The sequence below is a fragment of the Crocodylus siamensis genome, chromosome 3 (assembly GCF_052110815.1).
Source record: "Crocodylus siamensis isolate JL-2025a chromosome 3, ASM5211081v1, whole genome shotgun sequence".
NCBI lineage: Eukaryota > Metazoa > Chordata > Crocodylia > Crocodylidae > Crocodylus > Crocodylus siamensis.
In genome coordinates this window covers 122,591,804-122,735,982 of record NC_143397.1, presented here as the reverse complement: position 1 = coordinate 122,735,982, position 144,179 = coordinate 122,591,804, and the positions used below count along the sequence as shown (strand labels likewise).

The following is a 144,179-nucleotide window of genomic DNA, read 5'->3' as shown; positions in this document are numbered from 1 at the left end:
TTTCCCCCTTTTTCTGCTAAATCTCAAATGACGGAAAATATTTATAATAATCTTATTGTCAAGTTTACTTAAACATGATGACCCAGATCTTTATTCTTATAAGATGCTGAAGTGACATTTACTTTACTTTTAGGCATCTGTATAACTACAGTCCTGTTCCATTGCACACAGCAGCCACAAAGCTAAGGTATCTAGATTCCTTATGTATCTGCATTTTGGCTAGGAAAGAACCTCAGGAGCCTAGTCTTGGACTGCTGTACTAAGGAGCAATTGAAAATGGTCAACTATGTGTCTATCTCTATCTAAATTATGTTGCAATCAATTCTGTTTGGGAAGCTCATAAAAGCAGACTACCAATTGGTAACTACTAATTTTGATATGTCAAAAAGCAGGAGGAGGGAGAGGGGAAGGAACACAAGGTTTTGGGAGGGCAAAGTCTGAGCTCCAGAGAATCTTACCTGACCTAGGCTGCTGCTGCTGCTGCTGCATGGTCTGCCCACACACAACAGTTAAACTGGACTTCCTTTGGACTGTCATTATGGCATAGCATCTCAATCCAAACCTGGGACTGGTGCCCTGCTTGGCCATCTCTAGTTATACTACTGCATATAAACCTTGATTCTTTAAGAAGGAAAATGACATGGAGGAGCTGGCTTACCTTTGGTCCAATCACCTAGTAATTAAAGTAATTACCGAGCAACTGAGTTATTTGAGTTCTAGGCCCACTCATCCAGAGATGTTTTGAACCCACATCTCTCACTTCCTTAGAAAGTGGCCCAGGGAGAAGACTGGGAAAGGTAGGAATGAAGGCATCCTCTTGTTGAACCTGAGCCACTAGTTTGAAATGAACGCAAGAGTCCTGGTGTCAGAAAGCAAGCAAGCAAGCAAGACAGAGTCTGACTATATCTCAATGAGGAGAACAGTCTTTTGTGAAGGGCAAGGCCCAACTTGGGCTTCTAATTATATGGCCATTCATGCATTTCCTTTAAATGGTCCTTGTATGAAATCCATAAATAGTACTGCAATGGGAGACAGAGGAGAGGAGGAGGCAGTAAGGTCTGGGATCCAATACTCTCTCCATTTTTCCACAATAAGGACTATTGCACCATTGATAAGATTTCCTAAATGGCCATTCTAGAACGTAACACAGCCTACTACAGGCAAAATGCTTGATTATATTTGAGCAGTAAGAGCAGTTCATGGAGCCGCAATTCAGAATGATGCCAAAACCAAGTTATATTATAATCCATATATTTTGCTTATGTGTATGCTTATATGTGCATACACACATGTAGACACACTCACACATAGACACTCTGTAATGCTTGAACTTGTGAAAGAATCACCATGCTGCTGACATACTATATTCTGCTTCACTTCTTCTGTTATCTCTAGTAAATGAATGGCAGTGCTAGGAATCGGATAGAGATCAAGCACTGTCACTTTCATCAAATGTGGTACTGACATTTTTCTTTAGTGTTCTTGGAACAATGCAAACTGCTTCACATTCCATTAGAAAGTCAGTTCATGGGCTTGCACCATTTTGTCTCTGTCAGTTAATGCTGAGGCTGTTCAGAGGCAACGAAGAAGAGCTTGGAAACAGGAACATTGGTCTGGACAGAATAAAATAATTAGTGTTAGTTCTTTATTATTTAACTGCTTTGTTTTATCAGGAGATCACTTTTAGAATGCACTGAATTACTGTGTAGGTTAAATCATCACATTTCTGCAGCTATTCAGCATGCTTTCCTTAGGGTTGGTGAAACCACGTATTTCCTTAAGCAGAACAACTATATTAGTAAACATATAGTTTTCATGCCTGACTTTCAAGTGGACAACCTACTGTTTGAAACTGGCATTTAAGTTGTCCTCCATGTAGCCCTAGAAGTTCCCCTGAGGTTTTGGATCTCCAGACTGGCTGTAGAGAGAATTTCAGCTTTCTGGGGAAATTCACAATAGGATTGACTGACTTATAATGATGAGGGCAGTTATGTCCTGAGACCAGTTATCCAGGGAGATGGCAGAATCTCCATCCCTAGAAACTTGGAAATGCCAGTCAGACCCAGAGAGAGTGGTTCCTGGCTTGAGCAGAAGGGTGGAACTACATGACCTCCAGCCCTACTTATCTATGATTCCATGACTTTCCTCAATTCTCTGCCACCTGTCCACAGACAGCCAATCAGAGTCGCCACAAAGTCTGAGTAAAACTCCTTGTTAAAGTGCTCCAGTCCTTTGGCTTGCTCTGAAGCCCCCATAACCCAAGAAAGAGCCGCCTCTGTAAATGCCCTGGAGTTCAAACTGCACAGGAGGAAAAGATAAATGATAGTATCAAACACAGCAGAGGAAAAGCTGGTGAGAAAGGGTCAGCAAGCAGGGGGAAAGCAGGCTTACTGAGAGTTGGAGTGCAGTAGTCCAGGGTAGAGCAGGGGAGAGGAATTCAATCTGTGTACTGGAGATGGCTACTTGAGCCATGTTGAGGGGGAGTGAAGTAGAGAGGCAGGGTGGTATCAGGACAGGAAAGTATGGCTTCTGAGGATAGGTGATATTGGACTGTGCTTGCACTGTTAGGGCAAAGGTTCAAGGGTCTTTTGGAGGAAGCCATGAAATGGGTTAGTACTAGGAAGTGGAGACAGGAAAGTGCATGGGCAGACATGCCCCTGCTTCTCCATGTCCATCTCTTTGACAAATTGTGTAACAGGGCACCAGTTTTGGGCCCTGTTATGATCCATGCTGGCCCTCTGGACTGGGGCCCGTGGACAGACTTACCTCTGGACCCAGGGACAGCAGTGCAACTGCTTGAGCTACTTGGCTGGTTTCTGGGCAATGGGCTACATCCCCTCCAGTTGGCCCAGGCCATGTGAGACCATGTGTGTCTGAAGTGAGCTCCTATTGGCTGCTGAGATTTCTGCTGGAAGCCTAGAAAGGGCTACCAGCAGAGTTTAAGTTTTCCCAGTGAGGAGAAGACATGGGCTACGGAAAGCTTGTGAAAGCCACGTGGAGATGCAGAACCAGAAGCCAGAGCTAGATGCCAGAGCCAGAAGTTTGAACCAGAGGCTGGAGTTGAGATCAACAAAGGGACCTATCCCTCCTCAGGGGGAACTGTACTGAGAACTGCCGAACAAAATGCGTCAACAGAGTTGGTGAGTCAAAGTGAAAAGGGCCCAGCAAGGGTGGCTGAAGAGAACTTGATTAGTTGTTTTGGAAGTTAGCAAGGAAGTGACTTACAAAGCCTCTTTGCTCCCTCCCACCTCCCCATCCTGGGTTACTATAGTAAGCAAGGGGATAAGTTGGTGCCTGGTGAGCTATTAATTGATGCACTGTAAGGCACGGATTAACTGAAAGATGAAGGATTAATTCCTTGACACAGTAGAAATAATAAGTGAGTGACGGCAAACTTGCTAATTTATGAAGTATAAATAAGTAAGCATTCCTCCTGGAGTGCTAATGAATTTATTTAGGGAGGGTGTATAAATCCGGACAATTGAGTAGTGAACCAGCTGCAAGGGGATCACTGTCGAGTGGTCTGTAAAAAAAAAAGCCTTAATTAAATGAGTTATCATTGGCTGGATTGCTAGTGGACAGCTCCTGTGGCCAACAACTAAAACAAATGACCTATAACTTGGCAGCATCCTGCACTTAACATGGGACAAGACATCAAGCAAGGATATGGGCCTGAGCCCAGATAGGTGCGGTAGGGACAGGGTGTAGGGAACATGGTGCCCTGTGAAGAAAGAATTCATCTTACTTCTTACCACTGTGACAGACACCTCACCTCCCTTCTTCTCTTTTTGTCATGAGTTTGGAGTTCCAGGGGTGGCTGTGATGCGCCCTGGTGGCTCTGTGGCTATGCCAGCTTCACTCCAGGGGCAACTTCTTATCTCACCTGCTATGCCTTGATGGTAAAATAATAAATAAGGAGACTGCCCACAGGCCTTTGTATAGCCCTGGTTCTGCTGAACCCCAACTAGTTCTCACAGGTCTCAGGTTCTTCACTGGGCCTCACTCCATAAGTGTGCTGGAAGGGGTACCTCAAGCCTTATGGGCTAGTTACGTGGCTCCAAATCCTCCCCTACACCATGCCTCAGGCTTCATGGGTAATGTTGTTCCCTTTGTCAGGGCCTTGACTTGCTCAGCCTCTGCCCCTTTTATCTCGTTAGACCTGTTAGCTTAGGTCCACTGCATTGGACCTGGCTCTGAGGCTGTAGCTCTTGTTTGTCCCTTTGGTCAATGGGGCCCTGGCCCCTTTCTGCCAAGCCCAGGCCCCTGTGTGACTGTGCCCCTCTGGTTCTGATCCCCTGGCAGCTATATAGTTATTCCCCTCTGATGCTGGGCCCCTGGTCCCTATGTGGCTCTGCAGCCTTGCACTATGTCTCTCTCTGGGCCCCTGGGCCCTATGTGGCTCTGCAGCCTTGCACTATGTCTCTCTCTAGGCTTAACAAAAGCTCAAGTTTTGAACCTGCCCCTGATGGGGCTCAAGGCAATTGTGTGCCCCCTTGGGGACCAACGGGATCTCCGTAACTGCTTCTTACAGTCCGGACCCAAATCACCAGATTAAACATTAACATACACCATAAATCCTTGGACTATAACAAAAACACACATACAGTAGAAACAGATCTCTGACCCTTCAAGAGCAAGCCTTTCTTTCTTTCAGCAGGTCTACTTTCCATTCCAGGCTATATCCTTGACGCTTAGACCTTCTGGTCCTGGCTCAGCTCTTCCCTGGGCATATGGAACACCAGTATGCCCTTCAAACCCTCTAGGGGCTAACATAAAACAAGAGCCACTTGCCCGCTAATCAGTCTTTCTCTGCTGTGGGAATGTGCCGTGCCAAGGCCTGTAGAATTATTTAGTTTAATCTGGGTTACTTTCAGAGTTCTGCAGCCAGGAGCTCCTCACCCTGTAGCTGTTGGCGGAGAAACTACCTGACCCATGCCAGGTTTGGGTTTATACAGCCCAAGCCTGAGCTGTCTTCTGGTCGGGTGAGTCCCTCATTAGCTTCCTCTGACACCTGTTGGCAACCTCTCAAGCTGTTTGTCCTCTTAAAGGAGAAGTCACATCCCAGTGTCCTGCGACCTCTTTTCTTTTGAACACCAAGACATGGCAGGAAAGTAACAAAGGAGACCCCAAAGTGGGGTAGCAAGTGAGTGAAAAAGTCTCCAGAATATGAACTCCCACACATTGTTTGACTACCTCAATGTCACTGAAGCTGTATTCAGTCACTTCCTTCTCTTCCAGTACTCATTCAGTCACCTCCATTTCCTTGAATCTTTGCTTGGCAACCTACATCTCAGAGCCTTGTTTGGTCACTTTCATTTTTGTTAAATAAATCCTTGATCTGCTATCTGTATCGCTTTGATTATTTTCCACTATTTGCCTAGCAATACTCTACTCTTCCTCCTCCATGGCAACTGCAATCACTATGACACATCAAAAGATTCTAAATGCTTTGCTATCAAATGACCACATCAGCCCCACCTACTCCATTGACAGTGTCAAGTATGGTTTTGCAGAACCAAGAGTGTAGTTGTGATGCACCTTAGAAGACTCACCATTTCCCCCTGCATTTTTAAGAGCCTTGTTTTCAGCCCTGAAGCTCCTTGTTTGTCAGGGAGAGGATATGCTGGAAGGCTCACCATACCTGAATCCTGGCTGACTCAGTGATCTATAGGAGATCCCCAAAGTCAGTGAAATTGTAGATGGCTTCAAATTGTGTCTTAGATTGTGGAAGCTTGTGTCAAGCCCAGCATTAGGCAAATGGAAATTTAGATTAGAACCCACTGAGATCTCTACCAACAGACTTCGTTGTAGGCACAGTGAAGACTGCAGGGTCCCCATACAAATATCTCTCTCTCACTCCCAGTTTCCCCATTTGACTTATCGGCCATGATTTAATATTGTCATTGGGTGAGTCCCTGGAAGTGAGACCTTGTTGATAGGGTGTAGCACCCCTCAGAGTCTCCTGACTTCCAGTTGTCTACATCTGGTCTTTCCTGTAGTTTGAGTTGTAATCCAGTTACCCTGGAGGAACCCTCCAATCTTTATTATTGTCCCCTAGTACTGCCCTCTAGTCCTCTCTGGTGGGTGTGGAGAATCAGACATCTATGATCATGCCACACTCTCCTCTGCAATGTTGTTCAGGGTTTGTTACTCATACTCGTTGGACTTGTTCCCATCCATTGTATTCCCTCAGTCTCTATCAGGTTCTTCTGTGCATTAACCTTTTTTTAAACCTCCCTATAGCCACAAATACAATAAAAAAGAAAGAGTATAATCAAATTCAGCAGACACTTTGAGTCAAAAGAAGTGAAAAGTATCTTGGAAAATTCAGAATCATAGAAACTTAGAAAATTAGGGTTGGAAGGGACCTCAGGAGGCCATCTAGTCCAACCCCTGCTCAAAGCAGGACTATCCCCAACTAGATCAGCCCAGCCAAGGCTTTCTCTAACCGGGTGTTAAAAGCCTCCAAGGATGGAGATGCCACAACCTCTCTGGTTAACCTGTTCTAGCATTTTACTACTCTCCTAATGAGAACATTTTCCCTAATATCTAACCTAAACTTCCCTTGCTTCAGCTTGAGACCACTGTTCCTTGTTCGGTAATCTGCTATCCCTGAGAACAGCCTAGTTCCATCCTCTTTGGAACCATCCTTCAGCTAGTTGTAGGCTGCTATTAGTCCTCTCTCAATCCTCTCTTCTCCAGACTAAATAAACCCAGTTCCCTCAGCCTCTCCTCAGAAGTCATGTGCCCCAGCCCCCTAACCATTTTCATAGCCCTCCGCTGGATTCTCTCCAAGTTGTCCACATCCTTTCTGTAGTGGCGGGGGGGAGAGCAAACTGGACACAGTTATCCAGATGTGGCCTCACCAGTGCTGAATAGAGGGGAATAATCATTTCCCTTGATCTGCTGGCAATATTCCTACCCATGAAGCCAAGCATGCCGTTAGCCTTCTTGGGTCATATTCAGCTTATTGTTCACTGTAACCCCAAAGCCCTTTTCTGCAGAGCTGCTGCTTAGCCAATCAGTCCCCAACCTGTACTGGTGTATGGGATTTTTCCATCCTAAGTGCAGGGCTTTGCATTTGTCCTTGTTGAACCTCATGATATTACTTTTGGTTCAGTCCTCCATTTTGTCTAGGTCTCTCTGAATCCTAACCATACCCTTCAGAATATCTGCTACTCTCCCCAGCTTGCTATCATTTGCAGACTTGCTGAGGGTGCACTCTATGCCATCTTGCAGGTACTGAGGAAGATATTGAGCAAAACCAGTCCCAGGACCAACCCCTGGGGCACTCTACTTGATACTGTCTGCCTCTAGACATTGAACCATTGACTACTACCCCCTGAGACAATGATCCAGGCCATTTTCTATCCACCTTACAGTCCATTCATTCAACATACTTCCTTAGCTTGTCTGAGAGAATGTTGTGTGAGACCATATCAAAAGGCTTGCTAAAGTCAGGGTGTACCATATCCACTGGTCTCCCATAATCCACAGAGCCAGGCATCTCAGCATAGAAGGCAACCAGATTTGTCAGGCATGACTTGCCCTTAGTGAATCCATGCTGACTGTTTCTAATCACATTCGTCTCGTCCAAGTGCTTAGAAATGGATTCCTTGAGGATCTGCTTCATGATTTTTCCAGGTATTGAGGTGAGGCTGACTGGTTTTGTAGTCCCCTGAATCCTCCTTTTTACCTTCCTTAAATATGAGTACTACATTTGTCTTTTTCCATTCATCCAGGACCTCTCCTGATTGCCATGAGTTTTCAAAGACGATGGACAATGGCTCTGCAATCACATCAGCCAACTCCCTCAGCACCCTTGGGCGCATCCTGTCTGGCCCCATGGATTTGTGTATGTCTAACCTTTTAAAATAGTCACAGTCCCTAATCTGTTATTTTGCCAGTGTTGGCTGTTCACCTCCTCCCCAAACTATGCTGCCAGGTGCAGCAGTCTGGGAGCTGACTGCCTGTGAAGGCTGAGGTTAAAAAAGTATGGAATGCTTCAGCCTTTCTGCATCCTCTGTCACTGGGTTGCTTCCCCCATTCAGTAAGAGACCCACACTCTCCCTCATCTTGCTGGCATACTTGTTGAAACCATCTTGTTACCTTTCATGTCCCTTGCTAGCTGCAACTCCAATTGTACTTTGGCCTTCCTGAATTCATCCCTGTATGTCTGAGCAATACTCTTATACTCCTCCGTAGTTGTTTGTCCAAGTTTTCATGTCCTATAAGCTTCCTTTTTGTGATTTAGCTGATGGAAGAGTTCCCTGCTAAGCCAAGCTTATCTTTTGCCATATTTCCTAGTCTTCCTGCACATCGGGATGGTTTGTTCCTGGACTCTCAGTAAGACTTCTTTAAAGTACAGCCAGCTCTCCTGGACTCCTCTCCCCCTCAGACTGGCTTCCCAGGGGATCCTACCCAGGAGTCAAAATCTGCTTTTCTGAAGTTCAGCATCCTTACTCTGCTGCTTTCCTTCTTTCCTTTTTTCAGGATTCTGAACACAAACATCTCATGGTTGCTACTGGACAAATTGCCATCCACTACTACATTCCCGACTAATTCATCCCTGTTTGTGAGCAACAGCTCAAGAAGAACATGGGTCCTAGTTGGCCACTCCAGCACTTGCACCAAGAAGTTGTCCCCAGCACTTAACAGAAACTTCCTGACTTTCCTGTGCACTGCTGTATTGTCCTCCCAGCAGATGTTAGGGTGATTGAAATCCTCCATGAGAACAAAGGCCTTTGATCTGGAAATTTCTGCTGGTTGTCCGAAGAAAGTCTCATCCACCACATCCTCCTGGTCTAGTGGTCTATAGTAGACCTCCACCACAACTTTGCTCTTGTTGCTCTCTTCTCTGACCCTAGCCCAGATCCTTTCAATAGGCCTATCTCCTGTTCATACTGGGATGTTTCATTTCGACACTTTTAAAAATTAAATATTTCAAGTTTTTGTTTCAAACCCATATTTAGCTAAAGTGAAGCATTGCGGTATGAACCCTGCCCCAATATAATGTTTCATATAAGTTAAATTATTTTGGGGGTTTTAGTCACAAAATTGAAAATTTGCATGACATAGGTAGACGTACCTTCCAACAGATAAGCTGTATTGGGAAGATTTTGATTATTGAATGGAAATTAAAAGCCCTCCCATGTAGTATAAACCAAATTCTGAATTCACACCTGTGGCATCAACATAAGAGTGCAAAGCCAAATAAGTTATAATGCCCTTTTCAGGTAACTCCTATTTTGCCAAAGTACTATGGTACATATTGTAGGCATTGATATTCAAGGCAAAACAGACTTGCTATTTCCATCTTGCTTGTTTTTAGCAGTGCAGTGTTAAAAAAAAACAACTAATTAGTCACTACAGTAAGCAGATATGATAACTTGGAAAGATGCTGTATAGCCGACCAGCTATAACCATGCTCAGTGGAGTGTTACTATTTTAATTGTGTACTGATTTTTCTTATTGGGTCACAGTGAAATACAGGGGAAGTCTCTTACCTGTAGTGTATCTAATGGCTAGTATTGTATTAACATATACTTAAGAATGTCACAGCCAAGCTTTAGAAATGTGAAGTTTTGCTCCCAAAAGTTAGTTCTACATAAAATTTATTCTCAGCAGTTCTTACTTTCAAAACTAGCAAATAAGAGCATTCAGGACTGTGTTAAAACACTGGCATTGGTTTGAACTGTAAGGTAACTATAAGCCATTGGTTTTGGATAAGCCAACAAAGAAACCAAGCAAATTTTTTTCAAACAAGGTTTGTGCAAGATACAACCCTAAAGAGCAAGTCAAGCTAAATGAAGGGGGAAAATGTGGCGAGTGTCTTCAAACAAGTAGTGCAAAATCTTTAGCCCTTCTGAAATTGGTTTCCAATGAGGAAATATTATGATTATGGGTCTTATCTTCCATTTTTTGCTGGAGGTCTCCTCAGGTAGAAAAGTAGGTCAAAAATAGTAGGGGTTTAATCTTTAATATACTTATATCTTCCCATCTCTAGGCACAGTGGCAGAATGGCTAAAGTGTCTCACTACAGAGGCATGAGTTTAAAGTCTTATTCCAGACTTGCACCAAAGGTCACTGTCCATCAAGCCAACAGTAAATCAGTTCTTGGTCATTCAGACTGTTGAGTCCAATGCAGTCAGACAGGATTTTAGCCATGTTATTCCCTTGTGTACCTTTGGCTACAAAAACCGGCCTGTTTGATAGTCTGCTAGACTTGGAACAGACCAGGCACCTTGACTTTTCAGATGTTTAACTCTTTATACATGTTATATTGACATGGCTACACTAAATGCACATAGCTGAGTAGGTTGCTCTTTGTTATAAAAGGGGGGAAGCTGCACATTTCTCTCCAAGAGCTCTAGGACTCTGGAACTGGCTGTTCTCCCAGTCCAAAATTACTGGAATCCAGAAGCCTACGTGCACTGGAAAGGGTGCCTCACAGGAAGTTTCTAGAGAGTGCAGAGGATGCATTTTCCAAAACGGAGAAATGCTTTGTCCATATTCTACTGACAGAGTTCCTATTTAACAGGACTGTTTAAAAGCTTCTGGCATTTCATTGCGTCAGTAATTTTGGGTAGTACGTAGTGTCTTAGACACTTTTATTATTTAAATATAAAATAGCTGTTACCAAGAATTTTAAAGCAGGTTTAACAAACTTTCAGATTGTCCTGTTTTCTGTACTTGTAAGGCATAATTGTATTAGCTTTCCAGTCCTTCACAATGGGTGCATTGACACATTCATTAATGTACATGAGTTACTGCATATTTAGTTTAGTACTTGCTTAATGAAGTACTAACTAAAGCACAGTAACTACAGTTACTAAACAGTAGAGCCAGTGCAGTTTTTTTGTGATGCTTGTTGCACAGTAACCTCATAACACTGTGCAGTAGCATATTACTGTTGCGGAATGCTGGGCTAGCGATTCCGGCACCGCTTGGGGAGCCGCGAGCTTTACGGAGCGGGCAAGCATGCGGCTTGTGGGGTGGGATTGGAGGTAGCTTTATGACCGCCTTCAAGGTTCGCTGAGTTGGCACAAGTAGACGACTTAGAGTAAGTTGTTAGTTTTCTATAATAAGTTTGTAGGATGTCTGTTGGTTCACAGGGTTCCGGAGTAAGCCCTTGCGTTCTAACCCAATGGGCTAGGTGTGGCTGCCAACTCCTTAAGTCCCAGAACTGGTCAACAGCTCATTGAGATAGGGCATTAGTGGTAGAAGTTATTACAGAGTAAATATAAGGTAAAGTAAAAATTTGTTTTATTCACTCACCTGGGCTCACCCTCTTACGAATAAGAAGGGAGACCGGCTGGAACGAAGTTGTGGTAAATATAAGTATAGAAAGCATAGATATGCTGTCTAAACTACGAAGAGAGGCAGTTAAGAGGTGGAGTCTCCGATGTTTCTTCAGTTACAGTATGCCGGATACAAAGGGGGTCTGTTGGCCCACAGGGTTTACTAGTGAGCCCTTGCTTTCTACCCCTTGTGGGATAGGTGCGGCTACTCACTAGTTAGTCCTAGGGCTGGTCAACAGCTCATGAACAGGATGATAGATAACAAAACTGTAACACGGTGAATTGCTGTCGATTGTCGGATTTTTGAGGCCTTGGTTTTCGCTGGAATACGCCCAGGCGGGGAGGCTGAGGACTGGCTACAGGGTGATCAAGCCTGAAGGGTCGTTCAGTTGTCGTCTCTGCTACTTCTTGCCTCTATGCCTCTTTATAGATGTTGGTTGGACTGCCTCTGTGACACTAACTATGATATAAGCTATGCATACAGGGATAGGATAGTTTTCTTTTACATAATAGTTACTAGGCAGATTTTCTACATAAGTTTCGTTTCTGCAGGAATGACACTTATAGATAAGAAATGAAACTTACAAAATACGCATGTGCAGCTTAATACAAGCGTGGGAAAATATAAAGTTTTCATTTTGATTAGAAGCCAAAACTACAAGGTTACATAAATGTGAGAGTGCCGTGCGGCAGTTATACAGAAATAAAATAAGACATTTACAATTACCACAATTTTTGACCGGCATGCTACTGCGCAGTGTTATTAGGCTACTGCACAGTAAGCATCTCAGGTAGATGTGCCCAGTATCTTCCAATGAGAATAGGCAGGATTAAATTGCTAAGAAAAAAATCAAAGCAGAAAAAACACACACATGCCCCCTTCAGGCTCTCTTTATACATGCATAAAAGTTATTGAAAAGCAGAGCACCTATTTTTCCCCATCTGTAGATAACTTTTAAAGATGGCTTAATGGTGTTATTAAAAATGTTCTGGGTTTTAGCTAAGTTACTCCTAATTTCTTTAAGGTTTGAAATATCTATAAGAGTATCTTCACATAATTAGCTCAAATGAGGGCAGACACTCTGAATAAGATGGTAAGAATGTTTGCTCTAGTTTAGAATTGCTGAAAATATGTTTGCAAGGAAACATTGCACAAAGCAGAAAACTTAGATCCAAGCCTTTTCTAATCTATTGTGTGTATCTTTTTATTAAATGCTTTTTCCTAGATCTGTGAGCAGACAGTACTGTGTATTAAAACTGTCAAACATCACCATTAAAATAAAAAATGGAAAGGGAGACCTTGATTCTGAAAAATGGAAACAACTTAGGATAGGAAAAAAATAGCAGGGGAGAGAAAACAGAAGATGCTGTTGCCATAGCAGCTGTCTCCGATTCAATCACAGACAAGAAAGAAGGGGGATACCCTAAGAGAATTTGGCCTCCTTAATTTTGGACAGACAAGAGTCTGAAGTGGAAGACAAATTTACAACTTAATTAGTTACATTACAGGAAAAGCAGCAGTGTTAAAAAAAGAAAAGAAAGAAAAACATGGCTATGTCTCATCTGGGAGGGAACTTTTCTTTAAATCCACTGAGGACATTATAGATGTAGGTAATCTTGTATTTCTTGCAATAACTGTATCTAAAATCAGAGGCCAAAGACCAAGATGCTTATTACTGCACTATAGACTTATTACCAGGTTAAACTTCAACCTATTATTTCTGATACAGTAACTCCCTATTACTCATTCTGACTCTGATACCCTAGCAGCTAAAGTGGTTTTTTTTTAACATCACTATCTTCAATTTTAATGGGGGATTAGTATGGAAGACTTGAGAGTACTATACTTATGAAGAGGATAGGAAGGTTGTGGGCCTGCTGAATATTTATTACCATTCAAGGCATCCTCCTCTGAGCATCCAGAGCCAGAAGGATGCATCGTAGCAACACTTCACACACAATCCACACTCATGTATATCTAATGGGATACAGCAGAGGAAGTTTCCTCTCAACTAGCTCACTTTTTCAGTTAGTTTTTCTGCAACACATTATATAAGTCATTTATCTTTAATTTTGGACAGTTTATTAATGGTGCACATACAAGCCACATCTGTGCCATGTGTTATTAGATCCCAGCGTTCTTGAACCTGTAGCTTACCACAGTTTGATCCTACAAATCTGCAAGCAAATGCACAACTCCACTTGTGTGAGGAGTCCTCCTGACATTAGCATTTGTCCCAAGTGACTCCATCATCATTTGTTTATTTTTGAGGAAAGACTTTTCCTGTTCCTGTAATTACCTGCCAAAATCCTGCCAGGAGCAGGGAGATGGACTAAATGATCTCCTGATGTCCCTTACAGCTGTACTTTTCTATGGTTTGATTGCATGGTTCTAGGTTTGATTGCATGATATTTCCACTGGTACTCTTTAAATAATTACCTTACTTAACGAGAAAAATTCTTAAATGATGACATTCATACATTTTTCCTGAACAATCAAATGGTCTTGTAAAGGGAAACATATGCAGTCATCTTGGCTAACGAAACTATCTGTGGATACTTGACCTTGTTTTCTATGGTAAGGTATATTGTCTGTATAACAAATGCAGAGAGACTATCAGGTCTATGTTGCACAAATTAGAATCTTTACAGCTAGTTTCTTGTGACAGAACAGTTATCACAGCATAGTCCATCTTAGAAATATAAAAACCTTTTTCATTATTTTCCTTGGATTTATATATTAGATGAATTCACAAGACTAACAGTTGGAAAAAAGGCATATGCAATGTGATACAATAGCATTAATTAATGTCAGACCCTGCTTTGAAAGATCCAAAGTGATATGCTAATGATCTATTGAGAATGGGTTGACATAGTTTTGTATATTAAGTTGAAAAAATAACTTCAGATATTCTGAATTGTCATGTATTATTAGTGCTTCTTTAAAAAGAGAAGCAAAGCAAAAGCAATCAGTCAAATAAATTTGTATTTTGTACCAATGCACTAAAGAAATCTCTAATGACTGTCACTTAAAAAAATATGTAAGAGAGCATGTTTTATTGTGATTTACCCATTAGGGGTATGCAGGAGATTCAGTTGAACATAAGATACCCAAAGCACTTGTGTATTTAACTTTAAAGACAGGCTTGTGATATGGTGACTCCTGTGTGCCCTCGGTCAGGATGAGTAGTGGCTGAACAGGTCACAGCCTAAATGGGATTGTATAAATTAAACAAGTATTTCACTTATGGAATATTCAGCAATCTAGGGAGATTGTATGAAGGAGGAAATATGGTGTATTTTCAGTTTGATGCTGCTTTTGACTTCTTTTATTTATAACAATGTTTTACCGGAGGAATAATATGCAGGATGACTGTATATTGCAGGACAAAGAAAACATGCTAAAATTTGGGGTTTCTGACCAGGTATGTCCAAAGTTCAGGTTTATCATAACTGATTTCTGGGATCCCGGCAAAGTAGAGAAGATTGTTGAAGGGCAGAATAAATAGGGGTTCAGATTCAATTTTGCTTCAGAAATGTTTAGGGGGAAGAAATGCAAGGACCCAATGTGAGCATTTTGAACAAAGAAATTAATGTTCAATAGTACAAAACTAGATACAACAATAGCAGTGGGAAAATGGATGGATAAGGAAGCTTAGCCCCTCTCAATCAATAGTTGTCCCTGTACATATTGTTTGTGCTTCAGTAGGTTTTCCCCTACTGTTCTTCTACACTAAACCATTTTGTAGCATTAGGACAGGTGAGTGATTATAGCTAAAATCTAAACCCCAATAGGGCCAGGCAGAATCGCTTCCTCTGCCTCTTCTCACTACTGCAGTGACAGTAGTCCTGAGCTTAGTGCTGAAAGGCATCATCCTTTGAAGTTTCCCACTTAAAACTGGAGAATACTTGATCCCCTGAAACCTTTCTAAGGGCATTGGGCCAAATCCTTCCCTTACTTCATTACTTGCCTTCTAGTGGAGTTATATCAAGAATTAATTTATTGCAACAATTTTGAAATTGCTGAACTACCTCTGAGGATTAGTGTTCAATATTTGAGTTGAGAAAAGCTGCACATGCTTATTTGAAGGGTATAATTTAGTTTCAGGCTGTAGCATGACTCGTTCACTGCCAGAGTAATGCAAAGCATCCTTTATATATATAAGATTTAGGGTCTTTTAGGATTCTTTAAGCGCTGACACAAATGGAGAATGCTGAAGTGATTTATTCTGGAGGTCACATAAAAATTGGTCATTTGACACCAGATTCTGCATCCTTTAATTATACACAATTGCACCTTGCTTCACAAAAAGTTCCAATGCTTTCAAATAAGTAATTATGGTAATTAATTATATTAGCACAAGAGCTCTATCTAGTGGAAGTAGTGATGCTTTTCTAGTTGTGTAACTCAAATACTGATTATGACTCAAAATATCTAATATAGCTGCCTTTTTAAAACAACTTGAAATCACCCTGAGATCACAACTCAAAATAATAAAAGTGATCTCTTAGGGGACTTTGAGGAATAATGGGGGGAATTCAGATGGGGATTTGTGGTTTGCTTACTAGGCATATGGTCAGAGAAAAAGCCACAGAATTGCCAGATTTTGTTGTTCCTGCAGGCACCTTGAGAGTTTGACTGAGGAGGGTTGGGGTGCAAATAAAACATGAAATTAATTAAAGCTGAATTTGGTTTTACAGAAATGAAGGAACTCTTTTAGCACAAGAAAGACTTTAACTCATAAAAGTTATTAGGATGAATCCTGGACCTTCAGAAATCAGTGGAGTGCAGTCATTGACAGAGGCAAGATTTCACGCTAGATTTTCATTGTCAGGAATGTGAGACATTAGTCTGATGCTATTTTTATACTCCTATGTTTGTTACCTATTTCTAAACTTTTTTTCCTCCTGTTGTTCCTTTTTTAGATAAAATAACCAAAACTGAACAGTGGACCAGAAAGCCATGTGTTGATTCTGTGCCCTCTGTATTGGAGGGGCAAAGCAGCTTCAGGCCATCTTTATAACACTGACCACATGTTTATAGCATCCTCAGGGGTTGCCTGAGGACTGTTTTAACTCACAGCACAGTTTAAAATAGCTTATTAAAGCCGTGCCTGGCTTACACTTTATCCTGTGCCTGGCTGCAACAGCTCCTATGGGTGTGTCCAGATGAGCATACAGGTGTGGTTTGCGGCACCACAGATGCATCTACAATGCCAAAAACCTCATGTGCTATACATGCAAGTGTTTGCTGAACTGCTAATTTGCAGTGTGGTGGTCCTTTTGACACTGAGAAATCCTGGTGTTAAAAAACCTATGCCAGAAAAAAGTGGGGCTGCAGTATGTACCACCTGCAACCGGAGCCTGGACAGCCAGAGCCATACTTTAGCTGTTGGCCAGGCTCCGCCCACCTGGATCACCACTGCTAGAGCCCGGGGAGGCCCCCAGGACCCCAGATAAGGAGTCTGGGGCCAGCCCAGATCCTGGCCCCAGCCTCCCCTACCCAATCTGGGGAAACTTGCTGTGTCCCCAGGCACAACTAGCAGACACAGATATGTGCCACTGCTAGTTGTCTTTTGGGAATGCACATTCCCATTCATGGGGATGTGCCTCATAAGGCCATGCCAGGAGCTGGGGATCTTCACTTAGGGATCTTCATCATGATTGAGCAATACTCCATGCTGAATGCTCTTCCACTCAACTACACCCCTAAGCATGGATTCTGTCCTGGGAAGGAGGGAGGCAAAGATGGGGAAGTCCCTTACTAGAGAATTTTAAAGAAACTAAGTAGCTCTGGTGTGAACTAAAATATTGCCTTAGAAACTAGCTCAAAGAAAAGGAAGAATAAGAAAATGACTGAAGTTCCACACAGCAGAAGGCTACAAATATAATGGTACAAAGTTCTGTGCTATGAACATTGTTTAATATATTTATTGGCAATATGTAAAAACGTGAACAACGAAATTTGTAAGACAACATGATTATTTAAAGTAGTGAAAACCAGAATTTTTTTTAAAGATTTACAGAGGGGACTAAAAGCTTATAGATTGCCTGGATGTGGGCAGATAAAAATCATTGTTGACAAATGCAAGGTAAAGAACATTAGGAGGAACAGTTGGTTTATATGCCTTTGTGGGTACTGGATTAATTAGGTCAGTTTATGAAAAAAAGAGGCCCACATCCCAAAGGGGGATGTTGACTCTGAAGTGCCAAGAGATTTGCAACATCTAACTTCTAGGCATCTGGGATCAGCAGAGGAATCCTGAATCCTGTGCTGGGTGCTTTGACTTCTTGTATCAAGCTGTTCTTAATGGGGAGTCAGGCACCTCATAACATGACCTCAAGCTCCCTGGCACACTGAGTAGATTGCTGTGTAAGATATCCCGTAGTCAAATTGTTCCCCTCTTTGTAGCATAAATGTTTTAGTCAGTATGACCTGATAGGTTCTTCCCCACATTTTCAGTTCACAGGCTGGAAACCTGTCTGCTATATAAGAGTCTATTCCCTTTCTGCAGAAACCTAAAAAAATTAGTTTCCATTCCCTTCTCTGTCTGAGGAGATTCCAACCCATTCCCTGGATCAGGGACCAGAACCTAAGATTTCCAGTTCCTAGGACTGTGCCCAGAATACTAAACCCTAGATTTGCTCACATTGTCCTCTCTCCTTGATGCACTGAATCTTGAATTACTTTTATGCAAAGTAGAATAACTTCAGTGGGAAGGTTTGGTTGTGACCCTCACCAGACAATACCATCATGAACACTGCTCTGTCAAGGACTCTGCTCAAATGTACAAATAAAATGTAGCAGATAAAAAAAGTAAGAAAAGGTATTCAAGTGGATTGGCATATGAAATAATACTAAAAATGTTAGAATAAGATTAAATGAGTGATTTCTAAATTTGTTTGGGTTACCTAACGTCCTTTTAACTTTGTTATGCTGTTATGTACATCTCTGATCTTATATTATGGACTAGAGCACATATAACACATTATATCACTAAAACCACACAGTAGTTTCTCTGACAAGCTAAAAGATATGGTAAATTATTCTTCATTTTTTCTTTTTCTTCCTTTTTCTCCATTTATATTTCCCTTTTCCTTTTTCACTTTTCTCATTCCTTCCTTTTGCATGACTTTCAGAACGACATGCCACACTCCCAGGGGTATATGTACCCCAGTTTGAAAAGCATTAAAATCAATAGTGTGCTTTTCCTTGGAATTTTATGTGCACATACAGTCTTCTATCCTCATAAAGATGCAGAAGAAAGAGGTGGGTTTCAGAGACAGAGTACAGCAGTGATTAGAGGCCTAAAACTCTTCTGTATATCGAGAGACTGAAAAGACCGGGACCCTTTCTTTTATTGAAGAAATGAAGAATAGGGGTATGATAAACATATGTAAATATAAGTAATACATGTAAAATAGAAAATATTATATGGATGCTACTTCTATTAACTCCCTCACATAATGCAAGAAACATAAGGGGAAGAAAGCAAAATGTGAAAAAGCACAATGCACAACATATCCTATTGAAGTCACTATCTTGATGCCTTGGAAGAATGGGGAGTGCAACAGGAGACCAGTCTGGCTAGACAGCGATCTCCAAGGAGTTGAAACTCAAAAAAGAGACCTATAAAGAGTGGAAACCTGTTCACAGTACCAGGGAAGAGCATAAAGTTATCACACTGGCATGCAGGGAGAAAATTAGGAATTCAGTTGGCAGGAGACAAAATAACCACAAAAAAAAGGTGGTGGTGGGGATTCTATAGCTATGTCAAAAGGAAGAGGGAGACCTGAGATTCCATAGGTTTCTTAAGGAAGGAGCAGAAGGTGATCCAGTCACAGACAATTCAGAGAAGCCTGATGTATTAATGTATCTTTTTCTTCAGTTTTCACAAATAGGGGCAGTTACCAGATAGTGAATACAGTTGGCAGCAGAGATAGGGAAAGAGATAAACAGTCTAGAGTAATGGCAAAAGAGCGTAGAGAGAAGCTAGATGCTTCTTCCTACTTAGATCCTTAGAGAGGCTGGATGCTTTCAAGTCAACAAGGCCATCTGGGATGCACCTGAAGATACTGAAGAAATTGGTTGAGGTAATTTCAAAGCTATTGGCTACCCTTTTTGAGAACTCATGGAGGTCAAGTGAGGTCCCAGAAGACTGGAAAAGGGGGAAAATATTGCCCATCTTAAAGAAGGGGAAGAAGGAGGATCCAGGGAACTACAGACCAGTTAGCCTGACCTCTGTGCAATAAGCTGAGCATTAAGCAAAGAACAGTTGGTCTGGGATAAACAGCTCAGGTATGAGACTGCCTTGAAGGCTAGGAATAAACATTCAAAAAGCCTGAGCCTGAATTGATTCAATCTTTGCAGGTTGGTCTGACCTGCCTGGGCTGAATCAGTTTTTAACTGTGCAGGCATCCTTTCTGAACTGAAGAAATGCAAGCGCATGCCTGTAGTGGCTCAGGCTAGCAGCTGGGGGTTGCTAGAGAAGCCCTCCCTTCCCTTCCACAGTATTGAGCTGAGCTGGGCATGGCCAGGCCCTGGCAGGTCACTCTGATTAGGGAGGAGTTCCTCCCCATCCCTGATAACAGAGCATTTCTCAGCTCTGTTATCAGCATTTATCAGCCCATCAGAAAACAAAGCCTTTCTCATTAGTTCAAGCTCTTAAACAACTTTTTCCAAGCAAGGGAACATTTCAAAGGGGGACATTACCAGCTACCTGTTGATTAGCTCCAAAAAGCCCTAAGCAGACACTGTCTAGTCTGCCTTTGTCCTGTCTTCCTTACACAGACACCTTTCAGCATTAGCTAGCATGCCACATGCTGGATATGGTCTGTGCTGTAGAAGGGAGAGATGGGAGTGGATTCCTGCTTGAGCAGCAGGGGGCGGGGGGGAGGAGTGTGGCAGAGGAAGCCAGGCAGATGCTGCTGTGCCTGCAAGTCTCTGCTGGAGCTCCAGTGAGGGAGCAGGGGGAGGCGCCAGACCAGCTCTCTGGAGCACAGAGCCCTGCCCAGCCCAGAAAGCATGCCGGGATGCTGAGGGACTTTGATTTAACTTAAACCAGGAAGGGGTCTGGGACAGACATTGCATAAACCAGTTTGACCCGAGTCAGTTAAGTCTGATACTACATTCAAACTGGTATCTCAAATTGGTTTCAGCCATTTTCAGACTGGTTTTATGTCAACTGAATGTCTGTTCTGTTACAGGTTTAAACCAGTCTCTGATCACTTAAACCAGTTTATATGTAATTTCTTTCCGTAATCGAAGAGGCTTTTCTCTGCTAGTGACTGATTAGTGGTAGAGTGTTTGCTTGTTGCTGGGTCTTTTTCCTGCTGTGGTGTGTGTTTGCTTTTCTTTTTCTTCTTTCTTTCTTCTTCTCTCCCTCTTTTCTCGCTATTTTTCTTCTTTTCTTTTCCTCTCCCTTCTGGAGTGCCTGAGTGATAGGGGTTGCTATGGGTGGGGCTGGTTTAGGTAACTGAGGGGTGGAACCAGGATAGACAGCCTTATAAATAGGAATCCCCTAGCAAACTAAGGGCAGCAAACAGAGAAGCAGTTTACTTAGGGAGTTCACCTGATAAAGGAGCCAGGGAGAAGGAGACTGTGTGTGTGTGTGTGTGTGTGTGTGTGTGTGTGTGTGTGTGTGTGTGTGTGAGAGCATGGCAAGGGCACTGATGTGGGTGTGTGGTATGCAGGTTCTTGTCATTTGTCTTGTTTTTCTCCTCCCCCATATATTTTTCTCCTTCTTATAGCAAAGGTGTTTTCCAGGGAGCAAAAGAGGCACAAATGGAGTTTGGATCAGCTGTTGTGACCTGAGTGGGTTGTGCTATGCTCATGTTACCCCCAGAGGTTCAAGAGCACTTCATCTGCACCAAGTGTAAACTGGTGTCTGCCCTGGAGGAGAAGATTCAAAGATTGGAAGCATAGGCATTCATGATGCAGAGGCCACAGAGTAATGAGGAGAAGTGGCAGCATGTAACTACTCAAAGAAGGAGGACCCCCCAAAAAGAAGAGCAGTAGTTTGAAGTCAGCAACTGTTTTCAAGTACTCTGCAGTGGAACTGCTGAGGAAAAGGCAGAGGAGAGGACATTTGCAGGCATGAGGCAGAGGATGCAGCAGCCTAATGCAAGGACTCAAGCACAGGTTCCAGGACCACTGCACCTAAACAGAAGAGAGAAGTGGTGGTGTGGTTGGTGACTCCCTTCTATGGGGGACAGAAGGCCCAAGTTGTCATCCATATCTGGGGGTCCAAGAAGTGCGCTGTCTGCCTGAAGCCCAAATTCAGGATAGTACAGACACTGCCAGAGTATACCTATCCTTCCTACCACTACCTCTTTCTGCTTGTCCATGTAGATGCCAACAGTACTGCCAGGAATTATACTAGGGTGCTCAGTGGTGACTATTTGGCTCCTGGTGAGAAGATTAAAGAGTTTGGAGTACAGGTAGTGCTCTCATCTATTCTTCCCATTGAAGGCAGGGGTCCAGGAAAAGACCATCATATTCTGGAAGTGAATGCATTGTTGAGATGGTGGTATCGATGTGAAGGCTTCAGCTTCTTCCACAGTCAGTGAGTGTTCTTGGGAGGAGGACTGCTATCAAGAGATGGGACCCATCTGACTAGAAAGGGGAAGAGTATTTTTGGGCATTGTCTGGTGAACCTAGTAGGCAGGGCTTTTAACTAAGTTCAACAGGGGATGGTGATCAAAACCCTCCAGCAACACTGTATCAGTCCATAGGGAAAAGGATTTAAAGAAGCAATTTAGCTCTGGGATAGGTCCAATAAGCTACAGGACTGCAACAAGCGATGCAAAAGGGAACTGAGAGGGTGAAAATGTAAAATATGTCCAATGCATGTTGTAGCAGATTGCCAAACCTGAAGCCTGCTACACTTGCCCTACAAGGCTAACCTGGCCAGGAAGCACAGCCAGCAAGGGCCCTGGGGCCAGAAAAAACTTAGGATTTGGGATCAAATGTGTTAAGCCATAGGCATCATGGGCAGATGCAGCTGGGGCGGGTTCCCATAAGGTCTAGGGAGTTCTGGGTTTCTTCAAAAGAAGGGAGGCAGCTCAGTTTAGGGATTCCTCTGGAAAGGGGAAAGTGAGGGGGAATCACTACCTTGTATGTCATGTGGAAGCACAAACTAGAAGTGGAGAGTGAAGAGGGAAGACTCCAACTGCAGAGAGAAAATGAGGGGCCGATGCTGAGCCATCTCCCTTGTGGATACATCCCAGCCTGGCAAAGGAGAAATCTTCACCTACTGAGAGTGAAGGGAATCCTAGTCTACACTGAAGGTGAGCATATTCCAGGCTCCAAACTGATTTGTGGAAGAAGGATGAGGTGGAGGAAGAAGTGACACAAATTCATAGGAATTTTGGACTGGGTTATTTAAGTTATAAAGAAAATGAATTAGAGGCTGATTGGGAAAGAATATGGATTAATTATGGAGATCTATTGAATTAAGAAGGATCTAATTGAATGAGTGTTGTGTTGCATGAACCAAGGAGACTGTAGAACCTGAGTCAGATGATCAGGTCTATTGATAATTGATTTAAGTTAATTTATTCTAGAACTTAATTGAGCAAGGACTTGCATTTTGAGGCAAAGATTAAAAAAGAGCAGCAAAGAAGGAAACTACAGGTGAAACCTATGAGTTGAAACCTGTTGCCTAAAAGAATCAAGAGGGTGAGTGATGGGATGAGGTGTAGGGGAGGAGAAGCCTTGTACATATACCTTGAGAACTCCCATCAGGGCAACCCACTAGCGAGACATCTGCCTTCTCTGATGCCTGGAAAGATAATAGAGCAGGTCGTCAAGGAACCCATTCTTAGTTTCATAGTTTCATAGTTTCTAGGGTCGGAAGGGACCTGAGTAGATCATCTAGTCTGACCCCCTGCCATGGCAGGAAGGAGTACTGGGGTCAAACGACCCCAGCAAGGTGTTCATCTAACCTCCTCTTAAAAAACCCCAGGGTAGGAGCCTGCACCACTTCTCTTGGAAGTTGGTTCCAGATCCTAGCCGCCCTGACAGTGAAGTAGCGCCTCCTAATATCTAACCTAAATCTACCCTCTGCCAGCTTGTGACCGTTATTCCTGGTCACTCCTGGTAGTGTTTGGGGGAACAGTGACTCCCCCAATGCCTGCTGATCCCCCCTGATTAGTTTATAACAGGCCACTAGATCCCCCCTCAGCCTTCTCCTTTGGAGGCTGAACAGGTTCAGGTCCCGTAGTCTCTCCTCATAGGGCCTGCCCTGCTGTCCCCTGATCATACGAGTGGCCCTCCTCTGGACCCTCTCCATGCTGTCCACATCCCTCTTGAAGTGCAGCATCCAGAACTGGACGCAGTACTCCAGCTGCGGCCTGACCAGTGCTGCATAGCGGGGGAGGATCACCTCTTTGGACCTGCTTGAGATGCATCTGTGGATGCATGACAAGGTACAGTTGACCTTCTTGACTGCCTCCCCACACTGCCGGCCCATGTTCATCTTGGAGTCAATGATGACCCCCCAGATCCTTTTCTGCCTCCGTGCTGACAAGAGGGGAGTTCCCCAACCTGTAGGTATGGTGCCGGTTGTTCCTCCCCAGGTGCATCACTTTGCACTTGTCTGTGTTGAATCCCACCCTATTCTCGTCCGCCCACCCTTGTAACCTGTCTAGGTCCGATTGTAGCCTGTTACTTCCTTCTAGTGTGCCCACATCCCCCGACATCTTAGTGTCATCAGCAAATTTGAACAGGGTGCTTTTTACCCCCTCGTCCAAGTCACTGATGAAGATGTTGAACAGTGCGGGCCCGAGGACCGAGCCCTGTGGAACCCCACTGCCCACGTCCTTCCAGGTTGAGAAGGACCCATCCACTACCACCCTCTGGGTGAGGCCCTCCAGCCAGTTGGCGACCCATTTGACTGTGTGGGTGTCTACACCACAGTCCCCCAGTTTCTTAATGACAACGGGGTGAGAGACAGTGTCGAAAGCCTTCCGGAAGTCCAGGAAGACTATGTCCACTGCTACCCCTGTATCTAATGATTTGGTGATCTGATCGTAAAAGGCCACCAGGTTGGTCTGACAGGACCTGCTACTGATGAACCTGTGTTGGTTGCCCCTAGGCATGCAGTCCTCTGTTGGCCCCTCATGGATGTGTGCCAGAATAATTTTCTCAAACAGCTTGCCTAGGATTGAGGTAAGACTAACTGGCCTATAGCTTCCTGGGTCCTCCTTCTTCCCCTTTTTGAAGATTGGAACCACGTTGGCCCTCTTCCAGTCCTCTGGCACCCCACCAGAGCACTACGAGTGCTCGTAAAGCCGTGCCAGGGGTCCTGCAATGACCTCAGCAAATTCCTTCAGAACTCTAGGATGGAGTTTGTCTGGACTGGCTGACTTGAATATGTCCAGTCCCTCCAGAAGCTTCCTAAATAGTTCCTCACTAACCCTTGGCCCAGGTGTGCCTCCCCTGGGGCCTGAGCGGGGGCCCAGCAGGGAGGTGTCTGTTTTGGTCCCTACTTAGGAAGAATGGAGGCAAAGAAATCGTTAAACATGTTAGCTTTGTCGTCTGGTGTGACGACCAAATTTCCCAACGTGTCTTGCAGGGGCCCCACATTACCCGGAACCTTCTTTTTACCCCCTATATATTTAAAGAAGGACTTCTTATTGTCCTTAATCTGGGAAGCTAGTCCTAATTCCATCTCTGCCTTGGCCTTCCTGACTGCCCCCCTACATCCCCGAGCGACTACAGTATAGTCATCCCTGGTGATGTCCCCTTCTTTCCATTGGGTGTACTCCTCCCTTTTAGCAAGGAGACATTCCCGGATGCTTTTGGTGAGCCATGGAGGCTTGTGTGCCCTCCTGCTCCCTTTGATCTGAGTTGGGATTACCTTCCTTTGGGCTTGGAGGATCGTCTCCTTAAGGAGCGACCACTCTCCTTGGACACCTGGCTCCCCTCTGGGACCTCAGCGCTTCCCCAACTATCCTTCTTAGCTTGTTGAAGTTTGCCCTCCTGAAATCTAGGGCTGCTGCCTTACTGCATGCCTTTGCCACCTTGCACTGGATGGTGAATTCCAGCAGGCGATGATCACTGTCGCCCAGGTGGTCGAGCACCTGCAGCCCCCTCACCAGGTCATCACCCGTAGCCAGCACTAGGTCCAACCAGGCATCTCCCCTGGTGGGGTTGTGCACGTCCTGGGTTAGATGGAGGTCCTGCACTCTGTCTAAGAACCTACGTGAGCAGTCAGACCTGGCTGAGTGCTCTTCCCAGCAGATGTCCGGGAAGTTCAGGTCCCCCATGACTACCACATCCTTAGACTTCACTACCTCTGTGAGCTGTCCTAAGAATTCCTGGTCAAGCTCTTCCCCCTGGTTGGGAGGTCTGTAGTAGACTCCCACCGTTAAGTTTCTTTCCCCTCGACTGCCTTGTATTCTAATTGTAAAGCACTTCAGAGTGCCCTTCCTCTGATTCCTTGCTAATTGACGAAGTTGTGTCTTCCTCCTTAATATAGGGTGCCTCGCCCCCACCTCTCCTTCCCAGCCTGTCCCTCCTGTACAGCCTATAGCCCTTGACATTCACCGCCCAGTCATGCGTTGAGTCCCACCATGTTTCAGTGATCCCCACTATGTCCAGGCTGGTGTGAGCTATCAGGAGGGTGAGTTCCTCCTGCTTGTTTCCCATACTATGAGCATTTGTGTAGAGGCATTTGAGGCCTCCTGTGGATGTGTGTACTGACCCTCTAGTCCCAGCATTGCCCTGGCCCCTGTGGCTTACCTGTTTATTCATTTCGCTCGTTGGTCTAGACTGGGCTGTAGTTGTGGGTGTTGCTTGGTCTGGCAGTCCGATGTTTCCTCCGCCCTCATCTTCCCCTTCCCCTTCCCCCAATGAGCCTAGTTTAAAGCCCGCCAGAGGAGGTCTGCCAACCTAGAAGAGAACACACGCTTACCTTTAGGGGAAAGGTGGAGCCCATCCCATCCAAGCATGTCTCTCGTTGTGATGTGCCGGTCATGGCTGAGGAAGCCAAAGCCCACCTCGAAGCACCATTCCTGTAGCCGCTAATTGGTCTCCGCAATGCACATTTCATGCCGTTTGCCATGTCCACTCACTGGCAGTATAGCAGAGAAAACCACCTGTGCTCCCATCTCCTTCAACACGCACCCCAGAGTGTGGTAGTCCTCCAGCAGGTGATCAGGGCTTCTCTTGGCCACATCATTAATGCCCACATGGACTAGGACCATGGGGTAATAATTGGTGGGCTGGATTACAGTTTGGAGTATCCCTTTCATGTCCTGAATCCTTGCTCCAGGTAGGCAGTAGACCTCATGTGCCAAGGGGTCCTGGCAACAGATGGGGCCCTCCGTACCTTTCAGGATGGAGTCACCAATGATGATCATGCGACACTTTCTCCTCCTGGCCTGCTTGTCTCCTTCAGCCTGCATGGGACGTGGGGAGCGTGGAGTTGCCTCCTCCCCAGTTTCATCCTCTCCTTCCTCCTCCTCCAGGGCTGCCAGGGCCTCGTACCTGTTCTCCAGCCAGATGGAGGAACTGGTGCGGCCATGTTATGAGCAGCCCTGGCATGGGAGGTGACCGTCTGCCACTTACCAGTGGAGGGCTCATCTTGAGGTGCATCCTCCTTGGTCGTACAACCCTGCAGGGAAAGAAAATATCTGTCAATTTCTTCTGTTACCTGTCAGCTCCATGTTCTTGGGGAATCCTGATACAGGACACAGACTGTCTGACTCACAAAGACTCCCCTCCCTCCCCCCCCCAACCTAAACAGAAAACCTGAAGCAGAGACCGCAGTGAATTCTGGGATCAGCAAAGCAGGGGAGCACTGCATGATGGGGAAGCTGTGTTCCAAATGCTAATCGACCCTTACACCCAGCTCAGCATTTATCAGACCAGTTCTAATCTGGATTTACAAAGGTCTTTCTCCCCCCCACCCCCCCACAACTCTAAGTAAAAGTAAGTTTATTAGGCATCTCGGGCCGTACATTCCCTGGTCCCGCTATGAGAGGCCTATGTAAACTTAATTGGCTAAAACACGGTTGCCAGGTTAGGGAATGCTGAGGCAATAGACCGAGTCAGAGGGGGCATGGGCAACATTTGAACAATGGTACAGGGTTCATCACAGCATCCAGCCTGTTGGAGCCCTGAACACAAGTTTGTCATACTTTTCCCGAGACGACTGGTGGAAGTCATCTCCACAACAGGTTATGAACACTCCAATAATTGCCTTAAGTCTGTTAAAAGACTATAGTAAGATCTAAAAAGTCATGCTAAGCTGAGGCTTGTTCACAGCAAGCAAAAATCCAAAAACCCCTTGTCAATTAAAAGGGTGTTTCTAAAAACGCCAAGAGAGATATCTGCTATCCATAAAAATGTCAAGCTGGCTCCAAGTAGGTGTTTTACTGAGTAGCAATCAAGTTCCTGGGATGTTCCACTCAGATAACCCCTTGTCAATGGAGAGGTTGTTTCTGAAAACGCCAAGAGAGATATCTGCTATCCATAAAAATGTCAAGACAATTTGATTTACAATATTGACAATGCTTGAAAGAAACTAAACTGAGGGTATAAAAATCTGAAAAAGAAGCAGCAGTGGGGGTGCTGACACCACTCACTTTCTTCTGGAGAGGCTGCAGGAGGAAGATCATCTCCCTTCAAGGATCGTGCTGAAAACTTTAACCAGTCAGCTTTGCAACCTGAGTGCCTTGGACTGGTGAGATCCCAGCTCTCTCTCTCTTTTCTGTTCTCTCTCTTTAGGCATAGATTTCTGAACTTGAACTGTATTAATTAAGCTTGAGCTAAGTTTCCCCAAATACTTAGTGAAACCAGGGTATACTGTGACTGTGTTTGTTTTTCCTTTGCATGTCTATCACTACTAGTGTCAATATATATTTCACCTACTTAGCAATAAATAACTTTTATAGTCAAACTGGTGGTAACTGGGTATATTTTGCCTTCTTTACTTCTCTTTCCCCACTTGCTCTATAGCAACGCCCCTCTTACCTAAGCTAAAGATCCCTGTGAAGCCCAGAAATACTGTGGGGTCTCCTCATCAAGAGACTAAAAGATTGGGACATGCTGAGTTCGAAACACATAAGGGGATCAGCTTGTACAGGTTGATTGACGCAGTTTGGCTCAGACGTGCCCTAATGAACTGAATGCTGGCCCATGAGGGCATCATCTGGACACCCAGCCAGATTCAGAGGTATTCTGTTTAATTGTGTGCTTGTGTCTGACTGTGGTTATTGTTGCTCTGATGAACTGATTCCTGGCATATGAGGGTGTCAGCCTGTCCATGCTGATCAACCCGGCCAGGTCAGGTGTGTCACGTTAATCTGTGTGTGTTTGTGTGTATGACTGATTTGGGGACTGGAGGAACCCAGCCCCACTGAACTGAGTCCTGCAAGATAGCTCCATTGGGGGTGAGGGCTTGCAGAAGGGAGAGATACAGCTCTGTATAGAAACACAAGTAACACAAGCAGCACATTGATAGAATTACCAAGACCCTAGCCCTAATAAATGAGCACACCCCAAAGTAGCGGGCAAATCTGGTAACACTTCCTCTGCCTCTCAGATTCTCCTCAGCCTGCTAACCTCCTCCTGGAGCTCCCTCACCTGTGCCTCCAGGGCCCTAAGGCGGGCGCCTGCAGGACAGATGTTAGAGGAGAACAAGGTGGTCAAAAAGAGTCAATGTGGATTCATCAGGAGCAAGTCATGCCCGATGCATCTGATTTCATTCTATGATAAAGTGACAGGTTTTGTTTATGAGGGGTGAGAAGTGAACTTGGTATACCTTGACTTTAGCAAAGTTTTTGACACTTTCTTCCATGACATCATCCTTACAAGCTAAGGAAATACAGCCTAGGTGAAAGTATTTGAAGTTAGATATCTAACTGGTTGGATCATCATACTCAGTGAGTAGTCCTCAGTGCCTCAATGTCTAGTTGGGAGGAGACATCAAGTGAGGTTCCCCAGAGGTCTGTCCTGGGGCTGATATTGTTCAACATCGTCCTTAATGATTTTGGATAATGGGATAGCGGGTACATTTTGCAGACTTGTGGATGACACCAAGTTACATGGAATTGCAAAAATTCTGGAGGGCAGGGCTAGGATCCAGAATGAACTGGATATACTGAAGAAATAGTCCGCAATCAGTGAGATGAGATTCAACAAGGACAAGTGCAAAGTTCTGAACTTGGTACAGATTAACCATATGCGAAATACAGACTGGGGAATAACTGGCTAGACTGTAGTACTGCAGAGAAGGAACTGGGGGTTAAGGTAGACCATAAGTTGAATATAAGCCAGCAGTGTGGTCTTGTTCCAAAAAAAGGCTAACAGCATCCTAATTGTATTAACAGGAGTGCCACTTGCAAATAAAGAGAAGTGATTCTTCTGCTGTATTCAGCATTGGCAAGGCCTCATCTGGAGGAGTTTTGGGCCCCAGAGTTCAAGCAGGATGTGGACAGATTCCAGTGCAGGGCAACAAAATAAGACGTAATGAGGAAAGGCTGAAACAACTAGGTGTATTTAGCCTGGAAGAGACAACTGAGAAGGGATTTGATAACAGTCTTCAAATACCTGAAAATGATTATAAGAAGGATGAAAATGAGCTTTTCTCTATCGCTGTGGGAGACAGGATTAGAAGCAATGGACCTAAGTGCAGCAGGGGAAATTTAGACTGGAGATTAGGAGGAACTTTCGGAATATAGGGGTGGTTAGGTATTGAAACTAATTACCTAGAGAAGTTGTGGAATCTCCATCCTAGGAAACTTTCAGAAGCAGGCTAGGCAGACATTTGGCTGGGATGGTTTAATAAGGGGATGATCTTGCCTTGTGAGATCCTTTCTAGCCCTACTTTTCTATGATTCTATGATCCTAATTCATTATCATAAGGTATTGGAGATAAGAGATCAGCATGATTCAGAAAGAGTTTGGAAATTTATATGGATAGAGTAAAGCTTTAAACATGAAACAAGAGTCTGAAAAAGGAAGTAAAACTTCACCCTGTAGGGCTGGACCTATCTCTAACTGATGAGGTCAGCAAGAAACTATCCTTATAAGCAGGTTAGTTCTTATCTACAGACTCCAAAGTTTATTGAAACATCTGAAATACCTGGGACTGGCTACCATGGAAGGCAGAGCTCTGGAGATTGTTGGTATAATAAGATATGACAATTCCCATTTTCATATATTTCTAAAAGGCCACCACTTGCCACCCCTGCTGCTTCCGCTGCTGTTCCTGGCTGAACCCAGCTCTCCATACAGCCTGCCTAAAGTGGGGCGGGAGAGGTTTCAGTGGTCCCCTCCCATCCAGGATCAGACTGAAGCAATGGCAGTGGCAGGGGAAGGGGGAAATGTGTGGGGAGGTTTCTCTGAGCACAGAGGAGAAGTGAGAGATGGGGAATTCTTAGCTGTTTTGGAGATTTAAAATGTTCCTAGCTTTTGCTCCCACAACATGGTCCAAAAGGGTGGTCTGACCATGCTGCCACATCCCCTCTGGATCTACCCTTCGTAATACTGATAATAGTATTATCATGGCACTTGCCTTTTAACCTTGTGCTATGATAAAGATTGACTGTTTATAGCTGCAATATTGGTTCCTCACTGTTAAGTCCACCTTTTCTTTTTTTTTAAATAATTTTTTTTATCTTTTATCTCTGTTTTTATATCTCATTTTAACCAGGATGTTTTTGTCAAGTGTAACATTTTCCCATGTTTGTGAAATAATCCCTACCTTATTGTACAGAGCTAAGACATGGGCAATGTAGAGGATACAAAACAAGTTGTTGGAGAAGTATGATCAATGCTGCCTGCAGACGGTCCTTCAAATCCAGTGTGAAGATAGATGCAACAACATTAGCATCCTCTCACGAGCAAACACGAGCACTGAGGCTATGATTATCTGACGTCAACTTTGCTGGGCCGGCCAAGTCATCTGGATGTCTGACTCTAGACTCCTGAAGCAAGTCTTATTTTCCAAGTGCAGTCAAGGTGTACACTCGAGAGGAGGGCAGAGAAAACACTTAAATGATGTTGTCAAGGCCAACTTGAAAAACTGCAACCTCAACATTAATTAATGGGAGACTATCACCCAAGACTGCCCCAAATGGAGGAAGAGTCTGTTTGCAAGGATCTCAGTACTTTCAAACCTTATGATGACAGCAGGAGATGGAAAAGCAGGAACGGCAGAAACAGAGTGCTGTGGACTGAATTAAGAATCCTGAATCACTCACCCGGCACAGAAACACATGTCCAAGTTGAAACAGAGTCCGTTGATCCTGGATCAAACTTGTCAGCCATCTTTGGACTCACAAATAAAACACTCATGGAAGACAATCAGCCTCAACAGTGAGGGACTGCTGAAGAAGAAGAAATCAAGGCAATTTGGGTCATTTCAGGAACATATCTGTGAACAGTTCCTGATTTTTAGTAATACTTCCCACTTTATATTTACATCCTTATTCAGCTATACCAACAATTGCTATAAGCTATAGGAAATTTGCCCTTTTAAAGTTCAAAGTATACACATTTCTGACTGGTGTGATATTTTGTTTGTCCAAGGAAAATGTAACAAAGTCATGAATATTGGTTCCTAGACAGCTTCTAAGTTTCAGGGCAGCAATTAATTTTGTTTTTGCTTATCAGAACGAGGTCCAGTTTTTTGTTACTGGATATTGGTTGTAGGATTTCTCTGTTGAGAAATTGCCATATATTATTATTAGAAACTCCGAGTTTTGTTACTGGTTACATGAACTGTCCAGTAAATATCAACAAACTTGAAGTCATTTCTGACAATACTGAGTCATGACATAAGAACAAGTAACTGAAAGGTTTTTATAATGAGTTAGTTGTTCTGCAATGTCTGTTTGCATACTTATCCCATAGTTAATGAAAGCTAACTTGAGAAAGCTTGACCCTCTTTCAATGAGGGTTAAGATACCATAGATTAACTTTCATTTTCCATGGGATAACTATGTGTACCTGGACAGTTACCACAAATGGCAGGTTGTAAATCCAAATTTCACCTTGACCTTTACAATGTGCCTGTAATCAGTTCTCTATCTACTGGTTTAAGCAATAGTTTATTCTGTTTTCAAGAGGGAAGGTAGTGGTCTGTAGCAGATACCCATCAAGATACTTACCACCTGAGTATAATTTACCAATGTGTGTGGGATTTATTGCCACCAGATGTTGTGGCAGTTTAGTCAGATTCAAAAAGGGATTGGAGAATCCTTGGAGGAAAGGGGCATCGATAGCTATTGAGCATGGGAGCTAGGGGTACAGCTTCTGAATCAGAACTTCCTAGATCTTAAACATAGAAAGCTGCAAGCAAGAGAGGAACAGCTGAAAAACCTCTGGTCATACCCAGTTCACTGTCCCTTTCAGTATCAGCTCTCTGCCCCAGTGTAGCACAGGGTACTGGGCAAGATAGACCTATGGTCTGACCCAGTAAATGACAATTCTTATGTTCTTATCTTGTGCCTCAAAAGCTTGTCTAATGTCTCTCCCAGCTATACAGTTGCTGTAAGAAAACATATGGACAAATAAACCAACAAACAAAAGAAACCAACAAACAAAAAAAACTGCTCCATAACAGGTAGCAGTCTTTTTAATATGATGTCTCAGCTGTAGCCCTCATTTCCCATCCTGTCCTTATGGAGCAAGTAGTAAAACACTTCTCACACCAATTTTCAGTAACACCAGTCACAGCATATTTCTCTTCATTCATGAGTTTCTTCACTTCCTCTTGTTTATTGGATAAATCCTGTTATTGCTCTCTATAGAACTAAAAAAAAAAGTCTTTGTGCTCTGGTTTGTCATGTACTTGATACACGTCAGCTGGTTTGAGTATGTGTACCACCATTATTCAGTGAGTAGCAAATTGCTTGCCATGAATGATGGGGGTGGGGATGGAGTCCCATGTCTGGCCCTGCTAAACTCCCCCCACCTCCCCAGGTCCAACCCCACTCAACTCCCCCCCGACCCCGGGTCTGGCTCTGCTTCAGCCCGCTCCCCACCACTCTGGGTCTGGCCCCACTCCAGCCCCTCACCCCGCATCTGCCTGGCCCACGTCTGCCTCCCTCCCTCCCTGCCCTGCTGGCTGTTTTGGGGGGGTGGGGGGGGAGCCAGGAAGCAGCAGGGTGCCACCACCATGATCCCACTCTTCAAACCTCATGCACAAAGCTGAGGGGAAGCCCTGCTCCTTGGGTGGCCAGGGTGTGTTTGCTGCTGCCACAAAGACTAGAAAGACTACTAAAAAAAATTCACTTTAAGTAGTCTTATTTCCGTCTTGGCGGCACATGCGCTGTTGCCCAAAAACATTACAGACAGACACACAGACAGACAGACAATATTAGAATTATTCTCTCACTTTGCAGTTATTTTACAGCCAGCCCAGCTAACTTAACTGGGCAACGGTTCTCCATTCTTTCCTCTAATGTCCGTAGGGTCACTCCTCCAGTTAGTTCATGTTGTGCTCATCAGATGCCTTAGGGTATGACTATACAGCAAACTTACAGTCCCGAGTGGCAATGCCTTTCAACCTGCTCTGGGTTCACTGCTTTGTTAATCAGAAACAGTTTGGCCCCATCCATGAAACACCTGGAGTGAACGAATTAGAACTTGTGTCAGTAGCCAAGATAATTAGCCCACTTCTGGCTGCATGGCTTCCAGTTTAGGAGGCAGCATGTTTGGAGCAGTGAAGCATGCTTGAGGATGCCACTGCCAGGGACAGCAAGCTTACTGTATAGATGTGGTCCTCTTCAACTCCTGCTTCCAGCTGTGAATAAATTTGTGGAGAAATACTTCCGGTCTATCTTTCTAATCCAGGAGAGTATTTTGCTGACCTCAGTATGACTACTTAAAGTGATTTTTTTTTTAGTAGTCATTATTGAGAGTTACAGTCAAAGATGTTTTTGAAAGCTGTATAAACTCACTGCTCTTTTACGTAGTGTTTCTGCACATTTTCTCTATGCTGAATGTAATGATTTGTATTACTTTGTTTCTTAGCTTTCTTTATGTCCTAGATAGTTCTCAGTAGACCTCTTCTTTTTTTCCTCTCTAGTGCAGCATGGGTCATCCTTCAAGGACATTGAACCTATGGTCAATCTTCATCTCCTGGTGAGTGGATGTGGTTACTTTATGAACCAATTCTTTCATGCTGTTCCAGATTAGGCAATGTAGCCGAAGGTAGGTTTCCTTTTGTCTTCAGTAGAATCAACCATTTCAAGAAGAGACTGTTCAAAAGTGTTACCAAGGGCCTGAACTGAAAGGCATGTGGGGAGCTGCATGAATGTAATTCTGAGCCTAATGTTTATAGAAGATTTACATGGCTTGTTTCTTGGATACCCAGAAATGTAGTCAGGATTAGCAGTTAGTATTATTATAGAAATATGAACACTTTGTATGGGAGTCATCAGGAATAAAAATTCTGCAAATCCCGATACATTTTTACTGTCACTGTGCAGAACAGAAGAAACTTTTAACTTCTCCATTTTAGCACATGAAGAGGAAAATCCTTCTTACTTTCCCCCCCTCTTTCTTTCCAGAATGTTTCTCAGCTTTGTGCTATAGGCAATCAGCTTATGTAAAAAGAAGATGGGGGTATTTTTAATTCAGAGCAGAGCAGTGACTGTCACAGTGTTTTATTAATGGACATCATATGAAAAATGTGGGTAGTTCTTCCTATTGTGGAAAAGCAATGTCATGTTCAAAACTGCCAAAATTAGTTGAATTTGACTCACCTGTTTTTCTGATGAAGCTAGAAATAAATGGAAAAGTGAAAAAAGCCACTACATGCTAAGTACACAACATACCTGTAATTTTAATACTTTTAGGTTAAAAAATATTCAAATGCATTCACAGTATTTTTGATTGAAAGAATTTGTAATTGGATTTCCAGATATGCTGCTTTCATCTTGGCTAGTACAATATGCACTTTGATAATAACATGGCTATGTCATTAGAAAGATGTCCATTTACTAGTTTAGGCATAAAATGAGATACAGGAAAAGACAATAAAATGCTTTCTAACATAATGTACCTTATTTTTTATTGTATTCAATAGATACATTATGAATAAGTAACCTTTAAGTGCATCAGCAGTATGATTTCCCTGATCCATGGTAGATCTTTGTGAGGTGCTATGTCTTTGTTACCAAAATGACATTAATTTCTACTAAACCATATAGAACTTTATTAGGGGTCAAAATGTGTGCACACTACTTTAGACCATTTGAAATAAACTCACAAATTGTAAAAATAACCTTAAATAGGAAAATGGAAATGATCATAACGATGGAGGAAAAAACCCCCTTATTTAAAATATGAGAGCATTTTAGCCCTCTTATGGGCTTAACTTTCCTTACCTCAGTTTATTCATATTATCTTAATGCTAGTTGAGGCACATACTTATGAGCTATTCTGAGCATCAGTTACATTTTTCACATGTTTAATACTATCTTATGCAAATTAGAATTGCAGCAAACTAATCTGGTTCAGGTAGTAAACCTCACTGCTTTAAATTATTTTATTCAGTCATTTCTTTTTTTCTTGAACATTTATGCAATTACCAGTGCTAGTGGGATTTCCACCCCCCATGAAATCAGAAAAAATGAAATCCAGGGAATCTAAATAAGGTTTGCAAATTTTTTTCAAGCTTTATTTTAAGGAGCAATAGCAAGAGAAAAGAGTTTTATTTGTGTTATAAGGGACCTGCAATTTGAAGTCAAATACAAGCACTTGAGTCCTCTCTTTTTGTTAATAACAAATATTTTATTCAGAAGAAGATATTTAAACTGGGCTATGTACAACCTTACAGACAATAGTCAGAGCCATAAGGTGTACTGCTTTTCATACAGTATACAGTCATATCCTGGGTATGTATCCTGTATCCAACTGGAGGGCCTGATGGCAACATGGTGGGGCTACTCATGGCTGGATAGGTCCTAACAAATACCACAACGGTGTCACCCCCAGAATAAGGTGAGTATAGGGCACCTCAAAATCCTAGTCCCTGATGCCTTTTGAGTACTCCTTGGTTGGAGAAAGGCTAAGGGACATCACCCTGACAGAAGTGTGCCCTCACTGAGGTGTTAGGCAATCAGCAGCAATTCTTAACTGTTGCTTTCTGGTAGATGCTACAGCCAAAAAGGCATTGAACATCTGGACTTGATCAGACCTTTGGATTCTATCTAATGGGTCTAAAGGGAGGATGGTAGGTCTTGGGCCTCCATTCTTCCATACCCTTGCCTAAGCAAATGCATCAAAGGTTTTGGTGTTTGATGGTCACAGGACTCCATACAAGCAGATTCATCAGGCATCTGACTAGACCTCTTACATGTACACCATGATCTGGAAAATTGATGGTTGCCTACAGACATGTCTTTGGACTTTCACAATTTCATACATGGCAGCACTGTAAAGCTAGTGATAAAGAAATTCTCTGGACTATAAGCATGTCTATATTGATTTTATATACTACATTATTGCTTGTGTTGCTTACAGGAAGAAAATAATGTTTGTGTTTTTTAACAGCGTACTGCATTGTCACTGATCTTTTTAAAAATACCGTATTTTTCGGACCATAAGACGCACTTTTTCCCCCCCAAAAGTGGGGGGAAAACGAGGGTGCGTCTTATGGTCCGAAGGTGTGTGTCCTGGGGAGATGGGGCGGAGCTTGCCCGTGGAGGCGGCGGAGCCCGAGCGGGACATCCGCTGCTTGTTTACACTGGAAGCTGGCGCCCGTGCCGGTGGCCGGGAGCCGGCAATAAAAATGGCCGGCCACCGGCACACATAGTCTCTCCTGCCATAAGAACTGGGTGCGTCTTATGGTCAGGTGCGTCTTATGGTCCGAAAAATACGGTACATTTGAATTTGATAACTCATGGAGAAATAGGCACAAATAGCAGCTCTGTTAGAGACAAAACTATTCTTGAATTTGTTTAGAGTACTATTGCTTGAAAAGAGACAAGTGCTGCTATATTATTGGCTTAAACAATACCAATATTTTGAGATGATGAAACAATAATGTTATTTGGAAACTACTATTTTATAATGAGCCTTTACATTTGAACCAAACTGAAGGTGAGTTCACTCCAGATGCAAAATTGTATGAAAAAAGGGCTTCATTTGAAAACCAGCATTGTTCCTGAAAATAATTCCATTGACATTGTTAAGGATCAGACAAGCATTTACCTTTCCATCTTTTGGCACTCCTCCCCACCCCTAACCCTGTCTCCCCCGCAAAAATCTCACCCCTCAAAAAAAATCTATAACCACAACTGGCATCCAACAGATATTTAACAGAAATTGTTTTTCAGAGGAGATTTTAATTTTTCATACAAATTCAAGCCTTTAGGGTTTATGTGAAAATACCAGTTGTTATAGCTTTTTTCTTTTTTCTTAATTATTACTGACATTAAAGTTATCATTATAATACTTAAATATGGCTCGATTCTCTAGGGCAATGCACAGTCAACAATGAGAAGAGGGGGATTTGGGGGTTCTGGTAAATTATTTATTATCCAGAAATGCCAATCTGAGGCAATCAAAGCTATATAAAAATTTGAACTTATTGAATGGTTTGGGCCAAAAATAGGAAAGCATTTTGGACAAATCAAGAACTTTTCAATGTTTTTAAGCAAATGTTCATTATCATGAAATGATGCTTTCATTTAGAAAATTACTGAAATGATAGAAAAAAGATTTTAGAAGATGAAAACAAACAAAACATTTAATTTTGGGTAAGAATCCCCCAAATATTTCAATACATCCAAAATAATATGTTTTTGCTTCTTTGTTGAACCAAGGTATCAGAAGTGCTCATTTCAGGTTGACTTGAAACAAATAATTCTTTACTATATATGCTTTTGGCTCAGTTATGCAGTTCACTCTGTATATCAGCCCTGTCTGTATTATTATTTATCATTCTACCAATCTGTGTGTCATTCATGTGCTTTATTACAGGTAACTTTGTGTTTACTTCCATCTCACTGATGAAGACCATAAATAGTATTGAAACTAGTATCAAGCTGAATAGAAGAACCCCTCCAGAACCTCTTCAACCAGTGATTATTCCTTGTTGACAGGTATACTTGAGATCTGCCCTTTCTCTACTTATCTTGTAATGCAACTGATAGTGCATAGAACCATTTTTTAAAATCTGAATGTCACAAGGAACTTAGTCAAAATGCTGTCAAATGTCTAAGTACAGAGCATTTACATGGTTATCTTTATCAGCCAAACTTGTAATCTCATCAAAGAATGAAGTCATTATGTTTAACAAGACTTGTTTTGTATAAGTTCATGTTGAGTGGCATTTGATACACTCCTATCTTTTAATTCGTTATTAACTGATTCTCCTACCAGCTATTCCATTAATTTGGCCAGAACTGACATTTGGCTAACTAGCCTGTTGTTACTTGTGTCATCTCACTTGCCTTCTTTGAATATTGATAGAGTATTAACATTCTTTGCTCTTCTGGAATGTCTTTATAATGCTAAGAATTATTAAAAATTAAGATTATTGGATCAATGTCTCTTTAGCCAGCTCCTTTAGGACACCTGAGTGCAAGTTTTCTGGCCTACTGAGTTAAACATTTTTATCCCTAAATAAATACTATTTAACTACCTTCTTGACCATTCACAGACTAGAACCTACATCATTATCTGCATGTAACACAACTGTATAGTTCTTTGTGTTGTAACTCATGTGAGCCACTCTGAGCCTTATAGAGAAGATGGGAAATAGATAAATAAAATGTGAATTCTTAAGTTCATACTTAAGCTTAATAATGGCAAAAGAGGCTATGTTTAGGGAGTTATGAGAGACACAGCAAGGTTCTGGAAAACTTCCCTAGGTAAGCTCATCCATTCTGGAAAGTGTCAGAAATGCCCCCAAATCCCAGCAATGGTGCTGGGCTCTTTGCAGTAGATGTTTCAAGTGTCTAAAGTGTACAGGAACAAAGCAGGTTGCCTTATTGCTTGCCTTCCTTGCTCAGAGTTACTAACTCCCCTGTCCTGTCTTGTCTTCATTCTGCCTGTACCCCATCTTTAACAATGAAAAAATGATTTAAAAATCACCATTTGGAATGAAGCTGTGTCAGTTCCTTTCCACAAATATTTGCCTGTTATATCTCCATCCATTACTTTGTTCATTTTTGTGTGTTTTAAGTTATGAGCCTTTTACAAAAGGGATTTCCTCTCTTCCATTGCTCCAGATTCTGGAACACTCATGCAGGTGCATGACTTTGAGTAGGTCCACTTAACCAAATGAACTCTTATGTTAGGTATGCTTTCAGGATTAGGGCAGGAGCCCATTTAAACAAAATTAGTTTGAATGTGGTAAGATACTTTATCCCCAGGTGTATTTATTTTTATGTGCACCAAATTACAAAACGGGAGGTTTGCATCCTGGATGCCAACTATGCAAGACTTTAAGGATCAGAGTAGATGAACAGCAGCTCATGGGTTCCCACTGCAGTACTTTGGTAAAAGAGGAGAATGAGATTCACAGGCAGGTAAATAGGGGAGTAGCAGAGGTAATTTTAGCTCTGTTTATGGCACCAGTAATACCAGTATTGGAATACTGTGTACAGTGTTGCTGTCCATATTTTAAAAATGATGTTGAAAATTTGGAGATAGTTCAGAAAAATTATAAACATGTGAGGGATGGAGAATCTTTTATGATGAGAGACTTGAAGAGATCAATCTGTTTAGTTGATCAGAGGGAAAAAAAAGACTGAAGGTGAATAGGTACTTTCATGGCAAAAAATACTGGATACTAAAGTACTCTTTACAGTGCCAGAGAAAGGCATAAGAACCAATATCTAAAAGCTGAACCCAAGCAAATTTAAACTGGACACAAAGTACAAGCTTGTAAAAATTAGGCTAATTAACCATTAGGACAAACTGTCAGTGAAAATGATCTGGGGAGATGGTGAAATTTATTGGACTTGGATAGAAAGGCTGTATACAAGAGGTTAGACTGGATGTTCTAATGATCCCTCCAGGATGGAAACTTCAAGCTATGAAAAGAGGCATCTCTTTACACCAGGAAACACAATTTAATAGATTAGATAACGTGAGGAGTTGTGATGGGCTTCCTGACAAAAGGGTTCGGTGAAATTCACAAAGAAACTGAAGACCTGCATATGTTTATTTTTTATCTTGGACCAGGGTATGTGAGCCACTGCCTCAGATGAATGCTAGGACAAAGCGAGCTGGGTACATGCAAAAACTTAACTCACTTGGTTAGTTTTTTCCAAGTGTTTGTGAAAGAAAAGGAATAGTTTTCAATCAATGACAGAAAATACTTTTGCATTTCATTGGCCATATACTCCTGAGGTGAAGCCACCAGAGCTGGAGCTTATTGGAGCTGGGATTATTGGCAAAGTAAGATGTACAGTCTGTGTGATCATTGCAGTTGTATTAACAAGAAGTAACCAACAATTAAAGGCATTCACCGCAAATAATAGCTTCAGTAAGAAAGATATTCATATTAATATTATTTTCACTCTTTTTACTTCTCTGACTGCCTACTTGAGCATACAGTTGATAGCAGTGGTTCTCAACCGTTTTTGGGGGTGGGTATGTGTTTGGGGGAGGGGGATGCAAAAAGTCCCTTACAGGCTGAAACACTGCCAGCCTGCAAGGCAAAAGCCATAGTTTCCCACGTTTTTCTCTTTTAAAGGAGAATCCATTTTTAAAGTTTGTTTGTGACTCTTTCATATATTTTTGCAACTCACTTTTGGGTCATGACCCACACGTTGAGAAACATTGTTCTGTAGCACAGCCCCTAGTTTCTGGGATAATAGTACAAGAATGGAGTAACAGCTTGTGTCCTTCCAAGGGAAGGATGTTCCCCTTGGAGATTGGAGGTTGTTGAACTTGAAATACCAATTGGTCATTCAGAGGAACCAAATTCTGAAGGCTCTGCAAAGCCCCAAGGGGAATCAAATTGCATTTTAGCTCAGGATAGTCTCAGTTTTTGATCTGCTGGTCACACTGCAGTGCCTATTTTTTTTTAGCAATAACTGCAGTGGATGAAGCAACTGAAGGTGAGGCATTTTGGGAATCATTTGAGAATTAGGAAACTTCAACTTGGTCTGCAATTATTTTCATGCTGATATGTGGTTATGTATAATGGCAATGTACCATCTTCATTGCAATGGTTTAGGATTTTGTGTTTAATTGGCATCAACATTATTTCCAGCTTGGAATAGGTCTCTGTAACAGGGACCCCTAACCTCTATTATTAGAAGTAAGTGCATTGCTACAGGGAAAAGGCTATGGGATACAGTTTGCAGGAAGTCTAGCAGCAAAGCTGTAAGTCGAAGAGAAAGATGGCAGGTTCATGCCCTAAAGAGGCAAATAAAAGCAATAAGCCTGCTAATTGGTAAAAGGAAACCCCTAAGAAGCAGGAGTCAGGTGACTGGAAGGGGTGGCACATAGGGCCATATAAATGTGGCCTGAGTGAGGGAGATTCCTTGCCCTCCATTGAAGCTGACCTCACGAAGGAACACCTTGACAGGCTGGATACCTTCAAGTCAGCTGGCTCTGAGAGTTTACACTCCAGGGTACTCAAGGAGCTGGCAAGCATCATAGCTCAGCCTCTGGCACGGATCTTCGAGAGCTCCTGGTGCTCTGGTAAAGTGCCCGAAGATTGGAAGAAGGCCAATGTGGTGCCTATCTTCAAGAAAGGGAGGAAAGTAGATCCAGCAAACTACAGGCCCATCAACCTGACCTCTATCCTGGGGAAGGTCTTGGAAAAGATTATCAAAGAGGCCATCCTTACCAGACTAGCTGACGGCAATATCCTGAGGGATACCCAGCATGGGTTTGTGGTGGGTAAGTCTTGCTGGACCAATCTCATTTCCTTTTATGACCAGGTGACCTATCACCTGGACAAGGGGGAAGAGATTGATGTCATATATCTTGACTTTTAAAAAGCCTTCCATCTGGTATCCCACGATCACCTCTTGGCAAAACTGGCAGACTGCAACCTCGGCCTCACCACAATCTGCTACCTGGGGAATTGCCTCCACGGTAGGACTCAGAGGGTGGTGGTTTACGGCAGTCAATTGTTGCGGCGTGCTGTGATCAGTGGGGTCCCTCAAGGCTCTGTCCTAGGGCCTATACTATTTAACATCTTCATCAATGATGTGGACATTGGTGTCAGAAGTGGACTGGCCAAGTTTGCCGATTACACCAAATTCTGGGGTAAATCATCCACACCTGAGGACAGGAGGGTGATCCAGGCAGATCTTGACAGGCTCATGAAATGGGCGAATGAGAACCTGATGGTGTTCAACACTGAAAAATGCAAGGTTCTCCACCTTGGAAGGAAAAACCTGCAGCACCCTTATAGGCTCGGCAGTGTCTGAAAAAGTGCAGGCTTAGGGGTGATCTGGTGGTCACCTACAAGTTTATCGGGGTGCTCCTCAGGATCTGGGGGAACATCTGTTCACCAGAGCGCCCCAAGGGATTACAAGATCAAATGATCACAAGCTCTGCCACGACTGATTCAGGCTGAACATAAGGAAGAACTTCTTTGCTGTCCAAGCCCCCAAAGTTTGTAATAGACTGCCACCGGAGGCAGTTCAAGCAAACACTTCAAATGCCTTCAAGACACATTTGGATGCTTATCTTGCTGGGATCCTATGATCCCTGCTGACTTCCTGCCCTTGGGGCAGGGGGTTGGATTTGATGATCCTCCGGGGTCCCTTCCAGCCCAACTGTCTATGAAACATTGCTAATGAGGGAGCCTCAGGATTTGTTATATGTTGTACTTTGAGCTGTTCAAATGTTGATTAGTGCTAGCTTGAGTTTGGAGCAGTCACATGTTCAAGCTAGCAGGATCTGGAGGACTGAAAGGTAAGATCCTTTCCCCTCCCATCCCCTTCCAGGCTTTCCCCCTGGCTCTTGCAATGCACCCTTGCCCCCTGGCTTGTAACTGCCTGTCCAGCCCACAGAGTGGTGGTGATAGTGGTGGGGGGTGGACAGACACATTCCCCTTCCCTGCCTGCTCCCCTGGGTCAGTGCAGGCAGCCAAAAGTAAGCTTGGGGGTTGGTGGGGATCTGGGGTACTGGGGGATGGAGGGTGGGGGATGGGGAGGCCTTACCTGGAGGAAGCAGTGGGCCACTCTGGGTTGGTGGCTTCCCCCATCATTCTTCCCCTGCTGGCCCCCAGGGCTCTCACTGCCCCTTGGGATTCTGCCCCTGCTCCGCACCCCGCTCCTGGGGCTCCCCCTCTGTCCCTCATGGCCTAAAGGTGCTTAAAACTAGTTGCATGTGTTAATGTGTGGACAGTCCAGGAGTTAAGAACTCCAGGAGCCCCCTAAAATTAATGTGTAACAAGGTCCTCAGACTGGTCTCTGCCAGGCTGGGAGAAGGAACTCTGCAGGTTTGGGGAAGGATAAAGCTTTGCAGGTAGCAGAGCTCATGCTGAAGCTGAGTGACTTTGACTTTGTGCTTCATGTTGGCTATGTTGCTTTATTACTGGTGAGGCTTGGGAGATCACAAAGGGCTGTTGAGAGCTGTGTGTAGGGGATACACACCCCAGTGAATGAAGTGAAGGGTGACAGAGCCCACTGAACGGAGCTGAGGGGCCAAGGGGCCAGACAGATGGAGCTGAGGGGTGAAAAAAATCACTCTGAGTGGACTGAGGCAGTCTTTTGAACTTAAAATATGATCAAAGGCATGTCAGGTAAGTACAGAGAGGTACACTGACTGGCCAAAAAGGAGAGAAGAGGAGGCAGAGGAGGTGCCACACCTGCTTGTAGTGGCAGATCCTGCAACAGTATTCTATATACTAGCTTATGTAAATAAATGCAGGTCTGAAAGATATACACACTATAATTTCTGTTTGCATAATGTCAGATATCTAATAGGATATTTTCTCCCAAAACAATGTGTTGGAGGGCCCAGAGGCATTCTGCAGATACAAAATGTTCTTTCCTATTAAAATCTTATGTGACTAATTAAGTATAGATCACAGAGCAAGAGAAAACTGTAAATATAACTGTACACATTCAAAAGAGATTTCCACAGTCATTGAACCATGATTCCCCATTTTGTAGATACGACAATGTTTCCTCATTTGAGCACTGTCATACCTTGCTACGCTGGTGCACATTAAGCTGTGCCACAATGTTTAAGGTCGCTCTGTCTCCTTTTTTTTGTGTGTAGGCAATGTAGCAAAACTAGTAAGCGCTAAGTTCAGAAAAGTTATTAAACGAGTGGTTCATATTTGTAATTGGCTGTTTTTTTAAATTGGCTGGTTATGGCTCACTTTCACAGCTTGTTCTTTTCTCAGCCAGCCAACAAAAAGCTCAAAAGATATGTTGGGCAGTCTTTTATCCCTGCAAGTCCAAATTTGCTGGTCAAAGGTACAAAGGTATTTTGAACTGGTGATTGGTGTTAAAACATGAGAACAAATTCTGCTTGATGTATACCTTTTACACATCAAGGGGTACAGAGTGTATATGCAAGGGAAATACCTGATTATTATGCTTGTGGGACTCAAATACACTACTAAATGATTACAGAAGGCTTTTTCACAATAGCTGTAGTTAAGTTGCACCACCAACCAGTGGCTTAGGGTGACATTAAGTTCTTTCCTGATTGTCTTAAGTGTTCTGATTTCATCCTCTATCTACATGGCTAAGTTACTATCCTATGCATAAGTGGCATTTTTTGCAATCAGTTCCTGGATGCATAGCCATGGACAATAGGGGTATGCAAAATAGGTTGTACTGAATTTGGATTCATCCTGAATTGGGGACAGTGATTTGATTCACTGATTCAGATCACTGTCCCTGATTCAATTCTGCCAAATCTGAATTTGAAGATTTGATGCTCATTTGGAGTACCAGCAGTTTGGCCATAGACACAGCTTTAAAAGTTTTTTTTATATACCTTGAGGTACCAGGTGTGACTCGTGAACTCTGCAATGGTGGGGCGGATGGAGCATCCCACAGGAGTGTCTCTCCGCCCCTCTCCCTCCCCCCCATGCTTGGCGGTGAACCTGGAAATGGACTCGAAGTACTTCTGGTCCACTTCCAGATCTGCCACTGAGTGCGTTGGCTCCCTCCTCGTGTCCCCCTGGCTCGGTGATGAGCCACAGGGGTACCCCAGGTGCCCCCCCAGACCCAGGAGGCACCAGTCGCCAAGCTGGGGGGACACCACGTTTGAATTGCTGAATCTTTCTAAATCTCTCCGAATGAATTCGGAGGGTTCCAATTCGATTTGGAGAGATTAAAGGGTCTCCTGATTCGATTTGGATTTTGAGATTTGGCCACCATATTGGGCTGAATCTCTGCTGAATCACATCAGGGACCGAAGCTTTGCACAGCCCTAATGGACAACTATTTAACCGTGTGTGCATCTAGACTAGGTATATGCCCCAGAAACAAAATGACAGAGTGTGTGTTCCCTTTAATTTCTTCCCTGTGCTTTAACCATCACACCATAGATTAGGTGTAAACCAGTACTTTCATTGGTGCTTCTTATAAAAAATGCTGTTAAGTTTTGGGAGAGTGTGGGGTCTCCTGAATGCTTTTTTGTGTTTGTTTCACTAATATGGTATATGTGGTCTCATTGAAAAGCCCATGTTATGCAGTATCCATTTATGTTACTGTTATCACTGTATAGGTTGTATTATTTTGTCTCTATGTATTTATGGGATTTTTTATATGGCTTAATCAAGGAAAGGGAGTGGATGGAATTGCTAAATCTCTCTTCCTGTTATGGCCCTAGGGCAAGAAGAACTGCCACTTCTAGATGCAAGCAGAAGGAGATATTATTGGATTGGATACTCAAGGCATGGCCTGCTTGTAATGGAAGAAATAACCTTCTCCATAGTTAATACGTCTGAAAGCAATGACCCATTAGACTAAAGCAATGCTAGGTACCTGGGGAGGAGTTTCCAGTGGCTCATGAGCATTGTGACTGTTCATGGGATAGAGGGGCTGGTTTTGCAGGTACTTTAAGAAATATTTGGGAGGCAGCCCAGGCTTTGGAGGTTCAAGGTCCCCAGGAGTCAAGGCTGACAGAATCAGCAGGAAGGTTAAATTGAAAATACTGGCAGATCTCTCAGAGCTAGTGTACAGCCAAATAAAAGGGTAAGAAACTTGTCTTGTTCTTCTGTCTTCAAACTTATGGTTGATTTTTGCTTATATAATCCTTTTTCCCTACACAATACATTCTTTAGTTTTGTCTCCTTACTGATTCATTATGGAAACAGTGATCTCTGGGCAAGTGACATTCCAGGCCAGCCCATTCTACAGAAAGGTGGGGCTTAAAATTTCTTTCTTCCAAAGAGAGGTCATGTATAGCTATCAGACATTCCTCTGCTGCAGCTGTGAGGTCCAGTAAAAAGGCAGAGGAGCTGAGGCTTATGTGTATAAAGAGTTTCATAGATTTCATAGGCATTAGGGCTGGAAGGGACCTCGGAAGATCATAGATCCAGCTCACTGCCTGAAGGGCAGGAAGTCAGCTGGGGTCATAAGATCCCAGCAAGATAAGCATCCAATTTACTTGAACTACCTCTGATGGCGGGCTGTTCCAGACCCTGGGGGCTCAGACAGTAAAGAAATTCTTCCTTATGTCCAGCCTGAAATTGTCTTGCAGTAGTTTATAACCGTTCAACCTCATCATCCCTTGGGGCACTCTGGTGAACAAACATTCCCCCAGATCCTGGTGGTCACCCCTGATAAACTTATAGGTGGCCATCAGTTCACCCCTGAGCCTGCACTTTTCCAGGCTAAAGAGCCCCATGGCTTTCAGCCTGTCATCGTAAGATCTGTTTTCCTGACCTCTGATCATGCGCGTGGCTCTCCTCTGGACTCTCTCAAGCTTCTCCACATCCTTTTTGAATTGTGGAGCCCAAAACTGGACGCGGTACTCCAGCTGCGGCCTCACCAAGGCCGAGTACAAGGGGAGAATGATGTCCCGGGATTTGCTCGAGAAGCATCTATGGATGCACGCCAGCATTTTGGTCGCTTTACTAGCCGCAGCATCGCATTGCAGGCTCATGTTCATCTTGTGGTCAATGATGACCCCCAAGTCTTTTTCTTCTGTAGTGCTAACCAACGTAGCACTGCCGAGCCTATAAGGGTGCTCCAGGTTTTTCCTCCCAAGGTGGAGAACCTTGCATTTTTTGGTGTTAAACACCATCACGTTCTCATCTGCCCATTTGCTAAGCCTGTCCAGATCAGCCTGGATTACCCTCCTGTCTTCTGGTGTGGATGCTTTTCTCCCAAAGTTTGGTGTCATCAGCGAACATGGCCAGTCTGCTTCTGACTCCAATGTCCACATCATTAATGAAGATGTTGAACAGTATGGGTCCAAGGACAGAGCCTTGAGGGACACCACTGGTCACAGGGCACCATGATGATTGACTTCCATCAATTACTACACTCTGGGTCTGATCACAGAGCCAATTTCCCAGCCAGTGGATGGTGGCAGACCCAAAGCCACAATTGGTCAGTTTCGCCAAGAGGTGATCATGGCATACAAGATCAAAGGTTTTTTTGAAATCAAGATGTATGACATCAATTTTTTCTCCCTTGTCCAGGTGATAGGTCATCTGATCATAAGAGGACATGAGATTGGTCAAGGAAGACCTACCTGCAACAAACCCATGCTGGCTATCCCTCAGGATGTTGGCATCAGCCAGTCCATTAAGGATGGCCTCTTTAATAAACTTTTCTAAGATCTTCCCTGGGGTAGAAGTTAGGCTGATGAGTCTAAAGTTTGCCGGATCCACTTTCCTCCCTTTCTTGAAGATAGGCACAACATTGGCCTTCTTCCAGTCTTCGGGCACTACACCAGAGGTCCAGATGTTTTCACAGATCCGTGCCAGGGGCTGGGCTATGATGCTTGCCAGCTCCTTGAGTACCCTGGAGTGTAGCTTGCCAGGGCCAGCTGATTTGAAGGTATCCAGCCTCTCAAAGTGTTCCTTCACAAGGTCAACATTGATGGAGGGTGGGGGATCTCCCTCACCCGGACCTCCATGTCCCACAGTGGGCATGGGTGTACCATGGGACTGATGAAAGACCAACGCAAAGTACCCATTTAAAAGGTTGGCTTTTTCCTGGGCGTCAGTTGTCAGTTGCCCCATCTGGTTCAGAAGGGGTCCAGTGTTGCTCTTGCTTTTCCTCTGGCTCCCCACATATCTGTAAAAGGACTTTTTGTTGTCCTTGATGCTTGAAGCTAGTTGGAGTTCAGTTACAGCCTTGGCTTTCCTGGTTTGCTCCCTGCAGGACCAGACCAGTGCAGAATATTCCTCTTTGGAGGTGAATCCCATCCTCCATCCTTTGTAGGCCTTTCTTTTTAGCCTCAGGAGGTCTGCTAGATCTGTGGAGAGCTAGGGGAGCTGCTGTGCCCTCTTGCTGCCTGTCCCCCAGATGGAATAGAATTAGCTTGTGCATTGAGGATTGCTCCCTTGAGGAGCAACCGCTCTTCCTGAACTCCCCTCCCGCTGGGGTTGTGGACTATTAGGGCCTCACTGACAAGCCTCCTGAGCGTGTCAAAATTGGCTTCCCTGAAGTCAAGTACTTCAGTGTTGCTGATTGACTTGCCAGCTTTATGGAGGGGGTTGAAGGTGATCAGCTCATGGTCGCTGTCACCCAGCTTCCCATCAATCACTAGGTCACCAATTAGGTTATCCCCAGTAGCCAGTAGTACCAGGTTGAGCAGCGCTTTACCTCTCTTTGGCCCATAGACTTCTTGGGTCAGGTAAAGGTCATCCACGCATGATAGGAAGCTTTGTGACTGCTTGGATTTTGCTGAGTGATCTTCCCATGAGATGTCTGGGTAATTCCCATGAGATGTCTGGGTGAGAAGTCACCCATGACAACCATGGTCCTGGAGCATGCAGCTTCAGTCAGTTCCTGGGTGAAATCCTGGTCAAGCTCTTGACTTTAACCAGGAGTTCACCTGGGAACTGGCTGGGGCCGCATGTTCCAGGACCATGGTTGTTATGGGTGACTTCAATTACCCAGACATCTCATGGGAAGATCAGTTATTCCAGGGCAAACCTTGATCTGTTCCTTGGAACAAGTGACAGGACAATGAGAGAAAATTGGGGCTCTGTAGGCACCATATGGCTAGGTTTGGGACACTCTTTCCAAGCAGGCCCTTCTCACATGTATGAGAAGGAACTATATAGAGTTAGGAGGAATACAGTAAGGGTAGGGTTACCATACATCCAGGTTTTCCTGGACATGTCCTCTTTTTCAGCCCCCTGTGCGGTGTCTGGGTGGGCTTTTAAAATAAGAGCAAATGTCTGTTTTGTTTTGTTTTTGCTGTTCCCTCTGCTCTCCCAGGCTGTTTTCTTGGGATTGGGAGCAGCGGGCAAGGTGATTGGCTGTTGGGGGTCATGTGCTCCCTGTGCAGGCCCTGTCAAGCCAGGTAAAGAGACACTGTGTGTTTGTATGTGTTTATGTGTGCACATGCATGTGCATATGCTGCTTGGGCAGCAGGGCTGGGGGGGTAGAGGTCTGGGTCAGTGAGGGGCACTGGTAGGGCTCAGGGGGAGGGGGATGTGGGTTGGGAGTGAGGGAGCTGGCAGGGCTAGGGGAGCAGGGGCTTAGGAGTGAGGGGCAAAGGCAGGGCATGGGAATATCACTGCCCCACCCCACAATCATATGCCTCTTCTTTCCTCCACCGCCCCGGTCCCAGGTGTCCTCTTTTTTGCTGCTGGAAATATGGTAACACAAAGTAAGAGTATTGCTCAATGAGGTGACTGCTGGTGTAAAAGGAAGAGGACCCTAATTTCTAGATGGAGTCCTTACTTCCAGTGTGGCAGAAGCCCCACTATGTTTTTTCCAATGACTATTAGTAGCGGCTTGGCTTCAAAAGGAGCATCAGAGAAGAGGTTGGTTAATGGCTGACCTGTTGTATAGTAGCTGGAGTACTGTGCTGGGAGATAAGGAACACCCAGGGTTAAGTTTCCTCTGGTCAAGGGAGAGCTAGAGACCTGCGACCTCCAGCTTTCCAGGAAAGTGCCCCAGCCACTTCTTCTTTGGCCAGGGGCAGGATGGGGGGAGGGAGGAAGGGAAGCAGGGGTAGGAAGAAGACACACAGCCCTTTTTCTGCTCCTGAGCCTATGTCACAATAGTCACAGATTTTGGCTGGCTTCATTTATGGATATCTAAGGCTACTACATGTCCACAAGGTGTGTGTGTGTATCCCAGACACTAGTGAGCATAGCCAGTTTGTGTGAATATGGAGTTACATAATTATCTACATGTGTAAGGCTACATGGCCAGGAATAGAATGCCAACTTGTGTGTAAATGGCATTTTTGGCTCTTAGAACACCAAAAAGTGCCATGCAGATCACCAGGTATCTAGATGGGTAGGATGCCTCAATGACGGGGAAGGGACTTGAATGTCAACCTTACTGTTTTTAAAAAAGAATGATTTCATTAAGACATTTGTTTTTGGCAGAGTGAACTGTTATGCTCAAGAAGTCCACAATTATCTGGGAACAGCCCTTGTTGCGCATGCTTATCCAAATTTTAAAATTACTACTGTGTCTCAATTATCAGGACTTCATATTATTATAATCTTCTTATTCTGACAAATATTGATTAGTAACTGAATGTAGCCTGCTTGAATGTGATTTTTCTGTAGGTATAACTAAGGTCAACACACATAATTTTGGAAATTTCCATTTGGCTATCTCTTTACCATATTGTGCAAATATGAAGACATTGTTAGAGGATTTTGTGCTTTATATCCCTATAGATAATCCTACACTTCTTTCAAATTCATTTGCTCTTGCACTTGTTAATGAACTGGTCAAGGACAGAATCACAAAATTATCACCTAATCTTGGCTTCTCTGAAATGATTTCATGTATTCACCCTAGCTGGTAGCTTACCTTACAACCAATAGATATTCCATTTAATTGGTGCCTGCTACTTTTTATTTTAATATCTCCAAGGTATTATGACATGAGACTTATGATGATACTGCAATTCATCAGAATGCTGAAAAAATCAAGAGAGCTAATTATATTTTAAATAATTTTTTGCAGAAGTTAATATAAGGTGTTGAATTTATTTAACTTTTTATATATTTAAATGTTATATATATAGATAATTAAACGTATCTAATTTAAATATTTTTATATATAAAATAAATTGCATTTGCTTTAACAGATACAAACATAAAATCATTTAGAAATGCTTATAAAAATACATGGTAAAATAACTTAAATTGGATAGTCTTTATGGATACAGAAGATACCTGAAGACTTACTTTTAAAATGTTATTTGAAAATGATGGCAAAAATACAATAGGCCTGACTTCCTTTAGTCAGCTGTGGTTGCTTTACCCTAAGAGGATGAAACATTATAGTACATTGTATTTCTGTAGCAAGGAGCAAAAAGAAATAGGAGGAATTCAATTTTCATTTGATCCAGCCACCTTTTGTCAGGGACTAGATTCACATATCCCTCTTTGTTGCTGAAATTCTTCTTTAAATCTAAGCTTGTTGGCCTGGAAAGGAAAACTAACATTTCCTACTGACAGATGGTTTCACTGAATTTGGCACATTCTTATCAAAAGCAAATTAAGAGTTGGTCCAGAAAAATAACTTTTGAGCACATTTAATTCCATTGACTTTTCAGATGTCAGAAGCTTAAGCACAGGCATGTTTGCATAATCTGGTTCTTATTCTTTACTTGTTAGGGAAGTTTCAGGACTATATGAATAAGTGGACATCCTTCTTAAATATGCAGAAAATAGTTCACAAGTACATGAAGGTTTGAAGACTCCAAGTCAAAGTGTCCCTTTCTTTCACTGGGTAACGTCTAGCTGTGCAAGTAAATCCATGGAAGCATGAACTTGGAGGTCATCCAGTCCAGCCCCTTGCTAAGGCAGGATCATCCTTATCTAAACCATCCTAGAAAAGTATTTGTCTAACCTGCTTTTAAAAACTTAAGGAACAAACCTCACAACCTCCTTCCCCATGCCCCGCACCCCTCCCCCCCCCCAAAAAAACAACAACAAAAAACTACCAGCCATAATTACCCTCAAACTCTGGAAGTTGCCACAAGTAAAGAGAAGGAAGAAGGTACTGACAATTAGGTCTGTGCAAATAGTGAAGTATTCAATTCGGATTTGGAGGACAGTGATTCAATTTGAGATCTGGATCACTCTCCTGAATTGATATGGCTGAATTAGCTTTGGCCCTGATTCAGAGAGATTCAGTGATTTGGATTGGCTGGGGAGAAGCAGGCACAGCTGGGCAGCTGCAGGTTCTCCCATGGCTACTCCAGGAGTGCTTGCCTCACTCTGGATGGGGGAGCCACAGGAGAAGCCCCCATGGCTCCCCTGACTAGCCCCAGTGTAGTCCTGGCACTTTAAACAAACAAAGAACCCCCCCACCAGCACTCACTGGCCCTGGTAGTGGTGGTTGGGGTCTCTGAGGGCCCTTTGCAGAGCCTCTGCATGCAGCATGGGGCAATAGGGGGCAGCAGAGATCACCTCCCTCCCACTTGGCACCCATGCCACACCTGTGGTTGGGCACCATGTGCTGTCTGGGAGCTGTGGTGTCTCCACGTGTCAGCTGAAGCCCAGCAGCACTCAGCCTCAGCTCCCAGACAGTGCATGGCACCCGGGGCAGGGGAGCGGGGTAATCTCCATTGCCCCCTGCTTCTCTGTGCTGCATTGAGGTTCTCTGCAATGAGCCCTCAGAGGCCCCAATTTTTTTTTTTTAAGTGCCAGGAGGCTGGGCCAGGTTGGGGGATGAGGCCAGGAAGGGCAGCCATCAGGGCTTCTCCTGTGGCTCCTCTGGTTGTGCCTGCCTCTGCCCCAGCAGGGGGAACTGTGGGGGCTATGTCCTGCTGCTGCTTGCCCAGCCAGCATGGGGGGCAGGGAGGGGGCGCAATGCAGGTGCAACTCGCTCCATGACCAGCAGTGCATAGCCCTGCTCCCAGTACTGCTGCGCCCACATCAGCACTGGGAATGGGGCTCTGTCCTGTTTTCACTTGCCAGCTAGCGTGGCAAGTACAGGATGTAGGTGCAACAGTACTGGGAGCAGGGGCTATACCCTGCTGCTGCTTGCCCTCTTTTTGCCTGGAGTGAGCCATGCCCACATCCCACTCCTCCCCACCCATGTGCTGGCATCCCATGCCCTCCTGCCTCCCTCCCCGAGTAACACCCCCCTGCTCCGTGGCTAGACAGCTTGTCCCAGACCCAATCCCTCCCTCCCCCATGCCCCTTCCTTCCCACCTCCCCCAACCCCAACAGACTTACCAGCTGGAGGCAGCTGTCAGCTGCCTGTTTAGTCTATGGCCGAATCTCCGAATTGGCTGAATCTTTTCCAAAGCTTTTCCAAATGGATTTGTATGCTTTGAATTGACTTGGAACTTTTATTTGGTCTCTCGATTCAATTCAGATTCAGAGATTCAGTCCCCACATCAAGCTGAATCTCCTCTGAATTGAATCAGATACCAAAGCTTCACACATCCCTACTGATAATGTCCTGCCATTTAAAGGAGAGTGGTAGCTTATTAAAATACATTAGTAATTTATAGTTTTGTTAAACTCCTTGACTAGATTGTTGAAGAACATTTTATCTATTGGGTACTACTTATATGCATTTCATTACTGTATGTGAACTTACTAGGAAACTACAGATGGTGCAGAAAGTGGCTACCTTCTGTCAGTTTCTATATTATTTACAGGAAACACATAATGCAATTTGTCTAGAAATTGTGCTCATCCCCTACTGCCAGTTAAAATTAAAGGTATTGGAACACTTTTATATAAGCACTACCAGACTTAGGTCCTGGGTGTCCGAGATAAGTTCTCTTAGTGTAAGATAACTGGCTGCCTGAAGTCAGTAGAATATGGTCATGCTAAGACCTCTTGGATTTAATCACCTAAGCAAATAAGCAAATTTCTTACTTAAGGGTCTTGACTCTGGAGCAGCAGTTTTCAAACTGTGGGGCACAACCCCCTGGGGGAGCATGAAGGAACATTGGGGGGGCGCCATGCACAAGGCATATTTTACTTTTTAAAATTATTATTATATAACAAGAACATCATATTTGACAACATCACACACTGAAATAATATGAGTGAAACTTTTGCAACTGATTTCACAGGCGTTACAATGTAATTATGCCAGTGATCATTTCCTGTCTTCCGGTTTAGTATGCCTATCATATCTACCCTTACAACACAAAAAAATTGCAACAAGCATTTGTGCAGTGCAGCTTATTCTGCTGGTGAGTTCGATATTTGTCATACTACTACAAGGTGTAAATGGATCAGTACTTATTGCCAAAAGATACTGTTCTTAAACAAAGGGCAAAAACTGAAATGACTAAAGTCGATAGGTAATTTAAGTTGTGTTAGTCTCTGTTAAGTTTATGAAAGCATGTTTTGCATGTCTGGGTTCGGGCAGGTGGGGGGACACAAACAAAATTGTAACTTCAAGGGAGGCTCAGGTCAAAATTTGAAAACTGTTGCTCTAGAGCAGGGGTCTTCAACCTTTTTTTAATAAGTGTACCCCTGGCGGCCAGACACAGAGCTGGGTGGGGGGTGGTGCACAACCAGATGCGGAGCGGGATGGTGAGTGGCTGGCTGGGCGATGCCTATGTGGCCTACAGGGGGGTGCCACTGCCCTCACCCGCACACCCCAGCCTTGCTCCTGGGAGGGGTTGATGTGGGGGTGGTGGGTTGGCAGCATTCCATCCCCACCCACCCGCATGCACCCCCTAGGACCTTCTGGAGGTATGTGTACCCTTTGTTGACAACCCCTGCTCTAGAAGTTGCTTTCCCATGTGATGTGATAGCACCTTAGAATTAGATACTTTTGAAAATGTCAGCCCTAAGTCACAACAGGAGTTTCAGCTCTTTTTGCAAAGGCTAGCTTGAGAGATGATGTTCTGAGATGTGTGGGAATTATCATCTTAAACTTTTCATATATGTTCCTTGATGTGACAGGAACATAGAATGTTAAAGTAAAATACAAAATAAAACAACAAAAAACAGTATATTAGGTCCTTGAGAGAGATAGTGGCTTCCCTCTCTTGTAAAGGATAGTAAGGCAATCTATATTTCTTCATAAGCTCAGCTCATAGATCTGGGACTATTACTACTGCTAGTTATTGATCCCACTGTTGTACATTTATATTATTGTCTCATATTCCTCTTTTTTTGGTTGTATTCCTCTTACATGAGAAAACTGCCATGTGATGATTTGGAATAATCAGCAAAGCTGCTATGAGAGGAAAGCAATCTGAGAGACAGGTGGACTTAGTTTCTCTTCATGGCCTGTTCTCAGTCCCCCCAAAGTGGAGGCAGGCCAGCTTGTTAATTGGCTTATCTTCTGAATCTTTCTTTTAACTAGATGATGCTCTGTTTTTTGCTGTTTGCTTTTCAAAGCCTCAGGCCACTTGAAATGCCATGTTTATTAGCCACAGTATTTCAGATTTTTATAAATGCTACATTGGCCCACAGATTGATAGAACTGCATACATTATGTATGCCTAAGAAACTGTAAAGGTAGAGCATTCATCCAACTTCAGTGAAGTGCACAGCATGGGAACTGGGTAGCATTAACTACCTTGAAGTATGGTGGAGAATAAAACCATACAATTTGAAAAACCCAAACTAATCAGGCTCTATGGTCAGTTCATGATGGTTCTCTAAGGAAAAAATGTTCATATTCTTTCACTTGTGTGGATTCTTCTGAGTAGTGCTAGAATAATTTAAACAAATACAAAGACAGGAATAGGAATGATCCTGTTACCTCTAGTCTGGGCACATAAGTGCCCCATTGTAAGGAGAGGGACATTTGTGGGAGGCAGATCCTGTTATAGATAGGGGGTATTTGCTTCCTGTATTTAGGGACCTATCCAAATCAAGGAGGCAGACAGATGATTTCATGGGCAGGTCACAAGGCCCATCACCATTTTTGCAGGCTTATTGCAGTGGGGGCCTCCATACCTCTGATTGCCAAGGGGTCCTGGTGGCCCTGCCCAACTGCTCATTGGTTGAGGGCTGCCCCATGCCACTGATTGGTGGAAAGGGACCAGACTGCATGACAGGCAGCCCTCTCAGCCAGCCAGCAGCTAGGGGTGGGTCAGCAGCCATCTTGGCTACTCCCCTCCCCAGCTGCATGGTTGGGTCACAACAGCCATGAAAACCTCTGTCTCCCACTGAGGAGCTGCACTTTGTTTTTAGTAAGTTTTTTTCCCCCTGCAGATTTCACTGGCATTGCCCGATTTCATGCTTTCTGTGAAATTACAAATTGAGTATGTTTCTACCTATAATGGGTCAGCCATCTAGGTTGTAGCCCTATTGGTTTAGAGGGAAAAGGCACTTGGGACTCATAGTAGAGATGATATCTTTTATTAGACCAACAAGATTTTTGCCAAAAAAAGGCTTTAATTGCAAGCTTTAGGGCATAAACACCCTTCCTCAGGCATTGGAGAAAAGATTGTAAAAGTTCTGGGTAGAAACAAAAGTTCACATTTCATAGGATTTTACAGAGGAGTGAATAGATGGAAAACTCCTCTGGGCAGTCAGTTCATGAACTTTCACTTATACCCAGGAGAACTCTTACAATCTTTTCTCCAATGCCTGATGAAGGGTGTTTATGCTCAAAAGCTTGCAATTAAAGACTTTATTTTTCAAAAATCCTGTTGATCTAATAAAAGATATCTTCTCTACTACAAGTCCTGATTGTCTATAATTGGGACACTTTTACATGCAGTGGTGGTAATGTAATCACTTTAGTTATGTAATTTCCAAAAATGGTCACAAATAGTAGTTTGGTTGTCCACAAGGTGAAGTAGAATTCTACCTCTACTTCTATTCTCTAGGGAATAAGTTGACTATTAAATCATTTCACAAAAACCATTAATTACATGATTTTGACCATTCTGTCCTCAATTTGAAGCAGAGACCTAGGTCTTAAGGACTGAATATCTACACTTCTGGAGTCAAGATGGCGGTCCATTTCCTCTAGTAGTCACTCAATTTATCAGGGATGACTGAGCAGGAAATAATTTACCCATTGTAGCAATAGCCTACATTCTATGGAGGCGGCACTATAGAAAAGCAGTGGCAGAAGGAAAGATGCCCAAATTGTGTTGCTGAGAAGGGATCTGGTTTTGTATCTGTTATCATGGGGCATCAAAGACTTCTATGTAGCTAGTTTACTTAATAAGGCTAAGACTCTGGCACTTTCAACAAAACTGCTGTCCTTGCCTCACTGGAAGGTGAGAAGTTAACAAATGTTTTTTTAAAAAGTTTCCCCTTCAACAGGTATTGTAAGAAGGGGCTTTGAGCATTCTGTTTTCCTGCTGTTCTACCCACCTCCCTCACATCTTGTGCAAAATAGGAGTTCCTTTGTACTGTAGCATGTCATCTTTCAACTTGTAAGGCCTTGTTCAATAATATAATCTGGCAGTTGTTATGTTTAAAATAATGTATTTAAACCAAATTAATTTTGAAAAAAATCTAGTATCATAATATGCGAAATTTTGTTCATCACATGAAATCCAGTGCACTTGCAGTGCTGTAGAAGCATATGGAAGATATCTGAGAAAATTATATTTCTTCACCAAGAAGCACACAGGCAAAACTGTCCGATACATATCACCATGATAGATCTTCAGAACCTTGCTCAGGTTCTTATTTATTTATTTTAACTGTGAGCTAAAAAGCAGTTGGACAATCTCTTGAAATGGTTGAGATATGTACAAGAGCATTTTTGTGACTTAGTGACAGCTCAGAAGGGCATTGCTGCTCTCTCACAGGAAGATGCCATAACCCCCCACCAGCCTACATATTGTGATGGGCATCAGCCCAGCACCAGTCACTGTAGTGGGTCCTACCACAGGGCGAGGAACATCTAGCACCCTAGGAGGAAGGGTGGGGAGGTATGGAACCTTGACTAGTGGCATAGAAAGCATGAGGAGGAACAGTGGGGACCAAGATACCAGGACCTGGGCAGGAGGTAGCAATTGACTATGCTATCTCCAAGGTGTCATGGAGAGTGGTGTGATTGGGATTGTGGTGCCTGGAACCTGTGGGGGCCACTCATCCCAGATCTGCTACAGTCATCCTCTCTGTAGTACTGTGACCCCTGAGACCACAGGTCCCTAAAGCAATATTATGGGAGCCATATCAAGGCACTGTACCACTGAGATCTGGGGTCTGCCCACAGCATACTGCCCCAGTGCTCCAGAACATTGCAGGGACAGAGCTTGGAGTCAGAGTTTTGGACCCCAGTGTTCTCCCCCTGTAATGACCAAGACCCACAAAGGAACAGGCCTCCTGGGGCTATAACTCTACTTGTTGATACCACAAAAGCCCCAGCAGGGAGAGGGACCTCCTACCTCCAATGCTGAGGCACAAAGTACCCCCAAAGCATGGTGAAAGGTCCTGCAGACAGGGAGAAGAGGATCCAGGGCACATGGGTTAGGACATCAGGGTCCTTCAGAAGGCCATAAGGAGACAATGGCTTGGGAAGTGGGGCCAGCTATTTCTACATCTCTGTAGTCATCTCAGGGGGGCAATGGGTACGGATGGCTAAAAAATAATATTTAGAGTTTTGCTTTTAGGGATTGGCTTGTAGGTAGAGTAGATATTGCATTAGAACCATGGTCCAAGGGAATGGCAAGGGTTAACTGGTTTCTAAAAGCCTGTTTGTGACAGTTTCATATTCTCAGCCTTCAAGGCCCACTGTGTCTGAAGCTAACAGACAAAGAGGAACATACATCTTGGGAAATTTTAAAAACACCCAAACGCTGTTCCATAACAAAGTTAAGGGACTCTGAAGCATTGGCATTAGGTCACAGTGGGTGCATCTACATGAAACGCTATGTTGCTGTAGTGATGAGCTATGGTGACCTAGGTCATTGCTGCAATGATATAACATCAACGGGCACAAACAATGATGCCAACAATACTGCGCAGTAGCTGATTGCTACTGCATAATAGGGTCAGAAAAGACCTGTATGCAGTAATGGTGGTTACTGCAGTTATTTAGTATACTAAATGACTTTGACCCAGTGTGCCTACCTAATTTACTTTGACCAGCTGCAAATCCCCTAGGACTGGTTTTGGTGGATGGACAAAATTAGGCTGGGCATGCCCAAATTTAAGACACTGATAAATGACCAGATTAAGATGTATGCATGCAATATGTTTGAGGGAAAAAAGGGATATGCTAACAAAAAAGAACATGGACAGCATGACAACCACAGGGAAACAAACTGGAAATGAAGAGTCATCAGAGCAGAAAGAATATGAAAGGAGGGACTTCAGAGCAACAGGGGGATGCCCAAGTCGGGGATCACAAGGCAACCATAGGCAGAGGATGCACCACAGGATTGAGGTGTGGTGGAACTCAGCTGTCAACCTTTAAAGCTGCTGACATCTGACATTCAAGAAAGAACCACAGGGTGGCACTTACATACTGGCCAGACATACTATCTCTCTGTCAGAACCCTGGAACTGGTAGATGAGTAAAATTGGGGTGGGGGCATTTTTTTCCATGCCTGCTTTACTCTTATCTGCTATTACTGTGCATCAATAAAATTTATTATTGAATGGAAGAAGTCATGGTCAGTCTGAGGGTTTGGGTCCCCCCATAACAAGGTAACAGGACTGGGTCATAAATCCAGCACCAATAGGTATTAGATCACTCACCTGTACACCACATGTAGTGAGATCTCCCTGGTCTTCACTCCAGAGCTGGGGAGATAGGACATGGAGACTCCACTCTCCTTTTCCCCTGAAGTTGCCTCCCAGTTTCCATGGAGGTTTCTGCCTTGTTGGGGAAGCCCCTGATTTCCTATTCACCTTCCCAATTGCATCATACCTCTCCCTCTGCCTTCATTTTGTGTTGGACAAAAGGGAAAGAGGGACTGTTTTGGGGGGAAGATGTATGCTTTTTATTAAAGCAACTTATGTTTTACTACAGAAAAAAGGTAAACTGAAGCATGGCTTTCCTGAATGGCATTCCCTTTTATCTAGGTGTTTTCTCTTCCCCAGGGTGGCATTCAGCTGGCTAGGGAACCTACCACCCTGGGCCAACCAGAAGATCAGGGCAGTTCATTTTCTGAGGCTGCAGCAAACCCAGGTCAGTGCTCAAGGCCCAGTTGATCATAATGAGGCAGTCAGGGCAGCCAGGCTTCTGAGGCCACATGCAACAGGCTCTACCTGCTCTGGCCTTTAAAAGCTAGGGCAGCTTGAAGTACTACTTAAGCAAAAATGACCCCTTTGTAATTTTATGATTCTCCTATTGGATCTCTGGCTTTGACCCTTGGGCTCATCCTGACTTGGCTCTGGCTCTTGATTCCAGTTTAGACTCCTGGTGAATCTCAACTTTGGCATAACCTGACTCCACTTCTGGCATATCTTGGCTTGGTTCTGGCTCTGGATTCTGGTTCTGACTCATCCTGATCTCAACACAAGCTTCTGCATCATCCCAAATTCCTCTTTTGAAACTGGCTTCCTGGGAGCCTGCCCTGTGGACCTCATCCATGTATCAGATGACCTTCCATGACTCCCCATGTCCACAGCTTTGTTCCTAACAACTGGGAGATAGTCTGCCAGGGCTTCTGTGACCGTAACCCTCCCCTCCCCACCATTAACAGGCATGCTGTGGACCAGGGATGTGCAATTATTTTGGCTGGAGGGACACTTAATGAGTTTAGGTGAACTGTTGAGGGCTGCAAGGGTAGCCCCACTCCTTGACAGGTGCTATGCCCCTTGGTCGCCACCTTGGGACTGGAAGTCCCACTCCTAACCCCTGACCTTTGTCACCAGAAGTCCCTCCCCTTGGCCCCAGAAGTACTCCTTTTGGGAAGGGGGTTTGCCATCTTGGAACCAAAAAACCCCCAATTTATAAACTTAAACGTCTACTATAACATACTTTAATTTTACTTAAAAATATATTTGTCCTGGTTTGTGTGTCTGCATAGTACACACAGAGGTCACAACAGCTCAAAATGAAGTCTTACTTTTGTATCTTGTGTGGGGGGGGAGGGGAGGTATGGGGCTTTCAGGGGAATGTATGGGGATGTCGGGTATGGGGCTTGTGTGGAGGGTGTCTGTGTATGTGTGGGGTTTGTGGGGAGTTGTGTTTGTGGGAATGTATGGGTCTGTATGTGTGGATGGGTGTGTGTGTGGAGGGGGAGAGTGGCTGAAGGGTGTGGGAGGATGTGGGTGCAAGTGTATAGTGGGGTGTGCATGTGGTACCCCCCATACAAACAACCCCCCCATTGCACACAGCCTCTGCTGCCAGCAGCAGCAGCAGGGGGTGGGCCCTTGGGTGTTCACGGCTTGTGGCTGGAGAAGCTGTCTTGCAGTACACAATACTGGTGAGCCCCAAGACTATACGTGGCCAGGCAGCCAACTCCTTTGCATGGGGTTCTCATGCAGTTCCTGGGTTCTCTGCTGAGCTCCATTACACTGGGGCAAGCCCTGTATGGTGAAAGTAGTGGTGCTAGGCATGGGACTTGGCCAGGGTGGCAGAAGAGGCATGGAGCTGGCCAGTTCCATAGAATGGAGCTCCCTGCTGTTCCCCAGAACCTGCATGTGTCAGTGAGCTGGGCTGGGCACCGGCTTCATTGCACAGGGCTCCCCTGGAGGTGCACAGCTCAGGTGGAAAACCTGGGAATAACATGTGAGTCCTATGAAGCCCCCAAGATGGAACCAGGTGGGCCCTGTGCCCCTGCTGGCCCAGGCTTTATGCTCCTGCTTCCCTGTCCTGAACATCTGGCATCCCCGTCCTTAGCTCCAGACCACTGATGCAAGCCCTGTACTCCTGCCTGCCGGCCACTGTAGCCACTCTGCCTCCCCACCACTAGGGAGCTGCTGTTGCCTCCCTCCCCCCATTCCCTGGTGGCTGCTGTTGCTCCTTCACCCACCCGCTGGCCACCATTGCCATTCCCCCCTGCCCTCCAGCCACCATTGTCACTCTCCTCCCCACCCATTGGCTGCTGTCACCCCTCTCCCTAACCCTTGCCTGCCATCTACCAATAGCCACTCTTTTCCAACCCCCAGCCCACTACCATTGCTACTCTCCCCTCCAGCCTGCTGCCATCTCCACTGTCTCCCCAACTTGCTGTCATTGCCACTCCCCACCAATTCGCTGCTGTCACCACTCTCCCCTCCACGCACCACTGTCACCTCTCTCCCTCACCACCCTCATCTGTCACCACTCCCTCCTGCCACTGCTCCCCTACCTTCCCTCCCCCCATCCACTCACTGTTGCTCCCCTGCCTGCTTGCTGACACTGACAATTCCTGCCTGCCCACCAGCCACCACTCCCTCCCCCTGCCTGCTTTCACTTCCCTACCTGTGGAGTTGTAGTCAGGCCCATCTTGCTGGCGAGGGTGGGAGTGCAGTGTGTGCTGCCCCCATGGAAGTGAGTGGGACTTGGCCCCATGCAAGGACTGCAGGGGCAGACTAGGGCTGAGCCAGATGCAGTGAATTGGTAGGCACCCGCCTACAGCCTGGATGATATCACTTGGTGGGCTGGATCTGGTCTGCGGGCTATATTTTGCCTGCCTCTCCTTTAAGCACTTATGCCCTAGTAAGGGCACACCATAGCTTTTCTCCATGCATTGTGCTTTCTGTGTGCAATGTGCTTTCTCTTCCCAGGTCTTGTGGACATTTTCCTCTGACCTCACAGGTATTGTGGAGGATGCAATCAGTGATGATAATGTTTAACAAATCCTTCTTGGCTTTATCCAAGTGTATACCCAGTGCCCTTCAGTGTGCCCTGAGGTACCCAAAGGTGCACTCAGTGGTCATGCAGCACCTGCTGAGGCAGTGGTTGAACTGCTCTTCCTGCTTTTCAGGGGAACCATGAGCCATGGGAGGGGAAAGTAGGCCAGGTCCATGATGATAAGAGGTGGGACAAGAACTCTACTGACCTTGATGCTGGGGGACACAGAAGTATATTCTCCATTTTCTAGGCACAAAGAGCCACACCTGCCCTACTTCCATGAGCAGGGGAATTACAGAACCCCCCAGCATTGTAGGCATTTCTTGTCCAGCTGGTGAAGATGTAGGTGAAGCAGCTGTAGTAGTCCACAATGCCCTACAATATGATGGAAAAGAAACCCTTGTGGTTAGTGAACTCTGTGGAGCTTTGGGGCAGGCAAATGATGGGAATGTGGGTACTATCAATCATCCAGCATTGAAGCCAGTGTTCCCCGATGGCAGGCCCACTGTGCATGCACGTAGTTTAAAAGGGCCCGCCAAACGGGGATTAAAAAAAAAACAAACAAAAAAAACCACACTCAGGTAGGCTCTGGAGCGGTGAGAGATGCGCGGGTGAAGCCCGCTGTGCCCCCACTCCTCCGAAGCCCCCCAGACACCCCCTCAGCAGCCGCCGAGCCCCCTGCCGACCCCCAGCACAGCTGGAGGTAAGCAGGCTCATGGTGGGAAGGGGTTAACTCCTCGCTTGCTCGGAGGAGACCGCTGCCTGGTGCCAGGCTGGGTCAAGCCCCCGCCCAGGCCCCTACTTGGCCCAGCCCCCCAGGGAGCCCCACGACCGGAGCCGGGCAAACAGGCTGCGTAAACAGGCGCTTGAGTTAGCGCAGAGTTCGTGCAGGGGAGGGCGTGGGAGGGCACGAGACCCTGCCTGCGACCCCCCCAGAGTAGTCAGCCCCAGCCGTAGCCAGTCTACCAGAGGCATGACACGGATGGGCACGCGCCGCACCCCGAGGGTCCCCTCCGGCTCTGCGGCCCCTCCACTGGGCACCTCAGAGACGGCCACCCAGACGGAGCCCCTGGCTCTTGGCTGCGGGGGCTGCCTGTCCCTTTTTCAGGCTCTGGGGCCTGGGAGCATGGCCACCTCCCCTTGCGGGGTCTGCTCCCTACTGGGGTCTCTGGCGCGCCAGCTGGAGGAGCTCCAGGCCACAGTCCAGAGACTGCGTGCCATCAGGGACTGTGAGCAGGAGATAGACTCCTACTGCCAGGCCCTTCTCCCCTGGGAGCCACAGGGGAGAGCTCCGTCTCCCTCCGCAACTAAGGAGGACTCTGGGACCTCCCGCTCTGCCCAGTCAGGGGCATGGACCAAGGTGGTCAAGGGCCCCAAGGCCCGCTGCACCAAGGCCCCTGCCCTGCCGGAGCTTAGCAACAGGTTCGCACCTCTTGTAGCCCCAGCAGAGCCCACGCAGTTGCCAGCTCCCGCAGGCAACCCAGGCTCGACCGCAGCTACTGGCCCTGCTCTCCCCAAAACAAAGCGTAAGGTGTTTGTTGTGGGAGACTCCATCCTGCGGGGCACTGAGGGGGCAATCTGCCTCCCCGACCCCTTAGCCCGGGAAGTCTGCTGCTTCCCGGGGGCCTGCATCCGAGACATTGCGGAGAGGATCCCGCAGCTCTTCCGGCCTACAGACCACTACCCCATGCTCCTGATTCATGTGGGCACCAGTGACACGGCTCAGAGCTCCCCCAGCCAGGTCATGAGGCGCTACAGGGAGTTGGGAGCAGGGCTTAGGGGTCTGGGAGCTCAGGTGGTGTTTTCGTCGATCCTCCCAGTCTCGGGCTATGGGCTGAGGAGGGAGAGGAGGATCCATGCGGTGAACCAAAGACTGCGGCACTGGTGTTATCGGGAAGGCTTTGGCTTCCATGACCACAGCCCGCTCTTTGGAGAGAGAGGCAGCGAGCTGCTGGGAAGAGATGGCCTCCACCTCTCTCCCCTGGGGAGGAGGCTCTTCTCAGCCAGGCTGGCTGACCTGCTCCACCGGGCTTTAAACTAAGCCCGCTGGGGGATGGGGGGACTACTGCCCCTGCTGGCCCGCTGAACGGCCCTTGCAAAGCCAGCAGACCAAGGCACTTAAAGGGGCACTTAAGGGAGCCCACCCCTGCCCCAGCCCTGGCACAATCTTTGGGCAAGGCAAGAGCCCCAAAGGGCACACTTGCCTGCCTGTACACTAATGCCAGGAGCCTGGGAAACAAGCAGGACGAGCTCGTCCTCCTGCTCAGTGCAAAGAAATATGATGTCATTGGGATAACGGAGACCTGGTGGGACTCCACCCATGACTGGACCATGGGTATAGAGGGCTATACCCTGTACAGGAGGGATTGTGTTGACAAAAGGGGCGGGGGTGTAGCTCTCTATGTGAAGGAAAGCTACATGTCCCTGCAAGCTGATGTTGGCGACCAGCATGGACAGCTAGAGACCCTCTGGGTAAAAATTCATGGGGAATTTGGCACAGGGGACACAACGGTGGGAGTCTACTACAGACCTCCCACTCACAGTCCCGAGCTTGACCAGGAGTTCGCCCAGGAACTGACTTAGGCTGCTTGCTCCAGGACCTTGGTTGTCATGGGTGACTTCAATTACCCGGACATCTCGTGGAAAGATCACTCAGCTAAATCTGAGCAGGTGCAAAGCTTTCTCTCATGCGTGGATGACCTCTACCTGACTCAAGAAGTCTATGGGCCAACGAGAGGCAAAGCGCTGCTTGACCTGGTACTGGCTATGGGGGACGACCTAATCGGCGACCTAGTGATTGATGGGAAGTTGGGTGACAGCGACCACGAGCTGATCACCTTCACCATCCGCCGTAAAGCTGGAAAGTCAGTCAGCAACACAGAAGTCCTTGACTTCAGAAAAGCCGACTTTGACAAGCTCAAGAGGCTAGTCAGTCAGGCCCTCAGGGACCATGACCCCAGGGAGTTGGGAGTTCAAGAAGAGTGGTTGCTTCTCAAGGAAGCGATCCTCAGTGCACAAGCTAAATCTATTCCAACACGGAGGAAAGGCACCAAGAAGGCACAGCAGCCCCCCTGGCTCTCCAGAGACCTAGCGGACCTCCTGTGGCTACAAAGGAAAGCCTACAAAGGATGGAGGACGGGATTCACCTCCAAGGAGCATTACTCCGCGCTGGTCCGGTCCTTCAGGGAGCAAACCAGGAAAGCCAAGGCTGCAAGTGAACTCCAACTAGCTTCAGGCATCAAGGACAACAAAAAGTCCTTTTTCAGATATGTGGGGAGCCGGAGGAAAAGCAAGGGCAATGTTGGACCCCTGCTAAACCAGATGGGGCAACTGACAACTGATGCCCAGGAAAAAGCCAACCTATTAAATAGGTACTTTGCGTCAGTCTTTCATCAGTCACACGGGATGCCCATGCCTGCTATGGGACAGGGAAATCTGGGTGAGGGGGATCCCCTACCCTCCATCAATGCTGACCTCGTGAAGGAACACCTTGAGAAGCTGGATACCTTCAAGTCAGCTGGCCCTGACAATCTGCACCCCAGGGTACTCAAGGAGCTGGCGAGCGTCATAGCCCAGCCCCTGGCACGGATCTTTGAAAACTCCTGGCGCTCTGGTGTAGTGCCCGAAGACTGGAAGAAGGCCAATGTGGTGCCGATCTTCAAGAAAGGGAGGAGAGTGGATCCGGCTAACTACAGGTCCATTAGCCTGACTTCTATCCTGGGGAAGATCTTAGAAAAGTTTCTTAAGGAGGCCATCCTTGAGGGACTGGCCCAGGCTAACATTCTAAGGGACAGCCAGCATGGGTTTGTTGCGGGTAGGTCTTGTTTGACCAATCTCATTTCCTTCTATGACCAGGTGACCTATCACCTGGACAAGGGAGAAGAGATTGATGTCATATATCTTGACTTCAAAAAAGCTTTTGATCTGGTATCCCATGATCACCTCTTGGCCAAACTGCCCAGTTGTGGCTTTGGCTCCACCACGATCCGCTGGCTGGGAAATTGGCTTCGTGGTCGGACCCAGAGGGTTGTGATTGATGGCAGTCACTCATCGTGGTGCCCTGTGACCAGTGGGGTCCCTCAAGGCTCTGTCCTGGGACCCATACTGTTCAACATCTTCATTAACGATGTGGACATTGAAGTCAGGAGTGGACTGGCCAAGTTCGCCGATGACACCAAACTTTGGGGCAAAGCATCCACGCCAGAAGATAGGCAGGTGATCCAGGCTGACCTGGACAAGCTCAGCAAATGGGCAGACGAGAACCTCATGGTGTTTAACACCGAAAAATGCAAAGTTCTCCACCTTGGGAGGAAAAACCTGCAGCATCCTTATAGGCTCGGCAGTGCTACGTTGGTTAGCACTACAGAAGAAAAAGACTTGGGGGTCATCATTGACCACAAGATGAACATGAGCCTCCAATGCGATGCTGCAGCTACTAAAGCGACCAAAATGCTGGCGTGCATCCATAGATGCTTCTCGAGCAAATCCCGGGACGTCATTCTCCCCTTGTACTCGGCCTTAGTGAGGCCGCAGCTGGATTACTGCGTCCAGTTTTGGGCTCCACAATTCAAAAAGGATGTGGAGAAGCTTGAGAGAGTCCAGAGGAGAGCCACGCGCATGATCAGAGGTCAGGAAAACAGATCTTACGATGACAGGCTGAGAGCCATGGGACTCTTTAGCCTGGAAAAGTGCAGGCTCAGGGGTGATCTGATGGCCACCTATAAGTTTATCAAGGGTGACCACCAGGATCTGGGGGAACGTCTGTTCACCAGAGCGCCCCATGGGATGACGAGGTCGAACGGTCACAAACTCCTGCAAGACCATTTCAGGCTGGACATAAGGAAGAATTTCTTTACTGTCCGAGCCCCCAAGGTCTGGAACAGTCTGCCAGCGGAGGTGGTTCAAGCGCCTACATTGAACACCTTCAAGAGTAAATTGGATGCTTATCTTGCTGGGATCCTATGACCCCAGCTGACTTCCTGCGCTTTGGGCAGGGGGCTGGACTCGATGATCTCCCGAGGTCCCTTCCAGCCCTAATGTCTATGAAATAAATCTATGAAATCCTAACAGTTGGGGAAGCCTATCTGGCAAGATCTGGACATCATTTCCTGTGGTTTGCTGAGATGGATGACACAGTTCAGCAGCATCTCCTGTATAACTAGGCAAACCTCTTGGACTGCTGCTCTAGCTGTGGACTTACCAATGCTGAACAGGTTGGCAACAGAAGGAATTCTACTGGGGGTTGTGAGCTTCCAGATGGTGATAGTGATGCACTTTACTGGAATCAGGATGGTTTTATGCCAATATCCTGTTGCTCAGTATATAGGCACAGTTCAGTGACAATCTCTATGAATGTGGCCTGGCACATGTGGAAGTTCTGTAGCCACTGTTGGTCATCCCAGGTGCCAAGGACAATGTGCTTCCATGAGTCACTGCTCACCTCTCAAGTCCTGAAGTGCTGGTCAGTGGTTTGGAAATGCTAACAGAGTACCCCAGACTTTGTGGCATCTAGTAGGGCCTTGTTTTTCTTGGCCACATGGAAGATGTTGACCATGTTCATGAGGTTTGGTGGCTATAAGCACTGGTAAATGGCTACAAGTGGGAACTCATGCCCTGGAGACCTGCACAGGAGACTATATATGACCAAGAGTTATCTGTCAGTTTATCTCCAGGCAGGCACAACAAATTTCTCTGTCTCTGGCAAGATGAATGCAGGACAAAGAAGGGCCAGCATAGCTTCAGGGTCTATCAGTTTGTGTGAGATGGCTAAGGGTTCCTTTCAAGGCACAGGAACAGGAATTGCCATCTAGTGGTGGGATATCTAATGATTTCCACTGTAGGGCTGCCTTAGGATCTAACTGTTTTCTACCATAACATATGCCTCCACAAAACCATACATGCCTTGTTTGTGCAAAGGCAAAATACAGAAGAAAAGCTTTTTCAAGAGTTATGGCTGCACATTGAGCATAATCTTCAGCTCTCTCACCCTCATCTTCCCTTTCCTGCTTAGGCAAAACTAGGGAATTGATATCAGCTCTTGGCTGCTTTGCAAAAAGCTGCAACTGCAGTTGCTGCTGAAGACAGGACTCCATGGGCAGATCTAGGATTCTGTAAAGAGCTAAAAAACAGTCTGCAGGGCTGTGAAATAGAAAAGAGAGACCAAGCGCAGCTAAGTTGAAAATTCTTCAGTAAAGCTGCTTAAGAAAACATACCTTGATTAGCAGAATATCAAGACCATTATAAAGAAGACAGGGTCATGAACACCTGTTGAGTGACAAGCAATTAGCAGTAATCAAATAGAGTCTAATGAGCCATCAAGTCAATTGAATCCCTCATCAATGCTTGAATAAAAATGTTATTGCTGCCAGTCTGGGCAGAAAACCAGCACTCCAATGTTGGAAGACTATTTTTGAGGGGGGAGGCAGGGGCAGGAGGAGGGAATGTGCATGTGGTATGTGGGCAAATATGGCAATTTGGCCCAGAGTTAGTGAAAGGTTGCCAACTCCTGGTGAACGGTATTATTTAGCATAAGTATGGATCTTAAAATCTGACTCGCAGAAGTAGCTTTGTATGAGATGGGAGGCTTATGCAATCAGAGACTGCATTGAGCAGTTTAAGCATAAAGGGGCAGGCTTAAAGTTGAGAATTCACACTTGCATTTGGCAATCCCTGATTTGTGAATCCTTAGCTCTTACTCCATTGGGCCAGATTTGGAAAGCCTTACTCAGGTTGGGCAGCACATTACCCCAGGTGTCACTGGACTTCAGTGGAGCAACATCTAAAATCAAAATGTTCAGTGAGAACATGAACATATTCTGTTCCTCCACTATTTCCTAAAAAAGGGGAGGGTGGGGGGTTGTTTGTTTTTTAAAGTATTCCACAATTAAAATAATAATTATGTATCTTTTGCAAGATAAATCTAGAAAGAGGTCAGGGAAACTTGAATCTTGCTGCAGTTATTGTAATTTATCTCACGTACACTACTAAATCAGGAATAACATCATTGAATTTGGGTTAGTTACACAGATATAAAAGGGTATACCATGATCAGAATTGCATCTGCTGTAAGTGCTATAGATTTTTAGGTACTTTCTGAAATATCACATAACAAGATGAGTATTGTGTTAATAGCAATTTTCAAAAGATTTTCACAATTTACTTTAGTGGTGTAAAGAAAAAAGGCTAGATGACAGTGTTCACTAGATTCATGGGGACATTAGTTATTACAGAAAAGCAAAAGTCACCTTGGTTATATGTTAACTTCTATTTTTACAAAACAGAGTCCACATAAAAAAACAGCTGCACATTATGTTATTTCTGTGGGAAAGAGGGGAAGTTTTCTACCAAGTGAGGTATTTGTTTAATCCCTTTTTCCATTAGGGCACCTGGATCTATAACTTCATGTGATAAAATAAGTGTTATTCATATATGAGTGAACACAGTGTTTTGGTCCTTCTTCTGGGACTTACCACTGTTACTAGGGGACTCTTTTCTTTTACTGGAAGCAGTTATGAAAATCTCAGCAGGCCTTGGTACAATTATCGTGGCCTCTAGTTTCCATCTACTGCACTTCCAGCATTGCTGTTCCTAGCCAGTGGGAATTTAGCAAACTACTTGGAAGGAGATCTGGTCACTCAGGCATCAAAATCTACCTTCTTCTCACACACTAGATGGTACAGAGGCATCCTGAAAGCTTCATTGTGCCTTTTCACACGGTGTTCTCATCAGGGATTGGAGTCCCAGGCTTGGGAGATAGTGTCCAAAAATAAACACCTTTCAGTACTTTCATTACAGAGGGTTTGCTTTCTTTCTTCCCTTTGTCTCTCCTATGGAAATTAAGCACTCTGCCTTGACCCTCACTTGCTCTGCTAGGTTTAGGTGAAGGTAATGATCATAATGAATGCTCTTATTTTATCAGCTTTCCCCTACCTTTTGTGAGCTGAGGTAAGGCATGAACTTTCAGTACATTCCTCCTATCCGTGGATCTAACCCATAGACATCTGTGACAGAAGTACTTGAAAGCATGATTAAATGAACTAGACCAAGCTAGGCACATTTTGAAAAATAAGCACTATAATACTTCAATTTGCTGTAAATAGCAATTTACTTTGGTTATTTACTCTAATTACAGTGTTTCATCTTTACACAAGACTGTATTTAGGAACAAAGAAAGCAATGTCACTGTAAGGTGTATGCTATAATAGACACATTTATATTAGGCTTCAATGGAATTCTATGGTGTATCCAGCAATCCGGAGGCTGTTCTGACCACAGCCACTCTCTGCTGTTACTAATGCGTTTTGTTTTGTTTTATTTTGGTAAATATGCTCACTTATGTTGACCTTTTCCATTCTTCCATAAAATGCATTTGACACTTCGATTGCTACCATCAACTCTTCTCTCCATCATTATCTTAAGCAAAATAAGCTGTAATCTATTTGAAATGTCTACCCAGTACTATACAAAATCTAAAACAGTACATTTTATAGTGAACTATACAGAAATATTTTTTAAACCCCAGCAATGTTATAAATGAGCCAATGGTTCCAAATTTTTTTCAAAAGAAACAGGAAATCTAGTTATCTAGCAATCCTATTTATACACAGTAGGTAACCCTGGGTCACAGGGAGGGCTAATAAACAAGGACTGACAACCTATTTCTTTTAATGACAAGCTGACATATTTATTTGTATTATTCTACAAAAGTATTCACAAGACTCATCTGTCACACTAGAGTCTCATTCACCATCTCTGCAGACAGAGAAGGCACACAGGCTTACTGAGAGCCAGGTTACCTGAGTGAAAAATCAGCCTTTATGCAATCCATATATAATTTGTTGAATTGAAGCATGCAATATAAGGTTTTACCCACTCCAACAAAGCTGTCCATTTTCTGCAAAGTGAAATTACTTCTCCACAAAGTAATTACTTTTTAAAAAATGGACTGTATATTATGTTAAAATTGCATTTTCTAGTTCCTATAGACCAGTGGTTCTCAACATTTTTTGACTCAAGGTCCCACTCATTAGACTTGTGGCATTCCTTGGAAAATGCCAGTTCTTAGTTTTCACCCATTTTTTTGACTACAGACAAACAACAGAGCAGTTCTTCTGTTGTAAAGAACTCAGAAAGATCACAACAATTCAGAATGCTTTTAACACTATGGATTCCTATTTGAAATCTCTTGGTTTATATTGTGTAATGTTTGCATACCTAACAGCGCTCACATTGCATGGCACCCTGTGTCACCCTTGATAGGATCTCAAGGGACCCCAGAGTACCATAATACCCTGGTTGACAGTCACTAACTAATCTTCTTGCCTGAAATAATACCTGAGTATGACACCTCACAACTATTAAGGCAGTAAATCCAACTGTTTCTTTGGAGGCTATAAAGCCTCTTATAGTATTTAAAAACTACAATAATAATTCCTAGCTACAAACTGGGTTGTCATAAAATTGACTTACTTTCTTCTATTTGGGGTGGGATTTTCTGTACTCTCCATACTTTCTACAGCTAAACTGAAAACTCACTTAAGTTCAGGGATATGATTGCTCTTTTCTTGCCAAATGTGGATTTTCACTATTTGTCAAATGTAACAATGGTACCAATATGCATAGAGAAATAAAATAAAAATGACATATTTAAGTTAATTGATTTTTTAAAAGTAGACAAATATCAAGACTATCTACAATAATAGACATGAACTTGTTGATCTTGAAACTCCGGACTTTCAATAGGCAAAAACAACTGTTTTGTGTAAGATTTGGTATTTTTTGTACAAGTCAGTTAATGAAAGGGCCAGCCAATTTATTAGATCATTGAAGCTGGTGAAATTAAAAAAGAAAAGTATTTGGCCCAATAAATCTAGGGTTTTTTTATATACAAGTGTTCAATATGATTTTTTTCTGAATACTGACAGTACTCTTAAAATGTAATGGGATGGGATTTAAAAATTCAAATCTGGTATCTGGGATTGAAAACAGAATAATATTGCAATTTACATACACACACATGCACGCACGTGCACACACACACACACACACACACTCACACACACCCCTAGCTGGATTCTGTCCAGATTTAACAACTTGCTTGATCATGAAGAGTGTATAATGATAGGAAATGGCAGCTGTATATATAAACTAATTATTGTAACATAATTCTGTGATGATGACTATAAGAATTTTGGCCAAATCATGTTGTCAACAGTTAAAAAAGTTAAACTTATATACTGTAAAAAATCAATTGCAGTGAAGAAAAACAGGAAAAGTACTTTTAAATGCTCTAAATCTCAGGGGTTATGTTGTACAATGAAATTAATACATGAGCCACTCAGCAAATAGATCTTTCAATTTCACAGAAATGCTGTTTACGATGAAGAAGTGTCCAATCAACTGAACATTTAAAAAAAAAAAGAGTCCCGGGAATTTTACAGTCTCAGCATTTCATCTAAACTTTTCTAAAACTCTGTAAGTGCTCTGTAAAAACAATAAAGTAACCAACCTTTTAAAAATCATTTTGACATCAACTTCTATTTTATTGAGTTCTTGAAGCCCCCTCTGCCCCCTTTCTCACATGGAGTCATCATCACTTGCCTAGAAAATATGTTATTTTTGAATATCAAATATAAAGATGGTGTTATGATTCCTGCTTAAACTCTCACCTCATGAAAAGGCATTTTACCTTTTTCTTTCATCACGTACATTTAAAAAATAAAAATAATATTATTTAAGGCTTTTGGTGTTTTGCTTATTCCGTGTACCACTTTGCATTTCTCCTCTATTTTACTTTAAAAACACAATTTTTACATTAACATAATAATACCAGGAAGGTGCCATTATTGAGTTAGTTACCTCTTCCAGCCTATTCATGAATGAATAATGTTAGAATTAACATGAGAAATACTGCATTATTTATTATTTGATGCTTAACTGAGATATTAAAGGTCCAGTGCCTTTTAAATGTAATATATATTTCTGAATTGTGGTTTTGCTGGTTATAATAAACTCTTCTTTCCTTTTAAAATTATGTTTGTGTGTCTGACTAATGTTGGTAATTATATTAGTATAAAAATATTTTTTTCCCTTCATTTTGGGAAGCTCAAGTCTTGGAAATAAAGCATACAGACTGATATTCTGGCATTATTGAATTCTCTGGTAGTTTTAGCATTGACTTCCATGGGGCTAGGATTTCACTCACGGTAACTTAACACTGTTCAATGATTATTTGTTCTTGTTTAAACAAGATTGTTATTTATGTTGTTAAAGACTGTATATTAATATTTTATGGTTCAAAATACATGGTTTTGAATCTCTGAGAGTTAGTTTGCAAGGTAAGTATTTTCTGAGAGAGAGCATTTTCAGTATGAGCAAGCTGTCTGAAACTCATGCTGATAATGCTGTTGAAATTATTTTGAATGCAAGAAGGGTCCAGGCTAAAATTAAATGTTTAATATCATAATCAGAAAATAATCTTTTTAATTGTAAAAACCTAGTTTTTTACTTTTCTGAGGAAACAAAGGCAGTTTTAAAATGTCCAGGAACTGAACCTCTATTGCAAGCTTTTTGCTAATGTGTTTTTATTACAATCCCACTTAATTGTTAATGGGTTTTTGGGCTAGATATGGCATACCTGGTTACCCATCATTACTCATGTCTACTGAGCAAATATCATATACTTTTTCCAAGTAGTTCCTTCAGTAAGCAGGACGATATGGCTAAGTACAGCCATTCAAAAACCCTGAGTGAATTGATTCAATTTTTGCAGGTTAGTTTAACCTGCATAGATTGAACTGAGAAGCAAATGAATAGACATTCACTTTTGATTCTGGACATACAGCCACATGTCTGCAGTGGCTCAGGCTAGAAGCCAGGGGGTGATAGAGTGAGCCCTTTCTTCCCTTTGGCAGTGGCCTTAAGGCTAAAGGGAAGCTAAGCTGGGGGAGGGGAAGGGGAGTGGCTAGGCCCCAGCAGGCTGCTGAGTATGATTCGGGAGGGGTTTAAATCCCCACCCTGGCCTGTAGGGACCCCAGCTGGGGTGTGCCTGGAGTGCAAAGGGGGAAGGAGCCTTTGCCAGGTTTGTCCCTGAGTGGCAGGGGGCATGGCCAGCCAGTGGCCCAGGCAGCACCTCAGCCAAAGAGCGAAGAGGGAGGTGGGATTAATCCCCCTCTGCCTCCCCTCTCCCACCAGCACAGGACCCCAGCCAGGGTCTGCCAGGATTTTCCCCCCGATCACCACTTGAGTGGAAGCAGGTGGGCAAAGCCTGGCAGACCCCAGCTGGGGTCCCATGCTAGTGGGAGAGGAGAGGCAGGGAGGTTTAATTCCCTTTTGTCCTATCCACTTCAGCCTGCTGTTCCACACCTCCACGCCTTCCACTCCAGCGGGGAAAAGTCTGGCATGGGCTGCTCTGCCCCTACCAGGCAGATTGGGCTGTGTCCGCAGTCAAGTTTCCCACCCCTACTCTCTTGTCAGCCAGCCCTCACTGCTCCAGCTAGAGAGCAGAGGGGTGGGGACAACCCTGCTCTATTCAGGCAGATAGTACAGCCCAGCCTAGGGCCTCAAATCATCCTGAGAAGCTGGGAGGTTGTGATTTAACTTGAACCAGGAAAGGGCTCAGACAGAAGTTCCATAAACTGGTTTGACCTAAATCAGTTAAGTCTGATATACTACATTCAACCAGGTTTCTTTGAGACTAGTTTTGGCCATTTTGAAACTGGATTATGTGCACTGAACTTTTGTTCTGTTACAGATTTAAACCAGTTCCTGAACATTTATGGGTAACTTCCCTCCCTAGCCTATAAGCACTAGAGGCAGAATATTCTTATTGCAGAGGAAAGGAGAAATTATTGGACGAGCATGGCAAATAAGTATAAGGAGGACTGATCTTGTATGCTAAAGAAGCAAGAATGGAAGTCCAGACCAGAGTAAAGCAAAACCAAGGGAGGAGCTCTGTAGTTCATCAGAGACAAGCTTCAAGGTAAAATCAATGGGCAATAATGCTTCAAACAATAGTGAGGGGTAATTTCATTGTACATCTTCTTAAAATTAACTACTGTGGTTCATCTGATCAGGATGACTTTTATTAGGATAGACAGCCTGTGGATCACCCCAAAATAATTGGATCATGAAGAGAAGTAGGGTGGGATGAAGGGAGAGAGTGTATTTGGCATGTACTTGTGTAGTCATGCTTTTGTTGTAGTGGTTGCTGAGACTGCCTTGTCAGCAGGTTATCACCTAAGGCAGGGGTTGTCAAACAGAGTTACGTGTACTCCTGGGGGTACTTGGGAAGCCCCCAGTGGGTATGTGGCAGCAGCATGGAGAAGCAGGGGTACTTAAGAAGTGGTGGCACAGGGGGCAAGGCTGTCACTGCACACCACTTCCATGTGCCCAGGTACCCTTGCTTCTTCACACTTCCCATAGGTGGCAGAAGAAGGGGGATTATGAGGCTCAGCTCCCCTCAATGCGGGGCAGTGTTAGGGCCACAAGACAGCCCAGCTGTGGGCTTCCCACGGCTGCAGCAGGGGTGAGGAGGGGCACATATGCAGTGGTGACAGAGGGAGTGGGTCTAGGGGGCTGGAACTGGGGCTCAGGTAGGCACTCTGGGTGGGGCACAGGACTGAGCCATGAGCAGGTCATCTGGGGGGCATGGCTCCTTCTGCTATGTGCATCCCGGCAGGCATGGGGTGGGGGGTGCTCTCAGATCTGTGTGGGGCAGGGCAGGCTGCTGCTGTGGGCTGGGCCAGGGATGCACCAGGCTCTTCCTGGTGGGGTGGGGGCAGACTGTGCTGGGTAGGGCAGCAGTGGTACTGGAAGATGGCCGCACCCAGAGTGCATAATGGCCCCCTCTCCCACTGGGAAGAGCCTGACGCTGCCTTGGAAACAGCCCACAGCAGCAGTCCATCCTGCCCCACACAGATCCAGAGGCACATACTTCTATGTCCTTCTGGGATGCGTGCAGTGGCAGGAGCCACCATTTGTCCCTGCACCCCCTGGATGAACTGCAGCTCTGTCCCACGCCCTGCCCTGGGTGTGCAGGCTCTGTCCCCTGCTCTCTTGGAGCTCCATCCCCTCCAGCTCAGTGGTGCAACTGAGGCTGACCCTGCCCCAGCTCCTGGCTGGGGGCCCTGGGAGGTGTGGGGCTGGTGCCAAGGTGGGGAGACAGCCAGGGCTAGGGGCAATGGATTTGTTGGTGTGGGGGGTGCTGGCACTGGGCAATGACCCTGGGCATGGGGAAAGGAACAGGTGCAATAGGCCCTGGCTCTAGTCCCAGCCCTGGCCCTGGCCCCAGCCCAATCCTGGGTCTGACTCGGCTCCTTCCCTATCCCTGCTGGGTCCCAGGCCCAGCCCACTCTCCGTAGGCCCTTTTGCCTCCCCTGCAGACCTTCCTGCAGCTGGCTGGGCAACACGGGGGGGGGGGAGGTACTGCCATCAACACCTCTCCCCCTCCCCCATTGCCTGTCCAAAAGGGGGTACAGTCTAGAAGGGGTACACACAGAAGGTGTACACTCCTTAAAAAAAGGTTGAAAACCCCTGACCTAAGGGATCATGGTATTGGGAAATGTGGAATACCCTGTTCACATAGTGTGTCCTCTGCTCTGAGATAGAAGCATCATGTGATGTGACTGTCAGAGGCAATCAGATTGTGGTGCAAACTCCAGAAGAGGCACTGCTTGCAGAAGGGATGGGAAGCAGTGGTGCTAATGAGGTATCTTTTTTGTTTTGTTTTAGCTGTAGAAAACCTGATTTCAGTCTTGAGTCCAGCCTTAATATTGGAAATCAGTTGAACCTGGTGTTGGGCAGAGGGAGGAGAGAGATAAGCATTCATCAGTCCAGGTAGATGTGTACTGGTATGGTACTGGGCTGAAGAAGTGGAATTAATTGAAACTGTGGGTTGCTTCACTGAATGAAATATTAGTTGTATGGAGAAGTCCCTAAAGGGTCCTGACTGGGAAGCTTCAGTCTCTCATTTTGCATGTGTACAATACACTATTAGGGCTGTACAAAGTTTCACTGGCCATTTCATTTCAACAGTTTTGACCAATTTCAAAAACAGCAAAATCAGAATAAAACAAAGGCTGTTGAAATAGCTTCGGAACAATACATGGCTGGTCAAAATGTTTAGAAAGTAGAAAAGTTTTTACTATAGGCTGGGGATGGGAAGTCAGTCCAGCTGGGCTGACTTCCCATCCCCACTGCAAGATCTGGTAGGGGCGGCAAGGCAGCCCAGCTGCACTGTCTCCGGCCCCTGGCGTGATCTAGTGCAGGGGACAGAGTAGCAGCCCAGCTGGACTGCCTCCTGCCCCAGTGTGATCTAACACAGGAGATAGGCTGCCTCCCACCCTGGCATGATCTTGCGCTGGGGATGGCGAGTCAGCCCAGCCTTTCTGTTTCGATGGAATGCAATGCAATGGAATAGCTGTTTTGACTCAGAATGAAATTCAATACTCAACACTGTTCCATCAAACTGTTGAAACTCAAGGCAAAATGGAATGGTGCTGTTTTGCACAGCCCTATACACTCTTGTTACATGAGAAGTCAAAGTTACTTGCTGCCTTTGCTTCCATCAGAAAGGGCTTTAATGGGGTATATAGCGATGTCCTATAGAGTCTAGATCATGCAGGACATTTATATTCTCTGCAAGGCTGCCAAGCATCCTGCCCTATCATAGAAACATAGAAGTAGGGTCAGAAGGGACATTGTAGAACTTCAAGTCCGACCCCTCGCCTGGGCGGGAGAAAACACTGGACTCAGATGAGTCCAGCCAGGTAGTCACCAAGCCTCTTCTTAAAGACCCCCAGGGTAGGAGCCAGTACCACTTCCCTAGGAAGCTGGTTCCAGCTCCTAGCCGCCCTAACTGTGAAGTAGTTCTTGTGGATGTCTAATCTAAACCTACTCTCTAATAATTTGTGTCCATTGTTCCTTGTCATGCCAGGGGCGCTAGGGGAAACAGCGTCTCCCCCAAACCCTTCTGATCCCCCCTAGTGAGTTTATAGACAGTCACCAGGTCCCCCCTCAGCCTTCTCTTGTGAAGGCTGAACAGGTTTAGGTCCCGCAGTCTTTCATTGTAGGGTCTGACCTGTTGTCCTCGGGTCATGCGGGTGGCCCTCCACTGGTCCCTTTCAATGTTGTCCACATCCCTCCTGAAATGGGGCGCACAGAACTGGATGCAGTATTCCAGCTGTGGCCTGACCAGCATCGCATAGAGGGGGAGGATCACCTCCCTGGGTCTACTTGACATGCACCTGTGGATGCACGACAAGGTCCGGTTAGCCCTGCCAACTGTGACCTCTCATTGTCGGCCCATGTTCATCTTGGAGTCAATAATGACTCCAAGATCCCTTTCTGCCTCCGTGCTCTCAAGAAAGGAGTTTCCCATTCTATAAGTGTGCTGCTGGTTTCTACTGCCTAAGTGCAGCACCCTGCACTTGTCAGTATTGAAATGCATCCTGTTTATGTCAGCCCACTCCTGTAACCTATCCAGATCTTGCTGCAATCTTTCCCTCCCTACTAGCGTGCTCACCTCACCCCAAATTTTGATATCATCAGCTAATTTAAACAGGTTGCATTTCATCCCGTCATCCAAATTTCTGATGAAGAAATTGAACAGAGAAGGCCCAAGGACCGAGCCCTGGGGGACTCTGCTTCCCACTTCCCCCCAGGTTGAATATGACCCGTCCACCACCACCCTCTGAGTACAACCCTTGAGCCAATCTGCAATCCATCTAACTGTGTAGGCATCAATGCCACAGTCACCTAGTTTTTTAATGAGGATGGGGTGGGAGACGGTGTCAAAGGCCTTGCTGAAGTCAAGAAAGACTATGTCCATGGCGACAGCTGCATCCATTGCCTTTGTGACCTGATCATAAAAGGCAATCAGGTTGGTCTGACATGACCTGCCCCTAATGAAACCGTGCTGGTTGGCCTTGAGCATCATCCCTGAAGCCGGCCCATCACAGATGTGCTCCTTGAGGATCTTCTCAAAGAGTTTTCCGAGGATAGAGGCAAGACTGATGGGCCTATAGTTGCCCGGGTCCTCTCTCTTCCCTTTTTTGAAGATGGGGACCACGTTAGCTATCTTCCAGTCATCTGGCACCTGGCCCGAGCACCATGAGCGCTCGTAAAGCTGTGCCTAGGGTCCTGCAATAATCTCAGCTAGCTCCCTCAACACCCTGGGGTGGAGAGCATCTGGACCCGCTGACTTGAACACATCCAGCCCCTCCAGAAGCTCTCTAACCTTGTCCTCCCCAACCTGAGGTCTGGAGGCGTTCCCCTCGAGTCCATCTGGCATCACAGTGGGGAAGTCAGGAACAGGAAATGTCTGGGCAAAAGGGCTCAATGAGACCTAAGATGGCTTTTCCATTCCTTCTGGTGTACTCCTTGACCCTGCTTGCTGCTTGATCTTCTGGCTTCTTGACTTGGAACACTCCTAGACCCTACTCTTGGACTGACCGCCTCACTTCCTGACCTGGTTTATCTTCAGACTCTGGTAACTCATCTTGATCCTAGTTAGTACCTTGATTCCTGAGTGGATCCAGACCTAGCTGCCCATATCCAGGCATGACACATGTAAAAGAGAGAGTCAAGGTTAAGTAGAAAATATGGTTCAAATTGTATTTCAATTTGCAGAGAGGTTTGTTACTGTTAAATTTCAAACTCTGGTGGAAGCTGTGAAGTCTAAACATTTTTTACATTTGTGTTGCAATGTGGATAAATACATCATGCAAGTCAACTAAGTGTGGCAGAGCCACAGTAAAGGAGAATTCTCTCCATGAGAGTATGCTAAAGAAAATTATTATGGTATCACAGCTGATCTAAGTCATTTTAAAACAGTGTTTGCATTTTGAGGTTTGTCTGGTCATTTCTCATGTTCAAATATGTCTTTCAATATCTTAGTATGTATTTTTCTTGACTGCCATATCCATTCTCAGAAGCTTTCATATAAAAGGATATATATTCAATCCATCAAAGAATCCATAGCATGACTAATTTGAATCCTTCCTCTTCAGAAGGAGGAAAGAGAAGGAATAGTGCATTTCATGGTAATTAAATGTCTGCTAGCTTCAGAAGCCTAATTTGGATAGCAATTCATTAAGGAGGGATAAGGATGGCTTTCTATCTAGCTGAGCTATTGCATTGAGAAATGTGTTTTCCTTTTTTATAGTGGACTGAGGCCTAGATCCACAAAATTATTTTGACATCTAACACTCATTGATGTCAATGGCAGTTAAGAGCCTAAATACCAGCTAGCCATCTGAATATCTTTTGTACATCTGAACCTAATTTTTTTTGAGGAACACTGCCTGCTCTCCTGCATCCTCAGATCTAAGTGCCTCTCACCAAACATTGAAAGATGAAATATTTATCTGTATTAGAAAAGCTCAAATGGAACATTTGTGTTTAGAAACCTGGTATCAACAAGACCCCAATTGTGCAAAACTCATTAAACAGCATTTTTCTTGGAATAGCAGAGCCACTGCATGGAGCTATTATACTGTACATCAAAGCATACAGAGCCTAAGCTTTTTAAATGGCCAAAAAAACTGGTAAAGTGCAAAGCCCTTGCTGTGTTTTAATTGTAAGTACTTGCATGGAGCTAGGCAAAGCTAACCATCTTTTGTATGAATATTGATGTGAAATATCTTGTCAGTTCCTCATTTATTATTTTTTGGTGGCTCTCTTGAATCTATTTTTGTTGTTACAGTTGAAAATTATTCACAGAGAAGAGGCAAAAAAACTTGAAAAGCAAATTCTGAATCTTTTGTGGACCTGAAAACCTTTGAAAAACCACAGCATTTCCCATCTGACTCCTCACACCCACCAAAAAGAATGATTCAGGAGGCTAAGGATAAGATAAGGTGTAATTTGAAGGGCATTTAGTGGGGACTGTAGCAATATTTTATCAATACAGGTCTGCTCCCTCCCCCACTTCTCATCAGTAGAGGATAGAGGTTAGGGATCCCAATATCCATTTTGGTCATGATTTTCCAGAATGTTCTGGGTTGGAAAGTGGTGAATCACAGTAGGGGAAGGGGAAGCCAAACACTGTGGAAGACTATCTGGCTGGTTGCTACCTGCCGTGTATTTGTGGAGAGGACAGGTATAAGCTGTAGTGCTTTACTGTAATTTATCTCAGAAATATTCTTGTTTAATCCAGAATTACTATTATTATTTTTTATGAAAAAGGCCAAGTTGCCTCCTCACTTTTTATTGCTTTATTAAACACAATAACCATTAGACCTGTCTACACCTTCAGCAATACAAAGCTGTGCCCAGTTCCTAAACTCATGTCTTTTGCGATGGACTCTAGCATGCTTGATACACCAGTAGGTTATGACACTTTATGGATATTAGAAATATAAAGAAATACACCCAATTAATATGGAGGTAAAACTGAGATGCAGAGGATTTACATTGTAATCTGTTCTTTTGCCATTTCCAGGTTGGTCTTTTGCAGTGTTCTCTAATCCACAAGAGCTTTACTAGGTGAAATGTGCTACAATCTGTCTCCTAAAAAAGATAATTGGACAAGAGAATATCAGCTCTGTAGTCTTCACTGTATACTATATGCTCATAGTTTCATAGTTAGTAGGGTCAGAAGGGACCTGAGCAGATCATCAAGTCTGACCCCCTGCCATGGAAGGAAAGAGTACTGGGGTCAAACAACCCCAGCAAAGTGTTTGTCTAGCCTTGTCTTAAAGACCCCCAGGGTAGGAGCCAGCACCACTTCGTCTGGAAGTTGGTTCCAGAGCCTAGCCGTGAAGTAGCGCCTCCTGATGTCTAGTCAGAATCTACCCTTTGCCAGCTTGTGACCATTATTTCTAGTCACTCCTGGCAGTGCTCGGGGGAACAGGGACTTCCCCCGGGCCTGCTGGTCCCCTCTAACTAGTTTGTAACAGGCCACTAGATCCCCCCTCAGCCTTCTCTTTTGGAGGCTGAACAGGTTCAGGTCCCATAGCCAATCCTCGTAGGGCCTGCCCTGCTGCCCCCTGATCATGCAAGTGGCCCTCCTCTGGACCCTCTTGATGCTGCCCAAATCCCTCCTGAAGTGTGGCACCCCAAACTGGGCACACTACTCCAACTGTGGCCTAACCAGTGTTGCATAGAGGAGGAGTATCACCTCCTTGGACCTGCTTGAGATGCATCTGTGGATGCACAACAAGGTATGGTTGGCCTTCCTGACTGCATCCCCACACTGCCAACCCATGTTCATCTTGGAGTCAATGATGACCCCACAGATCCTTTTCTGCCTCTGCACTGATGAGAAGGGAGTTCCCCAGCCTGTAGGTATGGTGCTGGTACTTCCTCCCCAGGTGCATCACCTTGCACTCATCAGTGTTGAATCCCATCCTATTCTTGTCCACTCACCCCTGTAACCTGTCTAGGTCTGATTGCAGCCTATTCCTCCCTTCTAGCATGCCCACATCCCCCCACATCTTAGTGTCATCAGCAAATTTGAACAGGGTGCTCTTCACCCCCTCGTCAAAGTCACTGATGAAGAAGTTGAACAGTGCGGGCCCAAGGACTGAGCCCTGCGGAACCCCACTGCCCATGTCCTTCCAGGTTGAAAATGACCCATCCACCACCACTCTCTGGATGCGGCCCTTCAGCCAGTTGGCGACCCATTTGACTGTGTAGGTGTCGACACCATAGTCCCCCAGGTTTTTAATGAGAATGAGTTGAGAGACAGTGTCAAAGGCCTTCCTAAAGTCCAGAAAGACTACTTCCACTGCTACCCCTGCATCTAAGGATTTGGTGACCTGGTCATAGAAAGCCACCAGGTTGGTCTGACAGGATCTGCCTCTAATAAACCTGTGTTGGTTGCCCCTAAGCATAACCTCCCCTGCTGGCTCCTCACAGACATGTGCCAGGATAATTCTCTCAAAAAGCTTATCCAGGATTGAGGTAAGACTAACTGGCCTATAGTTTCCTGGGTCCTCCTTCCTCCCTTTTTTGAAGATGGGAACCATGGCCCTCTTCCAGTCCTCTGGCACCACACCAGAGCACCACAAGTGCTCGTAAAGCCACGCCAGGGGTCCTGCAGTGACCTCAGCTAATTCCCTCAGCACTCTGGGGTGGAGATCATCTGGCCCAGCTGATTTAAATACATCCAGTCCCTCCAGAAGACTATTCCAGGATGTTTCCACTAGGCCTGGCCCATGGTGTGCTGACTAGATCCTCCCTGACCCTTGGCCTAATTGCGCCTCCCCTGGGGCCTGCGCGGGGTCCGGTGGGGGGGCTGATTCGGTCCCTGCTCAGGAAAATAGAGGCAAAGAAGTCATAGAATCATAGAAGTAGGGTCGGAAGGGACCTTGTAGAACTTCAAGTTCAAATCCCTGCCTGGGCAGGAGGAAAACTGGGTTCAAATGACTCCAGGTAGGTGGGCATCAAGCCTCTTCTTAAAGACCCCCAGGGTAGGAGCCAGCACCACTTCCCTAGGAAGCTGGTTCCAGATCTTAGCCACCCTAACTGTGAAGTAGTTCTTATGGATGTCTAATCTAAACCTACTCTCCAACAACTTATGGCCGTTATTCCTTGTTATGCCAGGGGGCGCTAGGGGAAACAAAGTTTCTCCCAAACCCTTCTGGTCCCCCCTAGTGAGTTTATAGATGGTCACCAGGTCCTCCCTCAGCCTTCTCTTGTGAAGGCTGAACAGATTCAGGTCCTGCAGTCTCTCATTGTAGGGTCTGCCCTGTTGTCCTCAGATCATGCGGGTGGCCCTCCTCTGGACCCTTTCAATGTTGTCCACATCCCTCCTGAAGTGGGCTGCACAGAACTGGACACAGTACTCCAGCTGTGGCCTGACCAGTGTCATGTAGAGGGGGAGGATCACCTCCTTGGCCCTACTTGAGATGCACCTGTGGATGCATGACAAGGTCCGGTTAGCCCTGCCAACCGTGACCTCGCATTGTTGGCCCATGTTCATCTTGGAGTCAATAATGACTCCAAGATCCCTTTCTGCCTCTGTGCTCTCAAGAAGGGCATTTCCCATCTTATAAGCGTGCTGCTGGTTACTACTGCCCAAGTGTGGCACCCTGCACTTGTCAGTATTGAAACTCATCCGGTTTATGTCAGCCCACTCCTGTAACCTATCCAGGTCTTGCTGCAGTCTTTTCCTCCCTACTAGCGTGCTCACCTCACCCCAAATTTTGGTATCATCAGCAAACTTAAACAGGTTGCTTTTCACCCCGTTGTCCAAATCACTGATAAAAAAATTGTACAGTGAGGGCCCCAGGACTGAGCCCTGGGGGACTTCGCTGCCCACTTCCCCCCAGGTCGAATATGACCATCCACCACCACCCTCTGAGTACGACCCTTGAGCCAATCTGCAATCCATCTAACTGTGTAGGCATCAATGCCACAGTCACCTAGTTTTTTAATGAGGGTGGGGTGGGAGACAGTGTAAAAGGCCTTGCTGATGTCCGGAAAGACTATGTCCACAGTGACTCCTGCATCTAATGTTTTTGTGACCTGATCATAAAAGGCCATCAGGTTGGTCTGACATGACCTGCCCCTAATGAAACCGTGCTGGTTTCGTTAAATAGGTTAGCTTTGTCATCTTGTGTGACGACCAGATTTCCTAGCATGTCTTGCAGGGGCCCCATGTTACCTGGTATCTTCTTTTTGCCCCTTATGTATTTAAAAAAGGATTTCTTGTTGTCCTTGATCTGGGTAGCTGGTCCCAGTTCCATCTCCACCGTGGCCTTCCTGATCGCCCCCCTGCATCCCTGAGCAACCGCAGTATAGTCCTCCCTGGTGATGGCCTCTCCCATTGGGTGTATGCCTCTCTTTTAGCTTGGAGATGTTCCCAGGTGCTTTTGGTGATCCATGTGGGCTTTTGTGCCCTCCTGCTTCTTTTGATCCATGTTGGGATTAACTCCCTTTGGGCTTGGAGGATTGTCTCCTTAAGGAGCAACCACTCTTCTTGGACACCTGCCTCCCCTTCCCTCCAGGACCTTAGTGCCTCCCTGACTATTCTTTTTAGCTCATTGAAGTCTACCCTCCTGAAATCGAGGGCTGCTGCCTTGCTGTAGGCCTTTGCCACCTTGAGCTGGATGGTGAATTCCAGCAGATGATTATCACGTTGCCCAGGTGGTTGAGCACCCGCAGCTCATTCAGTAACTTGTTACACTCCAAAACCCTAGTCCTTATCACTCCTCCTTGGGCTAGTAATGCGTTGCCCCTGACTGACTTTCTCTTACCATCAGTCTTAGACTGCCATGATAGACAGGAACAATGCACTTGACAGTACTTAGGGAAAAAAAAACTTTAAGCAGAATAAGTGAGCCAATGAAGAGCTTCTGGTTTCCCAGATACCTAAGATATCTCTAAATAAAACAGTCTATGCCAGATCTACCCCACCCTCTGCCACACAGGTAAGCCTGTGTGGAGGGGAGAGGTGAAAAGGCTGTTGGGGAAGGGGGATGGTACAGATCAAGGCCTCAGCCCTAGCCCCACTCCATCCCTCACTGCTGGGACCTCAATCTGTCTGATGGCTGTGAGGAAGTGGCAAGCCCTGCACAACTGAGGTGGGGTGGGGGATGGAGTCATGAGTGATTCATCCAGGGGGCACTGAGATGGGGGAGCATGCAGCCTGGGAGGGCATGAGGGGGTGGGTGCCCCCAGATCTGCCCGTGGGGCAGTGAGGGATGGGGTGGGTTGCAGCTTGCAGGCTGGGGCCAGGGTGGCACCAGGCTATTCACAGATGGACTGTGTTCAGGCCGGGTGGCTGTGGTGGCGGCGCTGGAAGAGGGTCCATGTGGGGGAGGCATAGCCCACCTGGCCCCTGCTCCCAGCATTGCCACCGAGTATAGTGCAGGCCAGACCCAGTGGGAACAGCTCAGTGCAGCCTTCAAGCCCACAGCTGCAGCACACCCTCCCCCACACCTGCCAGCCCCTGGCCCTCATATCCCCAGAGGAAAGGAAGACTATTCCAGGATGTTTCCACTAGGCCTGTCCCATGGTGTGCTTGGCGGTGGCACTAGGAGTAGGGGTTGGGGGGGGGCTACAGCCCACCCTGTGGCCCTACTCCCAGCACCATCACAGTCACCTGACCTGAGTGCATCCCAGACAGAAATAGCCCGATGCTGCCCTGGCCCCAGCCCACCCCACCTTGCATGCCAATCCAGGGGCACTCACCACCCCATACTCTTCTGGGCTGTGTGCCCTTCCTCCCTTCTTCCCCCATAAGTACATAAGGGATATGCATCAGGATCTGGTGGAACACCTGTTCACCAGTGCACCCCATGGGAAGACAAGATCCAAAGGTCACAAACTCCCACAAGACCATTTTAGGCTGGACATAAGGAAAAACTTCTTTACTGTCCAAATGCCCAAGTCTGGGAATAGGTTTCCCCCAGAGGTGGTGCAAGCACCCACTCTGGACACTTTTAAGACACATTTAAATGCTTATCTTGCTGGGATCCTTTGACCCTAGCTGACTTCCTGCTCTTTGGGCAGGGGGCTGGACCTGATGATCTTACAAGGTCCCTTCCAGCCCTAGTGTCTAATGAAATCTATGAAACGCCCTTGCCTCCCCGAGGAGTCATTCATGACTCCATCCCCCACCCCACTCCAGCTGTATAGGGCCTGCCCCTGTCCCAGCCCCACTCTCTACCTCATAGCTGCTGTTGCTACCAGTGCTGACCCATGTTTGAGAGGGTTCCCCCTTGATCTGTGCATGGCAGACTGGGCTTTGCACCCTGAACCCTGCTGCACATGCCCCCCAGACCTCCGCCCCTTCTCTCCCCCACTGATTGACCTGCTGGGATTGGGAGGGGAGGGTGGGGAGTGCATGCATGCATGCCTGCAAATGCTCAGTCCCTGTAGCCCAGGATTGACTTCAAGAGGTCTGGGCTCCACTGGTCAATGCTGATCAACCGGTTGTTGACCACTGGTGTAGATGGAACTAGAGGTTAGGGCCAACCACAGTCTGAAGAGAAATTACCTCTTGGAACTCTCTGCAGCCAAAGTGGAAATGTGTCTCCCCCAGGGTCTGAGAAAGAATGGAAATCTCTTCTCTTTTTACATTGGCCTTCACTCCATAAAGAAGGCTCCTAAATGCTGACTGTCTCTTTGTAAATAGCCCCCAAAATGAATCCTTCAACAAAAAGAATCTTCCTTAAGGAGGGAGACCATGATCCCACTCACTATATGGACTATTCATACAAAAGGTAAATGGGTCCTCCTCCTCTTTGCTGCTTATTTCATGAATCAGTCTTAAAAGTCCAATGAGGGTATGTTACAAAAGTGACACACTGATGCATTTTTAGGGACTTGAACAGGGTGTAATAGAATCACAGAGATGTGCCTAAGTCTACTGAGGCCTCTGGTAAACATTCATGTAATGGCTCAGTGGGATCTGATTCCTGCTCCCATAATCATGTCTCCTGCCATGTCACACATATATGGCAGGGGACATGAGTTTAGGATTAAGGATCAGATCCTATTCATATAATTACCACTTCAAGTACTTCTGAGATCATAATCTCAGAATCCTCTTGCAGTGGCAAGTTGAAAGCTGCATGTCCACAGCCCCACCCACAGGGCCAAGAATCAGCTGATTGTCAGCCCCAGGTCTGGTTCAAGACCCAGGGCCCTCTGGGGACTGGGGCCAACAATCAGTTGATTATCAGTCCCAACTTAGATAGTCCAAGGGCTGTTCATCTTATTTTTGTCCCCAGCAAATTTGAGGGCCTCCCCATCCAGGGACTTTGAACTCTGGGCCAGCAGCTCTGGCAGGGCTGCCATGCAGGGTGATCAGAGGTTCCTGCATCATAATTGTCAGGTACAAGGTTTAAAGTCCCTATGGGGGAAGCCTTTTGGCTCAGCCTGCAGTGAGGCCCTGATACTTTGCACCCAGCAGTCCCGCTAGAGAGGCTGGGCATGGGGTTTAAAGTCCCTGTTGGAGAAGCCTTTTGGCAACCCTGCCCATAGCCTCTGATTCCCTCCCTCCTTTCTCCAGAGGATCCCTGGCCCCAGTAGGAGAACCAGGACTGGCCTGGGGGATAATGCCAACAATTGCCTGATTGTCAGGTATCTGTTCTGGAGAACCCTGGTCTGTGACTATGCCACATGTTCAACTTAAGGTGCTATAAAAACAGCCATAAAATATTTTACATTACTTGTAGAACATTTTTATGGCTGGTTTGCCATTTTATGGCACCTTAAATTGGGCACATGCTAATTGTGGCATAACAGCCACATGTAGAGGGGATACTAAATGTCTAATAAGTGGAACAGAGTCTGACTCTAGTTTACAAAGTTGGTCTGCATCTCACCCCTTCTTTTTTGGCTCCCAAATCTTGCATTCTTTTCTGCCCAATGGCTCAGTTTCAACATGAGAGATACAGAGTGCCCTCTTCTAGCCCAGATGACGGCACAGTCTGATTGTTAGGGCAGGCTTCTGGGAAGCTGGAAGTGTAGGTTTTGAATCCATTTAGGAAAAGGAGAAAATTGATTTTGGGTCTTCCACATACTGGGTGACTAGCCTAGCTACCAGGATAGTAGATAAATGGGCTATATTTTAAAAGAAAAGTGGGAGCTGTCCTCTGTTTTCTAAAGACAGGGTGTAACTGGGTGCATGGCTACAGGCATATGGCTCTGAGGCAGGAGGCTAATCAGTAACAGCCTGCCTGTTTAGGGGCTGGGGCCAGCTGAGAGGGATGATTGCCAGTTCCAGAGGAAGTTAAAAATTCCCAGGGAAAGGAGCTGAGGGAGAAAAAGAAGGCTGCCCAGTTGAGGAGACGTGACAGTTGGATTGCACTCTCCAGGTCTGAGGAGGTTCTGTGTTAAAGTTTTGTTGTTTGTAGGGACCTACTGAAATTGAGGAGGTAGGCAGGTGACTTCACAGGCCTATCCACTGCCATTTTTATGGTTTTTCATGGCAAGCCCCCCCTCCCCCCACCACTGATTGGGTGAGAGGGGTGCCCTTCAGGCAGCCCCACCCTTCACCACTGATTGGTGAAGGGATGCCATTTATGCATTTCTGTCCCTCACTGATGATTGGTAAAAGAGGGGTAGGGCCACATAACAGTCAGCCCTCTTGGCCAATCAGCAGTGGAGGGAGGAGGGGGCAGTTGTCATCTTGGCTCCCTCTCTGTATGTTGGTGGCCTTGAGAACTGCTAGCTCTCACTGGGGAGCTAGCATTTTATTTTCACTGAGTTTTTTTGGTTTTTTTCCCCCTCCAGTGATTCCACTGAAAACCATGGGGAATGCTGTTTTCATAGAAACTGCCTCAAATCCTGTTTTTTGCAAAAAATGCAAAATTGCAATTTGAGTAGGTCCCTAGTTATTTGTATAAGTGCTTGTTGTGTTGCAGATTCTGGGTTTCTTGTGGGGACAAGTTTGCCCTGGGAAAATAAAAGCTGAAGGAACAACCTGCTGCACAGGGGTTAGCCACCTCCTCCTATAAAATATTCCAAGTCTCAGAGGAGGGAGGGGCTAAAATCACTTCTCTGTAACCACCTCTTCCCTACTGGTCAGCTTGAGGTGGCTGAAAGCTGGACAAGATGATGCTTGGTGTCTCAGTGATACCTGGTTTGATTGCCATTCTGAGGCACTAATATCTCCCCATAGACACCTCACATAGGCTGAAGGACTCCATTTCAGGTGAGGGGTTAGGTGATGCGGTGTCTAGCTTGTACGTGTCTATGTCCCTTTTTTTGGATCCAGCTCTGAAGGCATTTGTGACTCAGTTTAAATCACTCATCTGTATTTATAGTGATGGTGAGAGACATCAATACTTAAGAGTCACGAAGTGGTAGAAACTAATAAATCCAGTCAGCAGGAGTGAAAATGGAATAAAGGACCTCATTGCTTTCACCGCAATGTTTAAACTTGTAGTCAATTGGTGTCTCTCTTTCCTAAGGAACAGCAGGACAGGGGAAAGAAGAGCCCTTTTCCTAGAACCCAAGTTTCCAAAGCATCTGAAAAGTTGCCCTGGCCATTTCAGTATGTAAAGGGTTTTAGCATTTTGTATGTATTTAACTACTGATGTATGCCAAGGAAACCCATCACAACTCAAAGGAACTCACTGGGCCTATTCAAAGCTTGCTGAAGTAATTGAAAGTCTTTCCACTAACTTCATGGAGACTTGAATAAATACCCTTAAAGCAGTTCTGAAAAATCTAGTGTTTATATACCTCATTGAAAAGTATACCCTTGCTAGGTTGTAGATTTTAAACATCATCAGTTCGGACTGCTGGTTAGAATACAAACAAACAACCTCCCACACTATTTTTTCTTTTAAATAATAAGAGGTATATTTTAAAGAAAATTTTCTTCCTCAAGAATAACCAAACAGATTTTTCCATTGTTCTAAAAATTCACCTTAAAAGAGTTAACAGGCATTAAAAGGATATCCCAAAATAATGTACTGGAGAGTCATCAGTCTGTAAATGATAAGGTATCCAGGTTGTAGCCATATTGGTCTAGAGGAAAAGGGCAATCAGGACTCATAGTAGAGATGATATCTTTTATTAGCCCAACAAGATTTTTGCAAAAAAACCCTCTTTAATTGCAAGCTTTTGGGCACAAACACCCTTCATCAGGCATTGGAGAAAAGGTTGTAAAAGTTCTCCTGGGTATAAAAGAAATATGTCATAGGATTTCACAGAGGAGCCAATAGATGGAAAACTTCTCTGGGCAGTCAGTTCATAGCTGATGTGGAGCCCCTCACCTCCAGTGAGGATCTGTGATGATGCATATTACTTTGAGACAAAGGCAGGAGCAGGATCTCAGGTTTCAGGTGGTCACAGTTGCTTCTTGCTTGGGAAAATATGAAGATTTCATTAAAAAAAAACCCAGCTAAAATTACATATCTTTCATGTGTCAGGTATCCAGGTTGTAGCCATATTGGTCTAGAGGAAAAGGCAATAAGGACTCATAGTAGAGATGATATCTTTTATTTGTCTAGACCAACAAGATTTTTGCAAAAAAAAAGAAAAAGAAAAAGAAAGAAGGATGAAAAGGAAATGCTTTTGCAATCATAGGAACTTTTTTCTTGCCGTATGTCCCCCTGCAGGTGTTTGCATATGTCAAAACTTATCAAAGTGTCATTGTAGTTATATTATTGTGTGTTGGATTATGAATCATTTCCAAATCAATCCTGGTTTCTGTTACTCTATCAGGTATTTGAAAGCATTAATTGAATAGTTTGGACAAGATGTTCATAAACTGATTATTCTGGTTTTTTGCTCTTTGATTGTTAATTAAGTTCCAAAACATGGTTTCAGCTCCCTTTTAAAACAATTTAATGTATTTTTAAAAAGTGAATAATAAATGTATATACAGCAATAAAAAATAAATGTAGCCATTCAGAATTTGAAAACATGTTCGTGAAGTTGTTTCTGTTGGTTACCAGTTTGTCTTTATCTGACCCAAGGGGTCGATGGTGCAAACTTTTATTAAAGTGAGTAGATCTTTGCTTGTGTAAATTGTGTTACTGAAATAAATAGAATGACTCTTATGAAGTGCTTATGTGGGAAACATAGACTGAGCACTAAATAGTCTAAGGTAAATTATTTTATTAATTCAAAAAGTGCATTGTGTTTGAGCTGGAAACAGAATCCCCAAAAGAGAGAATTTGTGTGTGCAATCCCTTTCAGTAGCTTGATTTACAGTGGCTGTTGTTTGTCCATTCAGTATAACAAACCAAATGGCACCATTAGAACTATATTACCATAGGACAGGACCTATAGAGAAGTTTGTCTGCATGCCCAACCTTCATGCACTGCTAACACCTGCGTGATGCCTGAGGCATGCCAGCCCGTAATTATATGCCTTCATGCTTCTTTCCTGACAGTCTGTCATCATTAGTTTTAACAGGTATGAGTTTCTTATTACCAAGTACCACCCACACCACCTTCTCACTTCAGAGTTCCAGGGAGATTCTTCATCACCACCCTCCTCCTGTCTGACTACACCTTCCCAGAACATCCTGCCATACATCTCACCGTCCAGTTGCGTCATGGGATTGTTGTTACTGCTTTGTTTAAAGAGAAAAAGAATTAGAAGCCATAATATCTGAATTCCCTACGTGCAAAAACATGACAGTTACAGAAAAGACTACCCAAGCTAATGTACTGCAGAAGGCCATTCACAACTGTATTCTTGTAAACTAGATTTGAAAGTAAATAAGAATCAGATGGTGCGATCTTAATGTATAACAAGACCCGACTCAGGTAAAGGCCATATATTATCTTGAAGTACATACTTAAAATAACTAATTGAACATGGCCACACTGCAAACAGGCCCTTTTCCAGAAGGCAGAAATGCATATAACACCTGTGTGTTAGTGATGCATGAGGGCTAGATGAGACTGGGGATTTTAGCATATCTCACACACACCTAGATTTTTTTTAAAGGCTTGAATGGACCATTAAGCCATCTAATCTCTCTTCTATTACAGGCCATGTATTTTCATCCATTCCCTTTTGTATTGATTTCAATAATGTTGTGACCAACTAAAACACTACTTATATTTGACTAAAACTTATCTTCCAGGAGGGTGGCCAGTCTCCATTTGAAGGCATCTAGAGATGGAGAATTCAGCACTTCCCTTGGAAGCTTGTTCCAATGGTTCACCCCATTCACTAAAAAAAACACAAAAAATCCTCCTGTCCTTACTGATTCTAATTGGTGCCTACAAATTCTAATCTGAATGTGTCTTGCCTCAGCTAGAAGCATCGGTTCTTGCTGTCTCCTCTGAACTAGCATAAAGAGCCCCCAAGCACTTAGTATTTTCTCCCCGGGCCAAGTCAAAACTGTCAAGTCATCTCTCAGTCTTCTTTTTCATAAACTAAATAGGTCAATTTCCTCAATGGTCTCACTTGGAAGACATTTTCCTCAAACTCTTAAATAACTCTTGTGTTTCTTTAACCTTCTCTAGTTTCTGCACATCCTTTCTTTAATATGTAGAAACTAGAACTGGATACAGTATTCCAGGATTGGTCTCATCAATTTGAAATTGAAAGGTGAAATGGCATCCCTTCTCTTACTACTTATACATCTAATCACCTTTGCCCTTTTCACCGTGGCATCATACATCACACATACAGTTTCAGCTGAAAGTTCTTGTTCAATGTGAGGACTAGTTCCTTTCCATAGTAACAGCTTTCTAGGATACAGTCCTCTATTGTACAAGCATTGCCTGCACTCTTTGCTCTCATATGTCTGACTTTGCCTTTAGGTGCATGAAACATGATTTGTTGGGGGGGTGGGGGAAGGCATTCCCAGACCAAGATTCCTCTGTATAACTACCCTCTCTTCATCATTATTTCCACTGCCATTTTTGTGTCATTTACAGATTTTATCAGCAGTGATTTTTGTATTTTTTTCCAGTTCATTGATGAAAATATTGAATCCTAGCCTGTCTAGTATCAATTAATGAGAAATCCCATCAAACACCTGCCTTTGATTCTCCACTGACAACAGCTTTTTGAGATGTATCAGTTATCTGTTAATTTTGAAGATGCTTTTGTTATTGTATAGTATTAATTTTTAATCTGAATGTTACATGACAACAAGTGAAAAATCAAAGTAATTTATAGTTCTGCAGTTACATTTACCAACCAGATTTATCTCTTCAAAGAATGAAATCAAATTTGACAAGGCATTTTTCAGAAAACCATGTGTGTTGGCATTTTTGTTCCTCCTCTTTAACTCTTTATTCACTGAATCTTGTATCAACTTTTCCAGTAACTTGCAAAAATGACATCACATTTACTGGCCAGTACCTACATGGATCAAACCACCTTTTTGAATATTATCACAAATAGTAACTCTCTTCTGATCTTGTGGAAGTTCTCTAGCTAGGGCCGTCTCTGGGAGGGGGGTGTGTGAATTGGGGCAACCATCCCGGGCCCCACGCTTTGGGAGGCCCCGCGGTCAGTGCAGTATAGGCCCTGCCACAGCCACCATGCACTGCCACTGCTGAGTGCCTGCCAACCCACCCCCCCAGCTCCAGTCACTTGCCACCCCCCCTCTGCTGGCTCCAGCTGCTTCCCCCCCGCCCCCTGGCCCCACACCCCCCTAGGGATGGCTCTGTCTCTAGTATTACGACATTTATTAAATCAACATCAGCAGGCCTCAGATTTTTCTCAGCTAGTACTTTTAGGATCTTAGGAAAAAGTGTTTTGGGTTTGCTGATTTCAAAATATTTATCCCACATAGGTGGTGTTTAACAATCACTTTCATTACTAATAAACTGAAAGTACTTCATTGTCATCATGTAATATAGGCATCCTGCTTTTTTCCTATTTCTGACTTTCTCAGTGAAGACGTCTTAGGTTTGATATCACCAAGTCTGGGTGAACATTGTTCATTTGTTTACCCATTCTTATCCAGAATAAAATGGTCATATAATGACCAATACACACAGTGCAACTCCCATAGACTTTAATCAGATTTGCATGCATATAGTACAATATAGTTCTTAAGTCTTTCAATTTGTTGATGGTTCTGTATTTAGACAGAACCTGGCATATGTATTTTATTAGAGGTTTTCTTGTAATAAGTCTTCCAGAATATCAGAAACAATAAATATGTACATGTTAATTTACATGTTCATTATGACATTAATCAGTTGTAATTACATAAACGTTTTGCAACTAGAAGCATAAGCTAGTTACAGGAAAAAACTGATAAGTAGAATAAAACTATTGGTTATTATAGGAAACAGTTCCTCCATTCAACAGCCCCTGGCATTTATAAAATGCCCGGCCCTGATTGTGCACAGCGATTAACAGAAGTCAGTAATAGGCCATTTTGGAGCACCTTCATTTGATCCCTCATTAGATGACAGTTAATTTGACATGCATTCAGCCACTTTTAAGGCATTCTGCAGCTGTGCATGTTTGTCATAGCATGGCTGTAGAGCACTTTCCAGGGGTCAACCGTGACAAATGTCACTTCTGTCTACACCTGCTGCTTTTCTTTAAAAGAGCTTCCTGCTTTGCTGTTGGTGACTGGGTGCACTCTGTCCCCTTGAAAGTCTCTCTCTACGAGCTAAACCAGAAGGTAGGTCTTGAGGGTGACAAGTGAGGGGATCAGGGAGCAAAAACATTATGTCTGAATCCCGGGAGCCAGGGGCTCACCTTCTCCAGAAGCTGTGCTTTGCCTGGCTTCAGGAGGTGCTTCAAGAGACTGTGTAAGGCTGTGAATTCCAGCAAAGTGTTCCTTTGTGGTATGCATGATACTAACAACATTTTGTTTTGCCAAAGAATCAGATCATCCCAAAAACTTCTGTGTAGTATAAAAGTGGAAGTGTGGTTGAAGATTAATAGCTATTTACGAACACTCAAATAATCTGATGCCCCCAAAACATCAATTCCATTGTCATGCAAAAGAAAAAAGGGTATATAAAGATCAAAGGGCATCCTAGTGAAGGTCTACATCTTTTAGTAGACAGAGGTGGCAACATTGACTATAACAATGTCAAACAGAAAAATATTCAATAAAGACTTTTACTGTGTTCATGAAAACAAGCTATGTAGTCTATCACTATTACATAGTAATGACAGAATACTGGGTTTTCTATTGGTAAATAAGGAGAATATTAAAAGCAACCTACTCAAATTAAATATTTTAAAATTAGCAGGTCCAAATAAATTAACAACTTTAAGACATTTGGCTAGAGAATTTGCTGGAATGCTGGTGCTTATTTTTAATAAGCCTTGGATTAGTACAGAAATTAATAGAAGACTAGAAGAAAGTCAGTGTTGTTTCAGTATTTAAAAAGGGTAAAGCTGTCTAAAGGTAAAAGGTTAAAGGCAGCTGTTTAAAAGGGTAAAGCTGTCTAAATGGGTAAAGATACCTACCCATGGGCCAATAGGGCTGATTAACCCTGGACAAAATATTGGAACAACTGGTAAAGTGCTTGAAAAATAAAGAGCTGGTAATATAATTAACATCAAATCAATATATTTTCATGAAAGCGGGCTTATCTACATGTGCAGTTAATACAACTGAATGTGACAGGCTGGCTGGCAGTGACCTAGCCCAGGGGTTTTGAAAGGGCAAAAGATGATTGGAGGACTTGGGATTCCCTTTCTTCACCAATCTGGTAATGATTTGGCCCAGGGGTTTTGAAGGGGTAAAAGATGATTGGAGGACTTGGGATTCCTTTTCTGCACCAATCAGGCCCCAGAGACTCCCCCCCCATGTCCCGATTGGCCCCTTGGGTCACCTGGAGGGGGAAAAAAGGGGCAGTGTGGGCTGACTCAGGGGAGAGACCAGTGAGGGACAACAAGGAAGGGGGTTCACAGAGTTGGTAAGAGCTGAGTCAGTGGGGCAGGAGCAGTGCCCTGAAATAGCAAATCCTGTAGGCAGCAGTGGGACCCTCAGCAGCGCGACATGCAGCCGGCAGGAGAGGCTCCCACTGGGCTCCAGGATCCCCTATGAGAGGCTGCAACCAGCAGGAGAGGCTCCCCCCGCTCCAGGAAGGATCTGAGCAGCGACCTGAGGGGTTCCCAGCCCTGCTTTCAGCTCCTCCAATCAGAGGCTAGGCAGCTCGACATGAGGCCGGGGCTCCGGGAAGGTCAAGACCCCTAGCAGGCTGAACCAGTGCCACCAATGGTGGCTGTGTGGCAGCATTTGTGCCTGCTATGTGGAAAATCTGTGTTCAAGTCCTAGCAGAGGTGATTTGGGGTGAGTGAGATAACAAGAAACAGATCTTCTTGCAGTGGAAAAGGGCCATTGTGTTCCCCGCCCTCCAGGTACCAAGGCCCTTTATGTCCTTGTTATTTGACATTTTGCATTTTGTGCCTTTTATATTTCACCAACCCGTATTGTTTGTTCTGCTGTTTGTGTTTTATATGTTGTTAACCCTATTTTGTCAATGATCGTAAGTGTCTAACCTTTGTTGAATCCTGCCCCCTTGGGGCATTGTAGTGTCCACTATACCCTCTGATCTATGCCTGTTATGTTCCCAGTATTAAAAGGTATATGGTTAAGTCCCCATTGGTGGTCTGGCTCTGCTCTATAGGAGAGGAGTGTCCCTATACCTCCCACAGCGCTTGTGCACCTGCTTTGATCCCTTCAATTGGAGAGGGGGTACCTCTTGGAGTACCACCTGGGTTACATGAATATACTGTGGCTCAATTTGAGCCAGAGTAAACTAATCCCAATGCCACTGTCTACATGTGCATTTAAGCATAGTAATTTGCTGTGCTTCTGGATACCACTTGTATCTGATGGGAATATGCAGCAGTGCAGTAAATTAGTCTACTGTGCCTTAATTGCCATGCACATATAGATGGTGATGCTTTACTATGCAGCAAATTAGTCTGCTGTTCAGTAAAGCATTTTGTGCAGATGTGTCCAGTAGGTTTTGTCAAACCTGCTTGGTATCTTAGCTTGACAAGATTACACATCAAACTGGTAGGTAATTGTGCTGATATATTACTCTTTGCTGAGGACTAGGTTTGATAGAGGACCTGCAACCTACAAATTAGGCACCACAACACTTAACTTTTAGGTACCTGAAATAGGAAACCTCAAGTCTAGCACCTTCCTTTCCCACTCCATGCAGTGGATGAATTTGGAGTTTCAGATTGGGATTCAGAAGAGCCTACACCCTGAGTGGAGAGGCACCTATACTAACTCGTAGAAAACTTAGAGGAGAGGGGTGTAACTCAAATCCCAGGGTACAAATACTTCATTCCACATCACAGAAAATGTGCCTATGTCTGCTGAGAATTCAAAGCCTGGAATTCTCTCCTGAGGGTGGACATCTCCCTACATCTATTTAAAAAATGAACAAACGAAGTAAGCCTCACTCTTTCCTTTTAAAAGAACAGTAGAAGCACCACCCACATTTTGAATAATGCCATGACAGCCTTTTCCTCATCTGATGCCTATTTAATGTAAAATGGATAAACTTTCCCCAGAGGAAGGTTGGGAACCTGGACTTCCTTCTCCAAGGTGAATGTCCTACCCAAGAAGCTGCAAAATCAAGTTCTTGCTTGTGCACTGTCCCGCTCCCATGAATCTTGCCTTCCTTATAGTAAAATGGAACAGCATCAACAGGAGTGGAGAGTACTTTCCCCAACTAGCTTATATTGAGCTGTCAGAGCACCTTCCTTAGCAGCAGGATTTTTACGTTTGAATCCCCTCAGACTGAGGGGATTTAACCCACCTCTCTCTTCCTTCTAAGCCAAGTGTTACAACCACTACGTTATTATAAAAATGTTCGGTTTGTGCCTCCACTGTTTCGAAAAGATGACTGCCATCATCACTACTACCAATCCCTTCTGCTCTAAACACTACATTTTAAAAAGAAAGCATCTGACAGTTTATTTTGTGACAAAACCAATCCTGTCAATGTACTGCTGTGAGGACCAGTCATTCATACAGTGTAATCTGGATTACTTGATAAACTGGAAGCAATCAACCAGTATGCATTTTAGTTCAGCCAGATGTAATCATATGCCTAGAACTCAGCCATGGCTCCAAATGGTGACTCTGACTTAAATAGAAGTCTGGCCTTGCTTTCTTGTTTTAACTGCGTACATAATTCCATAAAAAAAGAAAAGATTAAACTGGTTTCAATTAGAAATTGGGCCCAGAGAAAAACTCTGGATCTGAACCTCCAATTATAAGCAGTTGTTTTTCTAATCACAAGATGTCCAGTTGCCCTGCACTGCTGGAAAGTTTGGACGTGAGTATAGATTTAAATGTTTTATTGCTTGGGTTGAGATTGTATTGAATGGATACATCCTGAGAATATTAGGGAAGTTATGCTATGCATCAGGCATCTGCTTCACTCAAAGTTCTGACCCAGAATGTGGAATGAGGGAGAGGTACTGAAATAATTATTGTTCTCATGGTGTGTAGCTTTCTCTAGAAAAGTATTTCATATACTGAAAATCCTCAGTTAAGCTCAGGAGGAGAGTAATAATGTGGACTGTTGTAAATTCCCTCTGTACACAGCCTTGATTCTGGTATAGGCTATCTTCACAGGTTCTGTAAAGTTGCAAGAAATACTCAATCCTACCAATTTAACAAAAGGTAACAAGGAAAGCAGTTTTACATTTTAGCAACTTTGGAGTCATATGCCAGTATTAAAATATTTTATGTTACCTTGACAGTGTATGTATTATGATCACAGTATGAATGACCAGCAGAAGAGGCATAGGTATGTGTAGCTTACATAAAAAAAAAGGAATTGAATAGCCCAAATGACAGTGGCTGGATGCAATATCTCTGTGAAGGCATACGGCCTAGAAAGATACTGTGGGGGCTTAAGAGTTGCTACAGTCCACTGTGCAGGGGGTGGCATGTTGGGATCTATGTATGATGTTCCCAACCTCATCCTCTTCCCATTCATAACACTGGTTTTAAAAGTGAACAGGAGGTCCCTTTAGAGCTGCCTTCTACACTGCAGCTTTAGGAGATTCTTTTTTCCCCTGCGTCTTCTCTTTCCACAGTCCACTTACAACAAGAAAGCAATAATTTGACCTTTTGTTTCTTCAATTTTATCTCTGCACAGTATGCACAGGAGTTACTGGAAATTTCTGTACCCTATGCAGATAGATTTTTGCTGCAAGATTGAAACCTCAGACACTATGCATTGACCTGCTCAAGTAAAGAGCATGTTTTTGTGATCATTCAACTATTTATTCAATTTTCTCTCAATGACACACACAGAGTGCATTTCTCCACTTGAATTCACAGATGATAATATTAATTTATTAAAAACAGTTCTACCCAGATAGTCTTCATCTCATTTACACTTTTATCCAAAAACAGTGAAAAGGACTTTTATACACTTCATGGGTAAAAGACATACCATATTTAAATGTAGTAACCAAATATTAAACAAAACTTCATACACAAGCTACCACCACTAGCATATGTATACTATTTGAATTTTAAAAGTAATGAAGTTTTCAGATGTGGACTAAACCCAGCAATTTGCTAAAGCTTCTTTATCATAATTCTCTGTTTCTGAATATGCCTCAGTTATAGAGGAAAATACAGTTTCAAGCTTCATTTGTTGTCTCCCACTTACTGAACTATTTCTCAATATGGCTTATAAATGGAAAAAAAATCAAAACCAAATTATTTGGCAGCTAACAGGAAAAATCTGACCAATAAATTATTCACCAAGTATTATTTTAGCATGAATAGAGGAGGTGAAATAATGAATTATTTGTGAATATTTTTTTTTTTTTTTTAAAGAAGGCCTGAGTCTTTCAACATAATTTTCACAAAAGAATAACTTGACTATTTCTGATAGGGCTTAGTCCTCCTTTGCCCCCACTAACCAAGGGATACCATATTGTGTCAGTGCCTCTGAACCAGCTTAGATTCTCCACATACATAGTTTGTTCTGCCAGGTCTTTTCCTGAAAAAAAAAGCTTGTTTCTCTGGCAAGTTGGCATATCTAGGCTACCCAGTGCTTTGTTCAACTGCTGAAGTTAGAGGTGCACCTACCCCTGCCCTCAGTGCCATAGTGGGGGTGGGGGCGGGGTGGAGGAGGAAGGGCAAGCGAGGCGACTGCTCTTGGCGCCGAAGTGAAGGGATGCCAACAGATGCTGCCCAGCTGGGGTGGGGCATGGAATGGAGTCACAAGCAGCTCATTTGGGGTGGACGGGGGATGGAGAAAAGGCAGGTCCCACCACTGCATACACTGCATGCGCTCCGGGGTAAGCATGGAGGAATGTGTGCCCCCTGAATCTATGTGCGGGGTCAGGGTGGGCTGCCGCTGTGGGCTTTTCCTCGGGCACTACACTTCCTTGCTATGGCACTGCCTGCCCTATCCAAAGGGAATATGGCCACTCTGCAGACACTAGCATCATCTCTGGGAAGTTGATGCTAGGTAGAAAGGAGGGACCTGGCCCACTCTTTTGACAGTAACTAAAAGTTCTTCCCATGGTTCTACTTCATTTTCCTGGAGCAACAATTGCTTTCAGTTCTAGATAATGTTTCTCAATGAATTCTTCCTGATTCAAGCTAAATTACAGTCCCCCAGCATCCCAGGATGCTTTGCAGCCCTGGACTGGGCTGTGCTGTCTGCTCCAGAGAGCAGGGTTGACTCTGGCCCCCTGCTACCTAGCTGGAACAGTGAGGGCTGGCTGACAAGGGGGTGGAGGTGGAAAACCCAGCGGGGGACTGCAGCCAGATCTGCCTGGAGGGAGGTCAGCTCCTGCCAGACTTTTCCCTTCTGGAGCGGAAGGGGTGGGGCACAGGCAGGCAGGCTCAGATGGAGGGAAGGGAGCAGGGTTTAAACCCCCACCCCATTGGCACAGGGCCCCAGCTGAGGTCTGCTTGGTAGGAGACCAACCGACTCCTTCCTCTCCCACCTCTGGTGGAGACTGAGGCAAGCAGTTGATAAGGGGAGGGGGTGTAATTCCCCTCATATCCCCCAGGCTATGGGAGAGCAGGGAGAAGCTGGGGAACTGGGGCTGGAGGGAGTGGTCCCCAGCCACCTGTGAGCACAGGACCAAACCCTGTAGGACTAGACTGAGAGGCGGGAGGTGTTGGCAAAGACCTGACACAATTATTACGTGTATGTATTGGAGATGGAGCTAAGGAAACAGGAGAGGTTCCCAGACTGCTTGGGCTGGTGTGACCAAAGAAAACAGATAACTACATTTACATTAAAAAGCAGAACCTATAAAAGGTGGGAGACTGAAATACGTAAGAAGAGACAAAAGACAGTGCAGGAGAGTCCTGCCAAAGGCTCTGTAGGTGACAAGCATACTAATGTCAAGGCGCCCAAGGGGGAGAAAAGGGTGCCAGTGCACCTGTAAAAAGCCAAGCAGAGATGAGGCCTGTGGGATCTCCGCAGCAACACCTAAGGCCACCTGCTGATTCCCCGAGAAGGACTTTCTGAATACTTGTCTTTAAGGAGACACTCTGCCTCCAGGATTATGTAAGACTTATGCAAGGCTTTCTCTTGTCTTTTTGGTCTATTACATTCCATTTTAAGTTAGACTAAGTTGTGTGGACTCTCAGTGCGTTTTACTGGGCTGTATCTTTGCTTAGGTGAAGATTTTTGGTTGTCCTTTATTGTGTGCAAAGGACAAATTGAGGTTGCAAATTGCTGCATTCAATATTTGCACACTTCAGAGAAAGGACTATTATTGTTCAAACTTTTATGAACTCAGTGCCACTACCTTTTTCCCCACCCACATCCACCCCAGCCTGGCAGGGGCTGCCCTCCCCGTACCTCGAACAGGGAGTTGGGGGAGGGGAGGACCCTGGCAGGCACTGCACGCCTTGCCCAGGCAGATCTGGGCTGGAGTCCCGTGTGGGCCAGAGAGGGGATGTAAACCCCCAGCTTCCAGTGTGCTAGCCCCTGGCTGGGGCCTAGCAATGCCGACTCTGCTTGAGCAGGAAGAGGAGAAAAGACTTGGAGCTTCAGTCTCTTCCCTTTGGCAGTTGCTGGCAGGTTGGGAGGCATCCTTTAGGCAGCCCTCTCCCCCCGCCTCCTCACCTGAGCCACTGCAGGTATGTGGCTGCATTTCCTGAATCAAAAGTAAGTGTCTGTTGAGTTGTTTCTCAGTTAATCTCTGCAGCTTTGACTAACCTGCGAACACTGAATCAATTCAGCCTTGGGCTTTTTGACTGTCTTTAGTTAGCCATACTGTAGCTTAGTGCCTTCACTGGGGAGGAGAGGGCGTTGGGGGTAATGATGCTGCCTTTGCCTCTCAGGTTTGTTGGTCAGAGTAAAGATTAGTTGATTTGGGGGGAGAGGATGCATTGAAGGCTTTTTATTTCTGGCATGCTATTGCTGGCATTGGAATTAAGTTTGTACAATGACAACTGCTTAACTGGGTGGTATTGGAGGTTCTGGGTTAGGGTATACTGTCCTAAGTGGCCATGGTAGAGGATTTTGAACTCCATGAACTTCGAAACTTTGCAAATGTGACAAACATGAATGGTGCCTCTGCTTTTGCAGCACTTGGCTTGGGTGGGTACCCCACAAAGCAGTACTTTTTGAGTCAGACCGTCATTTGCCAGAGGCTTCCTCCTACTCACTGCTGCCTGTTCCTCATCTAGCTGAGTCTTTGGAATGCCATTTGTGACTACATAGTTTGCACAACCCATGAACTTGTCCTGAGGATGATAGGAGATTGCCAGATCTTCTCACTAAAATGATTTTCAGATGCTGTCAAGAAGCAGGGGTACATTTGAAAGTCCATGAACTAGATGGGGTGGTTAAACAGAAATTTGGTTTGGCTTTACAAGGAAATCAAAGTAATTGATTACTGTGCATATAAAAAGCTTGGAAATAGAAAAGATGGTTTGTTTACAATGTCTGACAGCAGCATCTAAAGACCAGGCTGGGAAACTTAATGGTAAAAATGATGAAACTGATAATGCTGGAATTATATTGCAACAATAATGACTATTGAAATTATGTAAAGAAAGGTGTGAGGAAACAAATGACTACTAACCTCTCTTCTTTACATTTTTCAGATATGTTCATGATGCTGGACATTGCTTATTGTCTGTACTTTACATAAATAGGCTCAATTATGGTTATATATCTATATTTTAGCCTTTGCCATGCCCTTTGTGAGCATAGCTTATGCTGTGAGGCTTCAGCTAGGGAGGTAATTTAGTAATCTGTAGAGACCATACCAAGATGAGTCATCTTCTAACATTAAAGAAATAAGTTGTACATTTTGAATAATTGCCTAAATATTTAGGTAGATATAATATAAATGGAAACCAGAAGGGATATGATATGCATATTATGTCACATGGATTGCCCCTGTTATTTCTGAGATCAAAACAAGGAGTTTTGATCCTGGGACAGTCAAGGGGCTAAGACACCTGCTGGGGAATGGTAGAGATCCACAGTAAAGTCCCAATTCAGGTAGTACAGACTTGACTTTGGATATCTTAGCACCGCAGTGAGCACTGTAACCAGTGGGAAAGGAGGGGCTTCTCCTTCACACCTTTTCATGAAAATGTCACGGGCATCTCCCCAGATGAATGGCCAGGCCGCAGTGAAATGGCAGAATGCTAGGCCATAACACAGGCCTCTGGACGGGTGACCCCTGTCACGCTCACAAGGCAGGGAAGTCAACCGCATCGAACTGCCATCGAAGCAGGAAGGAAATTGCAACATAACTAGCTAAGCAGAAGACAATGAGGGGACTGCGTGAGGAAGGGGCTACTGACAAGTAAACAGAATGCTGGCAGGAAGGAAACACAATTGGCCAGTAAAAATAAGTGAAAAAGAGTAAGGGTATAAAAGGGTAGAGCCACAAGGTCCTGACGGGGGAAGTTTGAACCGTAACTTCAAACATCAAAGGGCCCATGGACTGATCACCCGCAGGGTCACCCCCCACCGACCGCTGCCTTGGGTCATTCTTGAGGCCTTTGCAAAAAGACTAATGTTCCCAGCCATGAAGCCGCTCCTTTTGTTTGCTGTAGTGGTAAGCATGCATGTAAAACTGTAGCCATTTATGTTTGTATTTGTCTGTCTTTCCTGTAAAAGACATGAGCCATTGACCAAGCCTGGGTCTAGGGTCTTGGCTAGCTGCACCAAGGTCGTCCGCAATCTTGAAAGCAAGGGGCCTTGATCTGAACCCCGTGACTCAACGGACGTAATTTCCCATTTAGATGTTTGTAGTTATTTTGATTGATTATGTTTTGATTGTTAAATGACCTTTTAAAAAATATGAGCCGTTGACCAGGTCTGAGACTAGGACCCTGGCCAGCCGCACCAAAACCACTCATGGTTTTGAAAGCGAGGGGCCTTGACTCGAACCTCGTGACCCAACAGATATCGCTCCCCAGCTTTGATAGTTTGATTATTGTATGTTGTCATAGATTAGTATTATATAGGAAATCATTTGCTTGAGTTGTCAATATTTTATAGGTTAAAGCCAAATAAATATTGCATATTAATCATAAACTGCGTCCTCATTGGTGTCCAGCCCACCGACCTAGCCACAACTGGGCATTTTCAACCTAGTGCGACAGAAAAAATGTCTAACTTATGTGAGTCCTATTCTTAATCGCCTAAACCCCCCTATACATTGCATAGGCATCCTGGATGCCTAACTTGGGACTACAGGGTCACTAATTAGTGGAGTACTTAAAAGTTAGATGTTGCCTAAGTCCCTTTGTGGACTTAACTCTTAATTTCCTGGGCCATTTTAGAATAAGTGCAAGTCTTTGTTACATTTTTATGTGTAAATTACTAATACGTAAGACTGCTAGTTTCAGACCAGCAGAGATTCCCTATGCCTCAAGAAGGGTGGCTGCACCCAAAAGCTTGCTAAGAGCTTTTTTCCAACTACTTTATTGGTCTAATAAAAGATATCAGATCTACCCAAAGAACCTTGCCTGCAGTACATAAGACTGATACTCTCAAACTTACCAGAATCCTGACCTAGGTTTGTTGTCTGGTGATTTTCTTTGTCATAACCACCCACACCACAAAACAAAAATGAAAAACAGAATGTGGGTCTCAAACAAGGAATTCCAAAAGAATGGTACCACACCATATTTCTTTTGGTGTCATGATCTGTAGTATCACTCTAGCCTCATTTTATCCTTGAAGGCCAGATTTAAAGGTACACCAGAGTAGCAGAAAGCAGTCAAGATATACTGGTTAGTCTGGTCATAATATAGAATGAATTGATTTCTTGGTTCAGAGATCAGTTTCAATGTTGTGAACACTATGTGAAATGATGTCTCTGAATTGTAAAGCCTATGTCCTTGCTGCTGCTGTACACAGTGATGCTGAAACAATATTGCATGGAAAGTTTTACAAGTACCAATAGCTATCTTAAAAGAGTGAGGGAAGTAATCTACCAGTGAGAACTCTTGACACATATGTCCAGTTTTTCTCATGCTGTTGAAACAATTAAAACAATCAGATTTCTTCAAAAGAATTAATTGGAGAAGAAAAGTATAATCAATTGATTTACTTCTGCCGACACAGCTGTCTATTTAAGAGTTACCAGGACCATCAACCTAAGCCTGTTTGTAGCCTATAAAATAATCTTAGCAATCATATAGAGAATCAGCAATATTTTAGCTTAATTATAACCTTTTTTCCCTCTGAATAACCTATGTACAATATATTTCTTAATGACAACAATAGGAAATGCTTGAGGAGTTTGCATTATTCCGTTGTTAAGCTAGCTAAGAAAAGGGAAAGATTGATGCAGATACTAACATTCTTAACTGTCACTCATAAAATAACGAATAGATTTACCTGTAAATTCTCAGTGAACTCCTTTTATACCCAAAAGTCCTATAAGTCTGGAGAACCTAAACTGTATTCAGCAAAGAAGTTTGAATCTACAATTAAGAGCAAAAATTAAGTCCACATTAGTTGGGGAGTCTTGACCAGTGCTTCTGTAAGAGCCTTCAGTGGGCCTATTGGCATGACTTTTTGGTCCCCCACATGAAATAGGGTTTATAGTTGTACATGCACAGGTGTGTATTATGGCAGAGATAAAATATTAACTACCTCTATTCTGAATTGTAATAAAAAAGTGGTAACAGTTTTATGTGAAAAGATAGTCAAAGCCTATACCTTTCCTTGTGTACCTACTGCTTTCTCTCTGTACTGCACCTGTCTTTTTGCTTGCCCAGCTTCATCTGTCCCTATCTTTTATGTTCACTATCCCCATGCAAGGGCTGGCTTGGGAAAAGTCTGACAGAAAGAGAATTTTAAGGAAGCTGAATTGGGAGTGAGAATTGAAAAGAAGAGAAAGGAAGCAAAATTAAGAGCTTGGTTTGCAGTAGTTTATGATCCTCTTACTACCTCAAATGAGCACTCTACTGTAAAGACTACATCAAATATACTCCTAAGGTTCTGCAATAGATGGGAACAATAGTGAGCCACAAGCTTTTAATGAAATGCAGCAGGAAGCATGAGAGGATAGAAACTAAAATAAGAGGTTTGACATGGGCTGAGAACTGAAATGGAGGAGAGGAAAAGGCCAGAAAGGAATAATTTCACAATAGCTTTCATGAAAATAGTAAACAGCCTTGTGTTTTGCATCTTTACTACTTTCCCTTCATATTCTATGGCAAACTACTTTTTCATATACATATAGGTATCACTGTAGCAAAAATATCTTGAAAAAGTGTTCCTTTTTAGATATCACTTGTGGAAACATGCTTTAGTAGTTGTTATACTAATACCAACACTAAATGTACTAATAGTCCATCACAGGATGTGCATAATTCAGCTATTATTGTAGGGTTGAAGGCCTATAATCCTTAGCCTTGTTGTGAGGAATGCACCTGAGCTGTGCAACAACCACTCATAATGCACACCTTAGCATGGTTTATTGCTGTGACTCAAAAGTTAGGAGGTAAAAGACCAACCTCAGGACAACAGTTTAAGTCAAAACTGTGGTCCTGAATGAAGTGGGAGAAATGGTGCTTTCAGTCCCCGCTGGACACCAGTCAATATCCAACATCACACTTTAACTGTCACATTTTGACCTGACAATCTTTCTTCAGAAGGATCAGAAATAGAGCTAGGCAGGTTACCTTGCATTTCTAAAGAAGGTTACATGCAGGTCATTGACAGATGGGAGTGTGTGTTAGTCTAGTATGAGGATAAGCACAGACATTTCTAACATATATAAACATAAATATTCTGATATAAAATTAAATATTGCTCAATAGTTCAAACAGGAACTAACTGGAATGATTTGGTGAGGAATAAAAGGATGTTTGTTTTGTTTTTGTGAAAAAAAAATTACCACAAGGGAAAAAATTTGGACTTATATAGTCGGCAATATATGTTCTAAAAATGCAATTTCCGGATTAATAACAAAGCCACTGTTCTAGTTCACTAGTTCCTTTAGGACATGTGCTTTTGACCCATGCAACATATTGTGCCCCATGGCTCTTAGCTGAACTGTGACTTAACTGTGCTTATTTTTTTTAAATGTGTGATGTCTATTAAAACTCGCTGATGCTTGTACCAGGACCCCAGTGGAAATGAAATAGGTGTCTCAGTGGATTGTCCATTGGTTAAATATTAAAGGATTAAACTTTAATATTTAAGTGTGTGTATATGTGCAGCATATTATATAAAAGCAATTCCTATATGAATATTTTAAGTATGTTCTTTACCTGCAGGAAAGCAAATGATTTTCCCCTTTACCTCTAATTAACTAGATAAAATAGTATTTTAAGGAGACACCTTTTACAAAGAATTCATGTTTTTCTGTTATTATATGTATCTTTGCTCCAAGAAACTTATTAATTTGTTTAAAAATCCATGCATCATTTCACCGATTGTTTTAACATTTGTCATCTTATCTGTCCATGTCTTAATAAGGCACACTGGGGGAAAAAATAAGTGAAAGATTAAGTATTCCAGCTTGCACTACATTATAAATATGACTGCCTTCATTTAAAAAACGAGTTACCACAAAAATGAAAAACAGAGTAGGATGAGTGGTGATGGAAGACAGTAGACAGATAAATGCAGTTGGCAGTCACATGTAGAAGCATGGTAGACTGGTCAGAAAAGCTTTTACTCTCCAAAGTGTGAGAGAGTGCTTATGCTAAGCAAGGCCTAGCATTAAAAAAAATGCACTAAAACTCCCAGAATGCTTCAAGGAGGTTGAGGAGTCAGCGATTGACATTCTGGTAATCACTTTCTGACCCTTAGATGAAAATACTGAACTTCTGACCTTTAAACAATGATAAAAATAGCAGACATGCCGCTTACATTGTTAAGAATAGGAAACTGCATGGCTAAACTGCAATGACGAAAAAACAACTGCATATTATGTCAGTTTTGACATTTTAACCCTGCAAAAACCAGCAAAACATATAGTTGAATAATGTATTTAGGTTATAGAAAATTAGCATAAGAAATATAAAGGTCATTAAGAATTAACATAAGAAGCGTAATGATTATAATACAAAGTGTATCACCTGATATTATAATATAGATAAGTTAACTAAATAACCAATAGAAGTAAGAATTAGAAAATGCATATGTATAAGTGTTATCATATATAACTAATAGTAAAGTTATGTTAGATGCCTCACTTCCACCATGGGGACAGTTTTGTATCTTTTGCCTAAAAAAAGATAAGGGACTCCTTTTAAATGAGCTGTTGACCAGTTCTGAGACTACTGAATCAGGCAGCCGCACCTAGCCTCCGGGTTAGAGAGCAAGGGCTTGATTTGGGAACCTCGTGAACCAACAGACCTCCTTTAGTTTATGACTTTGTGAAACAATAAAAGTTTTAAATTGAACAGGTCTGAGCCTGTGCTTAATTCAGTCCTATATAATTCGGCATCGAGCTCCCACACAAAGCAATGGAAGTTTTCTATTTCTATGTTCTATTTTGCAACACATGGAACCGTGAGAGTTTCAGAAGACAAAACTGTCATAATAGAAGTTATGGTTTAGAGAAACTCCCTCACATAAAAGACTGAAGCAGTTAGGAATTGGGAGATGGCCCCACAGTTAGGGCTGTGAGTTAGAGAGAGACCAAAGGTCAGAAGAGGTTGCCTACTGCTCCACATTAAGGTTAATTGTTGCTAGTTCTTCTCATTCAGGTAGGCCTCTTTTTACTGAACGTGGTGATCACTACATGATGTCAGGCTTGGCCAATGAGAAAGAGCAACCTCCACTTGCTAATTACTGAAGTTTTGTAACCTCCATTTGCCCTTCATATGTCAAGCAATGTAGCATTCTGGCAAAGGTTTGAGTGGTACCTAACAGCCACAGGGGTAGAAGAGAAAAATGACTAAGTAAAATCATCTATCTTCTTGCATATTGTGGGGGGAGAAAGCCCTGGCTTCTAATAATGACTTTACCTTTGAAGAAGGCCAAAAATGTGCATTAAAGTGTAATACTATTCCAAGTTGCAAAGTATTACATGCAAAAATAGAATGGGACCCTTGAAAAATAGATTTTTTTTATATGAAGACCAGCAACAGAACAAAGTATAGATCAGTGGGTGCATCTATGCATACAATTAATTTGAAGCAATGAACTCTGAAGCAGTTTGAGCCAAAGTAAACTACTCCTGGGGACAGCAGTTATATGTATGCCTGGGACAGCAGCAATTTGAGTCAGAGCAGAATAATTTATGTTAGGGATGCTAAACCCCAGGCTCTGGGTAGTGATGTTGGGCAGCATAGGGGCTGGCTGTAGCACAAGGGTGCTGAAAGTGAGGAGCTGTGTAGCTAGGTGGCAGGCAAGAATCTGGCCCCTGGCTGGCCAGACTGACCAGGCACAATTTATGCCTGCAGTCAGCATTTACATATGCATTTAATCACAGTAAATTACTTTGACATAAGATAGTGCTGTCCCTGACAGAAGTATCTCACTGTGGTGTTAATTAGTTTACTTTGACCTAATACCATAGCACATGTAGACCATGATGCTTTACTCTGATTTACACATGTAGATGGTAATGCTTTATTCCTCCAAATCCAGTGGGAAGACAGACTCACCAATGTTAGCATCCTCCTGCAAGCAAACACTATGAGTAGGGAGGCAATGATCATCCAACATCAACTTCACTGGGTTGCCAATGTCATCTGGGTGTCCAACTCCAGACTCCCAAGACAAGTCTTATTCTCCCAGATCAGCCAAGGTATACATTCAAGAGCAGAAAAGCACTTCATGGATGTCCTCAAAGCCAACTTTAAAAAATGAAACATTGATGTCAACTTGTGGGAGACTGTCTCCCAGTACTGCCCCAAATGGAGGAAGACTCTGCTGCACAGATCTTGGTACTTTGAAACCTCATGATAACAACAGGAGATGGAAAAGTGTGAGTGACAGAAACAATGTGTTGTGGACCAATTCAAGAATCCAGTGCCACCCGCCCCCAATGAAACACATGCCCAAGCTACAGCAGATGCTGGATAGATCTCATCAGGTGTCTTGGGAAACACAGATAAGACAATCATGGAAATAATCATCCTTGACTGCAAAGAATTGCTGAAGAAGAAGAAGATCTTACTGTGGTGTTAATTAGTTTACTCTGTCCTAATATCACTGCATGTGTAGACAGTGACACTTTACAGATAATTAATCTACTCCACAGTTAAGTGCATGTATAGATGCGGCCAGTATGTTACTGAACTAAAGTTACTGAGTAAGAATCGTGCTTCTGGGAACTTGACAGAATCTCTGATTAGAGATAGGATTATTTGTAGTATTGCAGACACTGCATTATATGAAAAGCTACTGCTTAAAGGAGTCATGTCCCTAGAAAAGACCACCCAAATGTGCAGGGAACCAGAAACTGTAAAGGCCCAGACTGAGGAGCAGAATGCAAGAAAAGGAGTTATCCATGCAGTAGGCATGAAAAAATGTACCCAGAAGAAGCCACTTCACAGGGTGGAACTTTTCACTGGCAAGAAGCCACCTTGTAGAGTGTTAATTTTTCCATTGGCCAGGCGATCTCTAAGGGAGAGAGTGCAAATAAACAAATGTACCAAGTGTAGATGGTAACATGGCTGCAAATGTTGTACTGTATTTGGAAAACTGCTTTTTAATCTATAACAAAACGAAACATATTGCCAGGTGCTGCAGACCCAAAACAAGAAACCCTTATGCGCATACAGGTAAGAGCATACCAGAAGAATTCGATATAGATATGGCTGAATCAAGCAAAATCAATGAGAGGGACTGGATTTTGCCAGTTGAAGTGCAAGAAACAACATCTTCATTTAAACTGGACACTGGTTCAAGTTAATATTTTACCAGAGCAGAAATACAGAAAACAAAATTGAGATCAAAAGTGAGTCTAATAAACATCAAAATTACTGGCTATTCAGGAACAAATATACCAGTGAAAGGGAGATGCTTTGATAGCATCCAGTATAAAAATAGAGGGTCCAAATCCCATGCATTGTGGTACCCAGGGAGGTGACACCAATTTGGGGTCTGGCAGCTTGACAAACTGTGTCTAGTTAAGTGTATGCTTGCAGCACAAAAAGTCACAAAGTCCATGCCTCTGTATGATCCTCTTGGCCATCACAGCCCAAATTTGGACAGTTCTTAGTGGTCCTGTTCTTAGTTGCACCAGAAAACAAAAAGCAAAGGTGGACACAAATGTAAATACCATCTTGCAGAATGATGAATTCAGTCTTAGTGGTCTGTAGCTAATGAACTTTGTGCCACATGCAGAAGCACAACTGCCAAAAATGCAAGTAATTCAGATCCCAGTATAAGGACTCAGGTCTATCAAGACTTGGAGAAAAAGCTTCCTACCAAAAACAAATCAGAACTGGATTAGATACTTCATTGGTCTGAACAAAAATATCCTGAAAAACTCATAGAGACTTGTTAAAAGAGCTGTAGAAAAGGGGGAATAGGAAAATGGGTAGAGTGATGTGCCAATAACCTTTCCTCTATAGATGGATGTTATGGGGATTTTGTGTTAATTACTTTTTGTTGTTATTGTTAAGAGGGAAGATAGTAATTCTAATTCAGAGCTAGTTCCTTATTAAGAAGAATACATAAATTGGAAATTAGGAGATGGTCCTTCAGGGAAATTAGAGGAAGACAAAGAGTCCTCAGAGGTTGCCTACTGCTATACAGTAAAGTTCATTGTTACTAGTTTTTCTTATTGGGCTGCGGTCGTGTGGGTGCTAAGATATACAGTTGACAGCCCAGAGGTTACAGACATGAGGCCATAGCAGATGCATTCAGGGTGTGGCCTTGTCAGATTCCAATGAATCTGTGAATTATGCTAAATACCTTGTCACACAAGGACATGGAAAAAAAGAGTTTTTTCTAATTAATGTATGCTCGTATTTATTGAATCTGGTGATCATTAGAAAAATAATTCATGTTTCCTTCCACAGTTTTAGGTATTATAATAGAGTGGAAAAAGAGAAGTAATAGTGCCCCAGACACTAAGGCCCAGATCCTCAAAGATACTTGGATACTTTTTAGGTGTGCTCTGTGGTGAGGGTATATGGGAAAACTGAGTTTAGGCAACTGACTTACAATATGCTTCCTGATTCATGTTCCCAAATAAAAATAGGCTTAATCTATGATTAAGCTGTCTCTCTACTTCACTCTTGGTTAAAGCAGGGAGTTCTATGTTCATCTGATTTCTGAGAATCCCTTCTTTCAGTACCTTCCTCTCCCCATTCACTGCCTGGGAACTTAACCTGGGGCTGAGAATTTCAGTGAGCAATGGAGTGCCTAGAATTTAGGATTTGCAATGTATCTGGCACTCCCTGTTTGTTCTTCAGCTGCACCAACACATGGGTAACTGGTCAATAAGGTCAAGTAACAAGATGTATAAAATAAAGATATTGACAATTTAATTTTGACCTTCATCTTACTCTACAGAACTAAGTATCTTCAGGAGGAACTGCTTATCAGTCTGAGCCTGGAGACAGGTAAAGGAATTCAGCTGTGTTTGTGAAGATACAAGAGGCAAGCTAGATGAAAAAGATGTAGGGGAGGAGAAAATACATAGTGAAACATTGGGCCCAGCAATAAGGAAACACTGTGATCTGAAGATGTCGGGCTGGATCTTCATCAGTTTAACTTTAAAAACTATTTTTCCCAGCTAATAAAATGTCTGCGTATTATCTAGTGTGATGCCAGTTTCTCTATATAAAATCAATGCAGAAAAATATGGGTCATCTATCCAGTCCAGTATCCTTTTTTCTGATTAATAGTAGATGCTTCAGAAGAAGATACAATAAATTGCATTATCAGTAATTATGAAATATTCTTGTAGGGAAGTTTCAAGGTGAGTGGCTTCTTGTGGACCTAAGCCCTAAACCTTCATGGGTTTATATACAATTTCATTTTCAAATCTAGCTAATACAGTGGGATGTTTTCATTATCTATAGTAATGCCTAGTACTTTTTTTGAACAGTTCTGAGCTCTCAGGGCTTTGGCACAGACTACCTGTATAATGTCAGAAATCTATGAAATGTTGTGAAGTCATAAAATGATGGTATTTTTAAAGCAGTCTCAGGTGAAGGCTTCATATTGGTTCAGACCTGCACAACTGTGACTTACCCCTAGAGGACCGGTGAACAGGAGCCAGGACTCTATTTCTCCCATGTGATAAGAGGAGAGGGAAGGGTGGCATGTAGCTGGGAGGCAGAGAAAGCAGCATGGGGTCTTTCCTCCCTCCACATCCAGGAGGAGTCCAGCCAGACCAGAGGGTGGGAAGGGAGAAATCTTGAAAAACTGTTTGATGTGAGTTGGGGAGGGGGTCAGGGGGGAATAAAGAGAAAGAAAGGGAAAAAAAGATTAGCAAAAAATTAAAGAACTACAATTGTGCATGTGTTGCAGTGAATTGGGATTGGGTCAAAGGGGGGAGTTGGGTTAGGGGCAACAGAAATCATGCCAGCTGGGAGGGGGGAAATGTCCTGACCTGGTTGTTGAGACCCTGGGGCCAGGAAAAATGTGTTTTCTCTGGCTTCAGGGTCCCACAGCTGTTAAGCCACTCTCAGTGCCCAACCTGAGCACAGAGCCCCGGGGATGCTGCTTCTCCAGGGTTCTGCGCTAGGGATGAAACTGAGGCAGTCACTCTGCACTTAGAGCCCAGAGCCCAGGGAATCACTAGAGTTTTGGAGGGTCAGGGGAAAAGCAGCTGGGAGCTGTGTGTCCTGGGATGCAGGAGGAATGAAAGTAAAATATTTTACCTCCCCTGACCATTGAAATAATATCTTGGAATGGCATGGGTAAAATGTTTCCAAGGGTCTTGTTACACTTTACACCACACAAATATTGACTGGCTTAGTGTTTTGGAGTAGTCACATCTTCAACTTGGGTGGCACATCTGTGGGGAGCAGCCATACCGTAATGCAGTGGTTCCCAACCTCCTGTCGTGGGGGCAATACCAGCAGCACCGTACACAAAAGATGAGCTGTGCTGCATGTCGGGAACTCCCCCATCCCTGCCTCTACCCCTGGGCTGCCACTGCCACTGCCACTGCTGCTCCACTCTGGTCCCAGCAGCAGGTCATGGCAAAAAAATGCTGAAAACCACTGCCATAGTGGAAAAAAAAGCAGGTTGTGTGGATCAAGAAATAGTTCTGCCTTGGAGTGGTATAACTTTGAGCTACATAGGGTGTGTCTAGATGAAACAGGGGCCCTAAACTGAAGCGGTGGGTTTTAAAAAAAACAGTTCAATTTAGGGCTGATTAAACCCCCATGTCGCGCACACCCCCACTGACTTACCTGCCTCTCCAGTGGGGAGGGGAGGGCCAGCTGCCGGCAGGTGGAGCAGTCCTTGGGCTGTTGTGGGGTGGTGGTGCTTCCTTCTGCAGCAGCTGCGGCACTCCCCCCGCCCCCCAGGTGGCACCCAGCTTGGGCAGTCCTAGGGGGCACCACAGCTGCAGAGGGAAGCACCAGGCACCTGCACAGCTCAGGCAGGTAGGCAGGCTCTGGGGGGGAAGGGGGAAAGATCAGGCTCAAAGCTTTTCTTGGGCAGAGCTGCTTTCTTGGGCTGCTGCCAGGCTGCCTGCAGGACTTCCTGTTGAGCCATGGGGCTGCATGGAGCCTGGTGCTTTGCTCCGCAGCTCTAGGGGCAGCAACTCTGAAAGAGTTTTAGTTTGCTCTGCCCTAAGTCATTTAAGGTGCATTACACTGCCACATTTCCTACAGTGGCTGGAATTAATGTGCAATATACTGCTGAGGCGTGCAAACACTGACACCATTGAAGTGGTGCAAAAGTGTTTAGCCCACTTTAAAGTGTCGTGGAAACACATCTCTTGTTTCATCTACACCAATTAGTGTTTTAAGCCACTTTAAAGTGTTAATGTGTAGATAATTCAGAGGTTAAGAGCTCCAGGAGCCACCTAAAATTACCCTATAACAAGGCTTCAAGATAAACCTCCTTTTCAGTGGCTTACCTTTAAAAGGTGTAGAGCAGTGGATCTTGATTCACCAGTAGATCTCGGAGCCTCTTGCAGCAGATCTCAGAGCCTCTTGGAGATGATCCAAGACTGGGGTGTGGGGCTGAGTGCCTGCATGCATGAACGTGGGCGCTCCAGCCCAGCAAGTCAGGCTGTGGGGAGGGAAGGGGCAGGGGCTAGATCAAGTCTCCCATGGTGAGGAACAGTGCTGCAGAGGCGGGAGCAGGGGTAAATTGAGCTGGGTGGGACATACCTGCTGGGGACATGCACCCCCAAATATTTCTTTCTCCCTCTGCCTCGATCTGTTTCCCCGCCTTCCCTCCCCACAGACTTACCTGCTGGGCAGGGGATCAGTTTAAAAACCCTGCAACTAGGGAGTGATGGGGCTAGTATTATGTCAAGCTGCTTATGTATCCCCAGGGTGAGTGAGCAGATTCTCTTTTCCATCTAGGTCAACTAGGAGCAGTTATTGCCACAAGTGTAAAGCAGGATTTGTACTCCCATCTACAGAAGGATTGCAAGATGCCTTAACTCCTTTGTTATTAGGTAGAGGGCTAAAGCAGAATTATATTAGCATGTGAGTGGAATGGAAATAAAACAATTGTGAAACTCATTATTTCATTGCTCAAATTTTGTGAAGTGGATCATGTAAATAAACAAATTAACTGATGACAAAGAAATTAGGTAACTGAAATTGAATGATAAACTAAGGAGCTACTAGTAACATGTAGGGAATTTCCTTTAAGTGTGTGCATTGTCTTGATATGAGCTTGCAGATATAACAATAGAGACAAATCAATTTGTAGAGTTAGATGCAACAGCTGTAGTAGCAGCTGAAGCATGACTCCTAGTGCTGTCACTGTCCTGGGTCCCAGGACAGTGGTTCACAACTGGATCACTGTGGAAAGGTGGAGAGTGGGCTGCTAACAGGATACAGGGGAAGAGAAAGGAGTTGGTGACCCTTCCAAATGTTCCGGTGGATTTAGGTAGCATTGTACAAGATGGCATTTTCCTCATGTTTGCATTATCTCCCGCATTTGTCCCAAACAGGAAAGAGCAGAGCTACTATGGTGTGGAATGGTGAGTGGGTTTTTGCCTTTTCAGGGAAAAAAAAAAACTTATGGACTTCTGTCTAAAATATTTGGAAGGAGGATAGATTAGTAGATGTTGAGTGTGAGAGGACTGCAGAGAGCATAAAACAAACTGAGGAAGCAGGGAAATGGAAGAAGAGAAGAAGAATGGTCAGAAAGAGTAAAGGAGATCAATTACAATTGTTCACTTTTATTTTTCATTTAGTTAAACTTCTATATGTTTTGAGCTTTCCAGGATGAAGGTTTCTGAGTTGTCACAACAAAAGTAATATCAGCAGAATCACATTAATAGTTGGTGCGCAGTATAAAAGAGGAACAAAAGGTTTGAGTTTTCTATGTCTGCCAGTAACTTAACTAGGATCTGTATTAATCTCTTATCAGCTTTAATCTACTGTACAGCCAATAACTAGAATTAGTAAGAGCCTATGAAGGAATTCCACACTCTGTGATATGCATAATGAGCTTAAACAGATTTGGCTCAGAATAAGTTGCTAATTGACAGCATATGACTGCCTAAAATCAAACAGCTGCTTTGTAAACCATTCCGACATGCAATTCTAAATTAATACACATCTGATTCATTATTTATGTAACAAATTATCTCTTTTCACAGTTCAGAATTGAAGGGACCCTACTAAATGGGCCATCTTTGTAGGTAACCACAGACATGTGCAGGGATGTCATTTTCAAAGGTAGGGCAGGGAATGCAACAGAGAGTTGAGTTTGCACCTCAGGTTGGAGTTAGCTTCCAACTTACATTTAGAAGGAAAGAAGCATAAATAAATGTTTCCCTGACTGTTTAGCTATATTTATTTTCTGCTACCTCCCTGCCTACAGTAACACGGATGTCCCCAGAGCTGCTGAACCTGTTTATTTCCCATCCGCTACCTGTCCAATTGAAGCAGCACTAATTATCCCAGAAGGCTTTGCTCCTGTCATTTACAGCAGAAAAAAGCACTCAAAGGCTCCTGGAGATACATCAGGACCATTTCAGGCAACAGGTTGGAGAACTCTGGGGAAACAAATATAAAACCTGGAATCACAGGGGTGGGGGGATGGGAATGAATATCCAGGTGGAAGAGCAGGAATTATACTATTCAGAGATGTAAGTAGTAGCATTGGGGAAATTAATTATTTCAGACTCACTCTTCTGACCTAGTTATGACATGATACATTTCTTTTTTACCTCTTATATATTTAGTTGTGATTCTGACTATTGCTTCTATGGTAAAGTGGTACCTACCCGAATAAGCTGTATTCATTGCTCAGTGTTGCGTCCCTTAAATCTGACCCCCGTTTTTAGAGTTTAGACTTTATTTTCTTAATGGTTCACATTATTTTGTGTGGGGAGGGTCTCCATATCTGAGGAGTTGGAAGGAGAATAATAAGATGTAAATAAGAACTCTCTTTAGCTTTACCACATCCTTGTTGAAGTGCTACACCCAGTACTGGATGTGGTACTCCAGCTGTGATCTCACTAATGCTGAGTAGGGTGGGGATGCATTGATTGATGCATACCAGAGTATTATTTGCCTGTTGGTTACAGCATCACATTGCCAGTTCATATTCATACTGTGGTCTATTATTACCCCCAGGTCCCTTTCATTTGTGATGCTGGTCAGTTTGGTGTTGCCAAGCCTGTAGGTATGTAGGGGTTTTTTTGTCCCCAGATGGAGCACTTTACATTTCTTGATGCTGAACTTCATTTGATTCCCATCTGCCCAACTTGCTAGCCTGTCTAGGTCTGCCTGTATCTGCAGCCTATCCTCAAGCATGACCAGGCTTCCCCATAACTTGGTGTCATCTGCGAACATGGCCAGTGAGCTCTTCACCTCTGCATTCAAATCATTGATAAGATATTGAAAAGCACTGGAGCAAGCACAAGCCCCTGAGGGACACCACTGGCCACTTCTCACCAAGATGACACAGATCTGTTCATTAGAACTCTCTGGGTCCTACCCTGCAACCAGTTCCCTACCCACCTAACTGTCTCATGGCTGAGCCCACAGTTCTGCAGTCTACTCACAAGAACATCATGGGATTACTAGATACAAGGACTTTTGGAAGTCAAGGTATACAATGTAAACCTCTCTCTTATCCAGCGGGCGATTTACTTGATCTTTAAAGGAGATGAGGTTGTGACAAGACCTGCCCACAATGATACCATGCTGGCTGTAATTCAGAATCCTACCTTCTACAAGCCTATTGCATATAGACGCCTTGATGAATTTTTCCAGAATCTTCCCTGGGATAGAAGCTAGGTTGATTGGCCTATAGTTACCTGGGTCCTCCCTCCTCTCTTTCTTGAAGATGGGCACAACATCGGCCCTCTTCCAGTCCTCAGGGACCTCTCCAGAGCCATGAGTTTTGGAAAAGTTTTTCCAGTGGTCCTGTAATGACTTTGGCCAGCTCCTTTAGCACCTTCAGATGAAGTTCATCTGGTCCTGCTGATTTATATATGCATAATTTTTTCGAATGATCACACACCAGTTCTACGGTAATAGTAGGAAGGCAATCATTCCTACCCTGCTTGTTCTGTACCCACTTTGGCATGATTTTGCTCTTGGCCCAGTGAAAGACAAAAGCAAAGCGGTCATTCAGGAGTTCTGTTTTCTCCTGAGTGCCAGTAACCAGCTGTCCTGAGTTGTTGAGCAGTGTCCCCACACTCCCATTTGTTTTCCTCCTGCTCCTTACATACCTAAAGAAGGACTTTTAGTTCAGTTGCCACCTTAGCCCTTCGAATATGTTCTCTACAAGTGCAGGCCATTGTTGTATAGTCCTCCTTGGGACATGCCCCAAGCTTCCGTTGTTTGTAGTCCTCCTAGATACAGCCAAAGGGAAAGTAAGTTACTCTTTGTAATGCCATGTTCTCTCCAGAGCCAAAGAAAAGGATCTGAGGTAACACTGCTATAGCTTTTGCTTATTAGCAACATCTCTCTCAGGGGTAACAATCACTTTGAAACTTTAGTGGGATAACTCAAGTTTGGTCAGAAACTCAACTTTGTTCATTAGGTAGGTGAAGTGAATTCTACCCTATGTTGTCAAAAATGTTCTGATTTTGATTAATTGAAATTTCGCAATGAAAAATTTTTTCATTGAAAGATTCCTGGACATCTCTACAGGTAAGAATTTAGCTTAGTCCATGGTTGAATAACTTAGTCTACCAGAAGGGTTGGTTGAGTTGCCTCCCAGCTTTGTGATTCTGTGATCCTATCATGGTTATTGTACAAATTATTCCTGCTCACATATAATCTTATCAACTTAGAAGAAGAAGAATACTTCACCTTTTAAATAATTCTAGAACTAGAAATAAAAAGACCATATGTTATGTTCCCAAACCATAAAATGACATATTTTCCAAAATGTATTATACAGCACATAGTAAACTAGATGCAAGTTCTGCCAAATTTCATAAATGGCAGGATCATTTATTTGGAGCATTGGTTCTCAACCTTTTTAGACTCAAGGTATCCCCAGATAGATGCAAGGCATTCTGCAGAAAATACTGGCTCCTAGTTTTCACTTGTTTTTTGGCTGCACAAAAATAATAAAACAATGTTTCAGTTACAAAGAACTCAACAAAGACTACAACCAAGTAGGATGTTTTAAATGTTATTTAAAATCTCTGGGTTTATCTTATGAATCATGTTTGCACATCTAACAGTGCTAACATTGTGTGGCACACCATGGCGCTCTTTAAAGTCTTTCAAGGCACACAACAGTGCTGTGGTACTGTAAATAAATAAGTTAATTTAATGAGATTACTCACTTACATTGCCATTGGGATTTGATGCGTGCTAGCCTCAAGGTCCCATCACGTCATTTAACTAAGGTTTCTCTCAGTACAGCTTCCCGATCTCGCCTGCCATGACTTGATGTACCAAAAGAATGAGGGAGGCTTGCTGGCTTAAAATGTTGTTGACCTTTGGCTGGCTATGATTTCTCTGCATGCCCTGTTCTGGTTTTTTTAGAGGTCACCAATAGACCAAGGCAATGGCTAGAATTTGGTTCTGTATATATTATCATATGGTGGATGGCTGCCCCCCTGTACTCAGCTTCTGCTTCCTGGGAAGGGACAGCTTAATTGTCGCCAGCAGTGGGGATCATTGTCTCAGGTTTACCCTTATTTATCCTTAATATTATCCCTGGGTGGGCTTCAGGACAATGGGATTCTGGTTTCTCATGGATCCCCAGTCCTGCAACTCTACCACTCACAGTTAGTTGTCTTTGGGCTCTGCAGGTTTTCCTGGATTGAGTAATTGGTAACCCTCTGAGCCCTGCCACAGTGTCTTCTTTCTTCTGAATTCAGGTAAGTAGAGAGACTTCTCTGAGTCTCAGAAGGAGAAAGCTCCTTACTCTCCTCCTTTGCCCCTGCTGGGGCATAGTCCAAGCATTTTTTTGTTTTTTTACTTCTTCTGGTTCTATCCCTGTCTTCCTCTCTCCTCTGCAGTTGTTACTGGACACATTTTTAAACTGCTCTCCATCACATACCCAGCCAACTGGAACTGACAGGAACTGATAAATCTTGGGGTCTGTGTTCTCCCCGCATCCTGTTCTTTCCCTTCTTGTGTGCAGCGAGGTAAGTGTTTGTGCTCAGAGCAATTTTTCCGGCACTACTTATTGTCTTCGGGGCCTTTTTCTCAGGTCCCCAGAACATCTTTAGGGCGGGCAGGGAGCTCCTCACTGCCACAAGTACCCTAGCTGAGAATCACTGATTTAGCCTCTCCAACATTACACACACACACACACACACATACACACGTGCGCATGCGCGCGTGCACATATATATGTTAACATTCTAGATTACCTATGTACATAGGTAATGTTGAAGGCTCTCTAAATCAGTGGGTGCTTCTACACATGCATTTGATCCAGGAGCAGTTTACTCTTGAGGAAAAAGCCTGGCAGGCACATGGCACTGCGGTGGCAGAGAGCAGTGCCAGGGTTCAGACTGGCTGCCTCTGCTGCCCTGTGGCCTGTGCAGGAGGCGCAGTGGTCAGGTGTGGCCACAGGATCCCCGCATGTACTCCAGGACTCCAGAGTGCCTGCAGGCTTTTAAGGGCCTAGGGCTGGGGGTGGGGCTGGGGCTAGCATAGAACTGACCCAGCCCTTGGGCATGAGAGGCTCCCAGCCCTGGGGCCTTGGGACTGTGCTGAGGCTGGCCCCCTAGTGGTAGGACTGACTGTGGGCGAATTTACTCTTAGTTAGCATCTACATATACATTACTCTGCAGTAACTACTTGGGAGTAAATTTGCTACTTGCATTTGAAGGTAGCAAATTTACTTATAAGTAGAACAGTTTGCTGCACAGTAAGCATGTGCATGTGTAGACACACATGCTTACTGCATAATAAACTACTCTACTGTGCAGTAAAGTGTCTCATGTATATGTGCCCAGTGATTCTCAGATTCTCAGCCAGGGTACCACAGCACCCTGGTGTACCTTGAGAGCCTGTAAAATGTGCCACACCTATATATATATATATATATATATATGTGTGTGTGTGTGTGTGTGTATATATATATATATATATATATATACACACACACATATACATACATACATACATACTTATATACATTATGTATACAAAGTAGCTGGAAGGGAGCACGATTCAAATTAATGTAGACTCATGCACAAACCAATCCTGAGGCCTACCAATATGCATGAAAATTGAGACATAAACCAGCCACAGCATTACTAATTGATTGAAACACAGAAAAAATAAGCCTAAGGACATTGCCAAAATTCATAGAAGAGGATATGACAAACTAATACCTAATAACGGCAACGTTTTTGCTATGTTAGAACAAGTTTCCTACATGGTCTTACGTGAATTTTTGCTAATAAAGGCATGCAGTAAATCAGTCCCAACACATTGGGATGACATTTTTCAGAATTACTCCAGACATTTCTATTGCATACATAAAATATTATTACCATATTGTCTGTTTACTAGACTACTATTACTTTTTGTAGGTGTAGCACTATGCTTTCACCTCTACCTCTTAAATAACAAAGTGTCTGAAAAGTAATTCTGAAGTGTGCACATTTTATACTGTTTGATATTTTTATGAAGCACTGTGCTGTTTGTTGTGAGCAACTGGTTTATGATGCACTAGTCTGAAAGGCCAAGGGACTCCTGGGCAATTTTGTAATGGGAAGATTGTTACTATGTCACAGCTGGCCTGATTCTTCACTGCATGACACCTTGTGTAGTCAGTGACATTCATGTAAAATTGCTGTAGAAAACTACAAATTTTATTTCATTGGGGTATACACCCAGCATTTTCTTTCTTTTCACAAACAGAAGTATCTGCAAAAGACTTAAGACAATGGAGAATCAGGCCTTAACATAGGTCTTCACAAATAATATAGCTTAAGGGGGAATCCTAGCTCCATGGAAGTAAATGTTAATGCTTCTTCTGATCAGTGGAACCAAGATTTTCTCCTTGGTCTACACCTTACACCTTTCATGGGTGTGGATTTTCTCATCTTTTTCTTTTCTGAGATGCTGATTCATAACTAAAGATATATTTTGAAAGCAGGATACCTGAAAAACTTCTTGATCTGCAATAACTCAGCTAAAAACCCAGAAAACTTACAGTTTTGGAGTGTTCAGTTTTTCTACAAAAAGTTCAAATTTCCATGGAAAGCAGATGACGTAATTTAGTCAAAAATCCAATTTTCCTCCCCAAAACTATTTTAATGAAAAGTTTTTCACCAACTCTGGTCCATTCTCAGAATGAGTTGCATTAGTTGCATTTACAGTGGTATGCAGCAGAATCATGGGAAGGAGGATTGCCTGGCAGTTGGATAACATTGCAGTGAGTGCTTTCTGCCATGGTGGAGTAGAGGCAGTACTCTGGAAAGAGTCAATAAGATCTGTGACAGGACCAAATGGCTTCATAGCCAATGTGTGATATGGTGCTCAACTTGAATCTAAGTAAGTAGGTAATTTCCCTGTTGGGTTTCAACTAGACAGCCATGTGTTGTGGAATGTGGGTCCTTGAGTGAGTTGTATGGTCAGCCTTTCTCTCACAATATATGTGAGAACACAAAGCAGTCAAGAGGAAAACATGCTTTTGCACTGGAAACCCCCCAAATAAATAAAAATCGTAATTAAAGTGTGTAGTAGTGAATGGACACTGTAGAAATCTGTTTTGGATTGATCCAGGTACAGTGCTAGAATATTATAGTAACTGTATAGGAAATCTGAGAATGGGCTATGGAAACACGTTTGAAATAATTAAGGGGCATTTTTAAATGTGAGAGTAGGCAACTTGGTTCCAACAGGGCAAAAACTATCCCACTGCCTTTTATCCACTTTATCCAAGACTATTAAATGCAAGAATGCAGTAGGTCAGCTTCATGAGGTGGAGTGTAGAATAGGTTAGGTGATTCCTAATCTGTGGCCTGAGTATTCTTTTGGGAAGCAGGAAACAGAGGTTCAGCCCCACCCTGCATTTGGATGGGGGAGGTTGGGGAGAACCTGGGTTTCATGGGCAAGTGCTAGAGTGTGTGAATTATTTTTTTCCCCTAACCCAAGCTAGGCAATCCTATTACCCCACAAAATCCAAATGATGTGTAAGTGCAAAACACTGCTGTATGTGTTTATGTAAGCCACTTAGACATGTGAAGGTGAAACAGGATTTGACCTTTAGTGACAAAAAAAATCTCAGTAGGGAGGACAAAGACTGGATGGGCAAGTAAAATGAATTAACATGTCATCTCTTGAATAAACCTCCTGAATCAAGGCTGAGAGAATTGGACATTGCATCATGGGAAAGCATGCATTTCTGTTATGAATAGGTTATCTATATAGTGAACAAAAAGAAGACTTCCAGGGTATCCAACTGGTACCTTTCCCCCCAAAAGACAAAAAATTAGTTAACAAATATATGAAGTCACCTTAGTAGGAAACAAATGCTTGGACTTGAAGCAGAATCTTGTTTGTCTCTCTTAATAACATTATGAGTTGCAGTCTGAATGCGCTTCACAATAAGAACAAGACTTTTTAATTAGTCCACAATTGAAAGAATAATATTTGAACCAGCAATTTTATGGGTCAGAAGGAAAGCTTTGCCAGCTGTACAGATTTTAATGCTTTGTGCACAGTTACTGAGTTAGAAAAGTGGCAACAGATTTTTTTGACAGTACCAATTAGATCTTCTGTCCAATACCTCTTGCTGAGAAACTCCTTGTCCACCAAGCATGGTCTATATGGTATGTAGCATAATGTATGTATGCAGAAACTTGCCTTTAGAGATCATTTTGTGAATACTGAAACAATTTTCTATTACAGACTGCTTAATTTCAGAAGACTAGCATAATGATATAGGTGAAGTTCAGCAATGCTTACATTTGTGTTGTCCTTTCTTTTGAAGCATGTGAAAATAGATGCTACGTGTGTATCCCAGGCTATAGAAAAAAATGGTAAAAATAGGGATTTTGTTCCTTATCTAATTTGGAAGGAAGACCATATAATTTATTAAGTTTATTGTAAGAAGTTTACACCATCACCTACTGTACTTTACATGGACTCTGACTCACTTGGCCAGGCTGACCCTTTGTCTATTTTTCCTCCCCTTCTATCAGCTTTAGAAGACAACAGTCCCTTCTCCTTCTCCTCCCAAAAGGATTATGACGAATCACCCAGTGTCTCTTGGTTTCCTAGCATGCCTCTCTCTTCTTCCCTCAGCCACATCTACACAAGATGCTGACTGCGCAGTAGCCTGATACTACTGTGCAGTTATGTTGTGTGGCAAAAAGCATGATGCAATGCTACTCTACTGTAGTATTAAGTGCTGCACAGTAGCATCACAAAAAGGTGTTTGTTGGCACTACTGTGTAGTAACTTGGGTTACTGCACAGTCATTTAGTACTTGTTTATAGAAGCACTAAATGACAGTGTAGTAACAACTGCACAATCAGTGTCTCATGGAGATGTGGCCCCTGAGTTCTTACTTGATCATTTCTAAGTCCAGTATGGAGTACTTACTCCCATCTCTTTATGTCACCTCTGAAATTTCAACCACACTACAGATCACCCTTGTATCAGTTTCCCTCTAAATTTTGCTTTCCCATATGATGTCACCTATGTCTTCCCCATTTAGGAATCTTCCCTTTGAATCCATAAATACAAACAGGCCATAACAGAATGGACTGTGCAAGGTAGGAGCTTGGGGTAAAGCTCATAGAGCAGATAAAGGAGTAAAAGGAACCTCAGCTGCTCAGCTTCAAGATCCTGCTGTTCAAGGGCCAGAACTAGTGCATGAAGCAAGACTAAAAGCAGGATACCCTTGAAGAAACTGATATGATTTTGTTATTCCTATGAATCATACTAGGTACCTGGGAAGCGAGCCTAAGGTGGAGTTACCAGTTATCTTGACAGAAATCTCGTTCATCTCATGGGAGATGGGATGAAAGATGAGATGCCTTTTTTTCCCTTCTCTTGTAATGTATCTTAACATGCTTAGCTGGTGGTATTATAGTACGAATAACAGTTATAATAACAACAATAATAGGAAACAAATAGATTGTTGATTCTGGAGTCTTTTTTGGTACTTTGAGTTCTACCCGATTTACCTTTCAGATTTACAGTTGCTAGAGCTTCTTGAGCAGTCTCTAAACTATATAAGACAAACAAAAGGTGGAGCTGAATTGAAAACAAACAGGATAAAATATGTTCCAGGTCCTGGCTTGTTTAGCAGTTCTGCACACAAGATCCCTTTTTATCCTTCTACATTTGCTGCTCCCCTTGTTGGTAACTAGCAGTGCCAAGAAGGAAATAGCTTCTGCCAAACTGCTACTGCCCTCCCCACAGTTGGGTAGGTGGGAAAAGGAGTGCAGGGAGGCCAGACTCTGATTCCATAATGAGTTGCCAAAGTTGTGCTGAAGGATAAATCTCCACTAAATATATGTCTAGAACAAGAGCTGTCACCTCAGAGCAGGAATAGAACCAAGCAGATGGTACAACACTGTATCACGCCTTATGTGGCATGTATGTCAAAGGAACAGACTATAGGATTGCTAGTTTATTAGTTTTAGTTTTCAGCTAGAATTATTGTTAAATGATGGGGTTATAATTTAGCTAGGTTAAGTGATCATTTTTTCAGCATCTTACAGCACAAGTGTTTCTATTGGCATCAGTGGAGATATTCATCAAGTATGACACTAATATAGGCAAAAAGATCAAAATTAGATCCTTGAGTGTTTGGTGGATTACAAATACATTTTTCTGTGACAAAAAAGGCCATAAACAAGAACATGAAGACTAGAAGGACTCCTGAATGATTTAAAAATACGGGCAGAACATGGAACTTTGGAACCAGGGAGCCAGGGCCCATGTAACAGAAGGCTGTTTGGGGAGATCACTATGGGGGATTTCAAAAGAAAATCCTAAGGTGAAAGGAGGGTGAACTCAGTAGGGTGGGAATGATATTCAGAGCAGTACAAAGGAAAAGGAACACAAGGGAGGAAGAGTCAGAGCATGGACAACAATGGGGAACTGGAATGCTGGAGCCAAAGAGATGAAGGAAAACAGACATGGGCAACCCAAGGGAAATGCCAGGACAATGTTGAGATCCAATCGGGGGATATTTTAAAAATAGAAGAAAAGCTCAGAAGTGGAGATAGGGGCATACAATGTAGAAGGGGTGATGTGGAGAAAATTCCAGCAGGGAGCTGGGATCAAGTGAAGACTAAGGAGGAAAGCTAGGGACAGGGAGAAATGAGGGAACATAGGAGTTGTGGGGGGGGTGATTATGGGTTGTCAGGGAGTTATAGTCAGGGACAGAAGGGCCTGACAGCAAGTGAGTTCATGTAAATCTCCGGTTTTGTAAACCTACAATCTCAATAGGTTTGGACATAAACTTGCATTCTGCTGGACATAAGGCCATCTATAGTTAATGGGGCAGGAGTTGCTTACATCATCTTCTGCAGCAACTCATGTTCACCTTTGTTGTAATCAGGGTCCTGAACCAGTGGTCTGATCCAGCATGGATCTGACTGGACTGCAGTTCCTTCCTTTTGAACCAACAAAAAGTTATGGTTTATTATTTTTGAAAGAGTCAGATTGTTTCATTGCTTCTAAATAATTCTGGAACCCTTATCACTCAGAGTAACACCATGCTTTTTGACAGATTCCATTGTTTTCCATGCCAGGTATCCAAGATAAAAATATAACTATTCACTGCGAGTAAGGCTATCAGATTCTGACCCCAAATTAATTTCTACAACAATAAATGCCTAACAAGCCTATACAATATATTGTTTACAGTGGTAGAACAAGAAAAAAACAATGAACTAATCAACCAACCAATCAACAAACAATTAGCTTAAGTACGCTCTTCATCAACCTCAGTTACATAAAAAATAATAAAAGCCAGTTTAACTAGATGATCTCTCACTCAATTTGCTCATAAACTGCTGTTCCCATTGCAATTAGAGTGGTTGACCTACTTTTCAGTTATTTTAGTTAAGCTAGGGGAAAATATTCTAGCTGTTGAAACCATTAAAAATTTAACCATGGTAACATCACATAACTGTTAAACTGTTCCGGGTAGCCTATAAGTATATACAAAATAATTTCTAGCATTCTCTCCAAAACCGCCATCCACTTTTTATAGGCTTTCATTACAACAGTGCCACCTATTGCAAGTTCACAGACTGACGTTGGTTACAGAATTTTTATTTTGCCCAAGGAGAGGAACCCAAGGAAATAATTGTATATGAACCTGGAAAAGGTATTAGAAAAATAGTAGTTCCTTTTAAGATATTATCCCAAGAACAGAATGTACACCTAGGTTATATCACATTCATTCAGGGCCTAATACGGAGTAGTTTTTCAAATGAGTGCTTTGAGCCATTTAAAGACATAAGGTAAGCAGATGTAACTACATTGATCTGAGTTTGCTTACACCACATCTGAACAGATCCACCTCAATTATATTAGAATAAATGCATTACCTAGTAATAAATAAGCAATACAAGAACCATAATTTGGGCTGGGTCTGAGTTTACCTCAGGGACTGCCAGCTCTCTGAGTATGATACCCGAGGTGAAGAGGATACCTTAAGATTTGACTCTGAGCTAATAGCTCCCTTATTCAACTCCCTGTCCGGAAACAGCAGATTATCTGTGAAGAGCCCCTGGTTTAGTTTGCTAATACTAAAATGGGTTGGCCTTTCTGGTGATGTTGTATGGCTTCTCCCAGAAAAGGAATATGTATGTGAGTGGTTTTGAAAATCATCAACACACACAGAAACTTAGAAAAGTTGCTACGTTTGCCCCTTGCGGATAATCATTCCCAACTGATATTGTCCTAGAAGAACAAAGAATATTCTTCACAACATGAAGACCTGATTCAATTTCCATGCAAAGACAGGATTCATCTAGTGTCCCGCTGATATTTATTTATTATGTCATTATAATATTTTCAGTGTGATTTGCTCTGCCCTTTCAAATATAACCTAACACCCTATCACATGCTGTTTACAAAATAGAAGTGATGTCATTGATTTCACTTATTTGTATGCATTGTCTACATGTGTGTTTAAGTGCAGTAATTTACTGCACTGCCAGATACCACTTGTATCTGATGGGACTATTCAGCACAATAAATCAGTCTACTGTGCCCTAATTGCTGCACATGTGTAGACAGTGATGCTTTACTACACAGCAAATTATTCTGTTGCTCAGTAAAGCATCTCGTGTAGATGTGTCCAGACGTGCTTCTTTTTGAACACACAGGTATAATGTGTTTAGTTTCCTCTTTTTAAATGATTACTTCTTCAAATTAAATAAAACTTTGGGTGCCTATGCCCAAGTTGGAGTCTGCTCTGACACACTGGAATTCCAGTGCGTTGGAGCAGACTTAATTGAGTCTAATGGAGTGGGGCAATTGCTGTGCTCCAGCAGCCTCCTCTGTCTCGCTCATCAAACACGTTTTAGTTCAGAGCCTTTGCCACCATTTTTAAGCATAAGGGTGCTGATATAGGAGATGTGGTGGTGCTTTAATTAGAGTGAGCCACTCTAATTACAGCACCAACCACTCTCCCCTGGAGTACGTGTAAAAGTGCCCCCTGTGTCTAGTTACTTAACCACATTAGTGTTGTTGCTTTTTTTGTTTAGGGCTTTGCAAGGCTTCTGTGACTCTAGCATTACATTTTTCCATAATCTGTCTGATAAGGTTTTTAATTCCATAAGCTTTGATTTAAAGAACTAACTAGCTTTCCCTTTGGTTTTTTTTATTTCCTAGAATTCAGTGACAAATTATTAGTTCTTGTTATGATCCATCCACCAGGATATTAACTTCAATTATGGGAATAAGGACCTATAACATTTATTTCTTGTATGAGCTCAAGTGTGTTACTTACGATTGCATAGCTCCTTCCATTTTCAACTTCCATGAAGCAGTCTTAGGATCATAGGAAAGTAGAGCTGGAAGAGCCGATTAAACTATCCCAGCCAAGTATATCTACCTTTAAAAATTTCTGGGGATAGAGACTCCATAGCTTCTCTAGGTAGCCTGCTCCAAAGCTTGACCATCCTCATAGTTAGAAAGTTCCTCCTAATCTCCAGCATGAATTTTTTCTTCTGCAGCTTGGAGCCAGTGCTCCTAGCCGTGTTCCCTATGGCCACAGAGCAAAGCTCATCTTCATCCTCTCTATAACTGCCCTTCAGGCAGTTGAAGTCTGTTATATAACCCCCCACCCTCCATCTTTTCTTCTCCAGACTAGAGAACCCTAGTTCGTTCAGCCTTTCCTACAAAGTCTTGCTTCCCAGGACCCTAATCATTTCTCTCACTCCATGCTGGATTCTCTCCAATCTGTGCAAATCCTTTCTGAAGTGTGGAGTCTAAAACTAGATACAATACTCCAGGTGAGGCCTCACCAGTACTGAACAGAGCTGAAGAATCAATTTGCAGGTGACACTCCACTAATACAACCCAGTATACTGTTTGCCTTTTTTGCAACAGGATTGTCGTAAACTTAGTCATTTATTATTGTATGAAATTACTCTTTCAACTGTGTCCCTATATAAAATTTTGCCACTTCATATTTAGATAATTGAAGTCACATATTGATGCTCTAGATTCATCTACTATTCAAAGAAACTGGAACCTGTTATTAGCAAACAATCGTTTTCCTTACCTCAGATGTTCTCGGCCTGACCTTTCATTTCTCTGAGTCTCCTTCCCTATAGCAGAAGCTGCATTTGGCCTTATGGGAATATGTGGCAAAACAATTCTTCTTCCTCCTTCCATCTGCCACTGAAGAATTGGTGAGGCATACTTGTCACCACTGAATTCAGGTGAATAGAAGCATTGTTTCTTTCCTGCTTCCCAAGGGTAGTTAACCCCCCAAGAGGGAGTGGTGATAATGGGGTGACCTAGCTTCATCCTTGCTTACTTCCACCTTTACTGGCCCAGAAGTAAAAAATGGAGGAGGAAGTGGCAGTAGTGAGGGTTGGGGCAGTGGCAAACCACGGCAGCTCTGTGCCTTAGGTAGTTGTACACAGAGCAGTGGCAGCTGTTGTGTTGCTGGCAGCATTGTAGTCAGCTGTAGTGGTGGCTGTTTTTTCCCCTCTCCCCCACCCACAAAGGGAGCACCCAGGGTTGCTGCCACATTTCCCTCCCCCCCCCCTCGCCACAGTTACACTATTAAGGGAGGGACAGGGCAAATAGTTGTATTACAGGACATAGCAGTATGTGATGACCTTTTCCCTATTTGGAAGGGATGTCAGGAAGGAATTCAGCCTCCCTTAGTCACAATTCTTCTATAAGTCCCCTCCCTGATGGTGTGCCAGTCTTCATTGTCCCCACAGTAGAACTATGCCTAAATGGAACAACTAAGCACCCTGAGGACAGAAGTTACATAAATAAATTATGCCAGAAAGTAAAACACCATGTAGAAGACAGCAAGTATTAGCTCTTTCCCTACTTGGACGAACTTGTGCATATATTTTAGTGTTTTTGGAAGATGCTTAAAGGAATTTTTTTCTCATCAGAATTAGATACATATTGCCTCCCATTGTCCAACGACATATTTTTTCTTGAGCCAATTTCTTCTATGTATGAGAGGAGTTTAGAAGATCCTTCAGGTAAGGAAATTAAGGTGATGAATGCCTAATGCCAAAAACATCCTCTAGAAAAGTTTACAAAGATTTTTCTAGGCATTTAAGCTAATTGGGTATTAGTTTGATTGAAAAGTGAACATTTATAGCACATTTTTTACATGTCTTGCAAAATATATCACAATACATAGTATTTCTACACAGTGCTTCAAGAAGTACAAAATACAATGCCATTTCTTTACAGTTTGATAATAAAGTATTTAGTTCTATCTTTCTTAGGTGAAGTGAAAAAATAATTTACAAAAGCATACTTTCAGAGCAATTCCATGAAGGTCCTCCAGGTAAAATTAATCAAACACCATATCTGACTGGCCCCCCGGAACTCAAGTTATGGCTGCTGGGGCCAGCCCAGTGCTGGACCCAGCCTCCCCTACTCCACCTGGGGTAACTTGCCATGCACCAGAGTGCATGTGGCACAGGCATTCCCAGCAGAACATTGGGGGTGGCACAAGGTGCACCACCACTAGTTGTATCTGGGGAACCAAACATCCACACATGTCTGGACTTAGCTGGAGGCTCCACTTGGGGTGCCAATGGCTCCATGCTATGTTCATCTGCTCTTGCACTGCATACCTGAATTACGTACGGGCCAGCAAACTCCTTGGAGTTGGTGACTGTCCTGCTGTAAATGTTTAAGTCCCCTCAGTAGGCATGAAAGGCATTCAGCAGAATACTAGGTATCCTGATCAGTGAGTTAGACCTAGCCACAGCTGTGCAGGTTGCCCATTTAGCTGGTTTGCCTGATGAGCTGTGGCCCAAAAATTAAGAGCAGCCCTAATTATCACTGCACACTGGACCTAATTCCTAAAATAGTTTTTAGCCCAGCATCTCTCCAGCCATGGTTTTCAGAGTCTTCCCAGTCTCTAGTTTCTGCCCTGGATCCAGTTTCAGTCTTGTTCTCTGCCCATGCCCTTGCCCAGTTTCTGTTTGTGTCTGCTTCCCCAGTTCCCTGGATTTCTTGTCTCCTTGTCTTGGAAGCTATCTTGACCATGATTTTCAGCTTGGTTTCCATTGCAGATTTGCTGTTTTCTGATTCCTGGCTCAGCTACATACTCCGCTGTTTGGATTCTCCCCTGACTTGGATCCTGGCCCTACTAGACTTTCTAGTCCTTGGTACAAATGCTTGCTGTGTTTGTGCCACTCTTCCCCCCCACCCCCCAGTGTTCTGATAGCCATGCTATTAAATCCCTCCACTCTGTCCTCTACTCTCAGCTTTTCTTCTCTTCCACTTTAATGACTATCCCATGACTGCAAACCTGGCTTGCTCCAAACAGTGCTTGCTGTTTTCACAATGGGAGGGGAGGAAGGCAGTGTAGGGAGCTCATTCTTGGGGCTCTCCAGCTGGTGCTGAAAGATGGAGTGGGTGAATTGGAGTCTCCCACCTCAGAGTGGATCCAAGATATCCACCCCACCCTCCAGGGAAAGGTAAATGCAGATTAGCAGATGCATGACAAACAGGTCCAGGGAGGTGATGGTTCCTCTTTATGTGGCACTAGTCAGGCTGCAGTTGGAGTAGTGTGTCCAGTTCTGGGTGCCACACTTCAAGAGGGATGTAGAGAATCTTGAGAGGGGTAAGAGGAGGCCACTTATATGGTCAGAGGGCTGCAGGCAATGCCGTATGAGGAGAGACTGAGGGACCTGGATCTCTTCAGCCTTCACAAGAGAAGGGTGAGGGTGATTTTGTGACTGCCTATGAATTCATCAGGGGAGGGCAGCAGGGAATAGGAGATGCTCTATTTACTAGGGCACCCCCTGCCGTAACAGGAACAATGACCAAAAATTGATGGAGAGCAGATTTAGGTTGGACATTAGAAAGAACTTCACACTAAGGGTTGCCAGAATCAGGAATTGGCTTCCAAGGGAGGTGGTGCTTTCCCCTATCCTGGGGGTCTTCAAGAGGAGACAGGACAAGCAGCTTGCTGGGGTCCTCTGACCCCAGGGCTCTTTTATACCCAGGGCAGGGGGTCGGACTTGACGACCTACTGAGGTCCCTTCTGAACCTAATATCTATGAATCTATAAAAAGAACCCTGTACTGAACTCCCTCCACTCCCTTTCCCCCTCCCATTCTGAAAACAGGGACAAACTGGGAGCTCAGCAGACACAAGTTATATTTTGAAATGTTTTTATCTGATACCTCATGCAATGAAGGGTCAGATTTTCACCCAGTTGGCTATTTTTGAAGCTGTTTGCAGCCATGAATTTGTGTTTAGTAACAGCTATAATCTGCTTTCTGTGGCCAGATCATGTGAAAGTTGTAACTTCTGTCTGCACTTGCAATAATGTATGAAGGTAGTCTACCATTCCTGCTGAATATGGAGGCTGGATCCATGCCTCTTCACCCTGGAAAGTGTTATGTGTTTTACTCTTGATTTCTTAAAAAATTCATACCTTTGGCATCACTTTTTGTTTCTTTTGTGATGGAGCAAAGTTAAAGAATGCTGGCTTATCACCAGAAAGAACAATCTTAGGCTTTTGACTTCTATATTACTAGGGCCTTGTTTTTTAAAGAGAGGGGATTGTGCTATGAGAATTGTGTGGGCTTTATTTTGTATTCATATATCTTTGGAACTCAGATACACAACCCTATGCTTAGGTTTTATAAATAGTAGGGCTGAAGTGGCATTGTAGCCACAATGGTACAGGAAATGTATAAGAGGCAAGGGTTTTTTGTGATAACTTTTATTTGACCAACTGTATATTTGGAGGAGATTTTGGCAAGCTTGGGGTACAGAGTGCCCTTCTTCAGCTCATCCCTGCTGCTGGTTTTGGAAGTGCTTCTTATCTGTGTGCAGCACCCAAACCCAATCAAAGAAATATGCGAAAGAGAAGATACTGGGGGAAAACTTGTCAAAGAAAAAGAGTTTCTTTCCCCAGTAGATTAGGAGTGAAATTTTTCTCTTAATTTAGTATTTGCTTGTGCAGTATGGTCAAAAATAACCCGTGATCTGCCGGTACTGCACAGTCCCAGTGAGCACTGTGCAGTCCCAGTGGTGTATGAGTCATTTTTGACCCTGCTGCACAGTGGCAACAAGCTAATGCACAGTAACTCATTGCTACTGTGCAGTAATGGTGGCATCATGGTTTGTGCCTGCTGATGCTACATTGCCGTAGCAATTAACTATGTCACTGTAGCTTGTCACTACAGCAATGTAGTTTCTCATGTAGACACACCCAGTGTGGTGACCAAAAGTGACAGAAAGACAGCTATGCAGATCTGACAGACATTTGTTGGGATTGTACAGCATATATATACAAAGAGGCACTGCTGATTCTTAAACTGTGGAGAGTTTCACTTTTCCAACTCTGCTGTGTCTTCCTTGGACATGGTTTTACAATAGAATGGTTAAGGGAAAAGTTAGCATTATTAATCAACCAGAAAGATTTTTGCCATATATTTTTCTTCACAGAAAGAACTAGATCAGTTGATTGCTTTTTAAATACTACACAGAAAAATTTTGCTTAGAGAATCTAGGGTTGTGTTCTTCATAATAGCTCAAGATGATTGATCCCATATTAAATGTCAGCCCCTCTTATTTACACTTCACAAAATGAGACAGAATATGAGGCTGGGTGGGTCACTCTCTGTAATAATGCAGTTGTTGCTAATTAATGTATAGAGCCAGATTCTCAGATGGTGCCAATAAGCAGTGCTGCACTGACTTACATGAGCTGAGGGAATAGAATGGAAGGAGTAGAACTGTCTGGTGTATCTCAGCAGGAAATACAGGATTGTCCTTGAAATCAATGAGTCAAGAGCAATATTTTCTACTTAAATTTCTCCATTACCTTTTATTTCCACCATCATTTTGTTCTGAAGAAGAGACAGTGCAGCTCTGTTATTCTTGGGAGTATGCAGTGGTGGAATAGATTTTACTATAGTGAAAAGAATTTAAAAAAAAGGAATTACTTATATATTATTTGATCCCATATTATTTTTAATACATTTAAAATTCATATGGATATATTCTGTGCTGATGAAAAAGTTCATAGAAATGTAATGAATAAATTATTTGACCAGTTTCAGTTTTTCACAAGCATTTTTCCCATGATAACCTACTGTTTATGGAGGTTACCCTCCATAACCACCATGCTGACATCAGTAGGAGTGCAGGGTAATCAACTGCTTGGCTTAGTCCACATTGCTTTGCAGTAACTGGGTCTACAGAATCAGCAATGATAAAGTCTGGTGGTGGTTCTCATGCCACTTTGAAATAACACTTTCTGCAAAATACATGGGAGGCTACAGTCCAGCAGAAACAGGAAATGAATAATAACTAGGCATATAGGGATAAGAGTAGTTCTACAAAATGGTAAGAGATCATTTTTCTTCCTGCATAATAGTAGCTGCTCCATTCATGCTGTAGAACGTGACTTTTCCCTGAAATAGTATTTTGGGTGGAATTATGGACATCGCTTTTACTGGCACTAGGCACCAAACTTTTTCAGACCAACAAAGTAAGCGTGTTTGGTATGGCAAAATAACTCCTCCTGTGACTCTTAATATTTGCAGAACTTACATTAAAGAACTGGTCAAGTAAGACTCTCTTTACCATGCTCCATGATGCCATTCATAAGTTTGAGGAGTTTGTCTAATAAAATTGTGACCAGGGTTAATGCAATGTAGGATAGCTGGCTTCCAGTAAAGTGGTGCAGCTCAGAACAGGGATTTACAAACATTAGTATATCTGCTGCAAGGTGGATATACATGTTAAAAAAAAAAGAGCATTTTTGGTTTCCATGAAACTCCAATGGAAAGAATTGTAATGATACATTTTTCTTAATTTTTTTGTCACATAAGTATACTGAGGAGACTTAAACCCGGATCTCCACCAGCCACCTTCTGAAAGTGGAAAACCCTCCAAAACAAGGATTTTGAACAAAGAATATATGAAGAATGTTGTCATTTTCATCAAAATGTTCAGAACCAAGATCTTCTCTCCAACAGTATTTGACTCTGGACTGTGCAAATCAAAATCGGGCACTTCAACTGGTTACGACATGAAAATCTTTTAAACATCTTGTGTCCTTGAGCTCGTAACTGGCTTCTACTCTTCTTCAACCATATTATGTGTGAAGGATGAATTCCATCAGCATGGCACCGAGCAAAAATCATTGGCCTACCCAAGCCTGGCACTGATTCAGTCAGCAGCAAGTTACCGCCCAATCTTCCTCCTGAGTGTCTGCTATAAGACACTTGAGAGACTAGTTCTGCAACATATTTCTCCAGTAATTGATTGTGGTCTAAGCCCAGACCAAGTGGTATACCACCATGACCAGAGCACTTGTAATCAAGTTCTAGCCTTAACCACCTTAATTGAAAATGGCTTTCAGAAAAACCTGAAGACTGGTGTTATCTTCCTTGATTTAACAGCAACATATGATACTGCCTGGCCTACTGGTCTTCTGGTGAAAATAGCATGAATTCTACCACATTGGGTCTCTTGTCTAGTTGAAATATTACTACGTGGTCAATGTTTTAGAGTCTACCTGGCCAACTGAACTAGTTCTTGGAGACATCAAACCAGTGGCCTACCTCAGAAATAAGTACTGGCACCTTTCCTTTTCCACCTGTACATTAATGACCAGCCTGCAATCAGCTCATGAAAATTTGTTTATGCTGATGCCAGTGCCTTTGCCACCCAAACTCATGACTTTTTAAGTGTGAAACTCACTCCTGATGGAGACATGAGATTGGTGTCAGAGTACTGCTTAAAAATGCACTCCCTATCACTCTAAATGGTCAGCCTCTCAAATCTGAAAGCCACCCAGTTTATCTTGGAGTCACCCTTGACCAGGCTTTAACTTATAAATCACATTTCCAGAAAACTGCTTTAAAAATCAAAACAAGGAATAACCTACTTGCCAAACTTGTAGGCTGTGTCCAGATGAGCGTGGCTATGCAGTATATGGCACTGCAGACATGTCTGCGGCACTACATACCATACGTTAAGCTGTTATCCATGTTGCGAGGGAGTAGGGTGGAGGGTTTTCTTGACCCCTGGATATCAAGGGGTCAAAAAACCTGGGGGAAAAGAAAAGCAGAGTGGTGCACGTGGGCAGCGTGCACTGCCCAAAGCTAGAGTCTGGCTGGTTCGAGCTACACTCCACTGCCAGCCAGGCTGCATGCAGCAGAAGCAATGTAGATGCAGCCCGGGAGGCCCCCCAGAACCCCTGGTAAGGCTGCGGGGGCCAGCCCAGTGCTGGCCCAAGCCTCCTCTACCCCACTTGGGGTAACTTGCCATGCACCAGAGCGCATGTGGCACAGGTGTTCCCAGTGGACAACATGGGGTGGCACAAGGTGCACCTCCACTAGTTGTCCCTGGGGAACCAAACATCCATGCATGTTTGGACTTTGCTGGAAGCTCCACTTGGGGTGTCAATCCCTCCACACTATGTTCAGCTGCTCTTGCGCTGTATTACTCAGTTGCAGAATACTGTGCCCCTATACAGATTCATTTATCACACAGCAAAATAGTGGGCACCCAATCTGCTTGCTACAATGCATCTTGTGCCAGGCAAATTGCGTCCTGCTCCACTCCCATGGTTACCAGTCCACAGTAACATCACTCCTCTGCATCTCCACTGCACAAATACTGAAGTAAGCATACTAGCCAGACTCTACGATAATCATATGGTACCAGTGCACTGGAACATATTCTACCTGCCCGTAGTTTGGCTCCTCTCAAGACCATCAATATGGTACACCCTTTCAAAATCCTTTGACTTTTCCTTACTTTTTCAATGGCACTAAGAATGATCAGCACAAGCAACAAACAATCACCACATGATCTCTGACCTTATAGTCAGTCAACCAGGATTTAACTGGCAACACTGTTATTGGACACTTCTGAATCATTTTCAAACTGAACAGGGTCACTGTGCCTCGAACTTACACCAACAGGGGCTTCACAATTACAACAAATGTCCTTGTGTACAAGTTCAAACCACATCCCACATAGTTGGCTCATGTCCATTTACAATGCTACTTGGTGGCCTTCCAGCTCTTCCCACTGGTAATGACATCATCTGAAGATGGCTGAAACAATATGCTGAAACTGCATACGCCAAATAAATAACAATCTCCAATAAGGCTGCTCTAGCCATCAGATTATAGAGGATTAAAGGGGGGGCTATGTCTCTTCCCTTTGCATGTTAACATTTAAATATTCAGTGGATCAGAGTGAGTGTGGCTTTGTAGGCCATTGGTTAGCACATCTGCTTGGAAAGAGTGGCTCTGGTATGCAGTTCCTGCTATTACAAATATTAAACATTTTACACAAAGTGGAAAAGCTTCAACAAGAGAGACAAAGCACCCCTGTGTAGCATCCTTGTTAGCCTGCTACCTATGGCACTTTCCTGCAAAGTGGAGAAGTTGGGGGAGGAAGGGCCAAGCCCTCAGGAAGAGGAGACACTAGAACCCAGGTCTCCTCCTTCCGCTTAGGTCAGTATTGCTCATGTCCAGCCCTAGTACCAGATGAGTAGTGTAGAGCCAGTCTGCAGTCCAGATTGAACCCTATGCAACAGGATCAGGCCGTGCTTTGCCTAGCCCCATCACAACCTTGCCTGGCTCCCACGCACCAGGCTCAGCCCCCTAGGGCCCAGCTCCCTGTGCTAGAATCAGGCCCTGCTAGGTGAAACAGAATTCTTCCCTAAGAAAATGAATCTCCTCTCATTATCAACAGAGTAAATGGGGACACTTCCATTAAATTGAGTTCTTATACTTTAGAACTGGGAAGAAAATGGCAAGTATTTTCAGCAAAAATATTGAAAAGAATTGAAAATGTGGGGTTTATTTTCAATATTTTTTGTAGAATTTTTCTGCTTTTTCTAACTTTAAAATTTTAGGATTTAGTGAATTCAAAATGTAAAAGATAACTTGTTTTTTTGGAATCGTACTATTTTTACCAATATTTTTGTTTTAAGTTTTTTGCCAAAAAATGGAAAGTCAAAAAATATTTAGGAAAAAGGTGATTCATCATTTAAAAAGACCCCCCAACCCTATAACAGAAAATATTTGTCCAAGTGTTGTAAAATCAGTATAAGAAGAGACATATAGCCAATGTTTCACTTGGTCTAGGCTATTTTGATATGCTGCAACTCAACAGTAGCAACATGGAATGTGGTGGCTGTGAAACAAAAAAACAATATTAGTGACATTGCATCCTCTACATAATAAATTGCGATAGAAGCAAGAGTTAAGTTAGGGAATTAGAACAAAACACTTTGGTTTCAGTGTTGAATAGGCCTTGCTGTTTCTGACAAACATTCTCTTAAGTAAAATGGCAGACTTTGAAGAGAGGTACAACTTTGTACATGTCCATTCTCTTGTTAAAATACGTGTTCAACAACTTCACTTGTGTTTTAACAACCTATTTGACATCAAAAATATGTTTGCTACCTTCTTGAGCCCTTGTCTGAAATCTTCACTTTTAACCAAAGACAGGCTAAGAGAATTTAAGACTGGCAGGTTGTGAAGGTCAATAGGCGGGAGAAACAACATTTCTATAACTCACCTTCAGTCAATTTAACTGTAAGACAAACTCAGGGTGATGAGAGCTGTGCCAATTGCGTATGTGTGCTGACATGTTGCGGAGTGTGTTTCATGATACATCAGGCACACTGTGATTGATTGGCCCAGCATCCTGGCAGAGTCCAGAAATTTTTTAACTTGTCTCTGTGTTCTGTGATTCTTCAGGCAATCTCTGATTGATTGGCATGCTGGCAGAGTCTTGAGTTTTTTTCATGCCCTTGAATATTTGTTTGATGATTCATCATCCACAGTCTATTGATTGGCATATTGGCAGAGTCCAGAATTTTTTTTACATCAGAGGATATGTTTTATCATTTGTCAGGTAAATTGACTGTTTCCTGATGACACCTGCAGCTAAATTCTGTGAATGTATGTGTTCACCCAAAGACAGAATCTGGCCATTGGTTCAGAGCTGGTTAGGGCAGAATTGGATGATGGTATCATCTTATTTGACCATGGAGAATATGAAATCTTCATCTTTCATCTTTGTACAACTTCAAAGACTTAAAGAAAAGCCTATCTTGAGAAGAATATGTAAGAAAGCACATGACAAACAAGCTAGTTTTACACATTAATTCTTGTTAATTTTGGTAGGCAACTATATTTAATTGGAATGTCCAAACATAGATAAGATTTGTTCTGTCCTTTCCCAAGTCAGAAGCAAGGGTGGATGTTTAGTGACAAATAACTTAAATCTTCACCACTTGCCTTGCATCACAAAATCATGCTGTTCTGCAGCTGTTGCTTTTTAACCATTCACGCTACTTGAAAATTAAAATAGCAAAGTGGGTGAAAACACTCACAAGAATATTACAACGATATACTGTGATTCTGAATTGGATATGGTGTTGTTGGAGACACTTTCTTTACAGTAACAGGTTTTTATTTTATATGCATTTAACAGAGAAATGTTCTTAGATGGCTACCATCTCCCACTCTTGAAAAGTGCTTGTCTCAGATGATAGAGACAACAGGCAGAATATGGAAATAAAAATATCATATTCTACCTCAGGGCACAAGGAAATGCTTTGAAAAAGCAACGTTGCCTACCGTATTGAATACCAGTATGAGAAACTTGTTCTGAACCACAGAATAAATAGTCTTTATGAAATGATGTTCTGCCCCAAGGAGATTATAACCTTCATTAGTTTATAACCGTTCTCACATGAAACTGCATTCTCACATTGTCCAAAATCCCTCACCTTGTCCTCACTACTTTATTTCCATAGAGGGAGAGAGCATAAAGGAGGGTGTGAGGTCTTGCATACGTTATTGACTGTGGAACATATGGAAAATGAAGGAGAGAGGCTTTTAAAATGGTGGAGCTCAGGAAGACTGAGTAAAATATAGACAGGCATACAAAGATTCTCTAATGAACTAGAGAATGCAAAGAAGAACCATGAAACTGATTAAAGTATTGGAAAACATGGCTTCTGGTAAAAGATTCAACCACCTCAAATTATTTAGCTCATTAGAGAGAAGGTTAAGGCATGATTTGACCTAATATAACCTGATACCTTGTTACCTACAGGAGTCAGCAGAATGATAAGAACCAGATTTTATTTCACCTATTAAATGCGTAAAAGGACCTAAATAAAATCCTATTGCACCTTGTTTGGATTCCTGAAAAACTATTAATAAAAAAGGTGGATGAGTGTGTGTTCCCCATTTCCCTGCTTTTAAGTGACTTGGTCTAAGGGTCAAATGATGGTGTGTTACAAAAGGCAAATAGATTTCCAGGGACTTGAATGGAGCTCCTAAGTCCACTTAAATGTCCAGTTGGTAGGACAGAAGGCCGAAGGTCATACTAGGAGAAATGTTTACTGCTCAGCATAGACTAGATTTCACACAGTTAACAGTAGGAAAGAGAAAAAAGTGTGAAACAGTAGGAAAAATAGACTGTGAAAATGGATGAGAGGAAACAGAAGTTCAGAGAAAAATATTCTGGAAAGAAGATAAAAGTATACAGGAGCTAGTAACTTAGAGGGAGAATGGCAGCTCATGCAGGAAATATTGACAAAAACAGCAACTGATATATGTAGAAGGGGTGGCAAAAGACTTAGTTTAATATCAACACATCCTCTAATGACTACAACAGTTCTCTTACCTGAATTCATGCAGTTTATACAGGTTTCCCTTGCTTTATGCAGGTTCTGTATGTGTGAATTTGCTCTTATGCGATGACCCTTTTTATACCAAACATTTGTAATGAGAGAGATAAATTCACTCTTACGTGATCTGTGTGGTGGAAACCCATAGTCAGCTGCTTTGTGCGGTGCATTGTGGGAGTGACGTGCACCAAAATGTAATCTCCTGTGTGGATCTGTGCTCCTTGCTCATTGTCTGCAACACGTGTTTTTGTATTTGCCATCCCCATTATGGTAACATTCACTATCATCCTGTGCTTGTGTATACTGTCTTCTGTTGGTGAGTACCAAAATTGTTTTGTAAAAGTGGTAGAAATGGGTCTGGGGGTCAGTACAGTTGAGGTCTTGGAATGTATCTCTATTTGTTACCTTGTAAAGTGGGTTCCTTTTTTTGGAAATTTGAGTTTATGCACCATTTTCCAGGAATGCACGTACAGCACAAAGTGAGGAAAACCTGTA

The 144,179-nt window shown here is 43.8% G+C and overlaps 1 long non-coding RNA gene across 4 annotated transcripts; it reads left to right on the top strand.

Annotated features, from left to right (window-relative positions):
* Window positions 1-27,879: 27,879 nt before the first annotated feature.
* LOC149868755 (uncharacterized) lies at window positions 27,880-122,454 on the top strand. Of its 4 annotated transcripts, XR_016441325.1 has the most exons (6): window positions 27,880-27,991; window positions 28,267-28,483; window positions 34,346-34,401; window positions 38,248-38,369; window positions 122,143-122,211; window positions 122,353-122,454. It is a non-coding gene; the product is annotated as an uncharacterized LOC149868755 (long non-coding RNA). The 4 variants fall into 4 exon arrangements; XR_016441326.1 differs by lacking the exons at window positions 122,143-122,211; window positions 122,353-122,454 and adding an exon at window positions 73,361-73,909; XR_016441324.1 differs by lacking the exons at window positions 122,143-122,211; window positions 122,353-122,454 and adding an exon at window positions 46,039-46,462.
* Window positions 122,455-144,179: the final 21,725 nt, after the last annotated feature.